This window comes from Dermochelys coriacea, chromosome 3, assembly GCF_009764565.3.
Source record: "Dermochelys coriacea isolate rDerCor1 chromosome 3, rDerCor1.pri.v4, whole genome shotgun sequence".
Classification (NCBI taxonomy): Eukaryota; Metazoa; Chordata; order Testudines; family Dermochelyidae; genus Dermochelys; species Dermochelys coriacea.
Genome location: NC_050070.1, coordinates 3,414,271 through 3,558,449, shown reverse-complemented (window position 1 = coordinate 3,558,449; position 144,179 = coordinate 3,414,271). Strand labels below are relative to the sequence as shown.

Genomic DNA, 144,179 nt, shown 5'->3' with positions numbered 1-144,179 from the left:
GGAAGAAAAGAGAGATGGCAGGCGAGTGCTTTAATGAGTTGCCAGAGTTGAATGAGCAGGAGACGCTTACAGAAGAGTTAGAAAACTTGATGGAAGCTACAGAAGAAGAGAATGAGGACAGTGGGATAGAGACAGAAGAGACAAAGGAAGAGATGCCTCCAATGATTATAGCCCAATTACTTATCAACCAGAGTAGGTGACCTCTGGTCCCTATAATACTAAATGTAGCGGAGGTAGGCATAGGGATGCTGTGCCATTTAGACACGGGATCCTCATTTTCAATACTAAATACCTCCATAGACAATTCTGACCTCATGGAATACCGATTGGAGAATACATGCATAATTAATGCAGGAATGGGAAATCAAATCCCAATTCCAATAAGTAGGCCAATATCCATGGTTATAAGCCAGCAACATCTGGAAAGCGTACGATTCAGCCTCATGGACCACGGGGCCAGGCGTTACAGGATTATTGGGATAGATATTATTGAAATACTAAATTGTTTAATTGACATGGGGAATTGATTACTATGGAACACTTTGATTTTGTTGTTATTGTTATCAAAGTAAATTAATAATAAATGTAGTTTAATAATAGTGTAGTAATAATTAAAATAAGCAATATAGTTAGCATCCGTGTTAGTAGAAGTGTAGTAGATTTATTGTTATATTTTTCATATTGTTTTTCAAAGCACTGTATCTTTTTATCCAATAATCAAATAAAATACATTGTTGTTTTTAAAAACTCCTAAAAAGAAAAAGAGTCTTTTGTTATTCCTATTTTTCAGACAAGAAAAGCCAGATGGTGGAAGATGCCTTTCTATTCATCCTGGCTCTTCTGGGTATTTGTGGCTACTGGATTCCGCTATGGTGGTGCGAATTTGGATGCAAAAACAACAATACAATGGACCACGTCTAACCAAATGGCTATTGCCAACAGTAATGCAGAATGTTCCTGTAAAATTCCAAAAATAAATGCCAAACCCAGAGTAATAAAAGTTGTAATGGGACCTCTGAGGATTATAGAGTTTATTACACAGAATCATTTGGGCAAAATGCGTCTTACAGAAGACGCTCATAAGTGTTTTATTATATTTTCCTCTTCTGACAAAGGAACCTTAATTTCCCACAGCCAATCCTCACCAAAACCCACAGGATGTTCATGGGTAGCTAAAGAAGGAAAAGGTACTATATGGAGAGAAGCAGTAAGAACTGGATAATGGCAATGTGTGTTAATAGAAGGATTAAAGGTAATCACACGTTCCAATAGTCTCTTAATAGCTCCAGAAAGGATACTTTCTGTAAATAAAATACCAACAAACAGCATCCAGGTACAAGAATACTCCTGGGGGAAATCTGCACTACTGTGCATGCACATAATTAATGGACCATACATACTTCTAGTTTTTTGCACAGATAAAAATTTCTCCTCTATTAGGCACTGGTGAGGCCTCATCTGGAGTACTGTGTCCAGTTTTGGGCCCCACACTACGAGAAGGATGTGGAAAAATTGGAAAGAGTCCAGTGGAGGGCAACAAAAATGAGTACGGGGCTGGAGCACATGACATAAGAGGAGAGGCTGAGGGAACTGGGATTATTTAGTCGTAAGAAGAGAAGAATGAGGGGGGATTTGATAGCTGTTTTCAACTACCTGAAAGGAGGTTCCACAGAGGACAGATCTAAACTGTTCTCAGTGGTACCAGATGACAGAACGAGGAGCAATGGTCTCAAGTTGCAGTGGAGGAGGTTTAGGTTGTATATTAGAAAAAACTTTTTCACTAGGAGGGTGGTGAAGTACTGGAATGGGTTATCTAGGGAGGTGATGGAATCTCCTTCCTTAGAGGTTTTTAAGGTCAGGCTTGACAAAGCCCTGGCTGGAATGATTTAGTTGGAGATTGGTCCTGCTTTGAGCAGGGGGCTAGACTAGATGACTTCCTGAGGTCCCTTCCAACCCTGATATTCTATGATTCTATGATAAAAGCTTCTCCTGAAATGTTGCTGCAGTTCCACCTTTTGCCCACCAGAGGGCACTGTGGCGACAAAACAAAGCAGAAGCTCCCGGCCAGCTAGGGAAAAGAAAGAGTCTGCCTTCTTTGCAGCACTTGTCAGGCCAGATCAGGAGACCGGGGCTATGGGGACACAGACAGCATGGTGTGCTGGGCGGGTCAGACAGGGTTCATAAGGGTTAGTGGGGGAGGACAAACTGGAGCAGGGGCTCAATGGGAGTGGAGGCACAGGGCCACAGGGGGAGGGAAGCACAGGGCCATACGGTAATGGGGAAGGGGATACAGAGCTACATAGGGATGGGGGTGGCTGATTGGGGGCACAGAGACACATAGGGATGGGGCCATATGGGGGGGAGTGCAGAGCCACATGGGGATGGAAGGAGTGGAGGTGGAGGGACACATGTGGACAGGGGGTGCAAGGACACATGGAGGTGCAGAAACACAAGGGGGCAGGGGCAGTTGTGTATGACTGAATGGGAGAGGCTAGGAGTTAGCCAGGGTCTGCATGTGGGAAGCTCCCTAACAATCCCTCCCTGACCCCCCAAAAAACCTGTTCCATACTTTTCCCACCCATATCCAACAGCCCTCCAAGTTCACACCCAGGCTCCTTCCCAGCAATTTGCTTCCCTCACCCTCAGCTCCTACATTACCCCTGACTCCCCCAAGCCTTTGCACTGCTTCTGAGGGGCGTGGGAAATATGGTTCTGTATTGTAGTTTAAATGAATTATTACTTAGAATTCTGTATTGTCCTAGTAAAGACTCTATTTGTCAAAAAACCTTTTTTGTTGTCTGTATTGTTACAGACATACTTCCTGACAGGTATTTTGAAATAAATGACCAAAAATAATTGAAACTGGTGTGATTATATTGTGTTATTTTGACAAATAAAATAAGTAGTATTTTGCAGAATTTTAAAATATTGTGCGCATAATTTTTAATATTATGTTGCAGTATTTTTAATTTTTTGGCACAGAATTCCTCCAGTAGTAAAAGAAGGAAAAATAAAATTACAATGATTTGTGAATGGTCTTCAGGTATAGATTAAAAGAAATGGAATTTAGCACATCAGACCAAAGTAATACATCTGAAAGAAAACCATGCCCAACGGACTTCTCGATGGATGCTTCCACCTAATCCATGGGATAAAGGAAAATTTTTCCAAATTTCTGTAATACTAAGTGGACAAAAATGTCAATGGATTTGGGTAAATGAGGGAGAAACTTGGACACATATAGTTGATATGTCATCAACTCAACAAGGTATAACAATAATAAATGATGGCCAAGGGAAAAATAAACCTATGCTATGGTATAAAGGAGGAGGGGTTTGCGTATGAAATTACACATGAATAAAAAGTTGTATACAAGTTTTAGGAAAAAGCCCTTCATGTGCTTTCATAGCATGGTATGCTCTCAAATGGGCAAAAGAAGATAAAGAAATAGTATTATTAAAATGGGCTCACAATAATACTAAAATAAAGGATGCTTTATTTAATATCACTGATCTACGAGGAGTTAGTGGAATAAATATTCAGTGTGAACCACAATCAGAAGTTGTATTTAGGAATCAATTAAGCCTGTAAACACGATGAATGTAAGAAAAACAGTACAGGCCAAGTTTTATTCGTCTTGAAGGGTATGCTTGCGTTCATTTTAAACAAAATGTGATTTAAAAGGTACTTATGCATAAAGAAGCATGCTGTGACTCATCACCCTAGGAACATTCTAGAAAAGGACAAGCGGAGGGGGGCGAGCTCAAAATGTGGAGTGAAGAAGTATAAGCATGTGAGGAATAAATCCATATACAGAAAGGTTAAATATGATTGATTAGAGGTTTGTGTTATATAACTTGTTATGTAACTTGTTATGCAACTGCCATGTGCGATAAAATAGCAATGGGAGGGGCTCCTTGCTGGACGGACTCTGGCTATTTTTTGTACCAGGGCCTCTCCCTTTGTGGCACACTGAATAAAGTCTTGTTGAACTGAATTGAATTGAATCCAAGACCCTTGATTCTGCCTGGCATCTGACTTGGTTATTACTGGGAACCCCAACAGTCTATTAGGGTGAAGGTAGTATAATTACAACTGAAAGGCATGGAAGTGGAACATGGAGAATTACGGGCCCTCAAGTTAATTATACTTTTACTATCCCATGGATATCTGAACCTAAATCAATTAGTGTTGGTCCATAATAGTAAAAGAGGACATAAAGAGACAATTAATAATAAATCCGACTTGTTCCTTAATGAAGGTAATGGTAGATTTAGCCTCTATGAACGTTTCATCCATACAACCACAATGTAGTAAATACACTGAACCTTTGTTTATAGGATGGAAAAGATGAATAGAAACCCAACCTCTGTTAAAAGTTCCTACTAATAGGAGGAAAAGGAGCTTGATAGATACAGCTCTAGAAGGAGCAGGTACAGGACTTGGAGTGTTAAATAGTATAGATGTAGAGGTATTGGCTAAAAAGTTAAATATGGTAGCACTTAGAAGCCTTGTCCAAACCTCTGAAAACGTCTTTGAATGACGTAAGTACTAGCCATCATCTCATAAGCAGTTTGCTCTCTGGCTGGGAAAAGTTACAAAAAGCTGATCATTTAGCTGTACTACATACAGTAGAGGTATTACAAAGCAATGTATCCATGGCACTGGCTTGCATACAAGCACAGACCTGGACTAATGATGTGGTAAAAGACATTATGAGAGATGAAATGTGTGGAATTTTACCTTTAGAAATAAGAAGTATAATGTGGAAACATGCCACTAGGGCTGAACAAAAGCTATAATCCTGGTGGAAAATGGTAAATTTCACATACAATCCTCAACTAAATCAAGTTGCCACATACATAGTCATAATGTCTGATGTCCAAAGTGAATGGATATCTCCTATTGTAGTACTGGGTTTAAACGTTAACAACCATGTAATGCAACCAATAGAACATAAGCTATGGGCCATAAGACAAAACTTTACATGGAAAACTGCAACTTGAGGCTTGTATGGAAGAACATGGAATTTGATATATTTGTAATAGTGATGCAAACCTGCCATAAAATGTATGTTTAAACGAGGAAAGAGAAAAATGCCATTATCAATTAGATCCTTTCCCACTTAATGGATCAGTTGTTGTATATATTGGAAATAAATGTGTATGAAGTGTTAATGTGTTAGAAGTTGGTGTAAATTGTTTAAAGTTAATCATATGTTCAACGCAACTCATAATCCTTATGAAAACAAATGTTTTTCTAATATTTCCTCAATGATTGGTTGCGATTTCTAATTCATGCTACCAGAAATTGGTAATGAGGAAATTAGAGATCAGTATCAAATATATACAAAGACTGACCCAATACCTTTGGGACTAAATATAAGTTCAGTTAAGCAATTGACGGATCATCCTGAATTGCAAAGATAACTACAAAAAGCTCAGGAAAATGCACAAAAGGTTCTGATTACTGTTCACAACTCCACTAAGAAAACTGAGCAAATAACAGAGCATATAAAAGGTGACACGAAGCATAGTTGGTGAGATGGTCTCCTACAGCAACAGGATTCTTTAATAGAATTTTACATCCTGTTGTGATAGTCTTGGCATTTCAAGTTGTATGGCAATTATGCTTATTGTCTCGGTATGCTGTATTAGGCAGAAATTTAAGCAACTAAAACATGTATCGTCTACAATCCTTAAGAGACACTATAATGGCTCACAAGAAAGTGTGACCTTAGTGAGAATCAAGAATGGTGAGGAATTGTGCCAGTAAGAAGAGGTATCTGTTAGGTCCCATGCTCCTTCTCTCCTGCCTGAAGAGCTAATACTATTACTAGGTAAAGGGAGGGGGAGGGTTGTGATGCAGGGGGCTGGTTTGGTGGATACAGGCAAGGGGTTTTGGGGGGGGGGAATTGCATGTTTGCTTGCTGACAACTACCTGCCCCTGTGTCTCATCTTTCCGTGTGGTGTGCCCCTACCTCTGGTACAGGAGGGTTGCCTGTTGGTTTGCCCTGCTTGAAGCAATTGGTCCTGAATTGGCACTCTCAGTTGGGTCCCACCAGAACCAACATCGTTACAAGGGGACACTTGGGGGAGGCGCACGGGGGCGGCAGGCAGGGCCGGGGGAGAGACCCGGCCCCAAACATTGGCGGAGTCAGGCCCTCGGGCCCTGAATATTACATGAACCCGGGCACCACAGGCCCATATAACTCGCCGCCCCGGTCACTGCTGTATAAATTGCACATCTATATTAAAAATCAGTTATTAAAATCAACCTCTCACTGTCATGGCTACATGGTTTTAGTCTCCATCATTCAGCATAAGCTCCAGCTCCTCTTGGTTATTTTATGAACTCCTTGCATTTGTGAACTGAGACTTCAGTGCGTTACTCTTCATCTTACATTTGAGAAAACTTATCTTCTCCCTTTGTGTATTGGAAGTGATGGTGGGGATGGCGGAGCTGGAGGTTGTGGAAAAGCTAGAGCAATCTCACAGCCAGTCTCTTAAAGGGTTGGGTTTTTCTCTGTAAATCCTTGAAACTCACTCAAAATGTTTTATTTTATATATATAGATGTATAATTTCCCACCATAAGTGTTGTTGAAGGAAAAAAATAACCCTATATATTGAATTTGTCCCTGTTTTCTGCAGTCGCTATCGGGCATGGTTACAAGTTATAATATACCCTTTTGTTGTGTGTATTCTACATTATTGCTAACAATAAATTATGGAATTTTTTTAAACACCCCTTTTGAAGTGTGGCTTATTTGTTGGGAGTAGGCAGTGCCAACCAAAGAGGGAATGGGCTTGTTTGGGGCTTGTTTCTTGTTTCTGATGCAAGCTCATTTTGGGCATGATTTTTGGGCTTGTTTTACTTTATCTCGTGAGAGCTGGCAACTCACCCAGTATGCCTGGAATGCCAGGCGCAGATATTGCAGCTATGATTAAAGAGTGTATGAGTCCAGAGGATTTTTCCAGACTCCCCTATGAAATTCAGGTTGGGTGAGAAAGAAATAAAGTAATAATAATTAATAATAATATAGAACAAAGGGTGTTCAGGCTTTTCTTTGCAAATGAAAACCCTGTAATGTGGTTTCACAGGGAAAAACAATGACCAGGGGAACAACCAGAACCAGATATAGCCAGGAAAACCTAGTATATAAACATTTGGGGCTCACTCAAATAGGTAGACAAGTGTATGATGGACAGCAGTTTAAGAGGAAGGATTTAATCCAGTTATGAGAAAGGCTCTGATCATCCTATTACTTCTTTTTGTGACACAGTAGAGAAAGCAAAGAACGTATACGAAACATAAATGCTGACTTTTGGTTCTGCCAGCGGGTGTCCCTCCCGGGGTCTGCCTCCTCCCCAGAGGCCCCATCCCCACTTCATCCAAGGCCCTGCCCACCACTCTGCCCCCTCCCCTGAGCGCCTCCTGCCCATCACTCACTCCTTTCTGCCCCCTCCTACCTTAAGAGCGAGGTGTGTGTTGGGGGGGCTCTGCCAGTTTTGCAATTTTCAGCATCATAAGCGCCGGCTCCATGGATACTCAGGGGCTGAAGTGAGAGCGAGAGCCGGAAGGCAAGCCCAGATCCTGGCAGATACCAACTCTCTGCCCCTTCTAGCCCTGCAATCCCTCTGCCTCGCTGGAGAATGGTGAGAGTTTAAATAAAAGTGAGCTGCCCCCCACCCTCGCCCCACCCATCCGTGGGTCTCAAAGCAAAGGGGCTGGGGGAGAAGAGAAATGGCTTCCTACTTCCCCCCACACCTGCAGGAGGCAATGACCTTCATGCAGGGGAAAGGGACTGAGTGAGCCAGAAAGATGCAGGGGGAGAGGCACCGTGTGGAGGGACAGACCTGCCCCCACCCCAGGCAGCACCGAGCAGCTCCATGCTCACAGAAATTTGGCTGCTTTTGGAGGGGCACTTTCTGTGCCCCCTGCAGCCGGAGAAGCTGCCTCACTCCCCTCACCCCCCGCAGCCAGAGAAGCTGCTTGAACCCCTGTTTGCCCCCTCCCCAGCCAGGCTTCCTCTGCCCCGGAAAGGGACTCACCTGCTACCTGCACTTGGAGCCAGGCTGGGAGCTACAGCCACACATGCTGCCAAACAGCTGACTGGAGGGATGGGAAACAGCTCATTGGCCCCCCACGTGCCAAACAGCTCATGGGGGCAGCGCATACGAAACAGCTGATGGGCGGCTGCCGGCATCTGATCACCAGGGTAGGTGCTGAGCACCTATTTTTCTCCCTTGGGTGCTTCAGTCCCTGAGCACCCACGGAGTTGGCACCCATGATTACAAAATACAGAAAGAGAGCGAGCTCTACTCCCAAGAAAAACCCTGAGACGGTGTCAGCAGTGACCTTCTTGAACGACGGTCCAAAGGGAAAAAGGGTCAGGGGAATAGATAAAAAGGGGACAGACAAAATAAGGAGGACGGGAAAGGTAACAATGTTGTCCCCTATCGCAATGAACAGAGAAAAGCTTTTGACCCAGGCAGGAATTGGCTGTGGAGAGAATTGCTGCGATATGAGCCTAGGGATCAGATGAACCGGCTGCCTACTGCAGAACTGCTCCAAAAATTGGCAAGTCATGAGGGGATTGTACCTATGGCTCCTGTACCTCCTAAAGATTCAGATTAGGGAGGCCGGGCGCTCTCAGCTTCCCCAGCATCAGCACAAAATCCTGCTGGTTTGATGACACATTTAGGTCAAGATACCTGGGGAAGACCCACAGTGTATGTGGAGTTTAATAAGGGAGCATTTGGACAGAAGATGGTGGGTACAGGTGCCATGTATTCATTAATCAGCACTAAGAACCAGAATTTGTTTGGACTATCTGCAACAAGAAAAATGTCACAAGGATTTAATGGGGCACAAAGCAAAGTCCCATTTAGCCCTCCAATTCAATTTCGGAGAGGGACAAAACAAGGAATATAGCAGTTTGGTCTAATACATTGGTTCTCAACCAGGGGTACGGGTACCCTGGGGGTCCACAGAGGTAGTCCAGGGGGTACATCACCTTATCTAGATATTTGCCTAGTTTTACAACAGGCTACATAAAAAGCACTAGCAAAGTCAGTACAAACCAAAATTTCATACAGACAATGACTTATTTGTACTGCTTTATATACTATACACTGAAATGTAAGTACAATATTTATATTCCAATTGATTTATTTTATAATTATATGGTAAAATGAGAAAGTAAAAGCAAATTTCCAGTAATAGTGTGCTGGGACACTTTTCTATTTTTATTCGTAAGCGAGTAGTTTTTAAGTGAGGTGAAACTTGGGGTATACAAGACAAATCAGACTCCTGAAAGGGGGACAGGAGTTTGGAAAGGTTGAGAGCCACTGGTCTAATAGAGCTAAATGATAATGGTATCATAGGAATGGACGTACTAAAAGATCTCTGACTAACAGTCAATTTAGTAAATAAGGTATTATGGAAAATGCCCCCAGATCAAGTACACTCTGTAAAGAAGTTGATTATTATTGAAGCTGGGTATTTGTTAGCTGCCTTCAAGGCTGCTGAAGAAATAAAATGGCACAAATGACCTGCAGAAATATTAGAAATAGCCTAAAAGTACAAGGATGTTTGGGCTACCAGTAAAATTGAGCGTGGAAAAATTGTGGCAGAGATTCTTATCACCGGACCAGATCCTCCACCTCAAAAACAGTACAAGTACCCTGAAGAAGCAGAAGCTAGCTTAACAGAGACTATACAGAGACTCTTGGAGCAGGGAGCCATATTAGAACAGCAGAGTACAAATAATGCAGCTATCTGGCCTGTTCTAAAGGCAGATGGAAAAACTTGGAGATTAACAGTTCATTTTAGACCACTTAATAAAGAAGACACCCATGACCGCCCCAGTAGTTGGAAAATAGCCAGAGGGAAGGGCATCCATACAGGGCCAGCCTTAGTGCAAATAGCACTGCAGGTGAACTTGTATTTTGGCACCACTGGCCCTCACAGGCACCCCACCATCCCCATTGCCCAAACCCCCGTGGGCTCCCCCCAGTGCCCCTAACCCCCACTGCTCCCCCCCATTATCTCCAGGCCCCACTGCCTCCCCCCAGTGCTTAATTTGCATTGAAAGAGGTCCTGGGCAGCCGGGGCTGGTCGGGCGCCCAGCTCTGAGTTTTGGGGGCAGGGCAGGGCCGGTGCAACCACGAGGCAAACTAGGCAGACGCCTAGGGTGCCAAAAAGCGGTGCCCTGCCCAGGGGGCTGGTCCCAGACTCCCCGCCCCCTGCCCGGAGCGCCAAGCGGCCCCTGCTGCACTGGGGCTGCCCTGCTCAGCAAAAAAAAAAAAAAGCCGGCTTCCAAAGGCACCAAAAAGCCAAAGCCTCGTGCTTGCAGCGGCGGCAAGCCCCAGCCATAAAAAACCCAGCGTGGGGCAGGGGGGCAGCAGCCCTGCCAAGGTGGCGGCACTGCTAGCAAAAAGCAGCTGTGCCCCCAGCCCCTACTGCCTGGGCTGAGGCCCGGCACCCCCCACCCCCGCGGGGGCTCCTGCAGCAAACGCATCGTGGGCCCCAGCCCCCGTGCGTCCCCCGGCTCTTCCCTCGCCTCACTCGGGCTCTGTGGCTCCCGGGCGTCACTGCCCCTCCCGAAGCAGGCTCGGGGCCCCGCGCCCCGGCTGGGAAATGCTCGGTCTCCAAGGGTGGCCCGCTCCTGCCGCACCTGGCCGCTCGCCAGGGGCAAAAACCAAAAGCTAATGCAGGCTGTAAAGGCAGAAAAAGTCAGCACGGTGCAAAAGCTGCTGCAACAGCCCAAGCTAGGCAAAGCCAGTAAGTAAACTCAGGGTGGGGGGACCACCGGGGTGGGGTGGGATGGGGTAGAAAGGGCTCATGGGGGGGCAAGGCGGGTCTGTGCACCCTCCAGGAAAATTTAGGGGGCGGGAAGGGGGAAAGCTGGTCTGGGAAGCAGTCCTGAGCACGGCTGACTCCTGGAGTGTATAAAGGCTCGTTAAAATTTGCCCCCCAATAAACCAATGTGCGGGGGGGGCACAAGGTAAAAGTTTCACCTAGGGCGCAAAATATCCTTGCACGGGCCCTGTTTGGGAGGAGTGTGTGGGTGTCTGAGTGAGCATGCCAGCTCCCACCCCAGACCCAGAGGCACCAGCACAGACATGCTCCCCCTAACTCCCACCCCAGCTCAGAAGAGACCAGGTCCATGGGTGGGGGGAGGGGGACACCCCAACATCAGCATCCCCACCCCCACATAGCAGACGGGAGCCAGGGCGGCTCCAGGGGCTGTGGGGAGGCAGGAGCTGTGGGGGCTGCAGGTGGCAAAGGAGCAGGGCAGTGGAGGAGGTGGGGCACCCCAGTTTCGGAGGAGTTATCAGGCTGGAGCAGCTGCGCCCCCCCCCAGCTCGGTCCGTCCACTCCCTCCAGACGCTGGCACACCTACCTGGCTGCCTTGTTTTCCAACAGGCTACGTAGAAAGCACGAGTGAAGTCTCTACAAACTACAGTTTCATACAGACAACGAATGACTTGTTGACACTGCCCTGTGTACCAGACACTGAAACGTGGGGTGCTGGTGCAGGGAAATGGTTTGTGGCACCCCCTGCCCCCTCGAGCCCCTTGCAGAAGGGTGGGCAGAGGGAGAGTGACCATCTGTCCCTTTTTAAGCTCTCCTGCAAGTGACCCGCCTTTTCTTAAAAAACAGGCAAGTTGTCCCGTATTTTCCCGCTAACCCCTGCCAGTCAGTCAGCCGTTTGCGCAGCGCCAGCCACCTCCTGTTTGCAGCTGGCTGGCGGGTGAGCACGTGATGTCCTCAGGCCGGGTGCAGAGGTGGGAAGACACGATGCCAGGTAGGAGAGGCAGCCCTGTGAGATAGAGGGGTAAGGAGTTGTAGGGGGGCACGGAAGGGGTGTGCGTCACCCCTCCCCATGCGAAACCTAAAGCTGGGTTTCTCAACGGGGTTCGCCACTGCCAGCCCTTTCAGGCTGTGGGGCTGAAGCCCCGAGCCCAGGTGCCCCTTCCCGCATGCAGGGCTAAGGCCCCTTTCCTGGCGCCGCCACCCCCCCCCCACTGAAGCCCCAGCACCCTACCCCCTCAGGTTGAAATCTCCATCCCCGCAGCCTGCCGTGGGGCTGAAGCCCCACGCTGCCTCCCCGGCTGAATCCTCATCCCCAAGCCACGAGCGGTGGGACTTGAAGCCGAGAGCCAGGGCTGAATCCTGGATCCCTGATGCTCCCCTGCGCAGAGTTGCTCTACCCGCCCCCCACACACACACTGCTCCTCTCCCCCCCAACTACCAGATCAGAGGCAGGAAGCTGGTGCCGGGCTGTGCATGCAGCTCCTCCGGTTGGAGCCATGGAGCAGGCAGCCCTGGTGCTCCTAGCTCCCAGCCCCTTTGCTCAAGCAGCCAATAAGAGCTGCCGGGGTGGGGGACCCAGCTCCAGGGCTGGCAGAGCCCTCAGGGAACAGGGACCACAGGAGAGCCCTCCTGGCACACAGCCCCAGCTACCCCTCTCCATGCACCCTGAGCTACCCCCTGCACGCACACACTCCCTACCTACCCCCCTGCCTCACCAAATGACTTCTCTTTCTGAAACAAAACTAAAGGTAAACATGGGGTAGATAGAATTTTGTAACCCATGTACACTACAAAATCTTTCTGTGCTCACAATAACATTCTTCTGCAGTCAAATTTACGATAGGGAGCGGTGGCGGCAATTGCTCTGAGCAACCTGAAACAGGACTAGACTGCAGCCACGGGAAGTTAGTTTGATCTTTACTCCAGAAATGTCACAAAAGTGTGTACGTTCTTGTAATGATAACCTACCAAAGCAATTCACATTTTTGAAAAAAAGAGACTTCAGTAGCTGACAACAGTCAGGTTATATGTAAGACGTGCGGAGCTGAGTTTTCAATTGCTCACGGTAGCCGTAATGACATTACTCAGCATCTCCGAACAAAAAAACACTAGGGTGCCGAACTAACTAAGTGTTTCTGAATTTTTTGTGAAGCAAAACACAGAAGCTGATCAAATACATGCAAGCGAAGGACTGTTTACTTACCGTTCTGTGCACCAAGGACACAGTTTCAGATCTAACAGGTTTCAGAGTAGCAGCGATGTTAGTCTGTATTCGCAAAAAAGAAAAGGAGTACTTGTGGCACCTTAGCGACTAACAAATTTATTTGAAAATAAGCTTTCGTGAGCTTTCGTAAGCTGTAGCCCATGAAAGCTTATGCTCAAATAAATTTGTTAGTCTCTAAGGTGCCACAAGTACTCCTTTTCCGTTTCAGATCTAGTGATTGTACCTCGCAATTGATTAAAAAACTTCACCAACCCAAGTTTTCGTCTTCGCATACAAAATCTGAGGGAATAATTCGCAATGTATTAGCTCCATTATCAACAGAAGAACTGCAGTGTGATTTAGAGAAGTGCTCATTTATCACACTTAGCGTGGATGCTAAGGAAATCAACTCAAAAGGATCAAAAGCTATTCCCTGTTCTCATGAGCTATTTTCTTCCTATTAGAGGCGTAAAAACAAAAATTGAGTTTTCTTCTCTATCATGTGAAACTTCTGATGTGCAGTGTGCGCGAATTTCTGTATCAATTGGAGAAACATTTTCAGACTATGTCTACACTACGAAATTAGGTCAATATTATAGAAGTCGATTTTTAGAATTCGATTTTATACAGTCGATTGCATATGTCGACACTATGCACATTAAGTCGGCGGAGTGCATCCTCACTATCATGGCTAGCATCGACTTACAGAGCGGTGAACTGTGGGTAGCTATCCAGCAGTTCCCGCAGTCTCCGCTGCCCACTGGAATTCTGAGTTAAGCTTCCAGTGTCTAAACTTCCCTCTGATATATTTATAGAGAGCAATCATATCTCCCCTCAGCCTTCTTTTGGTTAGGCTAAACAAGCCGAACTCTTTGAGTCTTCTTTCATAAGACACGTTTTCCATCCCTCGGATCATCCTAGTAGCCCTTCTCTGTTCCTGTTCCAGTTTGAATTCATCCTTCTTAAACATGGGAGACCAGAACTGCACACAGTATTCCAGATAAGGTCTCACCACTGCCTTGTATAACAGTACTAACACCTCCTTATCTCCACTGGAAATACCTCTCCTGATGCATCCCAAGACCGTATTAGCTTTTTTTCACAGCCATATTGTTATACCAATAAAATAAAAACCCACAGGATCTTATTAAAGGGACAAGGCAAAATGCCACATTTATTGTAAATATAATAAAAATATTTAAAAAAACCCTCACACTGTTATGAGCCACTACTTATTCCTTACTTATCTATATATATACACATTCATTCATACAAGTTCTGCATAGGGGTTATAGTTACCAGCCTAAAAGTTGCTTGTGATAGAGCACTGGCCAGGTGGCCTGTACACGAGAGTGGAGCCGAGTCCATGTCAGATGCGCATCCGATGCGCCTGGAGGGTTGTGGCAGAACTGGAGACTCAAAGTTCTCAGTTTTTAGAGTCCATTTTTATAGGAATTTATTCCTATGCCAGTCCATGGAAATTGCTTCATCACATTGTTAGTCATGATGGCTCCAGGACAGCTGTCAGGTGCTCATCAGCTTTCTTCATCCTTTGAATCGTTCAGGTGGATTCCAGTTTGCCCTCCGGGGGTTCTCTGGTTGTTTCCACCTGGCGCCTTCTTCAGCTGATTGATACCGAATTCCTAGGCTGGCACTTCCCTGATTATTCAAAACCAACCATTCATTCACATATATTCTTTACTTTCGATAAAAACACATTTATCATTTCACTGAGTATTGTTATTTATTTGAGACTCCCTGTCTCTTAACATTCCTTCGGTATTAACTTTCTTTTAACATACAAAGGTGTTATTTACTTGAGACTCCCTGTCTCTTACATTCCTTTAATCTTTCTAATGATAGAGGTGTTATTTTATTTGAAATTCCCTGTCTTTTAACATTCTTTTTTTAACATTCCTGATACAAACTATAGAGAGTGGGAGTCTCGATGCGATATTTCTATGAGCGCCGCGCCAATTAATGGCTTTCCGCGGTTGTTGTTACAAAAAACAGGTCAATCTCCATTACAAAGTATCAGTTTACAGAGTAGAGTCAATTGAGCAGAAACATTTGAGAAAGTAAAGTTAATTGAGTGGTTTACGTTCATAAGCGTCAATCTCAATAACAAGCAAGAGAAAAAAGAAAAGGAGTACTTGTGGCACCTTAGAGACTAACAAATTTATTAGAGCATAAGCTTTCGTGAGCTACAGCTCACTTCATCGGATGCATTTGGTGGAAAAAACAGAGGAGAGATTTATATACACACACACAGAGAACATGAAACAATGGGTTTATCATACACACTGTAAGGAGAGTGATCACTTAAGATAAGCCATCACCAACAGCAGGGGGGGGAAGGAGGAAAACCTTTCATGGTGACAAGCAGGTAGGCTAATTCCAGCAGTTAACAAGAATATCAGAGGAACAGTGGGGGGTGGGGTGGGAGGGAGAAATACCATGGGGAAATAGTTTTACTTTGTGTAATGACTCTGGACACTTCCTGGACACTACGGTGCTAATAAGCGATGGTCACATAAACACCACCCTATATCGGAAACCTACTGACCGCTATTCCTACCTACATGCCTCTAGCTTTCATCCAGATCATACCACTCGATCCATTGTCTACAGCCAAGCGCTACGATATAACCGCATTTGCTCCAACCCCTCAGACAGAGACAAACACCTACAAGATCTCTATCATGCATTCCTACAACTACAATACCCACCTGCTGAAGTGAAGAAACAGATTGACAGAGCCAGAAGAGTACCCAGAAGTCACCTACTACAGGACAGGCCCAACAAAGAAAACAACAGAACGCCACTAGCCATCACCTTCAGCCCCCAACTAAAACCCCTCCAACGCATCATCAAGGATCTACAACCTATCCTGAAGGACGAGCCATCGCTCTCTCAGATCTTGGGAGACAGACCAGTCCTTGCTTACAGACAGCCCCCCAATCTGAAGCAAATACTCACCAGCAACCACACACCACACAACAGAACCACTAACCCAGGAACCTATCCTTGCAACAAAGCCCGTTGCCAACTCTGTCCACATATCTATTCAGGGGATACCATCATAGGGCCTAATCACATCAGCCACACTATCAGAGGCTCGTTCACCTGCGCATCTACCAATGTGATATATGCCATCATGTGCCAGCAATGCCCCTCTGCCATGTACATTGGCCAAACTGGACAGTCTCTACGTAAAAGAATGAATGGACACAAATCAGACGTCAAGAATTATAACATTCAAAAACCAGTTGGAGAACACTTCAATCTCTCTGGTCACTCGATCACAGACCTAAGAGTGGCTATACTTCAACAAAAAAGCTTCAAAAACAGACTCCAACGAGAGACTGCTGAATTGGAATTAATTTGCAAACTGGATACAATTAACTTAGGCTTGAATAGAGACTGGGAATGGATGAGTCATTACACAAAGTAAAACTATTTCCCCATGGTATTTCTCCCTCCCACCCCACCCCCCACTGTTCCTCTGATATTCTTGTTAACTGCTGGAATTAGCCTACCTGCTTGTCACCATGAAAGGTTTTCCTCCTTCCCCCCCCCCGCTGTTGGTGATGGCTTATCTTAAGTGATCACTCTCCTTACAGTGTGTATGATAAACCCATTGTTTCATGTTCTCTGTGTGTGTGTATATAAATCTCTCCTCTGTTTTTTCCACCAAATGCATCCGATGAAGTGAGCTGTAGCTCACGAAAGCTTATGCTCTAATAAATTTGTTAGTCTCTAAGGTGCCACAAGTACTCCTTTTCTTTTTGCGAATACAGACTAACACGGCTGCTACTCTGAAGCAAGAGAAAGTATCAACTCAGAGAGAGTAGAGTCAATTGAGTGGTTTAGGTTTATAAGTGTCAATCTCAATAACAACGTATCAGTTTACAAACAAAAGTATCAGCTTAGAGAGAAAGTAGAGTTAATTGAGCGGTTTAGGTTTGCAAGTGACCACCTTAATCACAAAGTACCGCTTAGAGTTAATTAATGGCTTACAAGGTACTTAGAGTCAATTGACGGTTTGCAAGCTTTAACACAGATACCGTCAACACCTATGGAGAGCCGCAAATCAATATTGCAGAATTACAATTATTTCAAATAGCACAATTACAAATATTATAAACCGAATTACAAATATTAAAAATATGCCTACAATATCACATCGGCGGCTCATAGTCATCCTGTGATAAACCAATACTCCGAGGTCCTTCTCCTCCTCTGTTACTTCCAACTGAGGAGTCCCCAGTTTATAACAAAAATTCTTGTTATTAATCCCTAAATGCATGACCTTGCACTTCTCACTATTAAATTTCATCCTATTAGTATTACTCCAGTTTACAAGGTCATCCAGATCCTCCTGTATGATATCCCGGTCCTTCTCTGAATTGGCAATACCTCCCAGCTTTGTATCATCTGCAAACTTTATTAGCACACTCCCATTTTTGTGCCAAGGTCAGTAATAAAAAGATTAAATAAGATTGGTCCAAAACCGATCCCTGAGGAACTCCACTGGTAACCTCCCTCAAGCCTGACAGTTCACCTTTCAGTTGATATTCTTAGTTATATAAAGTTTTTTTATGATAATGATATTGTGCAATATAGAGAAACTGTTAAACGCTTACTGTTTCCAGTCTGTTCTTACATTATTTTAAAAAATACATATAGGTTTACAAGGCAGGTGTGGGGGGCGGGACTTGGCCCTGTTCTGGACACCACCAAAAATGATACAAACCTGGCGCCAAGGCCTGTGAATAAATTGTATTTACAGTTTCTAACACCAATTCTGCAGGAATTCTCTAGAACAGGAGTTAGCAACTTAGGCAGCACGCGAGCTGATTTTCAGTGGCACTCTGCTGCCGGTCTCTGGTCCCGGCCGCTGACCCCTTGTCAGCCGGGGTCCCGGTCACCGGCCCCGCTCAGCCCACTGCCGGCCTGGGGTCCTGGCCGCCAGCCCCCTGGCCGCCAGCCCCCTGCCAGCCGGGGTCCTGGCCGCCAGCACTGCTCAGCCCACTGCCAACCTGGGATACCAGCCACCAGCCCAGGGTTCTGCTCCTGGCCTCAGCCCAGAGCTCTGCAGCTGGCCCTAGCCTGGGGCAGTGAGGGGGTGGAGACAGGGACAAGAGGGGGCGCAACTCAGCTTAAACTTAAACTTAAAAAACTTAAAAAACTAAAACTTAAAAATTGTTCCAGTGCCACAGTGACTTATTTTTAAGTCCTGATTTGCTGCTTATATCAGGCCACAAGGAACAGCGCACTGCGTTTGACGTTGTGTGTGCCCTCTGTCGCCATTTTTTCCCCACTGTGATTTGAGGGGTACATTTGACAAAATGTCAGCTCCTAAGAAAACCAAGTTAGATATCCGTTCATTTCAGCCTTCTTGGACAGACACATTTGGATTTATTCAAAAGAAGGACCATGCTGTTTGTGCTTTCTGTTATGAAAGTATTGTCTGTCGCACATCAAGTGTTCGACATTTTCAAACGAAGCACAAGAAAACCTTTCTTGACGAAGACTGAATCGATCAAAAAGGAAGTAGCAGGATATGAGAAGCAAAGCAGTGTTTTTAAATGCTTACGTGTAAGTAAAAATCAAGCTACAGAAGGAAGTTACAAGATTTCACAGTGCATTGCAAAAAACAGAAAGCCATTTACAGATGGGGAATATATAAGAAGTTTTTCTCAGCAGTTTGGAGGTTTCGTTCAATGATTTGCCAAATACAGATATGATCATATCTAGAATAAAAGAACTGCCTGTCTTTGCCAGAACAGCTAAGAGACACGTAAGCGAAATGGCAGAAAACATTAAAGAAAAGCACACAACTGCATTAAAAGACACAGTAGTGTTTAGAGTTGCAGTTGAGGAGAGCGTGGATATAAACGACGTTCCACGTTTGGCAGCTATTGCAAGGTATTGTGCTTCTGATGAAATCTAAGAGGAACTTTGTTGCTTAAACCCCCTGCATGGCACAACAAAGGGGGAAGATATAGTGGAAAGTTTTGTAAACCATTTTGAAGAACGAGGAGTTGACATCAGAAAAATATTTTGTGTGACAACTGATGGTGCTCCTGCCATGGTCAGGTGACAGAAGGGATTTGTAAAGTTACTTGAAGATCAAATTGGCTGCCCAACAGTCAAATTTCACTGTATACATCCATCAAGAAAACCCGTGTGCTAAAATTTCTAATTCAGAGCTTAATAATGTGATGAATACCATGGTGCAAATTGTGAATTTCCTTGTTGCTTGATCTGTTTTGACTCCCAGACAGTTTCAAGCACACCTAGAAGAGATGGACAGTTCTGCTGATAATGACATTCCACTTCACAGCAACAGTCGGTGGCTAAGTCATGGCAAGATTTTGGTGCACTCTGTAAACTGTTTTGATGCAATCAAGGCCTTTTTGTCAGAAAAGGGACAAAACTATCCTGAACTGGATGATGACAAATGGCTGTGTAAGCTCATGTTTCTAACTGACATCACTGCTCACCTAAACGAACTCAACCTCTGTCTCCAGGGTGCAGTGCAAACGGTTCTGGATCTTTATGAAGCCTGGAAGGCATTTGTTGTAAAACTAGCAGTTTTTTCTTGGGATATTCAAACTTTGACTTTCCGCTATTTCCAACACATAGAAGTGCTATCGACACATTGCACTGTCCGTGTCGATGAGATTAGAATGTACATGCAAGAACTGGAATCAGAATTTTCTGACAGATTTCAAGATTTCCAGCGATTTGGCCCAATGCTTTCTTTTCTAATTAAACCTGAAAAGTTCAATGAAAGCAACTTAGATTTGCCTGTATTTCAGTGGATGGGTGTTGAAGATTTTGAAATGCAGCTCCTTCAGTTAAAAAGCTCAGAATTGTGGGCATCAAAGTTTGGAGATCTGCGGAGTGCATTTGAAGCTACCAGAGAGATCATGGGGCTTCTATTCTGACTTGCTGGACGTCCTGCCAGTGAAATGTAACTTTGAAGAAAATTGCGTTTTCATTGCTTTCAGCATTTGGATCCACATACCAGTGTGAACAGGTATTTTCACACATGAAATCTGTCCTCTGTCCCTCTTGGAGCCAGTTAACAACGGATCACTCAGAAGCCTGTGTGCAGCTTAAAGTATCCAAACATGTGCCAGACGCTAGAAAACTCACCAAGGAAAAGCAAGGGCAAGGATCACACTAAACTGATAAGATCTGCATTTTAATTTAATTTTAAATGAAGCTTCTTAAATATTTTAAAAACTTTTTTTTTTACTTTCAGGGCTTTGGAGCGGAGCCCGGAGCTGGAGCCCGGAGCAGTGGAGCTGCAGGTTTTTGCCTGGAGCTGGAGCACAGCTCCAAAGCCCTGTTTATTTTACATACAACAATAGTTTAGTTATATAATACTGACTTATAGAGAGACCTTCTAAAAACGTTAAAATGTATTACTGGCACGCAAAACCTTAAATTACAGTGAATAAATGAAGACTTGGCACACCACTTCTGAAAGGCTGCTGACCCCTGTTCCAGAATCAACAAACTGTTCCAACTGGAATCTGGTGGTAACGCCTTCAAGATGCTGGACACCCTCCAGTCTTTCTTTCGTACTCTTTTATCTGGAGTATGGTTTCCACAAGGATCGCTGTATCGGACGCTAAACTCCTCGAAGTCAATTTGAGTGACCCAGCCAGCCACTTGCTGCTGTGTGCCGTTAATTTTGGCGCGATGTTCACTATCGCTTTAGGAGATGCAAAAGTTGACAAAGCTGTTGAAGAGACTATAAAGACTAGATGCCGAGACTTCCTTCTTGAAGCTGCTAAACAAGTGCAGTCGAGACTACCAGCAAATATTAATCTGTGGAACTCTATGTCAGTGTTCAGTCCATCCGTTGGCAAAACCTCAAGTAGTGAACATCTCCATGATGAAAATTTTCAAAGGTCACTTGGGGGCCTCTGATAACCAGTATCAAGCCATCAGCTGCCAGAAATGGAGGACATACACACAGAGCTGTTCTGGGTGGAGGTTTACAATTTTGAAGCCAGTAGCGGTAAACGGTGCTTTAAAGAGCTAGCCCTGTTTGTGCTTTCCCTACTTATCATGCCTCTGAGTAATGCTGATGTGGAACAAGTGTTCTCTCAGATGAACATAGTGAAGTCCAAGCACCGGAACAGGATGGGTCACGAGACTCTGAGCAGTATATTGCATATCTGGTACCAGTTAAGACGCCTGGGGCCGTGCTGTAAGGATTTTGTTCCAACCCAGGATATGCTTCAACCTTTTCACACGGGAATGTACCACACTGAGGCAACAGATGATGAAGAGAGCGAGGAAGTCCTTTAACTGAAGTTGGCGTCCCATCACTCTACGCATCCTCACTGACCTCCCATAGTTTGCTCTTCCCTTCTCAGCCCAGCTCTTCATGATTCACCGGGCCAAAGCGGTTCCTGCACACCCCGGTGCGAGCATGCAAGGGGGAAAAGTCCAGGGGCAGTGATGGGGGAGATTGCCTGGCGGGGTGGCCAGGGTATGTGAAACTAATATTAAAGATTGGTACTCTACCTTGTTTGCTAAAATGGATTCCCTGAAGACCCAATTAGCCATCAAAGTCTGTCTAAACATAAGCTTGTATAGGATTTTCTTTGGCAAGTATGATTTTTAGAGAGATTCTTTACTGAAACATTTAATAGATGTTATGTTTATGGAATAGTGCATTAAAATTCAGCTACGGGTCAGAGTATTTTCACAAAATAGGCAAGGATTGCTGTTTGGTAACATCTATGTTCTTGTATTTTAAAAGCCTAATATCGCCGGAGGAGCACTGATTGTTTGGTCCAGAATAAGTGATGCTGGAGTAAGGGGACGAGAAGAAGGTTCCCCACCGAGGCTCACTTGTGGGGCGGACAGGGTGCCAACTGAAATGGGACTGGCTTGTTTTGGGCTTGTTTTGAAAGGCAGTGCAGCTTTATTATCTTGTGAGACTTGGCAACCCTTGGCAAAGACCAAACAATAATTTCCCACCGGAGAGCATGATTGGCTCTCAGTTGCGCAATCCTCTGCCGTGCGCATGTGCACAGAGCTAAAAAGCTTTAAAAGGCCACTTTCGGTTTCGAACATGCCCAGGCAAAGACCTGACAGCCAACAACCTAGAACTCCTGAACATTTGCAGCAAAGGAAGGGGTGACAGGTCACCAGTTAAGTCTCTCGCTGGTCAGAACCACTCATACCAGTCACACGTTGTTTTAAAGGTCAGACCTGTCAATCAGAATGCTGAGGTAATGATCAAGATTGAGCACTTGCGAGTGAGGTAACCGCAGCTATAGGAAGGTATATAAAGAGAGAAAAGGCTAGCTGCCGGCAGCAGCACTTTCGGAGTCCAGAACCTGCATCTGAGAAGAAGGGAGCTGTGCAGGAAGAGACAGCAAGAGAAACCAAAGACAAACTGCTGCAGATAGAGAAAAGAAAGCTGGAGCGGACTGACCAGAAGCTTTTTATAGCACAAGTTTATTTTGTTGGGTCATGTGACTTCCAGTATGACTGATTTCCTGTCCTGTTTTCAACAATTCCTTTGCATTTGATCCACCCATGAGGATTGCTTTTTGCTGCATTTATCTTGCCTGTGAATCCAGCCCTTAGTGTCCCACGTTCACACGTCATTGCTCGTGTGTAGAAGCTGATTCACAAATATCCAGTAAGTGTATTATATGGTGTCATCTTACATCCTTCCCCAGGGCAAAAATCTCCTGCAACAATGAAGGCTTGGGCTCATGAGCAGTGGCTGCAGAACTTCTGGCTGAGCAAGGCCACGTTCCTGCATCTGTTTGCAAAACTCACCAAAATAAAACCCACACTGACAATGGAGAAGCAAATAGAGACTGCACTATGGGAACCTGCAATGCCAGATTCTTATTGGTCAATCAGCGGTCTCTCTCCTAAATCAAAGTGAAATGGATTTCTTTAATGGAAGTAGTCAGAACATATTGTTAAAGATCATTTCATGTGCAATGCCCTGTTAACACCTCTGCAGTCACAGAACAACAAAGTAGTGTTACTGGGTTTCAGACTGTTGTCTCTCACAACTTTCTTAAGTTTCCATAGCAATATTTCTGAGTAAGGCTAAGTTTTCATAGAATCATAGAAGTTTAGGGTTGGAAGATCTATCAGGAGGTCATCTAGTCCAGGGGTCTGAAACTCAAATGACCACGAGGGCCACACGAGGACTAGTTCATTGGCCCGAGGGCTGCATCACTGACACCCCCAATCACTGCCCCCAGCCCCACCCCCACTCCACCCCTTCTATGAGACCCTGCCCCGGCCCCACCTCTTCCTGGCCCCCATTCCAATCCCTTCCCCAAAGTCCCCACCCCAACTCTGCTCCCCCACCCCCCAGAGGATGCAGGAGGGGTGCAGGGTGTGGCAGAGGCTCAGGGCAGGGAGTGTAGGAGCTGTGCAGGGTGCAGCAGAGGCCTCAGGGCAGAGGGTTGGGGTGTGGGGTGCAAAAAGGGTAAGGGGTACAGCGAGGGGTGAGCGTGCAGCAGGGGGCTCAGGGCAGGGAGATGGGGATGCGGGGTGCAGGAGGGAGTGCAGGGTGTGGCAGAGGGTTGAGGTCCAGGCAGGGGGCTCAAGGCAGGAAGTTGGGGTGCAGGAGGGGCATGGCAGGGGGCAAGGGTGCGGGATGCAGGAGGGGTTCGCGCTCTGGCCCGGCATTGCTTACCTAGAGCGGCTCTGGGGTGGCAGACTCCCTGCCTGCCCCCTCTGATTCTGTCCCCGCGCCGCTCCGGGAAGCAGCTGGAACCATGTCCCTGCGGCTCGTGGCGGGGGGCCACAGGGCTCCATGCACTGCTTGCCGCACCTCCAGGTACCTCCCCGAAGCTCCCATTGGCCACGGTTCCCCGTTCCCGGCCAATGGGAGCTGCAGGGGGCGGTGCCCGGAAGCCAGGGCAACACAAGGAGTCCTCTGCCCCCCCCCGGCCACAGGGACGTGATGCCAGCTGCTTCAGGGAGCGGCGCAGGGCTCGCGGGAGGCAATCCCGCCGGCTGGATGCGGCCCGCTGGCTGTAGTTTGCCCACCTCTGGCTTGGAAGTAGGCTGGGGGGAGTGCGCGGGCCGCCAGGGGGGGAGCCACAGGAAATAACCTCACGGGCTGCGTGTTTGAGACCCCTGATCTAGTCCAACCCCCTGCTCAAAGCAGGACCAACACCAACAAAATCATCCCAGCCAGGGCTTTGTCAAGACAGACCTTAAAAACCTCTAAGGGCCACACTAGCACCCAGAGTGTAGAAATTTGTGTCTGCTGCTGGTGCATCTGTATTGTCTCTGCTCGAGATGCACAGAGAGGGTGGAGAGCTGTGCTGGAGGGAGGAGGGCACAAGAGACAGAACAGGCAGGCAGGAGAAAAGGGGAGAGGGAATCACAGAAAGCAGCAGGAGCTGCAGGGAGAGAGAGGAGGAGAAGCCCCCTCTAGCACCCGCAGGAGCCTGGACTGTTAACACCAACTTCTCAGGGAGCTTCCTGTGTCCTGCTGCTTCCCTGAACCCACTTGAGGAGAACAGGCCATCCGCTGAAGTAGTAGGAGCCAGTTAGGCCCTTAAGACGCTGATATCTTCCCTCGCTCAGGCCCTGCTACCAGCCTGCCTATTTGTCCCCTTCAATTGAGTGTTGAGAGCCACTATAGCTGGCACAGAACAGCAGTCAGGAGTGAAAGAAGAAAACGCCCCTCTGGGGCAGCATTCAGAAAAAGCAAGCAAGCAAAGGAAGCTTTTATATCTAAGCAGGAAGGAGCTCTCCTGAGACACAAACACAAATGTTCACGGTGAGCCTTCCAGCCCCAGTGAGGATGTGAGAGGTGAGGAGATGCCTGATCTTCCAGTTAGTCAGAGTGCAGGTGACCTGGCAGCTACTGCAGCATCCGTATCTCCATCTCAAATGGTTGTACCATGCACATCCCTGAAAAAGAGTAGATCAGAGAAGACTGTGGTGGAGGCGCAAGAAACAGCTGCTGCTGAGTTTAGTTCCTTAAGCTAGATGATCCAGGAATGTGGACCCACTTGAGCAATAGCCTGAGGGACTTCCTTGTACTGCATGGGCCATAGCAAGTAAAAAACTTCATGTTCCCCAAAGACAATGAAAATAGAAGTTTCCATCCAACACATTACTGGCGTGAAATCCCCAATGGTGATGAAGTGGAGAGGCCATGGCTTATGTACAAAAACTCAGAATGTTGCATACTGTTTTTGTTGCAAACTCTTCCAGTCTAATGTTCCAGCCACCTTGGGTTCTACAGGAACAAAGGACTGGAAAAATCTGGCTAGAAATCTGGCATGCCATGAGAAGGCAGCAAATCACCAGACAGCATTCCATAGGTGGAAAGAGCTTGAAATGAGACTAAGGTTAAAGACCACCATAGATGATCAGCATCAAGAGAAGATTCAATTAGAGTCTCTTTACTGGCAAAATGTTCTGAAAAGGCTCATTGCCATTGTGAGAATGCTTGCTACCCGAAACCTAGCACTGCGTGGCACTTCAGATCAGCCGTATGTGCCAAACAATGGAAACTTCCTTAAAATTGTGAAGCTGACGGCTGAGTTTGATGCTGTACTCCAGGAGCATCTAAGAGTCACCACCCAAGAAAGGTACACACACCACTACCTTGGAAAAACAATTCAAAATGAGATCATACAGTTACTGGCAACAAAAGTCAAACAGAAGATTGTGACAGATCTGAAGTCAGCAAGTTATTCTGGACTGCACACCTGACATTAGCCATACGGAACAAATGACTTTAATGGTGCATTTTATAACAACAGAACCTAGTGAAAATGTCCCTGCAATGGTGACTGTCAGAGAGCATTTTCTAGAATGTATTGACACTGATGATACTACAGGAACTGGTATGACAAATGTGCTTCTTAAAAAGCTGGAAGATACGAGAATTGCGATAGTTGACATGAGAGGTCAGGGCTATGATAACGGTGCCAACATGAGAGGAAAGAACAGAGGAGTGCAGACACGGATCCGAGAGTTAAACCTTTGAGCTTTTTTTGTCCCATGTAGTTCTCATTCATTGAACTTGGTGGTCAGTGATGCAGCATCAGCGTCTCGTGAGGCTGCTGAATTTTTTAATGAAATTCAAAGCATCTCTGTATTCTTCTCTGCATCAACTCATCAATGGCAAATTTTGAAGCAACATCTGGGAACATCCTCTCTGACACTGAAACCATTGAGTACCACACGATGGGAAAGTCGAGTGGAGGCAATAAAGCCTATCAAACACCAAATTGGGAATATAAATGATGACATAGTTGTCAATATGGAGGATAATGCTAGGACAGGAACTGTTCATGGGAGAACAGTAGCAGAGGGAAATGGAATCACCAGAACCAAACATAACTTCAAATTTCTGTGTGGCTTAGTGTTGTGGCATGACATACTGTTTGAAATAAATGTTGTAAGCAAGAGACTCCAAGGTGTTGACCTTGATATATCTGGAGAAATGGAACAACTGGATAGAGCAGAGTCATACCTACGGTCTTACTAATCAGATGAGGGATTTCAAAACGTTCTGAAGAGTGCACAGAAATTGGCAGAGGAACTTCACACTGAAGCTATTTTCCAACCTATTCAAGAATACAAGAGTCACCAAAGAAGACGACATTTTGATTATGAGGCACGGGATAATAAGAGACCCCCAACAACAATTCAAAGTTGAATTCTTTAACCAGGTGCTAGATTGTGCAATATAGTCAGTTGAAGAACGTTTCATGCAGCTCAAGGAACACAGCAGTGTATTTCGGATGTCGTAGGATATTCCAAAACTCCTCACTATACCTGAAGAAGACCTACACCAGCAATGCAGGGCACTAGAGACAGTGTTGACACATGATGACATGGGCAATATTGATGGGAGTGATTTAGGTGATGAACTGAAAGCCCTTTCAAGATACATTTCAGCAGGATCAACTCCAAAGTCTGTTCTGGAATATATGTGCACAAATAAGATGACCACCCTCTTTCCAAATGCTTTTGTTGCTCTTTGCATACTTCTAACACTTCCTGTAACAGTTGCCAGTGGAGAATGCAGCTTCTCCAAGCTGAAAACCACATCTACGCTCCACAATGACACAGGAGAGGCTGGTCGGCCTTGCAACCAACTCAGCAGAGCATGAGCTGGCCCAGACTGTTGACCTTAAGCAGGAAGCAATTCAAATCTTTGCAACCAAGAAGACACGGAAAGCACCACTTTGATTATTCAAACAGATAAAAATGCCAGTGTTTACTATGCAGACAAGAAAAGTTACATTTGCTGTTCAGGCGTTTGAAAGTTAAGTGTTACTTAAAATTTTTGAACAAGGCACTTTAAATGGTTAGTTCTCCTTTATCAGGATAGGTAGCAGAGCAGTACCATGAGAGGAGTAGAACAGGAAGAAGGCAGAATTGAGACCTTTCAAAGTTTTGGCCCAAGCGAGGCGGCATGGGGGCGTCATTTGAGCTCCCCGCCTCAGGTGCCAAAATGTTGTGGGCCAGCGCTGTGGGTAGCAGTGGTTTAATTTTCCATTTTGTGGGTTTTCAGAGAGTTCTGTGCATGCAAAGGAAAGTGGAATGTGAATGTAACTCTTGACATTCCAAGAGCTGAGTTTTAAAAAATAAAACGGTTACTGTGAAGACTGTGAAATTCTGTAATGATTTGATCAATGAATTCACAATATGCTTTTCTCTTGTGTGTTAGTGAGACACTAGAAATGAAAATATGTTAATGGAATGTTTTTGGAGAAATCATTATAAGATTGTAGAAATCATCACATTACCAATATAATTTGTACATATATTTACACTTACAGATAGCATTGATGAAAACAAAAGAATTGTTAATAACTGACCCCTTGTGTGATGAGATGAGATACGAAAGAACATACCTAAGGAACTGGAGGCGATTTTTTAGATACTTACCTTTACAGTGTAGATGAACTGTTACTGTGAAAATATTTTCAGGAAATGTAACAGTGAGATTAATATCTTCCTGTTAGCTACAAAGAAAAATTGAAACAGCATGTACTTGTACTGTATGTGCTTCCTAATGGACTTTGAGTGAACTTGTGTGATTGGAGTCTGGCTAACAACTTCATAGAATGTGGACACGAAACAGCAGCATGTTGCATGAGTGTGAAGGTGTTTTTAGCAACATGGGGTACAGCAAAGCAGGTGATACACTGTGTAAAAATGAAACAATAATATGAAAGCAAGTGTGTTTATATATGAGCAATAAGTCATGGCAATCATTAATTAAATAGAGAGAGAAAGGATTTCTAAGCATGTACAGAAATTGTAAAATATAAAAAAAAAGGAAAGAAAAGCTCATTTATACAGTCCGCTACTGTACTCTTTACGAATTTCAGATACTTTATCGAACAATTAATTAGCAAATCCTCATCTGATTGGAGATTCCGCATACCAGACAAAGCGATGGCCACAACTGCATATCACTCATCTTAAAGATATTGAATACCAAATTGCCATTATCATTTGTTATTTATGTATAATTATCAGGGGTGAAAGTAAATGCCAGAGATTACCAGTATGCCCTGCACCGGCATCTTTGCCAAGGTGTGTGTGGGGTGGGCTCTGGGCAGCCAGAAAAGGTGGGGTCTTGGGCGGAAGGTGCGGGGAGGCCAGATTCCCCCAGCCAGCCCTTCCTGACAGCTGCTTCTGCGGTGGCCAGGAGCACCAGGCTCTTGTAAATTGCCGGCCCCCAGAGCAGTTGTCCCTTTTGCTCCCCCGCTGTCGGCAGCCCTGCCGGTATCATCCAGCAGTACCGCCGGACCCCATGGCAGGGCTGCTGAAGCAGGGGGAGGTAAAAGGGGAGGCAAAAGGGGAGGCGATATTAAAGCATAAAGCACTGCCACAGCAGCACTGTAACGTCAGCTGGGTACGGGCAGGTGCCCGGTTCTTACAGGTACACTGGACCGGCCCACTTTCACCTCTGATAATTATGATGCTTTTTCTAAATACAAGTGTTGTTAGTTTGCAGAAACGTCTTTGCCACACAAAGATATCAGTACGGTAGGAACACCACAAGAGGCTAATACTATGTTTACAAGACAGATAGCAATTGTTCTAATGAAGGAGTCAGGTAATAACTTTGTCCCATGTACTATGGACTCATTACGCACATGTGAAGATAACAGGAAGAGTGGAATTATGTCATGTAACGGACAGTTCTTCTTCCAGTGATTGATCACGTGTGTTCCACAATAGGTGTGCGTGCTCGCCACGTGCACTGGTGACAGAAGTTTTTCCCCTAGCAGTACCCATAGGGGAGCGCCCCTAGAGACCCCTGGAGTGGCGCAGCCATGATACGGTGTAAGGGGAACTGTGTGCTCCCTGCACCCTCAGTTCCTTCTTGCCGCCAATGAAGGTGCGTTGGAACTGCTCTACTCCAGCTTCGCTGTAGCCTCCCTCTTGGACTTTGCTAGTTCATAGCTAGTAGTACCTGTAGTCAAAGTTGTTTTTGGTTAGTTTAGTACGCCCCGGGATTTAAGTCGTGCGACACATGCAAACGTCCAATGCCAGTGAATGATCCGCATGCAGTTTACACAGTCTGGAAGAGACCCATCTCATCAATCGCTGCAAGATTTGCAGATCCTTCAAGCCTCAGACCAAGAAGGAGCCGGACATTTGGCTCCGAGCCATTTTGGCGGAGTCGGCCCTGACTCCGAGTCGGTACCGAGCACAACAACATTGGTGCGCGGCAACCCTTCAGTGCCCTCCACCAGTCGGCACCATTCCCCGTCCACAGGGCATTCCAAGAAGGCTAAGAAGAAGTCTTCTCCCCCAAGACACCGGAGCAAGACCAGGGAAGAGACTAGACCGGCGCTGGGCAGTTCTCGGTTCTCATTAGCCTCCCAGCTTTTGACTCAAGCTGAGTGGAGTAGCCCGGCCCACACTGAGCCGACCTCCCTGAATGTCCGTGTGCCCTCCACACCGGAGGCCCTGCAGGCAGCCCAGGACATTATGTCTCTGCCGGTACCAGGGGCACCGCCACCATTGGCTCCCCAGTCCAGCGGCAAGCTACCGCTCAGACCCCCGCAGGCGTCGCCCGGTCGGTATCGCTCTCAGTCTAGGGCAGGTTCCCGACAGAGTTTCCCGCTCAGCAACTGCCCCGTGCACAGTCTGTTCCGGTCCTCATCGACCCCCACCAGGTTGTCTGGCTGGGTACCAACTGTCAGGGGTTCCAGGCACTGCTCTGCCCCGAGAGACCACAGACCTCGTGAGAAGAGCGTGTCCCATCGACACCGGGACAGTCGGCACCGGAAGTCCTCGTCTCCGGGAGGCTACCATAGCCCATCGCATTACGGGCATCAACACCGTTCCCATTTTTCTTCTTGCTCGCAGTCCCCGTTGTGGCACCACTCCTGCACTCCCAGGCGTCAATTGCCAGCATCCCGCCATCGCGGATCCGCCCACCGGAGCCAATCACAGAGCAGCTGCTACCAGCAGTACGCCCGCTCCTCCATGCCAGCATCATGGTCGGCACCGTTCCCAATGCCACTGCTCCTCCCGATCCCAGAATAGCAGCAGGTCATAAGCCAGCTCGGCCTCCCTTCGCAGTAGTCAGTCATTGGGACAGCCTGCTCCCCCAGTGCCACAGCAGGTGCAGTAGCACTGGACTCCTTGGCCAGCACCGTGGTACCACTGGGCCCTGTGGCCCCTGATGCAGCCCCCGGTGGTAGCTCACTCTGTGGCCAGAGCCTCGGAAAGACTGTCGGCCTCTCTATCTCAGTCTCCCAGGAAGGAGTCGGTGGGGTGCACATCCCAGGTCCCATGCCCGGAGGGGGACTCAGTGGTGGGACCTGCGGCACCGGTGGGTAGAGAGTACAGCACCCTCATCCTCCCCAGATGAGGCAATCACAGCCCCTCCTCCACCTGTCCCGTAGGAGGACTCTAAATCCCAAGAATTGCTGAAAAGGGTGGCATCAAGCCTCAACCTTCAAGCCGAGGAGGTGGAGGAACCCTTGGACTCCCTCTTCAACATCCTCTTAGCTTCAGCTCCGGGCAGGGTGGCTCTCCCACTCCATGAAGGGGTGGCAAAAGTTTCCGACACATTGTGGCAAACCCCGTCTTCTTTGCCCCCCATTTCTAAGAGAGCAGAATGGAAATACTTTGTACCCGCCAAGTGACATGAATTCCTGCACACCCACCCTGCCCTCAACTCCCTGGTGGTCAAGTTGGTCAACCAGAGGGAAAGGCAGGTCCAGCCAGCCCCTACCCCTAAAAATAAAGGCTCAAGGAGACTGGATCCATTTGGTAGAAAAGTTTATTCGTCCTCCAGTTTCCAACTAAGGATGGCAAACCATCAAGCTCTCTTGGGGTTCAATTTGTGGGGCTGTCTGCCCAAACTCGAGGACTTTTCCCAAGAGTGTGACAAAAAGCAGTTCAAGGCTCTGGTGGAAGAGGGTACGGCTGCTGCCAGGGCTGCCCTTCAAGCAGCCTTCCATACTGCGGATACCGCTGCAAGATCCATAGCCTCCGCGGTGTCCATGAGGAGGGCGTCATGGCTCCTGCTGTCTGGGCTGCCCAGCGAGGCACAGAACTCATTACTAGACCTTCCATTCGATGGCATGGCTTTGTTTGCAGAACAAACGGATGAGAAATTGCACAGCCTGAAAGATTCCCGTACGACGCTTAAGACCTTTGGTCTCTATGTCCTGGCCAGGACCAAGTTTAAACTGCAGCAGGCTCCCGCTAAGGCCACCCATTCCCCCTTATAAAAAGCCAAGGGACTAAAAGAAACGCCTGCAGGGGCAGTCCTGGTCTGCGCCCCAATCTGGACCCTCCAAGGGTAAATAGGCTAGAAAACATCAGTTTAGACGGGATGCCCAGGGGCGACTTACCAGTCTGTACCAGGGATCCACCCACAATAAAGCTTCCCTTCTCCAGCCGGTTGTGTTCTTTCCTCCCGGAGTGGTCACGGCTGATCTTGGACTGATGGGTCCTCAACACCGTCTCCCGGGGCTTCACCCTCCAGTTTACCTCTACCCCGCCTGCCCCCCACCCTCTGTCCCCATCCCTCCTGGGGGACCCCTCTCACGAGACCCTGCTCAAGAAGAAGGTGGGGCAGCTCCTTGGCCTAGGAGCGGTGGAAGTGGTGCCAGTGGAGTTCAGGAGCAAGGGGTTCTACTCCTGCTACTTCCTTATCCCGAAGGCCAAAGGGGGCTCAGGCTCAGGACCTGAACCAGTACATGGTGCAGCTCAAGTTCTGTATGATTTCTCTGGCCTCCATCATCTCCTCCCTGGATCCCAGGGACTAGTATGCTGCCCTCAATCTGCAGGACACGTACTTCCACATTCATATATTCGAGGGAGAAAGACATTTCCTCCATTTCATGGTTGGACAGGAAACCTACCAATTTACAGTCCTCCCGTTTGGTCTGCCCACTGGTCCCAGGGTATTCACAAAGTGTATGTCTGTGGTAGTGGCCTACTTCAGACGTCAGGGGATCCAGATCTTCCCCTATCTCGACGACTGGCTGATCGAGGGCAGCTCCAGGTCACAGGTGTGGGATCACGTGGCACTCCTCCTGTCCACACATGCCACTCTGGGCCTGTTGGTAAACGACACCAAGTCCATGTTAGTCCCAGTGCAGCACATAGTTTATTGGGGCAGTTCTGGTGAGACGTCGGCCAGGGCCTCCCTCGCCCCGGACAGGTTTGAGACTCTAAGGGAGCTCATCAGCACTGTCAGAAAGTTCCATGTGACCACAGCCAGAGCATACCTCCACCTCCTGGGTCATATGTCGACCTGCACATATGTGGTTCGCCACGCCAGACTCAGGATGCAGCTCCTCCAGCTCTGGTTGGCCTCAGTGTTCTCCCAGTCCAGAGACAGGATGGACAAAGTCCTCACTGTGCCCGAACAGGTGATCGCCTCTCTGCGATGGTGGTCCTCCCTGGGTAACATGCTCCATGGGGTCCCGTTCGGGGGCCGGTCCCCATCTGTAGAGCTGGTGTCCAACGCGTCGGACCTGGGGTGGAGAGCCTATGTGGGGAATGTTCCGACTCAAGTCTGTGGTCCACATAGGACCTTGCCCTGCATATAAACGTCAAGGAGCTCAGGGCGGTCCATCTGGCATGCGCAGCCTTCCACTTGCACCTGGAGAGCAGAGTATGTCAGGTTTCTCACGGACAACACGGCCTCAATTTTCTATATCAACAGGCAAGGCAGGGCCTGTTAGTCAGCCCTCTGCCAGGAAGCCCTCTGGCTGTGGAACTTCTGTATAGCCCACAACATTTGCCTACACTTCTCCTCTCAGCATGAGTGGTTTATTCACCCAAGAGTGATACACAAGGGCACTCAAACGTGGGGCACTCCCCAGGCGGACCTATTTGCGACCAAGCAGAACTGCCGGTGTCCCCGCTTCTGCTCCAGAGGGGGCTTGGGTGCGGACGCCATCTCCGATGCCTTCCTCCTGTCCTGGTCGGGCCAGCTTCTCTACGCCTTCCCCCCCCGATCCCGCTGATCAGCAAGGTCTTGGAGAAGATAAAAACGGACAGGGCCCGGTCCTCCTGATCACCCTGGCATGGCCCAGACAACATTGATACGGGACTCTCACAAGCCTGGCAGTCGCCCTGCTGTAGCTGCTGCCATCCCGTCCAGACCTGCTATTCCAGGACCAGGGCCGCCTCCTCCACCCCAACCTAGCGGCACTCCACCACACAGCATGGCTGCTCAATGGTTAGGCCAGGAAGAGAGGACTTGCTCGGAAGGGGTTCAGCGCATCCTCCTGGAAAGCAGATGGCCCTCCACATGTCGGGCCTACCTGTCAAAGTGGTCTTGATTTTCCGGGTGGGCAGCTGATAGGGGTGTTTCACCTGTGGCTGCTCCGATTCAGCTCATTTTGGACTACCTCCTTCACCTTAAGAGCCCAGGGCCTGGCGCCCTCATACATTAAGGTGCACTTGGTGGTCATATTGGCCTTCCCTCCGCCGGTGCAGGGCCACACGGTGTTCCTCCATGCCATGACTGGCCGATTCCTTAAGCGTTTGGATTGTCTCTTCCCATTTTTAGGCCCCCAGTCCTGCAGTGGGACCTGAACTTGGTGCTGACCAGGTTGACTGGTCCCTCATTTGAACCGCTAGCTACATGCTCCTGGTTGCACCGCTGTGGAAGGCAGCCCTCCTGGTGGCGATCATGTCCGCCAGAAGGGTCTCGGAGTGCCAGGCTCTGAGCCCCCGCACACGGTATTCCATAAGAATAACATCCAGCTCCGAACACATCCTTCGTTCTCTGCCTACCATATGGGTGGTCTCTGCCTACCATATGGGTCAGGACAGTGGTGAGCTGGAGCCGGTTCACACTGGTTCGCTGGAACCGGTTGTTAAGTTTAGAAGCCCTTTTAGAACTGGTTGTCCCATGAGGCACCACTTTTGATGTAATCAGTGGGGAGAGCAGCCGCCCTGCCCCCAGCTTCGCTACCCCGCCCCTAGGAGCCAGAGGGACCTGCCTGATGCTTCCCGGGAGCCTCCCCAGGTAAGCACCGCCGGGAGTCCTCACCTCACCCCCCGGCAGGTCCCTCTGGCTCTTAGAGGCGGGGCGTGGTGGGCACCCACTATGGTGGCCCACAAGACCCTCCTGCCCGGTTCCAGGGGCAGTCAGGGGACAGAGGAGGGGGGTGGATGGGGCAGGGGCCCCGGGGGGGTGAGGAGGGAACCAGTTGTTAAGATTTTGGCAGTTCATCACCGTGCCAGGATATTTTCCTGCCAGTGCTCTGTCCCAAGCCCCATGGGTCCAGTGAGGCGTGCCACCTCCACATGCTGGATAGGAGAAAGGCTCTGACTTTTTACCTGGAGCGGACTCAGCCGTTCAGGAAGTCCTTGCAGCTGTACATCACTTGGCCGAATGCATGAAGGGTCTGCCAATCTCCACTCAGTGGCTCTCCAATTGGATCACCTCGTGTATTTGTACTTGTTACGTCCTGGCGGGAGTCCCCCCGTCGCCGATTGTGAGGGCGTACTTGACTAGGGCACAAACCTTGTCAGCTGCATTTTTGGCCAATGTCCCCATCCAGGACATTTGTAGGGCTGCCACATGGTCTTCAGTTCACACGTTCACCTCGCATTATGCCATCGTCTCCCAGGCTAGGGAGGACACCGGGTTCGGCAGGGCCATACTCCATCCTGAGAATTTGTGAACTCCTACCCAGCCTCCAACAGATATAGCTCGGAATCACCTACCGTGGAATACACACGAGCAATCATTCGGAGAAGAAAACACAGTTACCTTTACCATAACTGGTGTTCTTCGAGATGTGTTGCTTATGTCCATTCCACATCCCGCCCTCCTTCCCCTCTGTCGGAGTTGTCTGGCAAGAGGGTGGGGGGAGCACGCAGTGCCCCTTATACCGTGCCACAGAGGTGCCACTCCAGGGGTTGCTAGGGGCACACCCCTACAGGTACTGCTACAGGAAAAACTTCTGGCACCGGTGCACATGGCGAGTACGCACACCTATTGTGGAATGGACATGAGCAAGACACCTCGAAGAACACCAGTTACAGAAAAGATAACTGTCTTTTCCCCAATGTGGCCCTCAGGCTAAAAAGTTTGCCCACCCCGCTTTAACTGGTTAACCGTTTAAACGATATAATTTTAATCGTTTAAACAGTTAACTTTTAAAACAATATTTACATCCCTAGCTACACCCTCACCATTCCACCCCTAGCAAGTCTGACCGTGCACTCTACAACAGGGGTAGGCAAACTTTTTGGCCCAAGGGCCACATCTGGGTGGGGAAATTGCATGTAGGGCCATGAATGTAGGGCTGGGTCAGGGGCGTAGGAGGGGGTGCGGAGTGCAGGAGGGGGCTCAGGGCAGGGGTTTGGGGCGCAGGATGAGTGCGAGCTGTGGCTGGGGTGCGGGCTCTGGGGTGGGCTATTACCGATGCCCAAGGAGCACCAAAAGAAGCAGCATGGCCATTCCCCAGCACCAAGTAGGTTGGGGAAGGGGGTGTCTGGCAAAGGACTCTGTTCAGGCCGCCCACCAACCTGGAGCTCCAAGGAGGCACCTCCCTGGCTAGACCCCTCAGCCCCCCCAGGGATCCACCTTCAACTCCCGGGAGCGGTAGGGAACCGCGGCACTTGTTAGTGCCTTCAACGCAGCTAAGGACCTTGTGGCCCTTCCGAGACCGCCTACGCCACTCCTGGTATCTGCTTCAGCTAAGGCTCCCCAAGCAAACGGCAAGTCAGCCATGGGCCCATCTCAGACCACAGGCGCCATTCCCAACTTCAAGGCCATGATGCTCGGCTCCAAAGCTGCGGTTCCCGGCCAAATGTCCCAGGTCACTGACACCACGCACACAGTCCCTGCCGACAAAGCACGGATCACCCACAACGAGGCACCAGTCTCCGCGTCATTAGTACCAGCCCTCCTTGCCAATGAGAGGGCATAGGGTCGGCGGCACCTGATATACCAACGCAGGAGCACCACAGCTGGCCTTATGGATACCAAGGCAAAAAATTCCAACAACTGTGCACGTGGGCGTGCACACCCCTAGAATGGAATGGACGTGAGCAACACATCTTGAAGAACAGTTACAAAAGTTAGTGAATCATTTTTTCTTCAAGATGTGTTGCACATGTCCACAAACCCACCCTTCATCCTCTCTTTGGAGCCGGTCAGTAAGAAGAAACCGAAGGAGGGCAGGGCCTTATACCGGTGCTATGAGGGCGCGACGCCAGAGGGTGCGAGAAGCAACCCAACGAATACCACTAAAGGGAAAATTTCCAGCAATTGTGCTTGGGGCGCACAAATACCTACTCTGGAATGGGCATGTGCAACACATCTTGAAGAACAACAGTTACAGAAAAGTTAGTAATGTAGACCATGAGGTTAGCCTCCTAGTTGCTATATTGCATAATGTCTTTTCTTCCTGGGTTTGATTATATTATTATTTTCGTGGAGTTTTGTTTATACCAAATTCCAGTATATATTACTCATAATATTTGGCTGTAATGCAAGGAACTTACAGGCCTGTATCCTGTATGATTAAGCAAGAGCAAGTTAGCATAAGTGTTTGTAATCTCCGGCATAGATTAGGGATGTAAAATGTTAACCGGTTAACCAATAAGCATCAGTCTCACCGGTAACGTATTCAGTAAACGGTAGGGGGCTGAGGCTGGGGCGGAGCGCGCAGCCAGGACACCGGGCACGGGATGAGCAGCTGGGACCCTGCATAAAACTAGTTCCCACACCTATGTTGTGAACTTAACAGTTAACTGTTTAACCAATACAATTTTAATAGTTTAAACAGTTACTTTTTTTAAATGCTATTTCCATCCCTAGCATAGATAAAGGTCAACCGGTTACTCCTTTTGTCTTTGGGGAGCTGAATGGAGAACCGAACAGAGAATTGAAAGTGTTTACCATGAGCCTGGAACAGACCGGTAACCGCAGGATACACCGCAAAACATGGAAGTCATGATTTATGCCAAAGGCAACCGTTTCAGGAATGAGAGAATCGATATTAGTACATATGAATATATATCATAATATGTTAGCCTATAAAGTAACTGCACCCGAAGATATGTCTGGGTGAGAAAATAAGATTTGGGCATGGCAGGCTGGGCACTAATATGAATATTCAGAGCAGTGTCAAGACCCTATAAGAGGGCAATCAACCATGCAGAGGGGGTCTCTATCTTCTGCTAAGCTTTCAGCTCAGCTTTGGCAATATAGCTTAGCTACGCCACACTCCAACCTGATCTTTACCAACCTGGGGAGCCTGGACCATCGAATTCATTGGACATGCCAGAGATGAGGCTGGTCCTGACTCTCACTACCAGGTCTCCAGGAAGGGTGTGAGTATGCTAGTTTACAAGCATGTCTACACTTACCTCTGGAGCGATCGATCCAGAGGGGGTCGAATTATCGCGTCTAGTGAAGATGCGATAAATCAACCGCCGAGCGCTCTCCCGTCGACCCTGGTACTCCACCGGAGTGAGAAGTGTAGGCGAAGTGTAGGCGGAGTCAACAGGGGACCATCAGCAGTCGACCTACCGCAGTGAAGACACCACGGTAAGTAGCTCTAAGTATATAGACTTCAGCTACGCTATTTTTGTAGCTGAAGTTGCGTAACTTGGACCGACTTAGCTCGCCATCCCCGCTTGCGTAGACCAAGCCTCAATAGTCTTTTAGAATAAGGGACCAGGGACCATAGAATTGTTTACTTCTTTGTGACTCTGTGTTTTATCTCTTTGATTATTCTTTCATTCATTTTAATAAACATCTTGAAATGTTGATATTGTCCTCAGGATAAGTGTCCTTGCCACACACCCCGAGGGTCCACTCAGGACACTGAACTCTCTGAATTCCCTAATCCTTTAGCCCGAATTGGGACAAGAACCTAAGTATCTTCTGGTCAGATCACTGGCGAGCCGTAATACACTAGCCCATAAATTCAGGACAACAGTAACTGGGTATTTTTGGGAGGTGGGAGCAGGATAAAAATGCACAGAACAACACAGAAGCGGGTGGCAGTGGGTATTGCAGGGCAGGACCAGAGCAGGATTAAAAAATAGCCCAGCGCAAGGCTCTAGTCCCATCCTCGGGCCACTTCTGAGAACTGCGTACGTTACTGCTCTCCGCCTGCATCCTGTTTGGTCTAAGGCAGCGGCTCTCAATCTTTCCAGAGTACTGTGCCCCTTTCAGGAGCCTGATTTGTCTTGCGTAACCACAAGTTACCCCTCACTTAAAAATTACTTGTTTACAAAATCAGACATAAAGATACAAAAGTATCACAGCACACTGTTCCTGAAAAATTGCTGACTTTCTCATTTGTATGAAATTTCAGTTTGTACCAGCTTCACTAGCTTTTTATGTAGCCTGTTGTAAAACTAGGCAAATATCTAGCTGAGCTGATGTACCCCTGGAAGACCTCTGTGTGCCCCCAGGGGTACGTGTACCCTGGTTGAGACCCCCTGGTCTAAGGGGCTGCTTTTGGAAGTTTCGCAGCCGGTCCAGGCAATATGCAGTTGTGTTTTCTGTATCAGGACTGATTTTTCCACGTGCTGTAACATGCATCCTGAGATTGTTAGGGACGCCGCTAAGCCTCATCAGGGCTGGGGCAGAGCTTGTGGTACATGCCCGGGGGCAGCTAGTGGAAGGATCCATCAGAGACAGCTGGTGCTCTTCCACAGTCCTATGACAAAGTGGCCAGCTACCCCAATTACTAAGTATGCACCGAGGTCATATGGATCCTACCCACCCCCAGGGTCAGCCCTATGTGAAGAACAGAAGGCCTCCAATTAAGCCTAAGCACAAGGGCTGAGAGGACCTGTGTGCTCGGAGAAGACACGCATAGTCACTGACAAAGAACACCAGAAGGAAGCAGCACATGGTCCAGGTGACAGACCCACCTCAGCAGCAGACAAGCTCCTGCCACAGAACCACCATGAGAACCAGCGGCTGTGTGATCGGAAAGGCTCAGAGGGGGCAGACACAGGCAGACGTACAGGAACAGACAGAATAATCTCATTTCAGAGGGTCCAACCTGCCTCCCCCAACCTCCACCCTAGACTATCTCGATAGGATTCATTAAGCGCTTGCATGATACTTTATTTGCACTGAAAGTCCCAAAAAGCCTGAAGCTGTAAGAGCAGCGTCTGGAATCAGCATATACCGACCCCCTCAGGTGACCAAAATACTGACTTTTCGTATCCCTGAATCAGGTCCTTTTACTAAGGACAGTAAATAAAATTCAGCCTCTTACCTGCACTCTTCTGAATCATGTCATATCCGATTCTGCTACTGACTCGCCACTGCCTCAGTTTCCCCATCTGTATAATGAGGATACAAACCTACCTTCCTCACAGGGTGCTCTGAGGACTAATTAGTTAACGTCTGCCAAGTGCTTTGAACATGCCAAGTGCTATGGAAATGCTATCACCATTTACATTATTAACGATCCCTTTCACGCATAACATATACTTTAGAAGAAGGCCCTGAGACATCGTTTGGCGGCTTGTTTAAAAAGGCTACGTTTGAGCAAGAAGCAAGTTAGAGCAGGGGACTGAGCTCTAGGACTCCTGCGTTCTATTCCCAGCTCCACCCCCAAGTCACCGTGCCTCAGTTTCCCTGCCTGTACAACAGACAACATGCATCTACCTGCTGCTTCACAGAGAGTTGTGAGCGTTCTGTGGTGCCTGTATCAGGTGATTAGCAGCAAAGTATTATGGCAACAGGACAGCTAAGAAATAGCCATATCCCATGTTGGCTTCCCCTTCCTCCCTCTGAATGAAGGGCAGCTATAGGGTGACCCTGCCTTGCTCATACTCCTCGGTTCTCCCCTCCCTCCAGGACAGAGCAGCCTCTCCCCCGAGAACCCTTCCCAATGCTCCGGTTCAGCCCCTCCCGTCCAACCGGTTTTCCCAGCGCAGTCTGCGTCCAGACAGCACCCGCTTGCCGAGCTCTTCGAACGTAGCCACGCAGGAGCTGCAATCCCGGCTGTCCTGGATAGAGGGCTCTCGCTGCCTCTGCCCCAGCTCCGCACCCCACAGATGGCCGACACACAATGCTATTAGATAGTCCTTATCTCACGGTTCTCCCACGGCGCTGCCGGGCCTGGTCTGTTCCCCTCCGAGAGGCTACTCTGTCCTGCTGCAGGCGTGGGGGCGGGGATCCTGCAATAAATGGCACGTCTGTGTGCTGGTATCAGAGGAATGGGAGGTACTGGACTGAAGCACACTCTGACCCCTCTCCGCCTCCACCCCCCACCATCTAGGCATGGCCAAGTCCTGGGACCCTCCTTCCTTCACCAGCCTTGCTCATTGCTCCCCAGGACTCTCGTAACCTCCTCCTCTTCTAGATCCCCGACATCTCACTTCCCCTGGCATCATCTTCTCCCCCAGCTCACGCTGTTCGGCCCCCGCCATCCGCCCCACCACCCCTTGGGCCTGTTCACCCACTCGGAGGGCTGCCCATAAATTACGCAGCATGGTTTCTGATGATCTGCAAGATCGGCCCACCCTCCGTAACACTTTAACACCAACACAAACACACGGAATTAAGGCACTGGGAGAGGGTGGGTGCTTAAGTCATTGATACACAGTCTCACCCCTTTCCTGTACGTTGACATCAACCCTCTCCCCCACAGCTCTGCACAAACAGGGACTCCCCATCACTGCTCACGCTATGCCCCTCCGGCTTCTCCTTCATGTCCTGTCTCCTTGGCCACCTCCTCCCACTCCTGGCTTTGCATCTATTTCGTGCCAACCCCACGGGCATGGGATGGTCCCGCCTATCTAGCAGGCATCCTCCCTGGACTCCTCCAAGTCTCTCCACAAAACCCGCTGCTCTTGGTCTGCTCTCCAGCCTCTGCCCTGGGAGTGCGCCGGGGAGGATGGTGTCCCCCAGCCCGCTGTCAGCTCGGCAAAGCCCCATCTTGCAGCTACCTCTCTGTACATCTCCCGCACGCAGGAGGGGGTTGGGAACAATCACATGGCTCATGAGAGACTTAGCCAGGCATCCAAGAGGATGCACCAGTGCATCGGGCTACCAAGGGCCTCATACACAGAGTCAGCCCAGCACGGCCATCCAACCCAGCAGTGCAGGCAGGGGAACCTTGCGAGCAGCCCCCAAATGGAAGAACTGCCCCGCTATTTAGCTACGTGGCTTTACAAAGCACCCGATGGAGCTGACTTTAGAAACAGGCTGTCTGCCATTGTAGTTGCAGCGTAGGTGCAGCCGTGTTGGGCCCAAGGTATGAGAGACACAGTGACGCCGGTCCCCCGCACCCGCCTTGTCTCTACAAAAAAGGACACATTTTGACTTGGATGCAGAGCTGTTGTAGCTCAGCTGATGAGAGATACAAGGTGGGGGAGGTAATATCTTTTACTGGACCGACTTCTGTTGGAGAGAGACATGCTTTCGAGCTACACAGAGCTCTTCTTCCGGTCTGTAACATCCTTACTTTTTTAGTTTATAGTTTATCTGCGTTTTAAGGGTCTCTATCATCTGGCTTGGCTGGTCTGGGCCCACGAAAAGGCAAAAGGGCCCTCTGACACCTTGCCCATCCTTCCCATCTCAGCCCTCCAGGCCCATCTGCATGAGCCCAGCCCACCCCACCTGCCTCTGGCCCTGGTGCTGAAGAGCAAGCAAAGAATTGGAGTGGCAGGTTAGGGAACTGCCCAGCTCAGGCTGGGAAGAAGGGTCCGGTCCCTGACTATTCGCTGCCAATGGCCGGCCCCTTCACCAGGCCTCATACAGCACTCCAGAACCACAGGAGCTCGCTGAGCTGGGTGTCAGGCAGGCATTTATACACCATGCTAATCCCCCATAACCTCCAGGCATGCTGGAAGAGTTACTAACCTGCCCCCCACAGCACCACCACCACCAGGGCATGCAACCGATGCAGGGCTCTGTCTGCCACCCACTCCCCTGCTGCATGTGACCCACTAGGATGGCCAGCAGTGGCTGAGATGCCCTTTTGTCACTTCTCTGCTGGCACCCAGGAGGCATGGGCTACCCTGCGCTCCCGGGGGCACAGCACATGCAGTAAATAAGAACCCTGACTTTCTGGGACTGTGGTGGGCCTGCTGTGCACCCCGACTCTCTCCCCCGCTTGCCCCTCCTTGCCGGGAACCAATCGAAAAAAAAAGAAGCAACAAGCTACAAGCCAAACAAGCAAAAAGCTACAAGCAAAAACTAGCCAACAAGCAACTCACCAGCCAATTAAGCCAAAAAACAGCCCAATTCCTGCATTTTTTTCGTGGGTTTGGCATGTCTGGGGCACAGATGTCTCAGCTCAGGTCCCTCGCTATGGAGAGCTCAGTCAGGGCTGTGGGCCTCCTCTCCCTTCCCCTCTGTGGGCGACCCCCTTCGGGTTCTCAGCCCAACCCTCTGCCATCTCAGCCCCATAAAAGCATCCAGGTGGAGTGTCTCTGCGCACAGTGGTTCAGTGAGGAGCAGACGCTGGAGAGAAATGGTCTTCACCAGTAACCCAAGGCTGTAAGTTCCAGGAGGGAGACAGCATTTGACCCTTAAAGTTGGGGGCTCCGACAGTGAAGCCTGAAAGCGCCATGTTTGATCCGTGTGGACAGACAGCAGCCTTGCATCTTCTCTCCAGGGCCAATTAAACTGGTTTCTGTAATAAGGGCAAATGCTTTAAGTGCCATTCTAAGCCTAAGGATCAAGTCTTGTGATCAGGGTCAAATTTCTAACATTTAGGTTTGTCCAAATAGGCTGACCTGCTTAGGCAGATACTGGGCCCTAGGCAAATCAACCACACCATGGGCCTGCACACCAGACTGATTTTTCAATGCAAGTTAAACACAAACATGTGTCCGTAAATTGGAGTGTCCCGTCCGTGTCTGTCTAAGCCGCATGCACTTAAAATGGGAGAAGAGCAACTGCCTCTTCCTCCTTAAACCTGGGAACGCCAACCAAAGGCATCCAGCTCTTGGTCTTAGAATCATAGAATATCAGGGTTGGAAGGGACCTCAGGAGATCATCTAGTCCAACCCCCTGCTCAAAGCAGGACCAATCCCCAATTTTTGCCCCAGATCCCTAAATGGCCCCCTCAAGGATTGAACTCACAACCCTGGGTTTAGCAAGCCAATGCTCAAACCACTGAGCTATCCCTCCCCCCATCTCCCACCCCCGACGCTGGCTCTCTGCACTCTGCTCTGCCTCCAGGCTCCGCTCACCTCCTTCCCCCACTCCTGTGGGCTTTTCTACGCCTCCCACCCCCAAACGCCATCCCTGCAGCTCAGTCCCCCCTGAAGACTCACTTCTTCCCTCCTTCGGGCTCCCCAGCAGGTCCCATCTGTCCCAGTCAGATTGTAGGCCCCCGGGACAGGGACTCGGGCTTCTGGTTCTTCTTCAGGGTCAGACTTGACATCTGTTCTTAAAAAAACAAAAGCCAATGCAGGAGCTGTTCCCAGTTCCCCTCGGTCCTAACAGTGCCTGGGAGGGAAACTGACTAATAATTCTGAGACTGTCTCCAAATTTCTGCAGCAAAAGCACAGAGAGGCACAAAGCCGCAGGATCTGATCAGGACAGGGGGTGTGTGGGGAACACAACAAAACCCCCAACAACAGAACCACACCATGGACCCATCATGCCGTGAGCCGAACAACCCCCGACCAATCCTTTGTCCATTGCAATCCTTCCTCCCCACCCTCCATCGACAGGTGGCAAACTCGTCGGGGCCCGGACTGCATGTGACGCTGGAAGACCAGGTTCACTGGACACTGAAATGCAGAGCTGGAAACCAATCTGGCTCTCCCGTTAGTATTGCTAAAACAGGTAGTAAGGTTATAACAATGTGGTTAGTGTTTCTGAAATGCTTGTGAGCTGCTGCCTGTATTAATCTCGCTCATGATCTCTGTATCCCATGCCGTAAGGGAATATTTACGTGTTTGCTCTAAAACTATGAACCCCCCTGGGCAGGAGAGAAGCATTCCCAAGTGTGAAGTGGTAGCTTACCACAAGAGGTGTAATCTCTTCTCCAACACAAGAAGGCTACAGACACTAGGCAAGCCATTGTGGACCATCAGCGGACCTAGGACTTTGTTGATTGCTCCTTCCACACCGATGAAGAGGAGGACCGCACGAACACTCGTCCCACCAGCGTGACCTCTGGGGGGAAGGGAATAAAAATCCCTGTCAAGAAGAAATTGTTATTCCTACACTGCAGGACTTCAGGGAGCGGGTAAGATTTCTAAGCAGAAGCAAGAGATCCCTGTCTGTTTACCCTGAGTTAGTCCCAAAGGCCATAAAAACAGCCATACTCAGGCAGACCAGCAGTCCATCTAGCCCACTAGCTTGTCTTCCAACAGTGGCCAATGCCAGCTGCCCAAAAGGGAATGAACAGAACAGGGAATAATCCAGTGATCTATCCCGTCACCCAGCTTCTGGCAAACTGAGGCTAGGGACACCATCCCTGCCCAGCTTGACTAATAACTATTGATGGACCTATTCTCCATGAACTTATCTAGTTCTTTTTTGAACCATGTTATAGTCTTGGCCTTCACAACATCACCTGGCAAAGAGTTCCACAGGTTGACTGTGTGTTGTGTGAAGAAATACTTGACCTGAATATTGTTGTGATTCTTGATGTAAGGGACCATCTATCACAAAAGCAGACTCACTGGGTGGCATGATAGACCCAATTCCCAGAGGGACCGTCTGGGACTCCATGGTTAGGCTGTTATAGGACTCCAGGAGCTCACACTTGACACTTGGTTGGTGAAATCTAAGAACAGAAAAACACAGCCAGTTGGGGTTTGTGCCTTGGTTCGTTGCAGTCTGCTCAGAGGTTGGCACTCATGTTCATGAGCTCTAGACAGCTTGACACTGTGTCTGTATTTTTATGGCAGTGCTGGCACAATGAGACATGGTTATATTAGAACTGGAAAAGGTACAGAAAAGGGCAACAAAAATGATGATGGGTCTGGAACGGCTGCCGTGTGAGGAGAGATGAAGAAGACTGCAACTCTTCAGCTTGGAAAAGAGACGACTAAGGCGGGAGATGATGGAGGTCTGTAAAATCATGACTGGTGTGGAGAAAGTAACTAAGGACGTGTTATTTACTCCTCCTCATAAACACAAGAACTAAGGGCCACCAAATGAAATGAATGGGCAGCAGACTGAAAACAAACAAAAGGAAGTATTTCTTCACATAATGCACCGTCAACCTGTGGAACTCCTTGTCAGAGGATGTTGTGAAGACCAAGATATTAACAGGGTTCAAAAAAGAACTAGATAAGTTCATGGAGGATAGATCCATCAATGGCTATTAGCCAGGCTAGGCAGGGAATGTCCCCCTAGCCTCTGTTTGCCAGGGAGCTGGGAATGGGCGACAGGGGATGGATCACTTGATGATCCCCTGTTCTGTTCATTCCCTCTGGGGCACCTGGCATGGGCCACTGTGGGAAGACAGGACACTGGGCTAGATGGACCTTTGGTCTGACCCAGTATGGCCGTTCTTATGTTAACATCTGAAGGTCCTCCTGGCATAGAAAGGGGCAGTAATTTTAAAGAGAGACAAGATGGGGGAAGTAATATCTTTCATTGGACCAACTTCTGTTGGAGGAAGCAACAAGCCTTCAAGCGCCACAGAGCTCCTCCGGTCTGGAGAAAACAAGCAATTTCAATTACTGTTCCCAGGGCACCTATCCCGTCTTTAACTTGTTTTGCGGGCAGCACACAACGTGCTTTGGGCATTCAGCGATAGAACGCAAATTCAGAATCCTGGCAATGAGCTTTTCCAAAGCAAAGTGCAAACTTTACCCAATCTACCCTCACTTCCTCCATAAAGGTGGGTTTTTTCCTAATGGGGAAACTGAGGCCCAGGGAATGAGCAACATGAACAAATGAACTAGATTAAAATGCACTGGCAAAAGGATTAGTAGAGGCAGTCAGGCTCAGCAGTGCCACAGTACAGATCTGAAAAGTCAGCCTTGCAATCTTTTGTCTCATCTCTTGGTCCACCCATGGCATTTCCAAGCAGACACCCAGGACAAGGGATTGTTCAATGGTCCTTTCGCAGCCAAGTGTGCACAAATCTCCTTGGAGTCTGTATTCTAGAGTTAAAAGCAATGCCAGGAGACCTCGCTGAGCCCTGCATACTGTCTCCTGAAATTTCATACAAGCAGTCAGGGCTTTTAAGCTACTATAACATCCACCATGGCACTCAGGACAGAGTCCAGGAGCAAAACTGGGCATGCAGTCTAGACCCAGGATGGGACTCCAACTCCGTGTAAAGCTCCAAGAGAACCAGCAGCTCAGAATCAGATTGTTCTGCATCAACCCCTCTTCTCTCAATTGCCCTGGTCACAATCCAAGGGTCACGTCACCAGTCCGTCTCACATCACAGATAATCAAAGGTGGCACTTGTACCACACACCCCACCGGCCCAAGGCCTGACCAGCTCCTTCTGCAATGAAAGCTCCTAACACCCAGAATCCCAGGCCTGTTCTGTGCAGAGCTCCTCTCCCCACAATTGTTCCCCGCTGAATTTCAAAGCCTGTGATCAATACAGGAAGCACGAGCTGAACTCCCCCTGGCTACAAGCCACTCTCATAATAGACACCAGCCTGCGAAATCATAAAGGGCCCACTTGAAACCCCTTTTGCATACCAGTCTAACCCTTGTTCTGAATTATCTGTCCCAACTCATACTGAGTGCAAACACTCTGATTTCTTTCCCCACACCTGGAGAAGAGCTGTGTGTAGTTTGAAACCTTGTACCTTCCTCCAACAGAATTTGGTCCAATAAAAGATAATAGCTCACCACCTTGTCACTCCCATAAAATTCCAGCCTCATTTATTTTCCAGGTTGCCTAAAGCCTGGTCTCCTTTCCACTTATTTTAAACATCAACAACTATAACAATTCTTTGACTTACATGTACACACTCATTCCTGGCTGGTGTCCAAAGCCCCACCAGCAGAGTGGACAAAAATCTATGTTTAAAAAACTAAATCAGATTTGTATTTCATTTGGATTTTTGTATTTAAACTTAATGCATCTGTTTTAAAATGAACCGATTTGAAATTATGGCAATTTACATTAAGGCACAAACTTACGACTATTCAAATAATTTATATTAAATTAAAAAAATTAATGTTAGTCAGTATAGAGTTTGCTACCGAATTTTTAGAGACAGTGAAATCACTGAACTGATGGAAGTCGCTGTCTGAGCATCGGGAACTAGAGTTTGTCGACGTGCTAAACCCTAACTTTTGACAGCATAGCCTCTTCTGCAAGTGCAAAGAGAATATTTCCTTCATTTTAGTTTAGTCAAGTTTAGTTTAGGGAAGTTCAATGACTAGTTCATTCAAAGTTGAGCAGCTGACTGGGGAGTGGTTTTCCTCTTCCAACCTATGACTAACAACTAGCTGTGAGAGGATGAGAACCACTAGTTCTAAAATCTGGAAGCACAGGACAACCAGAAACAATTCAATTCACTAACTGAAAATAACATTCTATTGTTTAACAAATCTGTTAGTTTTAAATGCAAAATGTGGTTTGATATTCTTGTTTTCTGAGGTGTCCGGCACATCTGAGATCGTTTTATTTAACTAATAAGACCAAATATAATTTACATGCTAGTTTTGCACATTTGTAATTGAATTCCAATTTCCATCAAAATAGAGCTTGAAACAAACCCAAATAATAAAATCATCTAGTAAATAAACGCACCATTCGTCATTTTCCTAATGTAATAAAAAATATAAACACTATGAATTGAACAAATGTAAGTTAAGTTATGTAATTGCTTAAATAAATGCGTATAGATACAGGGGTAGCAAAAACAGGACCAAATTTAGTGTAAACGTTCTATTTAATTGGAAATCAACATGTTTTAATGGTCAATCAATTTGTCTGTAGGAAAAATAACTGAAGTACCTAATGCAAACCAAGATTAAAATCAGTGATTTAAAACAAAGTTTCCTGCTTGCTGATTTAAACTCTAATCACAATTGGTACTTTCAATTGCCTGGATTTAAAATCACCTTCACCCTGTACAAGGCCTAAACTGTCATGTGGCCAAGTGATTTTGGGAGGCCCAATCCGAGATACTGTCAAGGGACCTGATTTTCACAAGCGCGGACCTCAGAATCCGGGAGCTCTAGGCCCTAGGGTGACACAAGGTGGACACCTAAAAAAAAATCCCCCAAGAGTTTAGGCTAGAGAAGCTGTAAATTGAACATGTGCCCAATACAATTGCAGCAGCTGTTCCTGGAACAAGCTTTTGTTGTTGTTTTTAATCTAAGTTCACTGGGGGCAACCCCCCCCCCCAGCAATAGATGCTCCCCGGGGGATTCTCTACAACTAGCACCAGACTTTTATAACCCCCAGCCAGCTCTCCCCAGTGGGTCTGTTCTGCAAGGGGGGGGCGGTCCTTACATTGCAATGCCCCCCTTGCTCCCCGACCCGCGCCCAACAGGGCTCTTTGCACGGACGAGGGGGGGTGTTACACCAGCTCTTGTTTTCTTGGAGGGTATTTCTGTCTCTGCCAGGCCTCCCCGCACCTGGGGGACTCCCTGCGGGTTTGGGGTAAATGCCTCACCAAAACCCAGCTGCCCGCAAAGCGGAGGCTGCCGCCCTCCCAGTACCCCTCCCCTACTTGCCACGATACGGGGGGGCTGGCAAGGCCTTGACGTGGCTTCTCCTGGGTACCTGGTCAGGACCAAGCCAAGCGGGGCCACCCTGCCCGGGGCACGTTGCAAACACAGATTCAAAGCTCCTTGCAGGGGCCCCAAGCCAAAGCCCACCACCCAAGGGACCTACCTCAGCGGGCCCTGGCTGCAAGGGGCGCCCCCGGGACGCATGGACTCCTTCCCGGGGGGACTGTGAGCAAGGGGCTGCAGGGACCCCAAGCTCCTCCGCTCTCCCTTCTCCTGCAACTACAGCCCGCGGCTGGGGGGCCCCTGCTCCTGCCCCTGCCCCCCCACCGATCCCTTTCCCGGGGAGAGGGCGGAGCAACAGGCGGCAGAAGCGAAGCCTTCGCCCTTGAGCAGCGAGCGTGAGGCTGCGCTGGGGCGGACAGAGCGTCCAGCCTTGCACGGCTGTGCAAAGCACCTCCGCAGCCCCCGGGCAACGCCAGCCAGTCTCTGCTAGTGCATTGCTCCTCCGCAGCCCCCGTGCAACGCCAGCCAGTCTCTGCTCGCGCAAAGCACCTCCGCAGCCCCCGGGCAACGCCAGCCAGTCTCTGCTAGTGCATTGCTCCTCCGCAGCCCCCGTGCAACGCCAGCCAGCCTCGGCTCGCGCAAAGCACCTCCGCAGCCCCCGTGCAACGCCAGCCAGTCTCTGCTAGTGCATTGCTCCTCCGCAGCCCCCGTGCAACGCCAGCCAGTCTCTGCTAGTGCATTGCTCCTCCGCAGCCCCCGTGCAACGCCAGCCAGTCTCTGCTAGTGCATTGCTCCTCCGCAGCCCCCGTGCAACGCCAGCCAGCCTCGGCTCGCGCAAAGCACCTCCGCAGCCCCCGTGCAACGCCAGCCAGTCTCTGCTAGTGCATTGCTCCTCCGCAGCCCCCGTGCAACGCCAGCCAGTCTCTGCTAGTGCATTGCTCCTCCGCAGCCCCCGTGCAACGCCAGCCAGTCTCTGCTAGTGCATTGCTCCTCCGCAGCCCCGTGCAACGCCAGCCAGCCTCGGCTCGCGCAAAGCACCTCCGCAGCCCCCGTGCTACGCCAGCCAGTCTCTGCTAGTGCATTGCTCCTCCGCAGCCCCCGTGCAACGCCAGCCAGTCTCTGCTAGTGCATTGCTCCTCCGCAGCCCCCGTGCAATGCCAGCCAGCCTCGGCTCTCGCACTGCTCCTCCGCAGCCCCCGTGCAACGCCAGCCAGCCTCGGCTCGCGCAAAGCACCTCCGCAGCCCCCGTGCAACGCCAGCCAGCCTCGGCTCACGCACTGCACCTCCGCAGCCCCCGTGCAACGCCAGCCAGTCTCTGCTAGTGCATTGCTCCTCCGCAGCCCCCGTGCAACGCCAGCCAGCCTCGGCTCGCGCAAAGCACCTCCGCAGCCCCCGTGCTACGCCAGCCAGTCTCTGCTAGTGCATTGCTCCTCCGCAGCCCCCGTGCAACGCCAGCCAGTCTCTGCTAGTGCATTGCTCCTCCGCAGCCCCGGTGCAACGCCAGCCAGCCTCGGCTCGCGCAAAGCACCTCCGCAGCCCCCGTGCAACGCCAGCCAGTCTCTGCTAGTGCATTGCTCCTCCGCAGCCCCCGTGCAACGCCAGCCAGTCTCTGCTAGTGCATTGCTCCTCCGCAGCCCCCGTGCAACGCCAGCCAGTCTCTGCTAGTGCATTGCTCCTCCGCAGCCCCCGTGCAACGCCAGCCAGCCTCGGCTCGCGCAAAGCACCTCCGCAGCCCCCGTGCAACGCCAGCCAGTCTCTGCTAGTGCATTGCTCCTCCGCAGCCCCCGTGCAACGCCAGCCAGTCTCTGCTAGTGCATTGCTCCTCCGCAGCCCCCGTGCAACGCCAGCCAGTCTCTGCTAGTGCATTGCTCCTCCGCAGCCCCCGTGCAACGCCAGCCAGCCTCGGCTCGCGCAAAGCACCTCCGCAGCCCCCGTGCAACGCCAGCCAGTCTCTGCTAGTGCATTGCTCCTCCGCAGCCCCCGTGCAATGCCAGCCAGCCTCGGCTCTCGCACTGCTCCTCCGCAGCCCCCGTGCAACGCCAGCCAGCCTCGGCTCGCGCAAAGCACCTCCGCAGCCCCCGTGCAACGCCAGCCAGTCTCTGCTAGTGCATTGCTCCTCCGCAGCCCCCGTGCAACGCCAGCCAGCCTCGGCTCGCGCAAAGCACCTCCGCAGCCCCCGTGCTACGCCAGCCAGTCTCTGCTAGTGCATTGCTCCTCCGCAGCCCCCGTGCAACGCCAGCCAGCCTCGGCTCGCGCAAAGCACCTCCGCAGCCCCCGTGCTACGCCAGCCAGTCTCTGCTAGTGCATTGCTCCTCCGCAGCCCCCGTGCAACGCCAGCCAGCCTCGGCTCGCGCACTGCTCCTCCGCAGCCCCCGTGCAACGCCAGCCAGCCTCGGCTCGCGCAAAGCACCTCCGCAGCCCCCGTGCAACGCCAGCCAGTCTCTGCTAGTGCATTGCTCCTCCGCAGCCCCCGTGCAACGCCAGCCAGTCTCTGCTCGCGCAAAGCACCTCCGCAGCCCCCGGGCAACGCCAGCCAGTCTCTGCTAGTGCATTGCTCCTCCGCAGCCCCCGTGCAACGCCAGCCAGCCTCGGCTCGCGCAAAGCACCTCCGCAGCCCCCGTGCAACGCCAGCCAGTCTCTGCTAGTGCATTGCTCCTCCGCAGCCCCCGTGCAACGCCAGCCAGTCTCTGCTAGTGCATTGCTCCTCCGCAGCCCCCGTGCAACGCCAGCCAGTCTCTGCTAGTGCATTGCTCCTCCGCAGCCCCCGTGCAACGCCAGCCAGCCTCGGCTCGCGCAAAGCACCTCCGCAGCCCCCGTGCAACGCCAGCCAGTCTCTGCTAGTGCATTGCTCCTCCGCAGCCCCCGTGCAACGCCAGCCAGTCTCTGCTAGTGCATTGCTCCTCCGCAGCCCCCGTGCAACGCCAGCCAGTCTCTGCTAGTGCATTGCTCCTCCGCAGCCCCCGTGCAACGCCAGCCAGCCTCGGCTCGCGCAAAGCACCTCCGCAGCCCCCGTGCTACGCCAGCCAGTCTCTGCTAGTGCATTGCTCCTCCGCAGCCCCCGTGCAACGCCAGCCAGTCTCTGCTAGTGCATTGCTCCTCCGCAGCCCCCGTGCAACGCCAGCCAGCCTCGGCTCTCGCACTGCTCCTCCGCAGCCCCCGTGCAACGCCAGCCAGCCTCGGCTCGCGCAAAGCACCTCCGCAGCCCCCGTGCAACGCCAGCCAGCCTCGGCTCACGCACTGCACCTCCGCAGCCCCCGTGCAACGCCAGCCAGTCTCTGCTAGTGCATTGCTCCTCCGCAGCCCCCGTGCAACGCCAGCCAGCCTCGGCTCGCGCAAAGCACCTCCGCAGCCCCCGTGCTACGCCAGCCAGTCTCTGCTAGTGCATTGCTCCTCCGCAGCCCCCGTGCAACGCCAGCCAGTCTCTGCTAGTGCATTGCTCCTCCGCAGCCCCGGTGCAACGCCAGCCAGCCTCGGCTCGCGCAAAGCACCTCCGCAGCCCCCGTGCAACGCCAGCCAGTCTCTGCTAGTGCATTGCTCCTCCGCAGCCCCCGTGCAACGCCAGCCAGTCTCTGCTAGTGCATTGCTCCTCCGCAGCCCCCGTGCAACGCCAGCCAGTCTCTGCTAGTGCATTGCTCCTCCGCAGCCCCCGTGCAACGCCAGCCAGCCTCGGCTCGCGCAAAGCACCTCCGCAGCCCCCGTGCAACGCCAGCCAGTCTCTGCTAGTGCATTGCTCCTCCGCAGCCCCCGTGCAACGCCAGCCAGTCTCTGCTAGTGCATTGCTCCTCCGCAGCCCCCGTGCAACGCCAGCCAGTCTCTGCTAGTGCATTGCTCCTCCGCAGCCCCCGTGCAACGCCAGCCAGCCTCGGCTCGCGCAAAGCACCTCCGCAGCCCCCGTGCAACGCCAGCCAGTCTCTGCTAGTGCATTGCTCCTCCGCAGCCCCCGTGCAATGCCAGCCAGCCTCGGCTCTCGCACTGCTCCTCCGCAGCCCCCGTGCAACGCCAGCCAGCCTCGGCTCGCGCAAAGCACCTCCGCAGCCCCCGTGTAACGCCAGCCAGTCTCTGCTAGTGCATTGCTCCTCCGCAGCCCCCGTGCAACGCCAGCCAGCCTCGGCTCGCGCAAAGCACCTCCGCAGCCCCCGTGCTACGCCAGCCAGTCTCTGCTAGTGCATTGCTCCTCCGCAGCCCCCGTGCAACGCCAGCCAGCCTCGGCTCGCGCAAAGCACCTCCGCAGCCCCCGTGCTACGCCAGCCAGTCTCTGCTAGTGCATTGCTCCTCCGCAGCCCCCGTGCAACGCCAGCCAGCCTCGGCTCGCGCACTGCTCCTCCGCAGCCCCCGTGCAACGCCAGCCAGCCTCGGCTCGCGCACTGCACCTCCGCAGCCCCCGTGCAACGCCAGCCAGTCTCTGCTAGTGCATTGCTCCTCCGCAGCCCCCGTGCAATGCCAGCCAGCCTCGGCTCTCGCACTGCTCCTCCGCAGCCCCCGTGCAACGCCAGCCAGCCTCGGCTCGCGCAAAGCACCTCCGCAGCCCCCGTGCAACGCCAGCCAGCCTCGGCTCACGCACTGCACCTCCGCAGCCCCCGTGCTACGCCAGCCAGTCTCTGCTAGTGCATTGCTCCTCCGCAGCCCCCGTGCAACGCCAGCCAGCCTCGGCTCGCGCACTGCTCCTCCGCAGCCCCCGTGCAACGCCAGCCAGCCTCGGCTCGCGCAAAGCACCTCCGCAGCCCCCGTGCAACGCCAGCCAGTCTCTGCTAGTGCATTGCTCCTCCGCAGCCCCCGTGCAACGCCAGCCAGTCTCTGCTAGTGCATTGCTCCTCCGCAGCCCCCGTGCAACGCCAGCCAGTCTCTGCTAGTGCATTGCTCCTCCGCAGCCCCCGTGCAACGCCAGCCAGCCTCGGCTCGCGCAAAGCACCTCCGCAGCCCCCGTGCAACGCCAGCCAGTCTCTGCTAGTGCATTGCTCCTCCGCAGCCCCCGTGCAACGCCAGCCAGTCTCTGCTAGTGCATTGCTCCTCCGCAGCCCCCGTGCAACGCCAGCCAGTCTCTGCTAGTGCATTGCTCCTCCGCAGCCCCCGTGCAATGCCAGCCAGCCTCGGCTCGCGCAAAGCACCTCCGCAGCCCCCGTGCTACGCCAGCCAGTCTCTGCTAGTGCATTGCTCCTCCGCAGCCCCCGTGCAACGCCAGCCAGTCTCTGCTAGTGCATTGCTCCTCCGCAGCCCCCGTGCAACGCCAGCCAGCCTCGGCTCGCGCAAAGCACCTCCGCAGCCCCCGTGCTACGCCAGCCAGTCTCTGCTAGTGCATTGCTCCTCCGCAGCCCCCGTGCAACGTCAGCCAGCCTCGGCTCGCGCACTGCTCCTCCGCAGCCCCCGTGCAACGCCAGCCAGCCTCGGCTCGCGCAAAGCACCTCCGCAGCCCCCGTGCAACGCCAGCCAGTCTCTGCTAGTGCATTGCTCCTCCGCAGCCCCCGTGCAACGCCAGCCAGCCTCGGCTCGCGCAAAGCACCTCCGCAGCCCCCGTGCAACGCCAGCCAGCCTTGGCTCACGCACTGCACCTCCGCAGCCCCCGTGCAACGCCAGCCAGTCTCTGCTAGTGCATTGCTCCTCCGCAGCCCCCGTGCAACGCCAGCCAGCCTCGGCTCGCGCAAAGCACCTCCGCAGCCCCCGTGCTACGCCAGCCAGTCTCTGCTAGTGCATTGCTCCTCCGCAGCCCCCGTGCAACGCCAGCCAGCCTCGGCTCTCGCACTGCTCCTCCGCAGCCCCCGTGCAACGCCAGCCAGCCTCGGCTCGCGCAAAGCACCTCCGCAGCCCCCGTGCAACGCCAGCCAGCCTCGGCTCGCGCACTGCACCTCCGCAGCCCCCGTGCAACGCCAGCCAGTCTCTGCTAGTGCATTGCTCCTCCGCAGCCCCCGTGCAATGCCAGCCAGCCTTCACCTGTGCACCGCCCCCGTGCAATGCCAATCACCTTGCGCTCGTGCATTGCCCCTCCACAGCGCCCGTGCAATGCCTGCTTTTGTCTATGCACTGCCCTGTCACTGACCATACAGCACCCGAGGTGCCTGCACATCACCTCTCACAGGAAATAGCAGCACCTCACACTCAGACTCCCCTGAATGGCCACAAAACCCGGCAGCTTTGCAAAGCAGTAAGTGTCCCCGCAGTTTCCAGGACAAGCACCAGGAGGTGCACTTCTCCTACTGCAAGGAGCCCTGGGCAGGGAGCATTTGGCTGTACTCTCTGTTTGCACTGGCCCTTCCCACAGTTCTCAGGCCAGCCCTGGGCAGAGTGGGGCCACCGCAGTTGACCAGAGTTAGTTGATTGCAGGAGAGGAGGGCATCTGTTTGCAGCTCCGCCAGCCCTGGTCAGAGCAGCTGCAGTGAACTCTGTGTTCAGCCCCTGGCTGCACATGGATTTTCATCCATAGCTCTCAAAGCACTTTACAAAAAAGGTCAGGATCATTACTCCCATTATACATATGGGGAAACTGAGGCACAGTGAGTGGGCCTCCATGCCCAAGGTCAGCCAGCAGGTCAGTGCAGGAGCCAGGAACAGTCATAGGGTTGCCAACCCTTCTGGATTGGCAGGAGCCTCCCAGAATCGGCCTCGATCTCCCGGTGGCTATTGAAAGCAATCCGGGAGACTTTAATAGGTCGGTAAAAGTCCCGGGGGCTAATGCAGGCTCCCTACCTGCCCTGGCTCAGCACGGCTCCCAGAAGCGACCAGCACATCCCTCTGGTTCCTATGTACAGGGGCAGTCAGGGAGCTCCACATGCTGTCCCCGCCCCAAGCACTGACTCCGCAGCTCCCATTGGCTGGGAACCATGGCCAATGGGAGCTGTGGGGGTGGTGCCTGCAGGCAAGGGCAGCACGCAGAGCCCCCATGGCCACCGCTGAGACTACGAGCCGGCTGGTCGCTTCTGGGAGGCGCCTGAAGTAAGCACTGCTCAGCCAGAGCCCACACCCCTCACTCCCTCCTGCACCCAAACTACCTCCCAGTGCCCAAACCCCCTCCCGTACCCCAACCCCTGCACTCAAACCCCTTCCTGCACCCCAGGCCCCTGCCCCAGCCCTGAGCCCTCTCCTGCACCCAAACTCCCTCCCAAAGCCCAAACCCCCTCCTGTACCCCTTCCTGCACCTCAACCCCTGCACTCAAACCCCCTGCCCCAGGCTCAGCCCACAGCCCCCTCCCCCACCCCAGCCCAGCAAAAGTGAGTGAGTGAGGGTGGGAGAGAGAGCGAGTGACTGAGGAATCTGGGGATGGGGCCTCGGAGAAGGGGCCGGGCAAGGGTGTTAGGGTTGCCAACTAACCCCACAAACCCAAGGAACAGAACCTAGGTCTTCCGTCGCCCATTGCTCTATGCACTAGGCCCCACCCCTCAGCTCTGTTCCCTGGTTTGCACCAGCTGCTCCTTCCACAGAGCGGGTGGCTGGTTATGGGGCTGGGACCAGGCCTATTCGCCCTCCGCACCGAAACACCGCAGCTGTCCTGGACGAGCTGCTGCCCCTCTGCTCCTTGCCTCGGAGCCACACCCTGCCCCTGCCGTCAGGGGAGGCAAAGTGACCCTGGCTGGTGGCTGACACTAGCAGCCAGCGAGCGAGCCGTGCTCCACCTCTTGGGGTTGCTCGCTGCTGCTGCACCAATGCGTTATGCAGATTACCTAGTTAACGTACAGCCATGAACTTCAGCTTAAAATATCAGGCTTCACTGCCAGAGGCCGGGAAAACCTGGCCACGAGGGGGCTGGGAGCAGGGTATCAGCGCCCCTCCCACAGGACACGGTTCTCCTTCCCCCCCCCAGGCCAGGCCCAGCTCCCATTCCGGGGGCTCTTCTTGGGGTCAGGAGCTCCATGGCAGCCGAGCTCTCAGCAGGGGGTACGGTTGTGGGGGAGCAGTAGCTCACGGCACTCTGAATATCAGGGCAGAACCCCAAACTGGACTAGTCAAACAGGAAGCCAGTGCAGAGGGGAGTGCCAGAGCCAGGAGGGTGGAAGAGAAAAGGATCCAAAGCTGGGAGCAGGGTAGAAAAAGCAGCAAACAGCAGCAGTAAAGAGTGAAGGGCTTTGGTCTAAGACCCAGTTTTGCAGGTGACTGTGCTCGAGGCACTAAGTCATTTGCATCACTAATTACTGCAAGCCCAATTATTGCTGGTGCTGTTTGGAACTCAGCAAACTGGGACAGTCAGGTCTGTTCCCAAGCATGGCTCTTGGTCCCAGAGAGGATGAGGTGAAGCCTGCTTTTTGACAGTAAACATTAGCAAGGAGGGTGAAGGAAAATCCAGCTGGCGGATTCATTCTCTCTGGTGTAATGTGTGCGATGGGAAAGGAAGAATTTGCCTCAGACATGGGGAATGTAGAAGAAGCAGCGTAATTAGGTTATTAGTGCAGCAAGTCTGTTCTCCTGGATTCTGCTCTCATCTCACCCTAGCCGTGCTGTGACACAGCTGGGCAAGTCCCTTAGCCTCTGGGGCTCAGTCTCCCCCCACTATAGAGGGATACATTTCTTTACCGTACATGGGTGTTTTAGGGAACCTTTAATTGTCATGTAATACAAGCTAGCTGGACAGGATTCCAATTCTTCAGCTAAAGTTCTGGGAGGCTGGGGGAATTTTAGTGCCATTGACTTTTGAACTTCAGGATTTTATAGCAGCTGGACTGCACTGGAACTAGGGTTCATAAAGTGCATTGCACTTCATCATCGCCACCTTTGGGGCTCTCCAAAGTGTGATGTTTCAGTGCACTTGCTAGAGACACATATAAGGCGCCCACCTTCTGAATGGAACCATTAGATTGCATATGCCACAAGTCAAAATCATGAGTTGGGAGCATGCAGCACTTTCTTCCATCTAGGCAGCACTCTGTGGAATTGTTTCATTGTGAGCTTCGTGGGGCTGGGTCCATGTTTTCTGTGTGTTAGGTTAACTGACAGCTGGTTCCTTTGGTCACTTACAAGTGCATACAAGCACTGGAGACGTGCACCTAGGAACCTCCGCTGGCTGTTTGATGTTGTGCCGGCTCCAACGAAGCATATCCCATTGAGGTGTGTGATCTGGCCCAACCAGTCTGAACGACCCTCAAGTCAATTCTAGAGTTAAAAGGATGAGACTGCCCCTCTCAAAAGCAATTGGACAACGGGTTCTACTGAAACCATCAGCAAAAACAGACAATGAGAAAACCACTAAAAGGCTTGGAAAATTTTATTTTCTGAAGTTTTATTTTCAATATTTATTTATTTTTTACAATAAATATTTATCAGCAATTGCCTTTAACAGATTGGCATTCAAATCCACAGCGGTACCTAAGCTCCCAACAAGACAGCCATGGATCCTGATGAGAAACGCAGGTTTGGTAGAACTCTGCATTGACAAAATATTTATACTGTATTTTGCTGCTTAAATAAAGCTCTGTACAATCAGTTTGCTTAGCGGTGACTGGTCCCGGCCAGGTTATGGGCTCACCTGGGTGGGATATGACAGGATGTGCTGGCAGACCCACTCACTGCAGTGAAATGACAAGCAGAGGCTCTCTGAGCCGTGATACCAGGCCACAGTCACACAGGACCAGGCTCAGGAAACATGATGGGTCTACATTACAGTTACTTGCCACAGAAGCTTTTGTTTCTGTAGGGGGGAGGGTCGGGGGGGGGGGGGAGTGTCATGCGGCTTACTTCCCTCTTAGCCCAAAGCGTGAAGGGAGCAGGAGCAGGCAGTTGTATGCTCAGAGTCAATTAAGATGCCCCCTTCTTACTCAACAGACCTGCACCTAAGTGACAAGTCCCAATGGAAGTCAGATACTTTGGAAAATCCCACCCACAACTACTAGAGTGAGCCTTTTCCATTCTAACGCCATTAGCCCTGCAGAGCCCGAACGAGGAGGATTCTGCTCTGCTTTGCCCTCCGTTACATGGGCGTAACTGAGGGTAGGGTGTGGCCTGCACTGTCTCCATTGCTGGGGATAATACATGAGCCGGGAAGAGCCCAGCTCGACTCTCGGATTGAATGAGCAGGGCTGGCAGGTAGAAGATCCGTTTGATCTTGAAGCCTGGGAGATACAAACACGGGGCCCACAACGTCATTGTTACAGAGTCACCTTCCCGAGCACTTCAGCTCGGGCCTCCCGCCTGCCTGCCCCCAAAGCACACCCTTCGGTTTAGTTGACTCTGCACTCAGTTAAAGGCTGCCCTGGCAAGGGATGCTGTGTCAGAAAAAATTTCTTGTGGCCCAAAAAGCATGTCACACTGGACCAGTCTGACCAGCTGTCAAGTAATAACAAATAGGTCCTGGCAGAATGGAGCGAATGAGACAGATTTATATCTGGAAACGAGACCATCACTCCAAACCAAATGCACCTGAACAATTAACTGGTTAGTAACAACTAGCACTACCTATTCATAGAGCTTTATTCCTGGAGCATATTCCGTAAGACACCACGATGGTGGCTAACTGAGGTAACTGAGCTTTCCTCTGGGACGCAGGTCTGCTAAGAACGTGATGCAAATCTCCCTGTTCTGTTAAGTTTTTTCGCTGCTGCCGTAAGACAGGAAACAGGCAGCACTGACAAGTCCCGCAGCACTGGTAGATTTTTCTGATTTAATCAAGACCTTGTTCAGCAGCAAAGAGGTTAAACAAACTTCTGTCGCAACCACGTTCCAAGTCAGCATACATAAAAAGCTGTCTCCGCAGCCCTGGCCTGCCGCCACCTCCAATACAATGCTGTGAGGTAGACTGGGTACATAAGGCAAGCAAGGTACTAGCAAAGGGCTTCCCTTGGCTACTACAACCCTTGCCCGGTTTGCTGTCCATCTGCATTTCAGCAAAGCACAAACAAGCTCTAAGACAGCCCAGCTGATCTCAACCCACCAGCCCAAGATGCCCCCAGTGAGTAGGCACACCACATAAAACGAACACCACCCATGGCAGAGAAAGATTCTCCAGTGGCTTTCAGCAGGCAGATGGATTTACCATCATCCCAGTGCTGCAGCACAAGGAAAGAGGAGCAGGTCTCCTTTACAAACAAACCAAATCACCTAAATCCAAGTTTTTTTTTTATGCCACTGTTCACCACAAAAGCTTCACAGCTGTTCAAGTTACGTGCCTAGGAAGTGGCAGTACTGGGTGTATCTTTGAAGGGCAAGTCTACGTTACGAGGCTACACCGATGCAACCGAGCTGCTGTAGCGCATCTGGGGAAGATCCACTATGCCGATGGGAGAGAGTCTCCTGCCGACAGTGCCAGTGTGGTCAATGCTTAAGTCGATGTCACTGGTGTTGCTCACGGAGGTGTCTTTTTCACACCCCTGAGCGATGTAAGTTGCATCAACTTAAGCAGTAGTGTAGACCAGTCCTCAGCGTGTAGGAAAAGTCAGCTGGGCCACAGCTTCCAAAAATGCAATATTTATAAAGATACAACAAATCTGATGTGTCACTTTGGAAAGTTACAACAGGCCAAAACATTCTCACCAGGGGCTAAGGTTTAGGAGCCTAGATAGAAGACACCTGATTTTTAGAGGCCAGTTCTATTTAGGAGCTTCAGTATGGACTGCAGGAGCCTAACTCTGGAAACCCAAGATCTGAATATTTTTGCCGTAGCGACCAAAAACCCCCAAACTACATGAACATGTTAGTCATCCATTTAAAAAAAGCCATGAGATTCTGTGTCGACTGATTCCCCATCGGTACCCTAGATCAGGCAGCGAGCATGATAAATTCACAGATCAGCCACCATACAGGGCAGAACGGGCATGGAAAGGCCAGGTACAATCTCAATCTCAACACTGCAGTTCCTGCCTTCCCTAATGTTTGCACCCGATGGACCAACTGCAACAGAAATACTTGTGAGGGACGTTAACTTGGACCACAACAGCTACTTTCATTAACATACCAGTGACTTCAGAGAGCTGTTAAACCTGCACGTACGCACCCCAGCTAAATGCATGTCCCATGAGCCAGATTTTACAGTCATGAGGGTGAACTCTGGGGGTTGGCAGAAAACATTGCATGGGATGGGGGGGACGACTGCATGGGACTTCTATGTTGCATGGGATGGGGGGCTTGGGGCAAAGTGCAAGCCTGCATTCCACACGCTCAAGAAGACAGCATGGAAATGAAGCTGCGTGCGTCACAAACCGTGTTTCTGAGCGGAAGAAGCCAGGTGATGGCATTTGTGTCCGCTCCCAAGGCTTCCAACGCTCACTTCAACCAAAGACCCCTAATTGCAAGAACGGGACGGGTCCAAGTGTCTTCAGCAAGCCACTGGTTTATTTTCACAGTGCTCCAGCTAGTCTCTAGCACAGGAACAGGAGCAGGAAAACGTTATGGCAACCGGCTTGTGGAGATTTAACGACAAACCAAGTTAAGACATGGAACAGTCCATTTTGAAGCCACTTATGTACACTACCTGATTCGGGCACGTTGACAGCCAAGAGGTGTTCTTCTCCAAGACTCAGCTCTTCCTGCCAATATTCCAGGCTAAGGTACAATTTACCTCACTGAGGCATAATCTGGCGAACATTTTTAAGGATCATAAAAGCAGCTGCGCAGCTCACTCAGGGCAAGGCAGGGGTCTCAATAATTAAGGACACAAAACAAGTGGCTCTTTTATATGGCAGAGAAGCACAAGGGCACGGAGTGCCTCTCAAATATGCAGAAGGGGAATTCTAAGCATGGGCAAATATGCTCATGAGTCAGAGTATCATTCCTTCCGAACAGCTCAGCACCAGAAAGGAACGCACACCTCTACGAACGAAGAGGCCAGGGTGAGGAAACAAAGAATTTCCATCCTTCATGTCTCCTTCTTACCCAGTATTTCAGAGACTGGAACAAGGATGACCAAATCCAGCCCTTCACTAGAGAAGGAGTTTATCTTTAAAGACCGAATTAGGAGAAAAACACCAGTTTTCTTTAAAAATAAAGCAACCCAAAAGATTTGCTCCCTCACACACACACTTTTGGTGGGGTGACTGGGATTTTGTCAGTTTCTGATCAAACATTTAATTCCCCAGAATCCATGACATCAAGCGCATCAGTCACTACATTCAGATAAAAACTGCACAAATGAAAACCGTTTATTGCGTTGGGGGGGCAGAACATGCCCAGAGAGCAGAATCGGACAGGTTAGAGCTCATCCTGCCCTCATCTGCCTGAACTTGAGCAGCCTTAAAACTTGTTTCTAGCATAACTTGATTGTAGATGTTTCGCTAGCCCCAACATGCAATAAGTTAAGGCACCAAATTCCATGACTCCCCAAAGATAAGCCTGTGCACGTAAAAGGTAGCTCCAGGTTTTGAGACATCCTGCCTAAGAACATGCCAGTAAAATGCATGAAGGCGTTTAGATTGCAAGTCCTGCTCTAGCTGCCAGCCTCCACACAATTGAGAGGGTGTTTTTTGCAGGGTATGTTTCCATGCGCTGCCCAAAGGAACAGTTCAATGTACTACTCTGCAGCCAGAGGAAGAGAGCATTAGGGAATTGAGCAGCCACTGCAGTCTGAACTCTCACAATGTTAATGCCACCCCAGTCTGAACACAGCAGTGCTGCCGGGGGAGTGGGGGATGGGGAGAAGAAATGGGGCCTGCGATAAAAGGAAATGCATAACATTCAGCTTTATGCTTGGGACCCTGAAATGTCTTAGCGTGACTAGTCATGGGGAACTGGCCCAAGTATTCCATGATCCATCAGCATGTAAATGGGAAAACCCAACCTCAGCAACATGTCGCTGCCGCAAAGGTGGATATTGCGGTAAGAAAATGTTCCACAGATAGTTAAACTGGGTACCCCATTTGCAACAGCTGGTTTCAAATTCTTAATGTTTCTTGTGCAACTACAATTTAAGTTAATTTGCCCATAATTATATATTGAATTCAAGTTACGAGTGTCAAAACTTCAAGCACAACCGAATTCCTCTGTACACTTAAGCTTTTTCTGTACAATGTCAGTTATATATATAGAGAGAGAAAGCAACTTATTTAATAAACTCTGGGGGGGGGGGGAATAAAAGGTCTTTTCCTCTCCCAGATGAACTCCTTCCTCCAATTCCTGATGTAGTCATGACACATTAAACTAAAACCTGTTTAGTCCAATCGCCCCCACAGCCAAAATTCATGATGGGAACACCTGGAGATGGAAGCAGTAATGATATGTTCCCACTTGAAATTAAATTCTCCCCCATGTGTCTTGCACGGTGTACCTCTACCCATCACTTATGATCTTGTACAGGACACCACAGTGAGAATTCAAGTTCAAATTAAAACCAACCTATTTACAAGAAATGCTGTGAACTGGCTTCTGGATGTTATGTTTCGTACAACTTGCATGACAATGATTTAAATTTACGAAAGAAAAGCGTTAAATAGTAATTACAGTTATGTTTTCCTAGTGCAGGAGACTTTTCACCCACAGAAGAATACACCATGACCAAGATATTACTCCCCCGGTATGAATGAATTTGTTCCCACAATACATTATATATGAACATTCGTTGTGCTTGCTCGCTTCCAAGTGCAGCTTGTCCAGGGCCTGGGTTTAGGTTGCACTCTTCATTCAAGCACAAATCTTCATTAAATACAAGGAACAGAAAAGAAAAATCAGCACTCAGTCTTCACCACCACTCAATTAAATGAATTAAAAAAATAAAACCACTGAACGCAAACAGCTTAACAGATGGTAAACAGAAAGATATCACTGGATGAGATGTGTGGCCTAGCCATCGAGACAGGTGTGACCTAAATTAAATGAGTTTAAAAAAAAAAAATCACTTCTACTTTTCCCCAAATAAAATATCCACAAGTGTATATGCATGTCAGCTGTTGTAAGAACTATTCAGCTGTTTTTCCAAGATGTGGGATTTGCCACAATGCAGTTATCTGGGGATGAGAGACTGTATATAGAGATTGTCCCACCCTTCACAAGGACGTGCACACAAATTGTAGTTCATACAGCAAGTCTGAAGTGAGACAAGCTCCATGTAGTATGTAATGACACCCCTTCCCCCTGCAAGCCAACCCTCTTGCATTAAATGAGGTTGTACTGATTTATCAAACGGGAGAATTTGGCCATCTGCTATTTTAGCTCTTGCAGGTGATTATAAGCCATCCTCTACCCCAAAATAACCATTGCTCCTAAGAGCTCAAGTTCCCTTCATGGACTCGTGATTAAAGAACACATGTGGCCAATGTATGGTTAACAAGAAGTATACTGTCAGGATATGGTCCCAGTTACCCACAGCTGGAAAAACGGGGGATGGGGGGTAGCTGCCTTAACCACTTAGTCAAACCCCTCAATTTCCAAGTCATCCTAGTGGAATATCATTTGAAGCTTTTAAACAAACATTTTGCATGAATGGACGTGTGCGTGCACACTGGTGAACTGCTCTAGCATCAAGGGACAAAGGTCATCTGACAGGGTCCAAAGCTAGACAGCTGCGTGCGTGACGACGCTCCTCACTGACCCTGCAGCTCAAATGTCTCCATTACAGATGTGTTGAGGCCACTGCTACTAACTCGGCTGCCAGACTATTTTTGGTGACCACGACAGGTTTAGGCGCTCTGCGTTCTGAGCAATGCCATCCATTTCCCACGCCAGCTCTACCTGTGCAGAGTTAGAGCTTGAGGGTGTTCAGCTAGTCTAATATACAGGAATAATTGGAAAGGCTACTCCCCTCGTCTGGTTTCACCATAGGGCGGTACGTGTTTTCTCAATGGCAGTTGGGGATCTAGCCCCAGTGCCGAGCCCCCACTACTCCAGTGTCTGTCCAGAAGATCGATGTAGGTCTGTGGTGATGGTTGAAGTGCAGGCTATTTCCAGCAGTTATTTACAGTACTTGTGCAGACTGCAGGCTGATTTTTTCTTCTTCCACTTCTAGTCAATCCATACTGGGCTTCTTTAGCGAGAAAGGCCGGATGTTGAAATGTTTGCTCAGCTGGCTTACCTGGGGGAGAGAGAAAGAGAGAAGTCAAATGCAAGCAATACATCAGCCAACATGCCTTCCACCTCTGCCTCAAACAATCCAGGGGACTCAAACGGAGCAGCTCAGTATACCTCAAGATTCGGGCCCAGGACTGCAGGGATTTGGCAGAGTGCTGTATGTATGGGAAGGATGCATAGCACCTGCCCATACTATGCTCATTCCCAGCCAAGGCTATTAGTCACTCCCTTACAGAAGCCCCTAAGGATACACCTACACTGCAGTAAACCGACTCCGGCTTGCAGGGGTTGGGCTGTAAAACCGTGGTGTAGACATCTGGGCTCACATTGTAGCCTGGGATCTTGGACCCCACAAAGGAGGGAGGGTCTCAGAAACCCTGAACATCTGCACTGCAATTTCATAGCCCCACAGGCCAACCCCCGTGAGCCTGGATCAGCTGACGCAGGCCAGCCGCCGGTGTTTTACTGCAGTGTAGACCTCACCGTATGCACCACATGACAGACCAAGCAAGCCGCACGTGCGGCTAAAAAGGCTGAATCACCCCACATAGGGGCACGAGACCCTGTCTCACAGGACCACCACATTCCTGGTGCGCAGGGCCAGGCCAGCCACTCACGACACTTCGCAAATTGGAATACTTCTCTGAAATACCCCTCTCTCCACTGCCAGGGTGGGCTGTGGTAATGCCGGCAGGTTCCCCCCAGGCCAAAGCCTCTGCTACACAGGGCCCACAAGCCACTAGTCCAAATTGGGGTGGAGCACTGCACCAACACCACACTCTACCAGATCAGGGGGCAACTGACTCTCCTTCAAAGCATGCCACTGGGGTTTGCACTGTGGGGTCCAGCATTTGACCCTCTAAGAGGTTGTGACGAATCAAATACTTCTCTGGTCTGGCAATTCCCAACAGTCCATCTAGTGCAGTGCTGTGCTTTGCTGCACGGTGACCAGAGGCAAGCGCAAGAAACCCCCAAGGGGATCAGTTCTGGGCAGGCTTCTCCAAAGGAAATTTGTGCCCTAACCCGCCTCACCGGTTAGTGGCTGGTTTTAGCCCTGAAGCATTAAGGTTTCTACACCTTACCAAGAGATTTGTACACTTTTTTTAATGGAATCTTACACTCTTGGTCTCAAATGGTAATTTGTGGCAGTGAGTTCCAAGGCTAATTGCACATTGTACACCAAATGCATTTCCTTTGATCAGTTTTTAAGTTTACCGCTTTTCCTCACTGAACATGCACTTGTTTTTGAATGCGTCTGGCCTGCTGTGAGCTGTGAAGCCAATGCTCATAGAATCGTAGAATAGAATCATAGAATCTCAGGGTTGGAAGGGACCTCAGGAGGTCATCTAGTCCAACCCCCTGCTCAAAGCAGGACCAATCTCCAATTTTTGCCCCAGATCCCTAAATGGCCCTCTCAAGGATTGAACTCACAACCCTGGGTTTAGCAGGCCAATGCTCAAACCACTGAGCTATCCTTTCCCCCCTCATACTTTAGCTAAACAAGTAACAAGAGCATAAATAAGTCGCTCAGTTGAATACTAGTCACACATGAACAGCAAAAACAAAAAGCAGAAGCTTGCTCGCTTCCAGAGCGCGGTAGTCAGAAAGCAGCTACATAACACCCTCTCACAGCTCTGAGATAACAGTGCCAGCACTAGACTGTCCTGCCTCGCCACTTCCACCAGATGACCGGTGTGTAACTGTGCCAAGAGACAGTATGTCTGAGATTTGGAGACCCGCTTTTAATTATCCTTGAGGAGCCTCCTCTTGCAGTGACCTTCAAAAGGCAAAAAGGGCTCATTTCCTCTCGACAGACAGCGGAAAGCCACGTCAGACTTAAAGGCTGCATTCAGGAAATTTGCTTTTTGATGTGATTATGCAGAGAGCTAGGTCAAGTCATTAGGCTGGCTGAAATTTCAGATTTCAGAGTAGCAGCCGTGTTAGTCTGTATCCGCAAAAAGAAAAGGAGTACTTGTGGCACCTTAGAGACTAAGGTGCCACAAGTACTCCTTTTCTTTTTGTGAAATTTCAGAGTTGTTTTTAAAGCCATTCATATGGCTGGCAAGAAATGTCCAACACATACAGCATGGCAGCTAAGCAACCACATCACACAAGGCCTGCTCACCCACACCCACAACTCAGGAGGAGAAACTGCAGGTTCACTCTCACCCACTCGTGTGTCTTACAAAGGGGTTCCAAATCCAAGTGCTCCAACAAGTGCTCCGGTTCCCACTCTGGCTGCCGAGCTGGTCATTTCCCTGTTCAGTTGACCTAGGACAACGCAACTAGGCTTTTCCCACTGAGCAGCACTCCAACTGCCTAGATGTTCTGTGTCCTGCCAATTCCTTCGCACAGTGCCGGTCTCCCACAGTTAGCTACAGTGCTTCCTTGATCCCTGCAGGCATCTGTATAGAGGGAAGACTAATCCACTGTGCTCTCCCTTCCCAGCTTCTGCCCAGCAGATGAATTCCTCCCAGAAGCTTGAAATATGGCAGGTTCTACATCCATGATTCAGGTTCTTTAGTAATTTTGTTCACTCTTTATTTAGTCAGACATAACCACTGCACTTCAGACAGAGTTCTAGCTACAGTATGCCTGGGGCATCTGAAAGCAATATTTAAAAGGCGCAGTATGAAAAAATCAGTTAACACCTATGGGAAAGCTTATAAATCTGTATACAGGGCAAAAACACTGTGTTCGGGTTAACACATTAAGGCTGTCCTCCCAAGCAGTGCTCCCTACCGGAGAGGGTGTCAGATTGATTCGAGTGTACAGTCATGTGCTACCCACCGGCAGCTGCAGCCCTCAGAAAATAAGTTCCAAGTAAGGTGAAATGTTAGGAAGTGAATGGTACTTAGCTAAGTCCCCGAATAATTTATTTAAAATTAGAGATACGCCCAACCCAGTCTCTGGATCTCATTCTGATCTTGGCATTTTTCTGACCAATAGAACCGTAACTACACCGGAATTTGGGAGCATTAAATCCATGTTTCACCAGTGTGTGGTTCCTATGTTTTAAGCTGCAAACTGTGATCTAAAACAGGATGTGGATCCAGGGTTTGGATCAGACCCAGTCTTTAATTTAAATGACGAAGAATTTCTGCTGCAGCCAGGCTGTCAGTTCCTGGTATACAAAAATAAGAGCTTTCAGGTGCCACCTATTTAGCTTCCTTTCATGTTTTATATAAATGTCTCAATCTGCCTGGCAAATGCTTTTGGATCAGAGGTATTCCACCTAATATTTCAGGGTTTAAATACAACACCCCCTGCAAAACTGAACAGCAATGGGACAATAAAGTAAATTCTACAAGCAGAGCCGCTACAGTAAAACCCCAAGCCCAAAGGCAAACTTACCACTCCTATTCCATAGTGGATGTGCGCCAGGGTAATGAGAGCAGTCAGTAGGTATAGGAGAAGATTTTCCCAATGGGGTGCAACTCCAGAGATCACCACAAAGATGACCAGGGCTAATGGCAGCAGCATCCAGTTGAGAGGCTGGCACCGGGTACTACTCATCTGACACACGATCAGCTGGCACTGGTGGGGGCAGGAGGGGGAAAAGTTTGTTATATATGCTTTGGCTTCCTTCCAACGCGAGCCTCTGTAACCCATGAATCACTCACTCAGAATACGGCAATGAGGGCCATGTACTTATCTAGAGCCATACTTATTAAATCATGGACAATCGTCTGCTCTAAAGTTTCCCAAAGATTGAGAAAGTTTCCATTTTGACATGAATTCCTCTTGTGCACATAACCATAGAAGTCCACATCACGAGCAGACTATCACAAGGATTGATTTGCGTTGACTGGCCAATTCTGACCAATCGTATCTGGAAAGTTAGTAAAAAAGCTCTGCAGAGTGAGAAAGACGGGAAGCCCTGCTTCTGGGCACAGTCCGAGGGTAGTGATAGATCTATGAATAAAGCTGCACGTCTTCCTAAACGCCACCACTACGGCGGCCTGTTTGTCATGCAAGACACGGCTTAACAGTAGTCATGATTTGGGGAGATGAGGGCAGGAGGGTTTCACATACGCAGGCAGATGTGACAACACAGCTGAACCAATTTCACCAAGAACCTTGCAAGTGACCATGTTAAAGCTGAGAGAGCAGGAACTCAATTAAGTGAATTGTTATCCAGTATCAGGGAGGGGTAAAAAAAAGCACATGCTGGGATTTCTCTGGTTTGGGAAAAGTCAGATCCGGTTTACAGGAAACGTTTTTCACCTCTAAAGGAGTCAGCGTTTCTCTCCTGCCCACTTCAGTGGCTGTCCTTACAACGAATACAATCCACAATTCCTGGCATTTTCATTCTGGGTTTGAGACTTGCCTTTCCACCTCATGAGCAGAGTGGATAGTTCATACAATGTCGCCTGACAAACGGCTAGCCCTCACCATTGTGTTAATTCAAATCAGCCACCCCCCTGTTCACATGCATTTTAACGGAGAAATAGTGCTCTTACTGAAATGTTGGCGAAGGCTGTTCCAACCATAAAGTAGAAGAGCCTGGGATGGACCTCCAGGATGTCTGATGGTGACATGAAGATCCAGATCATGCACAGAATGAACAGCAGTGCTGGCGAGAAGAACGGCAGCATGATTTCATACATTGACCTGTGCTTCAGAGTGTTACTTTTATAGGCCCTGAAAGGCAAAAGGAACACAAATCTGACGTCAAACTCTCGGAAGCCACAGCTTTTAACAGAGGCAGGCACAAGCCTTCCTCAGGGAGCTCTCCAATCCAGGTGAGTAGCCAACTAGCCTTGGGCACCTTTCCTGATGTGGAGTAAGGCATGCAACAGGCTGGGCAGAGCCCAGCAGTAGAAATTTAGCTGTTGAACGAGACAATGGGCAAGAGGCCAGTCTCAGGTCAGACACCCCAGTGAATAATGCACCCACAATAGTTATACGTTGCTTATTCAGACAGGTCTTTGGTAACCCTGCATTAGCGGACGATGGATTTCAACATGGAAGTAATAATTGGCCAATCTCAGACGCAGCCTTTTAAGGAGCGGGCAACAAAGGGGAGAACTGGGGCTCCCAAATGGAGTTCAGACTATGACACTGGGCTGGGTTCAGGAAACAATTCGGACGAGAAAGACAAGGTTTCCTGCACAACTTCTTTCTTGCAGAGGCAGTAAGAAGCTATATCATCAGAGTAGGTTGATCAAAGAATCAGATCACCCAGATTTATGCCAGGTGTTTAACATTCATTTTGTCCACCAGACAATTCATGGCTAGTTCAATATTCAAAGCAGCCATTATCGGGGTCACCTGTTAACTTCTGCAAATCAGGAAATCTGTAGGGGAAATGCAGGATTTTGTTATTAAAATAAGTAAAGCGGGGAGGATTGTGTTTTGGAATCTACCCCCTACTCAATCCCCCAAGGGGCAACTTCCCAGGTTGCCCTGTTCTTCTCTGACTATAGAGCTAGACATGCCATTAATACAGCAGCAGAGACCAGAGATCCCAAAATGAACTGCTTCCACTTGATCTGAGCTGCTTGGCCTGCATGCAGGGACCTGTGTTCACAGCAAGTCATATTACTGCATTCGTAAGGGCGGCATCTTAACGGCTTCTCCATCTTAGTCAGGAGTGCCTTTTTGGCTCCTGGGAAGCTGCCAATGAAGGTAAGGAAAGTTTATAAGGAGTCTAGTTTACAGAAAGCTACGCCCAGTCATGGCTCTCCTCCTATTACAGCCTGGGCAGTGCTGGGCCACCAATACAACATGCTCTCCACCTACTTCCTTCTGGAGTATTCTGCATGGCTAACGCCTAGCAGAAGAGGATCATCCCATGCGGTGCCTCAAACCCTGCAGAATTAGTTAGTTCACATGATTTTTGGAAAACTTACTTGTAAAAGTTAATCAAACTCATGGGCACAGTCACTGTGAGCGCACACCCTGAAAGAGAAAGTTCCAAGTTAAGGCAGCGTAGCAATTCAGAGTCCAACGCAATCCCCGAACTCCTTTATAAGCATTGGTGGTGACAGTCTCCTAACCATCATGCATTTTTTTTTTAAACAGTCATTTGCAACATTACAGTAGCTAATGGCTTACTTAAAACTCACTGTCACCCCACTACTGCTCAGATTTTTTTAATGGCCACTAACACGATTTGTATATTTGACTCAGCTCTTCAGGAAAAGCACTGCCTTGGTTAGTGAAGTGCCAATAAATGCATTTATTTATGGAAATAATTATTTATTTTAGTGAAAACATATTTATCTGCATTTTGACCATAATTCCCAACAAGACACCTAGTGGGCAGCAGAGAAAGCATCATCAATGGTTTCACTTTTTCATGCGAGGACATATTTCAGACACAGTAAGGTTATTATAAGGATAGAAGCAAACAAAACTACCTATATTTAATGTGTACCATTTAGGACATGGAGAACTGCCATTAACAAAAGCTTTAGTCATTTGACTAACTTTCATGGACCTCCCCGAAGGGCCAAAGTTCCATGAAACCCCAACGCACTTTGAAAGCTGCCAGGGTGGTCAGCAGCTAAGAGATTAAATAGAATAAAGCTGAAGTTCGACCATGACCTTCCAGCAGGAAAGCTGCCTCAGAAGGCATTTTTTGAAGGCTAGTGGTACCAAATTACTTCCCCCCCCCCAAAGGGTGAACCACAAATACATTCAAAACAAGACAGCAGTAAAGCTACCTAATTCTTCCTGGCCAGCCAACCTGAACACTTTTCAGCTCCCAGGCTGATGTGAAGGGGAAGTTTGACACACAACTCTGTGGAGAAGAGTAATGCTGTAGATTTACATCTTCTCACACTCGAGGCTCAACTCATTCTTGCTGTTGGGAACTACAGACCAATCTAGCAACAGCTGGATGCCAGAGTCTCTCAGGCCAGGCAGGCTGAGGCTTCTAAGTACAGACCTATGATCTAGCTCAGGGGGGAAAGACTGCAGCCGCAGAGCCATTCACAGCCACCCTTGATGTTTAGTAAGACGATGCAGACTGGAAACAAATCCTAGCCTGTATTACTTCCATACTAAGCTAAGCAGCATGGAGCATTGCATGCTGGGACCACCCCCCTCCTGGAGCTTTGTTTACATTAAAGGAGGAAGTTGGCTGCAATCTTCTCTATTGTATAGAAGTTAGAGGCAGCCCATGGCGACTTAGCCAATTCTCACCAAAACCTCAAGGGGACTAGCATCAGACCCTGTGCATTTTGTCGCTTTCAATCTAGATCAAGACTCGTTCAGGCAAGTTTTCTACAGAGATATTTTACTAAGTTTCTCTTTGCCTAAAATATAAACAAATGTGGACTGGTTTTTAAAGTGAAACACTGACTACTGGTAAAGTGGAGGTGGTTAAAAATAGGCTTCAACATGGAGCTTCTTACCAATAATCATTGCAGTGAATAGGTCTCTATATAAGAAATTAAACAGGAAAGGTGCATACCAGGCCTCAACTCCCACAATCGCTGTCACTATGTAGACAACTGAAATGGTCTGAAAAGGAAATGCAGAGAGAGCGCAGACAAGCATTAGCAGCTGAAAAGACGGGTCAGACCAAATGTGCTTTTGGGAGGGTGACCATTCCTCACCAGGCAGCTCCAGGAGCTGCTAGCGTTGCTTTCCAATCAGATTTTCACTACCCAGCTTTAGCTTTAAAACAAGAGGAAGCCTGTATCTCCAGGTCAGATGCAACCCCAGTACCCGAGTGCAGCTTTCGAAACTACTTGGAGCCTCAAACGTATGCCCCCATTCCAGGTTCCTACACTGACTGCATGTCAGGAACCAGCCCAACCTCTGCTTCCGGCAATGTGACCAAGGAAGCCTCTTTGCAAATCTGGAAAGGGAGGTCAATGAGACCTGGGGTGAGGCAAAGGCTGCTTGGTCACCGTGAGATTTAAGGCCAGTCCAGAAAGTGGATAGCAAAGAGAGGGGCCTGTGATGCTCTGCCCTGCCCCCTGTGAGCTACCTGCAGCCAATGGGGTTTGCACATGCACCTGGGGACAGCCCCACCCCACTACTGGATTGACCAGCACAAACACAGAGGATGGTTGTACTTCAACAGCACCAGCCACCAGAGCCATGTCTAACCACCTCCTGTAGCAAACCAAACAATGGTATCTTAGAAATGTTTGATGCATGATCAGGAAAATGCACTATGGATTAGTGCCAGGTTAGGAGAAACTGGAGACACAGGCCAGAGGATGACTGACTGCAAAGGACTAGACAAACCATGATTTTCCTGACAGAAGGGGCAGCTTTCAAGGGAATTTCTAGTGTTGTACAATGATTCAGTAGATACCTGAACTCGTGCTAATCAGCGCTTCTACAACCACTGGACCCCATTCAATTGCACACAAGTATAAACCACTAAGTCGGTACTGTTACACTGGTGCCACAACAGAATCAGGCCGAGTCAGTTTTGGACAACCAACAATTATTAGTATCCAATTTTTAAAGACATTTCATTTCCTGCTAATGCAAAAACCTATGGCAACAAAGATACTTGTCACACATCACCTCTCTGGTGAAGAGAAATCAGATCTGTCCCAATCTAATTATGCAGTGAAAGTTTCATTATAACTTCCTCCCTTGTTCCTTGATTGATTAATTAAACTTGACTTTAATCATGTGAACAGTCTGCTTTGCTGAATCAGAGCTTCATAAAGCAGCACTGATGATACAGTTCCAACTATTGCACCCTGCAACCAAGCTCTGTCCTCTGCCTGAAAGCTCTCCTCCCTGAAGAAGTCAGAATATGGTCAGGTTTAGGTCTGGTGATGGGCACTTTATGACTACCTGGACAGAGGTCACCAAGGGAAAGATGCCAGGGCAGCACATGCCCCTACACACACTACACAAATAGTTCTGGCAATTCACCAAAGCTTGCCTACTATTTTCTAAATTAGTATTTTGAAATCAAGAGGCAGAAGGGCTACTTACCACCTGGCTGATGTCATATCCCCAGGGCAGGAAGAGAATCCCTGTGTTATATTTCTCCCAATGGGAGAGGATGAAGGAAAACAAAACCACCCATAAGAGCAGATAGAGAACGAAGACGCTGACACCATTGGATCCCCGCCCAAAGGTGGAGTAAACTGTCACTACGAAGAACATGCAGGCCCAGCTGTCCAGGCCATGGTCAAAGAGCTCCCCCAAGGGTGTGCTGGAGTTCGTTCGGCGCGCTTGCTTCCCATCAACACCATCTGGAAGGGAAGCGCACAGAGAGGCAAAGTTAAACATCCCCATGCAAAGCGAGAGACTCCTCTGCAGCAGCCAGATAATGTGTGCACTGCTTAGAAGTCAGCAACCAGCTTCAGGATCCAGCACTGTCCCTGGGGGTGCACAGATTGAATAAATAAATAAAAAACAAAAACCTTAAGAAGAGTCTATGTTAAATATTTAACAGCAATCTGCATTCAATATTTCACAAGTAACCCCATAAAGTCAGTTCTGATAGGAAGAGACATCTACTTTTATGTTCCTCCCTGGAACAAGTGGCAGTTTCTAGAGGCATCTCAGCCAGCGAGAGGTCATTCACAACATCCCAGAGCTAGGGGTGGCAGGGAACCGAGGAGTTACCCAGAATCAGAGTTTTATTTCTTTGGGGGGGAGCGGAAGGGAAGGGGTTGGGAAACAGAACTCTGACAACAGTTCACTTGACTAATTAAAGTCACTGTGATGATAGGCACATTAGAAATCCAAGACATCATGAGAATCTTAAGTCTTACCAAGCGTATATGCCACGAAGTTGAGGAGACCCACCATGACCCAGACTCGATTTGGAACATGCTCATGATCAGGTGCTGCCGAGATTGGAAAGAAGATGAGTACAGACACATCAGCAGGTTATGCTTTGGTACAAGAGATGCTTTCAACAAGAATTGGTTTAGCAATTAATTGGAAAAAAAGTTTCCATCCAAATCTGTGGGTCATCTCATTGTCATGAGAAGGCTCCTTTAAATTCTCTCAACGTGTTTGTACTACCAAAGGAGATGCATCACATCAGCCTTCACCTGCTCAGTTCCTACCAGCATTATCTTATGCTTCTTTCTGCAAGGCATCCAGTAAATCCTGAAGATCACACTTTTTGCTGAATTTGTCAAAGATCTGGGCACACACAAGTTTCACACACTCAAATACAGCATCTGCCTCCTTTCCTCATACCCTAAAACATGCAACAACATTTTCAATGGAACTTAGGCACTTTTGAAATTTTTACTCATGCACTATTTTAAGCTGAAGACTTTAGAACTCAGGATACATTCTAGATTGTAATTAGATAGATCTGCATTTCCTGGGATGAAAGTTAAAGTACCTAACTTTAAAGTTGACTAACATGGCTACCCCTCTGATACTTAAAGTACCTAGTTACAGTACACCATGATCCTGGATTTCACTGCTAGGATGGCTTTGTTGCCCTCTGCACCCTACCACATTCACCCTTATGGGGGACAGAGAGCAAGAGTTCCAGATCTTTGTGCTGTGAGAAAACCGTTGTGGGCAAGATGAAATTCCGTCTCCACATGGGGGAGCTTTCATTTTTAACGCATTTATTTTGTAGCAGGTTGCAGTCACAGGAGTTGAGAGCGATGACAGGAGAGGGTGAGGTGAGTTCATGAGCTGCATGCCATGGAATCACGATCCTGTCACTGAAAGCGAGGATGCTTTGCTGTCATGGAAACAGAGGTGGGCAAAGATAGAAGTTCCCAACTGCTTACTTACGGATGACAAAATTGAGCAAAAACAGCTGCAAAGCATGATTCTATTCTGAGACGGGACTGCGTGAAAACAGCGGGGATGCACTGATTCATAGGTTCCAAGGCTAGAAGGAAGCATTGTGGTCACCTAGTCTGACCTCCTGTATAACACAGGCCAGAGAACTGCCCCAAAATAATTCCTAGAGCAGAGCTTTTAGAAAAAGATCCAATCTTGACTTAAAAATTGCCAGTGAGAATTCACCACAGCTCTTGGTAAACTGTTCTAATGGTTAATTACTCTCACTGTTACAAAATTAGGCCTTATTTCCAGTCTGAATTTGTGTAGCTTCAACTTCCAGCCATTGGATCGTGTTAGACATTTCTCTGCTAGACTGAAGAGCCCAGGATTAAAATATTTGTTCCCCATGTAGATACTCATAGACTAATCAAGTTGCCCCTTAACTTTCTCTTTGTCCACTAGATTGAGCTCCTTGAGTCTATCCTTATAAGGCAGCTTTTCCAATTCTTTAATCATTCTCATGGGTCTTCTCTGAACCCTCTTTAATCAATCAACATCCTTCTTGAACTGTGGATACCAGAACTGGACACAGTATTCCAGTAGCAGTCACACCAGTGCCAAATACAGAGCTAAAATAACCTCTCTGCTGTAACTCAAGATTCCCGTTTATGCATCCCAGGGTCTTTTGGCCACAGTGTCACAGTGGGAGCTCATATTCAGTGGATTATCCAGCACAACCCCCCCAATATTTTTTCAGAATCATTGCTTCCAGGGATAGAGAGTCTCCCATCCTGTAAGTATGGCCTATATTCTTTGTTCCTAGATGTATACATTTATATTTAACCGTATTGTAAATGTATACATCTAGGAACTAAAGGTAGGCAGGTTGTTCATACATATGGGGTCATTGACAGACAATATATATCCTCTACACCAGGCACGCTTTTCCATACTTTCACTTTATCTTTTCCCCAGCCGAAATCATAGAATATCAGGGCTGGAAGGGACCTCAGGAGGTCATCTAGTCCAACCCCCTGCTCAAAGCAGGACCAATCCCCAATATTTTTTTGCCTCAGATCCCTAAATGGCCCACTCAAGGATTGAACTCACAACCCTAGGTTTAGCAGGCCAATGCTCAAACCACTGAACTATCCCTCCTCACTATGATGACACAGGACCATTAAGGACAGAGGACCAGTAATGATGGCAGAGGACCAATAAGGACTTTTCAAAACCCCTTGAGTAAGGATAGGATTGTGTCAGATTCTGACTTTAATGGAACTCCATGACTTCTTTGGTTTCAGCCCCCACCAGAGCAACCCCCAAGATGCTGGGCTGGAGCAGCTCTGGTCGGCCCTTGCTGCAGGAACAGTGGCAGGGCGGGAGCAGCAGCTGGCATCCCTGTTAGAACCTTTCCCAGGTATTTAGTAAAAGCCAGGGACAGGTCACGGACTTCTGTGAATTTGTGTTTATTGCCTGTGACCTGTCCATGACTTCTACTAAAAATACCCATTACAAAATCTTCACCTTGTCGAGGACTTGAACCCCAGACAGCACGGTTCGTTGTCTGACCGCAGAGAGACAGGCAACACCAGCAAGATCCGAACACAAGCTCTTTATGGAAGAGTGCACACAACAATATAGAGAGCAGCTGGTTCTCCTTGGAGACGGGCTGCTCTCTATTGTTGTGTGCACTCTTCCATAAAGAGCTTGTGTTCAGACCTTGCTGGTGTTGCCTGTCTCTCTGCGGTCAGACAACGAACCGTGGATTTGAACCCGAGACGACCTTACCCCATGAGTCTCAGCCCTAAAACATGCTGGACACTTTTTCTAGGGGTACCATAACAAGAGCATTTTAAAGTCTGCTTCCTGTAAATAGTTTAATTGCTGGATGAACAGAGATTACACTTTAAGTATACCCTTTCTCCCCACCCCAAACTGGGGACACAAGACTGACACCTTCTAAGCAGTAAGATGATCAAGCGGTTGCAGTTATGGTCATTAATCTCTAAGAACTTGTTAAACAGTCAAGCCTGCAACATGAAATGTTACTCCATAGGGAGCACAATGCTCTCCAGAGTCCACAGCTAGAGTAGGGCATGGTGTGGAAGAATGTTGTCCCAAGTAGGTTGTGCCCATTTCCCCTAAAAATTCTGGGTGAAGCCTTGGTAAAAGAAGTCAATGGAAGCTTTGCCATTGCCTTCAATAGGGCCAGAATTTTACCCTCTGGTTATTTAGACCTCAAGCGATGCCCAACCTCCTCCAGTGCCACTGATGAAAACCAAGAGTTAGAAGCAAGCTTAGTGTAAGTTTATCATATACAGCTCATTGTGCCAGTGCACCTAAATCCTGACCGACACCACCAACTCAGGCTGGCATTTGGCTTTATACATGTGCTAGGCAGACAGCTGAGGTGGCAACCAGCCTTCCACCTGCAGGTCATGGTTTTTGGCCATGGTTTCGAGGACAGGAGAGATGAAATCTGAGATAAAGTTGTAGGGGTACCCACACCACCTTCCCCATCCACCTGATTCTTCTGTCTGCAGCAATATACCACTTCCTGAATAAGTTAGGTCCCTGCTACCATTGTCTCTTTGTCCCTGTAATTTGGTGATTAATATCCAAAAAGTATTCTGAATATGTAAAGCAATATACAAGTACCAAATATTATTAGTATTTGGCCAAATACCTGCAAATACCATTTGATTGAAGCTAAATATCAGATACAGTAAACATTTAAACATTCATTTCAGCAGGATATTAACACGAATAGTGAACTTAACAGATATTATTTTTCTCCAATTTAAACTTGCTATTGCCGCATATTATGAGAAAAAACACTGCAGATCAAATATCTGTTTTGTGGGAATTGCAATGCAAAGCCATTAGTCATAAGTGTTCTTTCCATTTTTTATCCAATGATATTTTGGAAATTATACCGATTCTGTCAAGAATGACTAATAAAATGACTAATCAGTTTCTAAAAAACTAGAAGTGTATTTATACACTCTGGTCTTAGAGACCTATATTCTGGCAGTTCTTTTGCTGAGAGTTGTTTGTTTGTTTGTATTAAGAGGCACAGTTTGTTGATAGTGGCAAATCAGTACAGCAAATCAGTTATAGGAACTTCATTACCAAACAAACAGACATAAGAAAGGTGTTAGGAGAAGTTCAACAACATGATCCAGGAGTTGACTTAGACCCTTCCCTATAAATCTGGCCTATTGCCGGCCTGGAGTAATTTAAAGGAAAAACCCATTCAGGAAGGACATATGCTGAGAGCATTAGCATGTCTGTTGCCCAGGCAGAAGAGACAGTGTATCTGGTCATCTACAACAGACCATGTCCTGCCATATACACATTGCTTGAAGCTTCAAAGCAGTCTTTCTTCCCTCCCTCACTGGTCATGGCAGTTGATGAAATCCTGAAAATAAATCTGAGATGAAGCTTTGGAACTCGAGAACTTTCCCCTGGTGGGTTCGCACCCTGACCTACTTCTACTGCTCTTACAGACCAGAGGGTTGGATTGTGGGGTGTTCTGCCTGTCGCAGCACAGGGCTCAAGATCCAGTCAGAAGAATCACGCCCAGGCGATGCACTAGTTTCTCAAGTGAGATGATGCAAGCCCCATCCTTTGGAACTTTAGGCCTGTACACTTTGAGAACGTCCTGCAGAGGACAAGCCTGCTCTGGCAGGGAGATGGATGGGACGATCTGATGGGGCTTCTCCATCTGATTGTATGATTCACGGGTACTATGAAAAACAGATCATAAGACCGAGGAATGAGACAAACCTGCCACGTTTCATGACTTCAGTGTCTGAGGGAGAAAGGAAACTGCAATGACGGAAGCAGGAAGGTCTGAGACAGAAGTCCATTAGACAAAGGGGAGCAGTGAGGGCAGTGCTGGAAGAGGGGACCAGAAGGAAGCAGACCTTCTTTTGCCTACGGTCACAACTATCCATTGGGAAGAGGAAAGATGAAGGGCATGCCAAAGGTACCACGCTGTGTCACCGCCTCCTCCTAGCAATCCAGTGTTAGAGAAGTTATTTGGCGAGTAACAGACCTTTCTGAAATTCAGCTGATTCCCTACTGGGGACAGAATAATGGTACAGCACTAATGTTAATAGAATTCTGTGGAGTGGGATGAGATCACTGAGCTCATTTCACTTGCAAACCACACAAACATTTGTACAGGTCTTCAAGATGAAAGGCTAGTTCAGCCCTTTGTGCCCCCAAGCCCTTTTGGGTAGTCAGCAGCTTGACATAACTAGGTCTCCTAGGTGGAGGACACCACAATGTATCTTCCCCGCATAAGAAGCCAACATGAACTTGCGATTGGACAAATGTTGATACAGGGAATTGCGCCCACATCTTAAAAGAGTTATTCATTTTTAAATTTGTAGCTTTCCAGGGCAGTATATGATTACTACAGCACAGAGAAGTATTCTTGCTAATGAAATTTGCCAGTTGCTCCAAGGAACAAAATGCGCAGAATTCCCTCTCAGCTGCTAATAATTGCAGCTTCACTCACGCTTCTCAGATCTCCAGCTGGATTTTGGTGATTGACCCATTACAGCTATTGCTTTTTCCAACAAGATCCTAGCTAGCTGACACGTGAAACACAATCTGAAGAGACATTACATTTGCTGTCAATAAGAGACATCTCGTTTTGTCTTTACACGAGATTAGCCATGAGCAGGGATTATGATGGCATGTAATTGGGAACACAAATTAGACCTCAGATGAATAATGTTCAGTATTAGTTCAGGGTCCAATTCTCTGACCCTGCACATGTCTAGTCATTTACACTAGTATAATGCGGATGCAAAACACTGCCACCAAATCAAAATGGTAGCATTTTACACTTACTTAAGCCAGGTGCAAGGCAATGGAGAATCAGGTTGTTGCAGGATAGGAAGACAAGAACACTTCAAGGGAGATTGCACATCCTTCAAAAGGGAGATTCTCATAGCCTTCAGTTCTGTGTCTTCAAACACTATTAAAGTTACAAAAGTGCCCAGAAGAACACAGTTTGTTAAGCCTCATTATTTGCACAGCTTTAGAGCCAACATCCAGATCTATGACAAGACAAAGATGCAAGGGCAAGTAATAAAGGGCCAAACTTCTTCCTTTTTTTTTTTTTTTGGTAACAGATCTTCTTATTCCTTTCTTATGCCTTTTCTCTCATCAAGTATTCAGTCAGATGTTTAGGAAGAGCCATTCCAACATGGGGATGCCAAACAGACACAGGCAAGCCCCGCTGTAGAGATTATGGGGTATACTACAAAGACTTCCAGAAAGCAAATCATTTTAGATTCTCTCGAACAAATGCAGACAAAAGAAACGGTGAATAGGTCTACACGTCAGAGCGCAGCAGCTGTGCCACTGCAGCACTCCAGTGTAGATGCTCAATACTACGATGGGAGAGAGTTGTCCTCTTGCTGTAGTTAAGCCATCTCCCCAAGAGGCGGTAGCTAGATCAAGGGAAGAATTCTTCCTTCCATCAGCCTGGCCCCTTCTACACCAGGGGTTAAGTCAGAATAGCTACGTTTCTCCAGAGGTGTGGATTTTTCACACCCCTGAGATATGTACCTATGTTGATGCAAGTTTTCAATGCAGATCAGCCCTTAATGTCAAAACAGCCTTGCAAGACTGCCATATAAATTTACTAGCCCAGATATAAAGTCTGCTTGCCCATCCTTCATCATGATGACAAGGAGGACTGTAAGACTGTGAAAAGACTGAACAGTCATTCATCAGAAGAGGGAGATAAAAGGTACACACATGTAGCATTTGGGAGTATTTAAATCCAATTTAGATTACTCTAAATTCAACAAAAAACAGGTACCGGGGCAAATTTTACCTTTTTAAGGAACACGATTAGTTATATAACACTGGTGCACACACAGCACTGTAAAAATAAATAAACTGGACAAAGACAAGCAGGCCAGTAACCTAAAATTGGTATTTTATCAGCAAGACAGGTTACATCATCAGTTATTGGTACCCAAATGTATTATTGTTCTTCCTCAAGGCTATAAGTAGCATAAGGGGGTTTGTTTGGGTTGTTTTATATTTTTTTGACTGTGTGTGTGTCAAAGTTCATCTTGACTTTAAAAGGTACAAAGAACTCTTAAATTTTGGGGTTTGGTTTTAACATTGACTATTCCCCCTCACAAAACAACTGGAAGGAATGAGCCACATTTTGGCTGCATTACTGTAGTATAACCCAGCGATTTCGGTCCTTGACTTCTTGCCACATTGATATTTCAAAACCAAAGAACACTCCAGAGCAGTAGATAAGCAAGCCATATCAGTCAGCACATGAAATTGCAAAACTATGGTATAGAAAGACATAAGTATCAGATCTTTTATTACTCACATGCTCTAAAACGTACACTTAAAAAAAAAAAAAAAAGCAGTCTTACCGGAAGCATAAAAATCAGGGTCAAAGTATGCCATGAGGAAGAAGTTGAAGACAAGCAACAGGAAGCCAGAAAATGTTATCAGATTTGGAGCCAACCATGTAGGGAAAATCTATGGGAAAGCGGCAAAAATACACACAAAGAATCACATTAGCGCACGCAATAGGCACTACACATTGCTTTTAACTACATCAGAGAGGAGGTTATGGCTTACTGGTGTTAGATAGTGATAAGAGACTTTTGACATTTATGATTCTGCAGCATAAAATTTTAGACGGCTATGCAATATGCAATCGTGCCCACAGTTATTGTCCTTCTTGAAGGACGAAGGTTGGCATTTGTCATGGAATTAACAAAGCAGAGTTTGTTTCAACCAAAAGGCAGTCCTAAGAGATTATGCCATGATAAAAAATTAGCACTTCCACTTCCAGCCCAGAACCACATGACCAGCAGGAATTCTCACCTTCACAACAGTATTCCAGAACGGGTGCATAACATAGAGAGAGAGAGGATTGCTGTCCACCGCACTGTACTGTGAAGGAGAAGAAGAGAAATACGGTTAAATGAATGCTCCAGCAGGTCTCCTATAAACATACCGACTAGACACAATATCAAATTATCTCAAAGAGATCAAGTATCCCCTGGTTCTGGGGTTTTCACTGTGCTGCGTGTCAGATAACAAGTCACCGTATGTCATACCCGAGAAGCAAGTCATACTTTCCTATAGAGCAGGGAAACTAACGTTTTAAAAATAATGGGAAAATCTGAAGCAAATTCTGCCACCTTTGCTGGGATCACTGCAGTCTCCATGCTCATGGAACTCCAGCCCTGAAATTGTCATATTTCAGGAAAAGTCTGACTATTGAATTTATATTTAAAAACTCAACCCCTCTGGCCCCTAAAGATGCCTTTGCAAAATAACCCCATGAATATAACAAGAAAAATAATGTGACCAGACAACTAGCGGCATAGACAATAAAGGGGAAGGGATGCAGATCAGAATAAGTACAGAACAAGTCAGATTTCCTTTAACTAACTTAAATGAAATCAAGTCAGCAGGCCCTGATGCTATTCATCCCAAGGTGCAGAAGGAATTAGCTGAAGAAATCTTGAAGCCACTGGCAATAATATTTGCAAACTCATGGATGACAGTCCCAGTACTTCAGTACTGGGCAAACTGGTTCAAACTATAGTAAAGAACAGACTTATCAGACACACAGATGAACATGATTTGTAGGGAAGAGTCAACATGGCTTTTGTAAAGGGAAATCATGCCTCACCAGTCTACTAGAATTCTTTGAAGGGGTCAACAAGCATGTGGACAAGGGTGATCCAGTGGATAGTGTACTTAGATGTTCAGAAAGCCTTTGACAAGGTCCCTCAACAAAGGCTCTTAAGCAAAGTAAGCTGTCATGGGATAAGAGGGAAGGCCCTCTCATTGGTCCGTAATTGGTTAAAAGATAGGAAACAAAGGGTAGGAATAAATGGTCAGTTTTCAGAATGGGGACAGTTAAGTCCGAAGCAGACTGTGAAGAGCTGCAAAAGGATCTCTCAAAACTGGGTGACTGGGCAACAAAATGACAGATGAAATTCAATGCTGATAAATGCAAAGAAATGCATACTGGAAAGCAATCCCAACTATATATATAAAATGATGGGGGTCCAAGTTAACTGTTACTACTCAAGGAGGAGATCTTGGCATCATTGTGAATAGTTCTCTGAAAACATCCAATCAATGTGCAGCGGCAGCCAAAAATGTGAACAGAATGTTTGCAATGATTAAGAAAGGGATAGATAATGAGACAGAAAATATCATGTTGCCTAAGTTCCCTATAAGCTGCACTGTAAGGATAAAGCCTTTGTCTGCAACCATATTGTAAGGCCTAAAGCCTAAGGCCTTCGTCTGCAGCCAGATGGGGGGGGAAAAAAAAAAAAAAAAAAAACAGCCGAGCAGCAGCCATTAGCGGAGTAGCAGAAAGTCACATCCTCACATTCCATCTAAATTACATTAAAACAATGTAATATCAGGCTGTTGAGAAGGAGACCCCATCCTAATGGCACAAACGATCACCAGATAAAGAAACAGATCTTAAGATGGTTAAAGAAAACTTGGTTTGATGGCATTCTGTCTGACAAGAAACCACTTATCAATAGTTGTGCTTGTGAAAACCTCATTTCTTTATTGTTTTGTCATTATGGTCCCCACTTCCCTATTGTTTATCCGTATGGTCTCTGTCTGGTTCTTTAATTGTTTCTGTCTGTTATATAATTAATTTTGCTAGGTGTAAATTAATTACAGTGGTGGGATAGGATTGGTGAGTAAAATTTTAGTGTAATGATTGGTTAAGGTACAGCTACAAAGAACTCAAATTTCTCTATATAAACTGGGGTCCAAAAGGAAGTTCTTTGGGAACCAACTCCAGGACACAGCCCCAAAGATCAGAGCGGCCAGACCTCAACACTCTGCCAATGACACCGTGCAGAAACTGGAGTCCCCCAGACGGACCTGATCCTGACAGGTCATCAAGAAAAGTTCATCTGTCTTATTGGGAGTGGTGAGCACTGTATGTGTAGCATGTGCGGTCTGTTTTTGGTGAGTGATAATAAATAGAGGTTACGTAGTATATTACTGTGTAAGGCTCTTTCACTGGTAAAAAGGTCCTGAACACCCTCAAGTAGTATACACCCGGAGCCCTACGTATTGGAAAAGGGTGTAGGTACTTAAATTGACCAGGTTAGTTACACCCTAAGCCCTATAAATTTGTATGTGTGGCCCTTAGCCCTACGAATTGGGTAAGGGTAGGTGCTTTTCACCTGGAGCCCTACAGACTGGGAAAAGGTGGGGTACCCTAATGTGTGCAGGTAACAGCACGGCCGCACAGCAGCCTATGCAGTGCCGCGGCCGGGGCGCCTGGAACTGCCGCGGCCGGGGCGCCTGGAACTGCCGCGGCCGGGGCGCCTGGAACTGCCGCGGCCGGGGCGCCTGGAACTGCCGGCGCAGTGTGGCCTGACCCTGGAGCAGCCTAGACCCAGATGCGGCCAGGGTGGGGTGGCATGAACCCAGGGCGGCCCAGACCTAGCCGCGACCAGGGCTGTGCAGCCCTGCCCAAGGTGCGGTTGCAGCAGCCTGGCCAGACCCAGCCTGGACCTGCTGGGGCTGGGGGAGAGGCGCCTATCCTGCAGCCCCAGAGCTCCCGCAGCAGCAGGGAGAGGCGCCTCTCCACCACAGCCCAGGTGCTGCTGCAGGGAGAGCAAGTGGGAGAGAGTCCTCTCTTCCCGCCATAGCCCCGGAGCACCCTCCTGCACCCCCAACCTCATCCCCGACCCCACCCCAGAGCCCGCACCACCAGCTAGAGCCCTCACCCCTGCACCCAATCCTCTGTCCCAGCCCTGAGCCCACACCAGAGCCCACACCCTCAGCTGGAGCCCTCACCCCCTGCACCCAATCCTCTGCCCAAGACCTGAGCCCCTCATCCCTGGCCCCACCTCAGAGCCCACACCCCCTGTACTCAACTGCTACCTATCAACTGTGTGTTCTTGGGGAACCAGGGCACTGTATCCAGCCCGTCTGACTCACAAAAGACCTCCCCTACCTGCTGCTTGAACCAAAACCAATCAGAAGAGCATTTTACAAAAAAAAAATAAAAAAAATAAAAAAAAAAAAATCAATGAAAAGGCAGTGGAAGACACACCTAAACCCCTCAGGACAAGGGTGACAGGATTAAGGAAACTCCCTTAGCCTAATCTGCATCAAAGATGGGACAAGAAGGCATCTCCATTAGCATACAGAATGGAGAACAGAGATTCCAAGGCAAGAACCGCACTGAACTCTGGGACCAGAAAAGCACTGTACGATGGGGAATCTCTGCTCCAAAGGTTAATGAACCCACGCCTGCACACCCTAGCTCAGTAGTTATCAGATCAATTCTAGTAATAAATCCTTTATTGGTATCCAAAATACTGAAGCTGCCTAATTGCATTGTGAGCTCCCTAGAAGGAACACCTCCCATAGCCAGGAATGATCAGCTCCCATTGTCTAGCTTGAACAAAACAGTTTTGGTATACTCCCTTGAGCCATCAGTTTACCCACGAACTAATCTAGTGTTCTCCCTTGAACCATTGTTCTTTCTCTACAAAAACCCCTACCCATGCTCAAGTAAGTGCTCTGATGCCTGGATCCAAAATCTAGATCAGTTGCATTGGGACTTCATCTTCTCCTGACTGATCATATTGGGGGTTCTGCCTGTCTCCAGCACTCCAGACCCTCAACCACCACCACCACCTGGGAACCCGATCGATTCAAGCTTCATGGAGTGGTGAGAATTCCTCTCTCTCTCTAGGTATAGCCTTCCGACCCTGACTTGTGTGATCATAATATTAAATCAAACTTAAATTTAACTGTTTTGTTTGTTTGGCTCCCCTTGTATGGTTTACTTGGCAATAAATAACTTTAATGGTTAAGCTGGTTGCTTCTCTCTCCCCCCCAACCCATGGGTGTTTTTTGGCTTCCCCATTTGCTCTGCAGCTATGCTCCTTGTACCCAAGCAAAGATCCCTGCAGCACCCAAAAATCCTGTGGTGTTTGCTCATCAAGTGGGTTACTAGCAGAACAATTGTAACATGAAGGTGGGGATAGGGATGTGCTGAACCTAGGACGTATGAGGGTGACAGCTTGGAAGTGCTTTTCAATTCAGTCTGCTGAGTCCAGGGACATATAAGGGGTCAGCTTGGGAGTGCTGATTAACCCGGTCCTCTCAGACATGCTCTATTAATGTGTGTGTATATGTGTCTGATTCTGGGGCTGGAGGAACCTAGCCCTGGGGAACCTTGGTCCTGCAGGATAGCTCCATTGGGAGGTAACTTGCAGAAGGGAGAAACTGAGCTCCATGTGAGAGCCCAAGTGACACAAGCAGTACATGGATAGAAGTACAGAGCAGCCCCCCTCCTCCCCCGGAACAGTAACCCTAATAAAGGAGCATATCCCAAAGTAATGGGCAAATCTGATAACACAACCCTCTGCCCCAGCCCTGAGCCCCTCATCCCTGGCCCCACCCCAGAGCCCACACCCCCAGCTGGGGCCTTCACACCCCTGCACCCCAACTCTCTGCCCCAGCCCCACATCTCCAGCCCCACCCCAGAACTCACAACCCCAGCCGGAGCACTCACATCCCTGCACCCCAACCTTCTGCCCTAGCCCTGAGCTCCGTCACCACCCCCCACCACATGAATTTTGTTATGTGCAACAATACGAAGGTGATGTGTCACACATCACCTCCATATTGGTGCACATAAAATTCATTCCGCACATGGATGGGAAAAATTAGAAGGAACACTGCATATTGCCTAAATCCATGGTACGCCCACATCTTGAATACTGTGTGCAGATGTGGTCGCCCCATCTCAAAAAAGAGATATTGGAATTGGAAAAGGTTCAGAAAAGGGCCACAAAAATGATGAGGGGTCTGGAACAGCTTCCACATAGAGAGATTAATAAGACTGGGACTTTTCAGCTCGGAAAAGAGACTATTAAGGGGGGGGATAGGAGAGACATCTATAAATCATGACTGGTGTAGGAAAATAAATAAAGAAGCATTATTTACTCCTTCCCATTATCACAAGAACTAGGTAGGGGGTCACCAAATGAAATTAATAGGCAGCAAGTTTAAAACAAATAAAAGGAAGTATTTCTTCACACAATGCACGGTCAACTTGTGGAACTCTTTGCCAGAGGATGTTGTGAAGGCCAAGACTATAACAGCGTTCAAAAAAAGAACTAGATAAGTTCATGGAGGATAGGTCCATCAATAGCTATTAGCCAGGATGGGCAGGGATGGTGTCCCTAGCCTCAGTTTGCCAGAAGCTGGGAATGGGTGACAGGGGATAGATCACTTGATGATTCCCTGTTCAGTTCATTCCCTCTGGGGCACCTGGCATCGGCCACTGTTGGAAGACAGGATAGTGGGCTAGATGGACTTTTGGTCTGACCCAGTATGGCCTCTCTTACATGCAGGTGAGGCCCCGGAATACTGGAGATGGGCTAACATGGTGCCCATCTTTAAAAAGAGAAAAAGGAGGAGCCAGGGAAGTACAGACCAGTCAGCCTGAGCTCGACAGCTGGGAAGCTACTAGAGCAACATATATATCATTAAATTTGCAAATACCTGGAGGATGAAGGGTGATAACTAGCCTGTATGGATCTACTATGAACAAATCATGCCAAACCAGCTTGATTTCCTTCTCTGACAGGGTAACTGGTTTGGTGGATGGGGGAATGTGGCGGATATAATATACCTGGACTTCAGCCAGACTTTTGACACAGTCCCACATGACATTCTGATAGGTAAGCTGGAGAAATACAGGCTCAGCAGAACTACCATTAAGTAGTAACAAAGTAAACAAACAAAGTAACTATTAATGGAACAATGTCAGATTGGAGGGAGGTCTCAAGTTGGGTTCCACAAGGATCTGTTCTGGGTCTAGTGTTATTTATTAATGACCTGCATGTAGGACTAGAGAGCAGATGACACAAAGCTACGGGGAGTTGCCAACACTTTGGATGCTAGAGCTAAAATTCTGAGGGATCTTGACAAGTTGGAGAACTGGGCTATAGACAACAAAATGAAATTCAGCAAAGACAAATGTATGGTGGTACACTTAATGAAGAAAAACCAAAAGACAAATACAGAATGGGGAATAACTGGCTTGGCAGCAGCACTGCTGAAATGGATCTGGGAGTTGTCGACCACAACCTCAACATGAATCAGCAATACAATGCTGTTGCAAAAAAAGCATACACAGTTGTATGAACAGAGGCATCGCATGCAAGTTATGGGTGGTAATAGCACCACTCTGCTTGATGCTGATTAGGCCTTAGCTGAAGTACTATGTCCAATTTGGGTGACCGCTGTATAGAAAGGATGTGAAGAAACTGGAAAGGACCCAGAGGTGAGCGACAAAGATGATCAAAGGGATGGAACACAAACCATATGAGCAAAGGCTGAAAGAACTAGGGTATGTTTAGTTTGGAAAAGAGGAGATGGGGGGGGGGGGATGGGACGGGGGACATGATAGTGGTCTTCAAATATTTGAAAGGCTGCCATAAGAAAGATGGAGAAAAATTGTTCCCTTTTGCCACAGAGGACAGGACAAGAGACAGTGGGTTCAAACTCCAGTATGGCAGATTTAGATTGAACGTCAGGAAAAGCTTCCTCACTGTAAGAACAGTAGGACAATGAAACAGACGCCTGGGGAGGTTATGGAAACTTCTTTGCTGGAGGTTTTAAACAGGAGGCTGGATAGCATCTGTCTTGGATGGTTTAGACACAACAAATCCTGCACGTTGGTGGGGGGGGTCGGGGTCCAGACTAGATAGCCTTTGCAGTCCCTTCTAGCCCTATGGGGTTTGATTCTATGAATATTAGTTTCAACTTCCTCTCCGCTGTTTATGGCCGACAGGTGGGGACATGAGTGGAAGTTCATTATGTCTTATCCACAGGCAAAGTGAATAATTATTATTATTTGTATTGCAATAGCACCCAGGAACCCCTTTCACAGACCAGGACCCTGGTGTGCTAGGCACTGTACAAATACTTGGGATATATGTCTACACTCGAGCTGGAAGTGTGAAAATTAGCCACGCTAGTTCTGACTGAGCTAGCATGCTAAGAATAGCGGTGTAGTTGAGGCAGCACATGCAGCCGGAGAGGCTAGCCACCTGAGTACATGCCAGTGGCCTTGGATGAGATTGTCCTCTGAGCAACTAGCCCCTTCCGCTGTGTGCTTCTGCAGCTACGCTGCTACTTTTGGCACGCTGCCTTGATTAGAGGTTGCATGTATAAGCCTCCTTGAGCTGGAAATTACACCTCCAGCTCTAGTGTAGACATCCCCTTAGAGACAACCCTGCCCGAGGAGTTTACATGCAAGTAGCGTTAGCATAGCAATCACAGATTTACACTCCTGGTGGAATGCTATGGCAAAAATTTAAAAATTCTGCACACAATATTTTAAAATTCTGCATATTTTATTTGTCAAAACCACAATATAATCACACAGGTCTCAATTATTTTTGGTCAGTTATTTCAAAATACCTGTCAGCAAATATGTCTGTAACAATACAGACAACAAGAGAGACTCAGGAAATGTTTGACAAATAGATTCCTTATTAGGCATGCTAATACAGAACTTTGAGCAATAATTCATTTAAACTACAATCCAGAACTGTATTTCCCACACCCCTCAGCAGCAGCACAAAGGCTTGGGGGAGTCAGGGGTAACGGAGGAGCTGAGGAAGAGAAAAGTAAATCGTTGGGAAGGAGCCTGGGTGTGAACTTGGAGGGCTGTTGGGTATGGGTGGGAAAAGCATGGAACAGGCTTTTTTGGGGGACAGGGAGGGATTGTTAGGGAGCTTCCCCCATGCAGACCCAGGCTGACCCCCTAGCCTCTCCCATTCAGTCAGGCACATTTGCCCCTGCACCCATGGGCGTCCGTGCCCTCAACCAGCCACTGTCCTGTCCCTATGTAGCTCTGCACCCCTACCCCCATGGGTCTGTGAGCCTGTCTGACTCTCTCACACACACACACCCACCCACACCCACACCCACCCATCATCCCAGCCTCTGTCTCCTGATGAGGACTGACACCTGCAGCGAAGGCAGCTCTCTCTCTTCCCTCACTGACAGGGAGCTACTGCTGTTCTTGCACCACAGCGCTCACTGGTGGGCAAAAGGCGGAACTGCAAGCAACAGTTTGGCAAAAGCTTTTTTCTGCACAATAAATTAGAAAACTGCGGGGCTCATTAAATATGCACACGCGCAGTAGTGCAAAATTCCCCCAGGAGGCAGAGATTGGAGGCCAAGATGTTGAGCATTTAGTAGATTAGTTATTAGTATATAACTAGTTGAGTGCTGATGATGTGCTTGGAGCTGCAAGTTAAAATATGGACACAGCCCTGTCCCCAAAAAGAATATAGTCTAAACAGAGCAGTCTTAGATCTGTTAAGACCACAGACATGCCTTAAATCTAAAACAAAGTTACTCCTTCAGTGACAGGACTTGTACAAGACTGGATTGTTCCTCTGGTTGATGTATTAGAGACTACCATATATCTACAAAGAGAAATATGAAATTGCAAAAAAACGGGAGGGGGGAGAATATAGGTATACTTGGTAGAAGTTGTACCAGTTGTCCAAAAACAAAACAAAACAAAAACAAAAAAGAGCCAACAAAAAATACCACACCTATAACCTGTCTCAGAACAATGAACATAGTCAGATCTAGCTTGTGTGTTGCAGACCTAAAGAACAGAGGAAACAGAGAAAATGTCATATAGTACCCAATAGTTAGGACCCTGAGCTCCAGGCAACTGGGCAGTGAATTCGTTACAACCATGCAGAGGTTATAAAAATTATTCATTAAATAGCAATTCACTGGGTAGCTTCTATCCTCTTAGTAAAAGATCGGCCGTTTACTGCAGGGTAATTCCCTAGGCAGAGGGACACAATTTTTAAAGTTGACTAGCACTTCTTAATGCACAAATTGAGACATCTTACAACACCCTCTCCCTGAAAATTAGGCCCCTTAAAGGTGTCTCAGAGGTGTCTCAAATTGCACACTCAAGACACTAGTAGGTCTTTAAAATCTTGGCCTGGGTTAACATAAATAAGGTACTGTGCAGTATTAATATTCAGCCAGACATGCAACAAGGAAACCTGTGTGAAGGCAGTCAGTATAGATGGGCTACATTTACAATTCTTTCCTCATGGGTCTACAGCATATAAGAACCAAACCCTTTAATTTCCTTAGGCTATTATTGGGTGCAGCACACTGAAAAAAGCCAAGTGTGCCAACACCAAAGTTAGCACAGAAACAGGAATTATAAATGGAGCAGAAATTCTTACTTGACAGGCACCGATAATGTCCCACACAAGCAAAGGCACAAAAGCCACTCTCCCACGTCCACCATCATGATCAAGAACTATTGTTTTCCATGTCTGTCTAAACAAGACCCCATCTACTCACCCAGGCACATGGGAAAAAAGTTTTATGAGGCTGCAGGATTTATGAAGAGAAATAATTGTGTCTGTGCTGTGGTCAGACACCATGGCTTCCACCTGGCTTCACCCCAGCAGCTTCTAACAGAGCCTACCTGAAGACAGGAATGTCATGAATTGCCTGAAACCCAGGTATCTAAGGTCTGACTCACTTCTTTTGGAATTGAAATCTGCACAGCTCCAGAAATGAAACAAGCACATTGAAAGCACCCAGTGCTCACTTCTTTAATCAGTGCAGGACAATGCTTGGACATGAGGAGACGTGGTCCTCAAGTGTACTTAACTTTAATTAAAGCTTAGGTTCTGCAGAAGTTGCTAGTATTCTCTTTAGAAAAATCCCTACTCCCCTGGGGCCAGTGGAAATTTCAAATCCTCTGGAAACGCTTCCTTTACAAATCAATAAACCAGACGCTATCTAATTCTAAATAATGATGCACGTTATCTGCTCTCTACCTCATAAACAGAACTATTATCCAGAACAAAGGTACAAAGATTATCCTGTCTAAAGTCCTTCCTCCAAGGTGACGTTTTGATACAATCCCAAGAAAAAATTCAGAGGATATAAATGCCTAGGCTGACTTATTTAGTGCTGAAGAGTGTGTGACTTGGCTGTCATTTCATTGTTCAGCTCATAATTCCATGTGCTTCGTCCCGGTGAAGTGCCCCCAGGACACACCAAGCACATCTGGCAATTACCCCCTCCCGAAGGAAAGCTCCCCTCCCCAACTACAACCAAAGTCACTTTCTAAAGCCATCCGCCCTGTCTATGCGATCTCTTTTACTGCATTTGCAAATGAAGGCGATAGCCATGTCCATTTGCCTTCTTTTTAGAAATAGAGGGGAACAAGGGAAAGAGAAGGCAGCTGCAGACATCAAAACAAGACAGTCTTGAACCTCTAGCCCATAAGTTATTGATCAGGAGAAGATATTTATTTTCACTCCCTGATTAAAATGTATTCCACAAGGAGAGAACACAGTCTAGGAACACACAAGAGGAGGTTATGAAGGACAAGAAGATGACAGGGAATCACTGGAAGTAACTGTGGCAGAGACAAGACACCAAAGTGTCAGATATGGCTTTGAAATAATACAGTCTCTTCCATGCTCCCAGCACTCTGCAGTGATGAGACTCAGACAACCCACTAGAAGTCTTGCACTAAACTGTCTATGAAAAGATGCAGAATTTGTCAGAGCATGTGTTAATGTAAAAAGTCATGCCATGGCCTGCAAGTGCCAGCTAAAACTAATAGAATTATTCTTTCATTAGATGCTGGCATGCCCAGACAAACTTGTTTTGGGATAACGTGCTTGTGCACCCAAATAAGGTAATTTGTGACAAGAGGCGCAAATCAAACCTACATAAGCCTCTTGTAAGAGAGGGAGCAAATACCAGGATTAACAGAACAGGAAGCTGAGAAGGCAGAAAGGGCCTTAATATTAGACTGCAAACGGATCCTTCTCAAAGAAAGTGGGCGAAAATCCATCTACCTTGTCTAACTATTATAAATTTATTTCTATGTAAAGTATGTTAAAATAAGAGCTGACTAGTTCTTTATTTGGAGATTTCAATATCCCATTTTCTATTTTTTTCTTTAATATTTTTGCTGCATACCCCAACGACAGATTATTCTGCATTCTGTGATGGACACAGCTGTGGCTTTCAGCAAACTGATATACTGTATTTACTTCATCGAGCCCATAGCTATCAACAACCCCAGACAATCCGCGAAGTTGTGCCACAGCATTAAAATCTTAAACTCTGATGGTTTAAATTGATAGGATATAGATATTCAGGCAAAAAGAAAAGGAGTACTTGTGGCACCTTAGACACTAACAAATTTATTAGAGTATAAGCTTTCGTGAGCTACAGCTCACCTCATCGGATGCATCCGATGAAGTGAGCTGTAGCTCACGAAAGCTTATGCTCTAATAAATTTGTTAGTCTCTAAGGTACCACAAGTACTCCTTTTCTTTTTGCGAATACAGACTAACACGGCTGCTACTCTGAAACCTGAGATATTCAGGCCTGTCTGTAAAGGCCGAGACTAAGAATTTAGGTGTATTCTTATCTCTTAGCTAGTTATAGAGGTAAAAAAGAAAATCAAATTCACTGTCTGCCGGTGTAAGGTCTCTCTTACTGTGACAGTCTGAGGCCCTGTGCTTAGGCTGAGGCCTTTGGCTAAGTAGCAGAGGCAGCCATAAACTGGGAACAGATTTCAGAGTAGCAGCCGTGTTAGTCTGTATTCGCAAAAAGAAAAGGAGTACTTGTGGCACCTTAGAGACTAACAAATTTATTAGAGCATAAGCTTTTGTGAGCTACAGCTCACTTCATCGGATGCACTTGGTGGAAAAAACAGAGGAGAGATTTATATACACACACAGAGAACACGAAAGAATGGGTTTATCATACACACTGTAAGGAGAGTGATCACTTAAGATAAGCCATCACCAGCCGGGGGGGGGGGGGGGGGGGGAACCTTTCATGGTGACAAGCAAGGTAGGCTAATTCCAGCAGTTAACAAGAATATCAGAGGAACAGTGGGGGTGGGGGTGGGGGGGAGAAATAACATGGGGAAATAGTTTTACTTTGTGTAATGATTCAGCCATTCCCAGTCTCTATTCAAGCCTAAATTAATTGTATCCAGTTTGCAATTCAGCAGTCTCTCCTTGGAGTCTGTTTTTGAAGCTTTTTTGTTGAAGGATAGCCACTCTTAGGTCTGTGATCGAGTGACCAGAGAGATTGAAGTGTTCTCCAACTGGTTTTTGAATGTTATAATTCTTGACGTCTGATTTGTGTCCATTCATTCTTTTACATAGAGTCTGTCCAGTTTGGCCAATGTACATGGCAGAGGGGCATTGCTGGCACATGATGGCATATATCACATTGGTAGATGCGCAGGTGAACGAGCCTCTGATAGTGTGGCTGATGTGATTAGGCCCTATGATGGTGTCCCCTGAATAGATATGTGGACACAGTTGGCCACCTGCTGAAGTGAAGAAACAGATTGACAGAGCCAGAAGAGTACCCAGAAGTCACCTACTACAGGACAGGCCCAACAAAGAAAACAACAGAACGCCACTAGCCATCACCTTCAGCCCCCAACTAAAACCTCTCCAATGCATCATCAAGGATCTACAACCTATCCTGAAGGACGAGCCATCACTCTCACAGATCTTGGGAGACAGACCAGTCCTTGCTTACAGACAGCCCCCCAACCTGAAGCAAATACTCACCAGCAACCACACACCACACAACAGAACCACTAACCCAGGAACCTGTCCTTGCAACAAAGCCCGTTGCCAACTCTGTCCACATATCTATTCAGGGGATACCATCATAGGGCCTAATCCCATCAGCCACACTATCAGAGGCTCGTTCACCTGCGCATCTACCAATGTGATATATGCCATCATGTGCCAGCAATGCCCCTCTGCCATGTACATTGGCCAAACTGGACAGACTCTACGTAAAAGAATGAATGGACACAAATCAGACGTCAAGAATTATAACATTCAAAAACCAGTTGGAGAACACTTCAATCTCTCTGGTCACTCGATCACAGACCTAAGAATGGCTATACTTCAACAAAAAAGCTTCAAAAACAGACTCCAATGAGAGACTGCTGAATTGCAATTAATTTGCAAACTGGATACAATTAACTTAGGCTTGAATAGAGACTGGGAATGGATGAGTCATTACACAAAGTAAAACTATTTCCCCATGGTATTTCTCCCTCCCACCCCACCCCCCACTGTTCCTCTGATATTCTTGTTAACTGCTGGAATTAGCCTACCTTGCTTCAGAGTAGCAGCCTTGTTAGTCTGTATTCGCAAAAAGGAAAGGAGGACTTGTGGCACCTTAGAGACTAAAATTTGAGCATAAGCTTTCGTGAGCTACAGCTGAATGCATCCGATGAAGTGAGCTGTAACTCACGAAAGCTTATGTGCAAATAAATTTGTTAGTCTCCAAGGTGCCACAAGTACTCCTTTTCTTTTTACTATATAATCTGCAGTCAATCAGGAATGAGTGGGTGGGTGGGTGGGGGGGAAATGGGAACAGGGAATGGGGGTGGGGAATTGGAATCATGTTTTGCTAAGGGGGGGGGGGGAAATGGGAACAGGGACACAGGTAAGGCTCTGTGGTCTCAGAGCTGGGAAGGGGGCACTAAGGAAGGAAACTGGAATCATGCTTGCTGGAAGTTCACCCCAATAAACATCGAATTGTTTGCACCTTTGGACTTTGGGTATTGCTGCTCTCTGTTCATACAAGGAGGACCAGGGAAGTGAGTGAGTGAAGGAATAAGCCCCCTAATATAAATCTCATCTCCTTATACTACTAGGAGTTTCAGCACCAATCTTTCTGCAATTTTAAAGCATGGAATTCCAAGTGGTTTAAGAGATAATGAGATTTAAACTGATGGCAAGAGTGGGGAGAGAGAAGGAGATAGAGATTCAAACAAGCAATCTCATCATCCCCCATAACCACCTGGAATTAGAAAGCAACGAAACAGTTTGGGACAAAAAGAGAAGCACCCTAGGTAGAAAAATTTTCTAGACAGCTTCAACTATGTACACTTCTCTGCCACCTTTTATCCAAAAAGAAAAGGAGTACTTGTGGCACCTTAGAGACTAACAAATTTATTAGAGCATAAGCTTTCGTGAGCTACAGCTCACTTCATCGGATGCATTTGGTGGAAAAAACAGAGGAGAGATTTATATACACACACACACAGAGAACATGAAACAATGGGTTTATCATACACACTGTAAGGAGAGTGATCACTTAAGATAAGCCATCACCCACAGCAGGGGGGGGAAAGGAGGAAAACCTTCCATGGTGACAAGCAGGTAGGCTAATTCCAGCAGTTAACAAGAATATCAGAGGAACAGTGGGGGGTGGGGTGGGGGGGAGAAATACCATGGGGAAATAGTTTTACTTTGTGTAATGACTCATCCATTCCCAGTCTCTATTCAAGCCTAAGTTAATTGTATCCAGTTTGCAAATTAATTCCAATTCAGCAGTCTCTCGTTGGAGTCTGTTTTTGAAGCTTTTTTGTTGAAGTATAGCCACTCTTAGGTCTGTGATCGAGTGACCAGAGAGATTGAAGTGTTCTCCAACTGGTTTTTGAATGTTATAATTCTTGACGTCTGATTTGTGTCCATTCATTCTTTTACGTAGAGACTGTCCAGTTTGGCCAATGTACATGGCAGAGGGGCATTGCTGGCACATGATGGCATATATCACATTGGTAGATGCGCAGGTGAACGAGCCTCTGATAGTGTGGCTGATGGGATTAGGCCCTATGATGGTATCCCCTGAATAGATATGTGGACAGAGTTGGCAACGGGCTTTGTTGCAAGGATAGGTTCCTGGGTTAGTGGTTCTGTTGTGTGGTGTGTGGTTGCTGGTGAGTATTTGCTTCAGATTGGGGGGCTGTCTGTAAGCAAGGACTGGTCTGTCTCCCAAGATCTGAGAGAGCGATGGCTCGTCCTTCAGGATAGGTTGTAGATCCTTGATGATGCGTTGGAGAGGTTTTAGTTGGGGGCTGAAGGTGATGGCTAGTGGCGTTCTGTTGTTTTCTTTGTTGGGCCTGTCCTGTAGTAGGTGACTTCTGGGTACTCTTCTGGCTCTGTCAATCTGTTTCTTCACTTCAGCAGGTGGGTATTGTAGTTGTAGGAATGCATGATAGAGATCTTGTAGGTGTTTGCCTCTGTCTGAGGGGTTGGAGCAAATGCGGTTATATCGTAGCGCTTCGCTGTAGACAATGGATCGAGTGGTATGATCTGGATGAAAGCTAGAGGCATGTAGGTAGGAATAGCGGTCAGTAGGTTTCCGATATAGGGTGGTGTTTATGTGACCATCGCTTATTAGCACCGTAGTGTCCAGGAAGTGGATCTCTTGTGTGGACTGGTCCAGGCTGAGGTTGATGGTGGGATGGAAATTGTTGAAATCATGGTGGAATTCCTCAAGAGCTTCTTTTCCATGGGTCCAGATGATGAAGATGTCATCAATGTAGCGCAAGTAGAGTAGGGGCATTAGGAGACGAGAGCTGAGGAAGCGTTGTTCTAAGTCAGCCATAAAAATGTTGGCATACTGTGGGGCCATGCGGGTACCCATCGCAGTGCCGCTGATTTGAAGGTATACATTGTCACCAAATGTGAAATAGTTATGGGTCAGGACAAAGTCACAAAGTTCTGCCACCAGGTTAGCCGTGACAGTATCGGGGATACTGTTCCTGACGGCTTGTAGTCCATCTTTGTGTGGAATGTTGGTGTAGAGGCTTCTACATCCATAGTGGCTAGGATGGTGTTTTTAGGAAGATCACCAATGGACTGTAGTTTCCTCAGGAAATCGGTGGTGTCTCGAAGATAGCTGGGAGTGCTGGTAACGAAGGGCCTGAGGAGGGAGTCTGCATAGCCAGACAATCCTGCTGTCAGGGTGCCAATGCCTGAGATGATGGGGCGTCCAGGATTTCCAGGTTTATGGATCTTGGGTAGCAGATAGAATACCCCAGGTCGGGGCTCCAGGGGTGTGTCTGTGCGGATTTGTTCTTGTGCTTTTTCAGGGAGTTTCTTGAGCAAATGCTGTAGTTTCTTTTGGTAACTCTCAGTGGAATCAGAGGGTAATGGCTTGTAGAAAGTGGTGTTGGAGAGCTGCCTAGTAGCCTCTTGTTCATACTCCGACCTATTCATGATGACGACAGCACCTCCTTTGTCAGCCTTTTTGATTATGATGTCAGAGTTGTTTCTGAGGCTGTGGATGGCACTGTGTTCTGCATGGCTGAAGTTATGGGGTAAGCGATGCTGCTTTTCCACAATTTCAGCTCGTGCACGTCGGCGGAAGCACTCTATGTAGAAATCCAGGCTGCTGTTTCGACCTTCAGGAGGAGTCCACCCAGAATCCTTTTTTTTGTAGTGTTGGCAGGAAGGTCTCTGTGGGTTAATATGTTGGTCAGAGGTGTGTTGGAAATATTCCTTGAGTCTGAGACGTCGAAAATAGGATTCTAGGTCACCACAGAACTGTATCATGTTCGTGGGGGTGGAGGGGCAAAAGGAGAGGCCCCGAGATAGGACAGATTCTTCCGCTGGGCTAAGAGCCAGAAGAGTACCCAGAAGTCACCTACTACAGGACAGGCCCAACAAAGAAAACAACAGAACGCCACTAGCCATCACCTTCAGCCCCCAACTAAAACCTCTCCAACGCATCATCAAGGATCTACAACCTATCCTGAAGGACGAGCCATCGCTCTCTCAGATCTTGGGAGATAGACCAGTCCTTGCTTACAGACAGCCCCCCAATCTGAAGCAAATACTCACCAGCAACCACACACCACACAACAGAACCACTAACCCAGGAACCTATCCTTGCAACAAAGCCCGTTGCCAACTCTGTCCACATATCTATTCAGGGGATACCATCATAGGGCCTAATCCCATCAGCCACACTATCAGAGGCTCGTTCACCTGCGCATCTACCAATGTGATATATGCCATCATGTGCCAGCAATGCCCCTCTGACATGTACATTGGCCAAACTGGACAGTCTCTACGTAAAAGAATGAATGGACACAAATCAGACGTCAAGAATTATAACATTCAAAAACCAGTTGGAGAACACTTCAATCTCTCTGGTCACTCGATCACAGACCTAAGAGTGGCTATACCACAACAAAAAAGCTTCAAAAACAGACTCCAATGAGACACTGCTGAATTGGAATTAATTTGCAAACTGGATACAATTAACTTAGGCTTGAATAGAGACTGGGAATGGATGAGTCATTACACAAAGTAAAACTATTTCCCCATGGTATTTCTCCCCCCCACCCCACCCCCCACTGTTCCTCTGATATTCTTGTTAACTGCTGGAATTAGCCTACCTGCTTGTCACCATGGAAGGTTTTCCTCCTTTCCCCCCCCTGCTGTGGGTGATGGCTTATCTTAAGTGATCACTCTCCTTACAGTGTGTATGATAAACCCATTGTTTCATGTTCTCTGTGTGTGTGTGTATATAAATCTCTCCTCTGTTTTTTCCACCAAATGCATCCGATGAAGTGAGCTGTAGCTCACGAAAGCTTATGCTCTAATAAATTTGTTAGTCTCTAAGGTGCCACAAGTACTCCTTTTCTTTTTGCGAATACAGACTAACACGGCTGCTACTCTGAAACCTTTTATCCAAAGGATCCCAAAGTGCTTTATACGTTTCAATGAAATCTCAAAGCCCTAGTGGTGGGGCAAGTATCTCCATTTTCCAGACAGGGAAACTAGCAGTGATAAGCAAACTTAAGTCAGACAGGAAGTCAGCTTGCAAGCTGGGAACAGAACCCGGAACTCCTGGATTCCAGGCCTGTGTTTTGACACAGGACTTCTATCTCCTCACTGTGGGAAATTTACAGCAATGCAGAGACTAGCGCATAGGCACACTGCACAACCTCCCTAACATAGGTTATAAGCTACTTAGAATCACATAATTTAAGGTCAGAAGGGACCACCAGTTCATCTCATCTGGCCACCCATAGCTCAAAGGCCACTAATGCCACCCAGATCCGCACACTAAATCCAGCAAGCAAAGTTAGACCAAAGTATTATAGCCTACAGACAGCTAAATTATTATGTGCCATAGGCAGATAATAGGAGGGACCAGATGATCCAGATAAGCGACCTGCACACAATTTGTCTAGTTGAGTGAGTACCTATGGCTTGAAGGAGCCCTCATCCAATCTTTCTTGGCTGGAAGAACTCACATCATCAGGCCTCCAGGGGCAGGCTGCGTGTGTAAAGCTGCTTTTTGGAGATCACATTTCCAAGCACTGAGATATCACTCTGGTAAATTTACACTTCCACCAGGATGAAGACTTAAGAGCTATCCCTCATTCATAAAGTCAGATGGACCTCTAGGAGCAGAGGCCACAATTCATGGTTTACAAGTAACCTTAACTCCATACTGCAAGCTACTCTGAGTGAAAGCGGGCCGTTGGGAGGATACATCTGGAACACACCTACAGTACACAGCATGCTCTTCTGGTACATAGATTTAAACCCTGTTTCTTTTGCAATCCCAGAGCAGACCGTTTCGTTTTACAGTTTAGCACATAATTCTTAACTGACAAAAGTATTCCAATTGGGTAATCTGGCCGGCCTGTCTCAGGCATCACCGTCCTTGGCTCCAGTGTCTCCTGTTAACTGGTGAAGCAAATGAAGAGTGGCAGGTTTAAATCCAGCACCATTTTTTTTCTTAGAATTGTTAAGGCCCAAAAGATTCAGATTCCAGTTTCTTCTCTCGTTCAAATCTTGCTATTCCATCACTTCACTCCTGCTGCTTCTTGATGGAAGTTAGTAGGACTTCCAACACCACCGCGCCCATGTGCAAAAAACTAATATGCAACAAACACAAATTACACTCCTGAGAGTCCTGCTCTTTCAAAGTACTGCTCTGTAGATTATGAGTAGCACCAATTATGACAATGGTTCACCAGCATCTTTCAAGGGCAGGGTAAATGAGTGGTGGTAAAATATAAGGCAAGTAGCTCACGCATACAGCAAACTCTCACTCAAAGCGTACAAATATTTGTAATCATAATTCTGTTTTAATATAGCACCTTTCATGCCAGTGGATCCTTCTGCACATTAATACTCAACACAGTCGCAAAACCTAACAACTACCATGGAGATTAGAGAGGCACTTTTAGATTCCGGTAGTTGGTATAATCACTGCACTCACGACTGAAATGCAGCCCACCTACGAAGCAGCAAGTGGCATCTGCCTGACAGCACAAAGCAGTACTACACAATAGTTCGGGACAGAGGATAAATACCCCAATCAACTGAAATTACATTGGGTACTAAAAGAAGCAGAATGTTTTTCCAGCTGATACCTGGCTGCTAAAAAGTATTTAAAAAAAATAAACTGTGACGGTCACAAGAGGCGTTTCCCCAGACACCACTAGATTTTGTGAAGGAAGCCACAGACCTTGATGAACAAAACAATCCCCCAGGTGGAAGTGTTTTTATTTTTTAAAGCTAACCGCAGTTCTAGGTTTTAATATCTGGGCACAATCAATTTACTACTTTTAGAAGTGAGGTTTAAGCTTAAATGGTGAATCCAAAACTTAAGGAGATTAAGCCATTAGCAGGGTACATGGATAAACTTCATCTAAACTTCTAAAGCATTTTAGGAGTAAATGGAGAAGTTTTCAACCTGCCAAGATCCACATTCCTGTTGTAAGAGAGGACACCACTGACCACACAATTGTTGTAGATTTATTTTAAGAAAGTGATTCGGAATGGGACCAGTACCATCTACATTTCACTTGGCTTGGCAGACATCCATATTTTAATTATCTGTGTAATTCCTATAACATGCACATCACTGTGAAGATTAGCAATAGTCATAGAATATCAGGGTTGGAAGGGACCTCAGGAGGTCATCTAGTCCAACCCCTGCTCAAAGCAGGACCAATCCCCAACTAAATCATCCCAGCCAGGGCTTTGTCAAGACTGACCTTAAAAACTTCTAAGGAAGGAGATTCCACCACCCCTGGAGGTAACCCATTCCAGTGTTTCACCACCCTTCTAGTGAAAGTTTTTCCTAATATCCAACCTAAAACTCCCCCACTGCAACTTGAGACCATTACTCCTTGTTCTGTCATCTGCTACCACTGAGAACAGCCTAGATCCATCCTCTTTGGAACCCCCTTTCAGGTAGTTGAAAACAGCTATTAAATCCCCCCTCATTCTTCTCTTCCGCAGACTAAACAATCCCAGTTCCCTCAGCCTCTCCTCATAAGTCATGTGCTCCAGTCCCCTAATCATTTTTGTTGTCCTCCGCTGGATGCTTTCCAATTTTTCCACATCCTTCTTGTAGTGCGGGGCCCAAAACTGGACACAGTGCTCCAGATGAGGCCTCACCGATGTCAAATAGAAGAGAACGATCACGTGCCTTGATCTTCTGGCAATGCCACTACTTATACAGCCCAAAATGCCATTGGCCTTCTTGGCAACAATGGCACACTGTTGACTCATATCCATTCTCATCCAACTGTAACCTCTAGGTCCTTTTCTGCAGAACTGCTGCCGAGCCATTTGGTCCCTAGTCTGTAGCGGTGCATGGGATTCTTCCATCCTAAGCGCAGGACTCTGCACTTGTCCTTGTTGAACCAGATTTCTTTTGGCCCAATCCTCTAATTTGTCTAGGGCCCTCTGTATCCTGTCCCTACCCTCCAGCGTATCTACCTCTCCTCCCAGTTTAGTGTCATCTGCAAACTTGCTGAGGGTGCAATCCACACCATCCTCCAGATCATTTATGAAGATATTGAACGAAACCGGCCCGAGGACCGACCCTTGGGGCACTCCACTTGATACCAGCTGCCAACTAGACATGGAGCCATTGATCACTCCCCGTTGAGCCCGACAATCTAGCCAACTTTCTATCCACCTTATAGTCCATTCATCCAGCCCATACTACTTTAACTTGCTGGCAAGAATACTGTGGGAGATAGTATCAAAAGCTTTGCTAAAGTCAAGGATTAACACGTCCACTGCTTTCCCCTCATCCACAGAGCCAGTTATCTCGTCATAGAAGGCAATTAGATTAGTCAGGCATGACTTGCCCTTGATGAGTCCATGCTGACTGATCCTGATCACTTTCCTCTCCTCTAAGTGCTTCAGAACTGATTCCTTGAGGACCTGCTCCATGATTTTTCCAGGGACTGAGGTGAGGCTGACTGGCCTGTAGTTCCCAGGATCCTCCTCCTTCCCTTTTTTAAAGATGGGCACTACATTAGCCTTTTTCTAGTCGTCCGGGACTTCCCCCGATCGCCATGAGTTTTCAAAGATAATGGCCAATGGCTCTGCAGTCACATCCGCTAACTCCTTTAGCACTCTCAGATGCAGCGCATCTGGCCCCATGGACTTATGCTTGTCCAGTCTAGTCATCACAAAGGCAACTAACTACAAAAAAAGGTGCTCCTCACCCAACCCATTAACAAATATTTACCATTTATATTAATGAAGCCATAAGATTATTATCTAAATAAGAAAAGCAATGCCCTTTCAATCCTACCTCCCCAAATGCATGAGCAGATCTCCTACAGAAAGCGTGCATGCGTGATGGAACTAAACTGCAGTATTGGAACCACCACCTGACATTAACAAACACAGAACCAGAACAAAATGTCCCAGCACGTCTCCCCTTCCCTCCCCCTGCAACACTGCAGGAGCAAATGGAGAGCTGGGAATGCAATGCAAAAGTCACAATGCCCATTAAAAAGAAAAGGAGGACTTGTGGCACCTTAGAGACTAAAATTTATTTGAGCAGAAGCTTTCGTGAGCTACAGCTCACTTCAAAAGGTTTTCTTCCCCCCACCCCCTCGCTCTCCTGCTGGTAATAGCTCATCTTAAGTGACCACTCTCCTTACAGTGTGTATGGCAACACCCATTGTTTCATGTTCTCTGCGTGTGTGTATATAAATCTCCCCACTGTATTTTCCACTGAATGCATCCGATGAAGTGAGCTGTAGCTCACGAAAGCTTATGCTCAAATAAATTTGTTAGTCTAAGGTGCCACAAGTCCTCCTTTTCTTTTTGCAGATACAGACTAACATGGCTGCTACTCTAATACCCATTAACTTATCCTTCAAACTATCCACTGAGACTAGCCCTGACTGAAAAACAGGAGATACTGCATCTCATACGCACCAGCGAATTACGTTTTGCCATTGTATGTCAGAGAGGGGAGGCATGTTTTGTACAGCAGAAGTAGTGTTTACATCAGACAGCTATGAGCTGCATACTAACTCTGCAGGCATCTTAACTGAATGTAGCCCTCCCATGAGCAGTGAAGCTGTAGACTGGGCCTACAATGTGAAGCACCAGTGAAACTACACCAAAACTCTCATTTTCTTATTTATAATTGTTGCACACAAAAGTGGCATAGAAATAGAATGTCACAGACAAACTAGCTGACCCTAGTTCTACCTGTACAGAAATACACATTTCACATACTAGAGCAAGGACAGTTTTACAAACTACAGATTGTTCTTACATTAAGAAACAATGAGAAGGCCTTGCTTTGGTAAAAGCACCAACTCACTCCTGTTCCACAATTCATACACTTGTACTCTTTTGTGTTATAGTAGCTTCACTAATAATCTAACACAGTGGCTCTCAACCTTTCCAGACTACTGTACCTCTTTCAGGAGTCTGATTTGTCTTGCGGACCCCAAGTTTCAACTCACTTAAAAACTATTTGCTTACAAAATCAGACAAAAATACAGAAAAAGTATCACAGCACACTACTATTAAAAAATTGCTTACTTTCTCATTTTTACCATGCAATTATAAAATAAATCAATTGCAATATAAATACTGTACTTGCATTTCAACAAACAAATCACTGTCTGCATGAAATTTCAGTTAGTATTGACTTCGCTAGTGCTTTTTGTGTAGCCTATTGTAAAATTAGGCAAAATCTAGATGAGTTGATGTACCCCTGGAAGACCTCTGCATACCCATAGAGTACGTGTACCCCTGATTGAGAACCACTGATCCAACTTATAGGAACAATATTATCTTTGAAAGTCTACATGGAACTAAAAATGGATTGGGAAACTACTACTTTAAAGTGGAGTTCAAAGCTAAAACTCAACGTTTGACTGAATAGGTTTGCTTCTACATATATTCCATCATCTTGACTGATCTTAGCAATTAAAGTTTTCACTGCTTTACACTCCTGTTAGTCCTGCAGACCCAACACAGCTAAGAGAAGGAATATAATTCAGTTTCTTCTTGTGCATCAGAATTGACTAAATTCCAATCCGCTACCCCTGTGCAAACCCACAAAAGGCAGAGGGGCTGCAAAGGTGTCAACAAGAACATAATTTGGCTCAGCCACCTTTTATTACAGGTATTCATGAAAAGGAAGAGCCTGCAGGACTCTAAGATCCCAGGCTGTGTTTCCAGGATCAGCAGTTAAAAACAAATTTGTATCACAGTAAACTATAAATCAGAACAAAAATGCAATTCAGTGACATTTTTACAGAATCGCTTTTCATATTAAAACTGCCCATTCTGAGTTTGTGTCTCCTTGCCACTCCATTGCAATGCGTGCAATGCACACACCATGGTGAAACTTACCACAACTATTGGTTCATTTCACTTTCTTCCAGCAGCATACCAAAAGGGAAAAGAACAATAGGGCCTTTGATACTCTAGCATTTTGGGGGGATATCTACCCCAGCACAGCCCTACTGGTGGTAGCAATAGCGTAGATACAGCACAGTCCTCTAACCCTACTGTTTCTACACTAGTGCTCCCACTGTTGGTAGATTTCCCAAAAATGCTACAGTAGCCAGCTGAAAAGAGAATCTGGCATGGTCTCTCTCTCACAAGAAGAAACATTCAGAGAGCGAGCCTGTCAATACAGGACAAAGCAGAATGCTTACAATATTTAATTGTTGTATGGCTGCCACCACCTTCTCACTTACCATTGCTTGCTCTGCAAAGTTAATGCCCTTAAAAAACAGAAAAAACAGAAAAACAACAGGAAAAACAACAGGAAAAACAGAGGAAAAACTTGCCCCAATCCTCAACAGGTTAGTGCAAATGTTGTGGACAACTCTGTATGTACAATTTCTTTTTTCAAACCAGATTTAATAAGATGGGGTTAATGGTTTGCAAATCAGGTATACCTGCCCATGCATACAGAAGATTCTTATAGGACAGTTGTGGCTGGGAAGGCAAGGAATCTATTTTAGCTTTTCTAAGGTACTGTAATATCCAAGCCCTGGGATAAGAGCTTTTTACTACTTGGCTCAGTTTTGCAGGCCTGCTGGATGTGCCTATGAGGATCTCTGGTGATCAGGCCATTACTCTGAGCAGGAATGAGAGACAGGTACTAAGGCCTTGTCTAGACACAAACATTGTACTGATTAAACTAAATCAATTTAAAAAACAAATTGAAACTGGTGCAACTCCTTTGGACGGACATTCTTAAAATCAGTTTAAGAATATCTATCAGTTTAGCTTAAGTGAGACTTCTACAATATACAGTAATACCTGCAATGGGATCACTTACAATACTGAGGAATAAATTTGTTAGTCTCTAAGGTGCCACAAGTACTCCTTTTCTTTTTACGAATACTGAGGAAGACTATCCCTTCCTGAAGGGCTTACAACCTAAATTGGACTGTACAGACACAGACTACACCACCAAATGAATTAGGGACCATTGGGCCAGTTTCAAGGTAATGCACACTTGAAGGTGCATTCAAGGTAATGCACACTTGAAATCAACACTTATTGGTAGCCTACAACTTTAAAGTTTCTTCAGAGAGGAAGTGAGAAGTTTTTAAAAGATGAAGAATTCAATCATTTCAAGGCAAGTCAGTGTGCATTTAAATTTTGTGTCAGTACCTATCAATGTTCATTACTTGTGCAATAAAAATCAAAGAATTATTGGTCTCAAGTTGTTTTTTTTTAAATTACAACATCTGGGCTACTTATGTTACAAACAGTATCAGAAGTTATTCTTCCAACTTGACACAGGAAGACAACTAAATTTCTCAAAATCCCAGGAGTCAACTCAGCTCACAAGCACCTGAGCAAAAGCTGAACCACTTTCCCAAGCGATGGAGTGTTTTTCCTTTTGTGAAACGCTCTAACCCACATTCACTGACTTAACACATGCCAACAGGACAATGGACAGCGTTTCACCTGCCAAGAACAAGCTCTGTACAGGATTCCTAACTGACTGCTGTTTTTAAGCTCACTATGAGAAGTGAAGGGCTCATACAGCACTTCTTTTCATCACACAACAGGGACATCTCAGGAGGAGCTGATTATGTATTTGAGTAGGAAAATATAAAGATTTATAGTCCAGATTCTATGGATGGCTTTCATGTCTAGAAAACCAATGCTGCTCTGAAGGAATTCAGTTACGAGTCACTCTCAGGGCAGGTCTACACTACCACCTCAAATCAACCTAAGTTAGGTCGATTTACAGCCAGCACAGTAAAATTATAGCAGTGGCTTACGTCCACACTACCCTCATTCTGTCAGTGGTGCACGTCCTCACCAGAGCGTTTCCACCAACTGGTGAGGGGCTCCCTGCAGCAAACGGGGGGGGGGGGGGGGGGGGGGAAGAGAAGGAGCCTGGTTTTCAAAGGTGGTAAGCATCTGCAGCTCCCTGTGGTTTCAAATGGAGCTGTGGTGTTTAGTATCCCCAGAGATCAGACTCTGGGTGTCTGAAGTTGGACACCCAAAATTAGAGACCGTCTTTGAAAACTGAGATGTATGTTACCTGTTTTTTGGGTGGGGGGGTTGTTTTTTTAAACGGGAGCCTCAGTGCAGTAGGGCTCCCACTGGAGAGCATGTAGCTGGGGTCTCTAGCAGCATCCTAGTTGGGGAGCCAGACTTCCTTGTCAATTTCAGGGCTCCAGCAGAGCCCTGAACTTGACAAGACAGCCAACAGCAGATGTAAGGCTTGCAGGATCTACACTGACGCTGCATCCCCCTAACTACACCGACATAAGCCCCTGCACCTCTCGGGAGTAGGGCACTTATATCTGTGCGAGCAAGGCTGTAGTGTGTACATTGACATAGTTAGGCCAACATAAGCTGCCTTATGTCAGTTTAACCATGTAGTGTAGATCAGACCTCAGATAATGTATTCTGATAATCACAAGACTAGTGATTATATTGCCAATAATGTGAAGTAGTTCTGCCCAAGCTATTCCTTCCCCATTTACATCTAATATTAATATCGTGTCCCCTAACTTCACAAACCTGCACCACCAGGAAAAGGTTAGCGGTACCATTAATACCTTTACTTATGAAAAAAATCCTCACCTCAAAGCCCTTTCTCGGGGGCAAGAACAAACTAAACTTTTCCTTAGAACAGAGTATATTCGGAATACTGCTTTGTACCACTTCCCACTGAAGGAGAAAATCAGTATTCAGAGGTAAAACAATGGTGCCTCAGAGAAACAATTTTCCACTTATTACTAGTCATTAGTTCATTCCCAAAGCCCATTTGAGATGTACTAAACATTGTGAATTTATTTCCTTCTCCTCTAAAGAGGAACTGGAGAATGCAGTCTGTACTTGAAGGCATTAAGTCTTTCATAGAAGTGTACCTCCAAAATTGCATGTTGGACATTTATTAGTGGAGGCAGAGCATTATAAATGCTAGTAAAGAAGCTCCAATGGAACCTTGTTACAAAGTGGAGATTAAAACAAAATTACATCTTAGCAGGTGGGTTAAAATAAGTTTAAAAGCAGCTGTGTCTAAGGGTATGTCTACAGTACCCACTAGATCGGGTGGTGGTGGTGGTGGTGGTGGAAGTAGTGGTAGAAATCTGTTAGGGAGTTTAAGTCGTCTGTCCAGAGAATGAAAAGATCGTTGATGTATCTCAGGGATTTCACTGGTTTTATGGTGCATTTATCCCAAAATTTTTCAAGGTGGCCCATGTTGCAAGGCACTTCAACACCATTCAGTAGGTACTTTGTTTAAAATAGATTGGGGGGTGGGGGAGAAGAAAGAGAGAGAGAGAGAGAAGGAATTGTTTCAGAGTAGCAGCCGTGTTAGTCTGTATTCGCAAAAAGAAAAGGAGGACTTGTGGCACCTTAGAGACTAACAAATTTATTTGAGCATAAGCTTTCGTGAGCTACAGCTCACTTCATCCGATGAAGTGAGCTGTAGCTCACGAAAGCTTATGCTCAAATAAATTTGTTAGTCTCTAAGGTGCTACAAGTCGTCCTCTTCTTTTTTAGAGAGAAGGAAGGTGGTTTGACACAGCAAGGCTAAGCTGTGCACTGATGGGCATGCTGGAGACACTATTACTTTCCAGTCTGTTGCCTTTCTTCCCCTCTGCCCCACCAAAATAACCTCTCTCCTCGCAGTGCTCTCTGCTGGGAGACCACACTCATGAGGGACTATCAATGCTGTGCTCCTCATGTTGGAGCAGAACTGACAAGTCCTTCCCTGGTGAACCCGAGATGCAGATCATTGTTAAGTGGTAAACTTATTTTTTGATGGCACAAAAAGTGCCCAGGCAAAGGGGAAAACAAGGCCAAGTTAATAAGTACCAGCTTTAAAAGCACAAGTACTAAGTTGCTTCCAACTCATCACTTCCATGTGTACATGGAGCAAATGGGCTTGTTTGTCTTGGCGTGGTGCTGCTAGCTGGTTTATTTTAGCTGTAAATTGGATTTACAGGCACTTGTCAAATGCAGCTGCATCCTTTTGATTTATCCCAATCTTAAACTAAAATGTTTTCTCCTTAGTCCTTTGTACAGAAGCAATCTGGTATAATATTATCTGAAATAGACTAACTATGGCCTAAGGGTTTCTGTCTGGGATCAGGATTCCCTGGGGCATGCATCACAAATTTAAAAAAAAAAAAAACAACAAGATAAAAACATCAAAAGTTGGGGGGTTTTATTATAACTATTTATAAACTAAAAGAACAAGGAGTACTTGTGGCACCTTAGAGACAACAAATTTATATGTTCCATTCTATGCATCCGATGAAGTGGGCTGTAGCCCATGGAAGCTTATGCCCAAATAAATATGTGTACACACACACACACACACACACACACACACACACACACAAAACATGAAAAGGTGGAGTAAGAGGCTAATTAATTAAGATGAGCTATTATCAGCAGGAGAAAAAAAATTTTTGTAGTGATAATCAAGATGGCCTAAATAATTTCGTGCTTTGAAATAATAGTTTACCCCGCAAAAAAAGCCACACACCATCCTTAAGCATTAGTTTTAATTATTTTGTGGCATCCTCATGTGTGCTGGACACATTATAGAAAGTGCATATGACTGGTCCCAGCCCCAGGATGCTTACGTCTAAGGTGATGAACATAACAGCCAGGCAGGGATATAATCAGACCTCAGCAGGGGACGTAGGGGAATGAAAGAAAGATGGTCTCAGTAACTCATATTGTGTAGAGGTATGTTTTGATGGATTGCTGTTCCCTCCTCAATATATATTTAATGCAAATATTGGTATTGGTGATGCTGCAGAATTATGGATTTATTTATATTTAAGAGCCATCTGAATGAGGCAGAGGTAGAAAATTGACAGATTTCAGAAAACGTATCCTGCACAGGAAGAAGCATGGAATAAGGACGAGAGATGCCTCAGACAGAAGGCTGCAAAAGGGGCATAGAGGTTAGCATAATGTTAGAGTGGGTCCTGCAGGGTGTGGGGATGAGGGAAGAACATGAAATGAGACCAGGTCAGAGATGGAAGCAAGGGCTGCAAAACGGGGTACCGTGAAAGAACGAATTAGAAGCCTGAACTTGATGTGTAGAAAAATAAGAAACAAAAAGGTCAAGGGGAAGAGGATGACACTGTTGAAGCAAGAGTGTTTTAGCAAGACCCAAGATAAAGAGACTAATAGCTGAGGAGGGAGATGATTAAGGCCTGAACAAGGAGTTGTGCATGTCAGGATAGCACAGAATCACAGAAGATTAGGGTTGGAAAAGACCTCAGAAGGTCATCTAGTCCAACCCCCTGCTCAAAGCCCAACTAAATCATCCCAGCCAGGACTTTGTCAAGACTAATCTTAAAAACCTCTAAGGAAGGAGATTCCACCACCTCCCTAGGTAACACATTCCAGTGCTTCACCATCCTCCAAGTGAAATAGTTTTTCCTAATATCCAACCTAGACCTCCCCCACTGCAACTTGAGACCATTGCTTCTTGTTCTGTCATCTGCCACTGAGAACAGCCAAGCTCCATCCTCTTTGGAACCCCCTTCAGGTACTGAAGGATGCTATCAAATCCCTCCTCACTCTTCTCTTCTGCAGACTAAATGAGCCCAGTTCCCCCAGCCTCACCTAGTAAGTCATGTGCCCTAACCCCCTGATAATTTTCATTGCTCTCCACTGGACTCTCTCCTATTTGTCCACATCCTTTCTGAAGTGGGGGACCCAAAACTGGACACAGTACTCCAGATGTGGCCTCACCAGTGCCAAATAGAGGGGAATAATCACTTCCCTCAATCTGCTGGCAATGCTCCTAATTATACAGCCCAATATGCCATTAGCCTTCTTGGCAACAAGAGCACACTATTGACTCATGCAGCTTCTCGTCCACTGTAATCCCCAGGTCCTTTTCTACAGAACTGCCGCTTAGCCTGTCAGTCCCCAGCCTGTAGCGGTGCATGGGATTCTTCCGTCCTAAGCACAGGACTCTGCACTTGTCCTTGTTGAACCTCATCAGATTTCTTTTGGCCCAATCTTCTATAATTTGTCTAGGTCACTCTGGACTCTATCCTTATCCTCCAGCATATCTATCTCTCCCCCAGCTTAGTGTCATCTGCAAACTTGCTGAGGGTGCAATCCATCCCATCAGCCAGGTCATTAATGAAGATGTTGAACAAAACTGGCACTAAGACCAACCCCTGGGGCACTCTGCTTGATACCAGTTGCCAACGAGACATCGAGCCATTGATCACTACCCATCAAGCCCAATGATCTAACCAGCTTTCTATCCACTTTATAGTCCATTCATCCAATCCATACTTCTTTAACTTGTTGGTAAGAATACTGTCGGAGACCATATCAAAAGCTTTGCTAAAATCAAGATGCATTATGTCCACTGCTTTCCCCATATCCACAGAGCCAGTTATCTCATCACAGAAGGTAATCAGGTTAGTCAGGCATGACTTGCCCCTGGTGAATCCATGCTGACTGTTCCTGATCACCTTCCTCTCCTCCAAGTGCTTCAAAATGGCTTCCTTGAGGACCTGCTCCATGTTTTTTTCAGGGACTGAGGTGAGGCTGACTGGTCTGTAGTTCCCCTGGATTCTCCTTCTTCCCTTTTTTAAAGATAGGCAATCATCCAGGACTTTCCCCGGTCGCCACGAGTTTTCAGAGATAATGGCCAATGGCTCTGCAATCACAGCAGCCAACTCCCTCAGCACCCTTGGATGCATTGCATTCAGTCCCATGGACTTGTGTATGTCCGCTTTTCTAAATAGTCCTTAACCTGTTTTCACCACTGAGGGCTGCTCATCTCCTCCCCATACTGTGCTGCCCAGTGCAGTAGTCTGTGCCCTTGTCTGTGAAGACCGAGGCAAAAAAAGCATCGAGCACTTCATTGATGTGGAAAAAGCTGGTCACTAGGTTGCCTCCCCCTTTCAGTAAGGGGCCCACACTTTCCCTGACCTAGTGAAGACCCGCTAAATCAACTGCAGTTCACTCTCTAGTCAACTCCTGCACTCCACCAGATCAAGAAGAATAGGGGGAGAGCATCTCCCGTTGACATTGAGTAGTGTGGACCCCAAGGTAAGTAGATCTAAGCTATGTCGATTTGAGTTACGCTATTCACATAACCCAAATTGCGTAGTTTAGATCGAATTTCCCCTGTAGACAAGGCCTTAATTAGCTCTTATGGGCAGGGACAGTACAGTATCGAGTACACCCAAATTTGTTAGTCTCTAAGGTGCCACAAGTACTCCTTTTCTTTTTGCGAATACAGACTAACACGGCTGCTACTCTGAACCCTCTGCACAGAGTCAATTCTTTTTAAAACCAGAAAAAACACTTGAAAATTCCACGTGAGAGAAGAGAACATTACTTTATGCGAAGAGGAAACAGTCAGAACCTTCTTTTAAACAAATCTACCAAAGCAAACACAAGGAAAGTTTTCAGCAGAAGCCAGGAACTGCAGGAAGATTTTCTTGAAATTCAAGTAATGCCTTTATCTGAAGCAGACAGATGCTGTTGTACAGACAAGGCTGGGGCTGTACTGTATGTGTTCACCCCACCCAGCCCTGCTACAGCTCACTAAGTCATTCTCCATTAGCAGAGGTGTGGGCAAACAACAGTTAAACAGCATTCTTTACAGGTATCCTACACAAAGCAAAGTCTTGAGACTCGTGAAAAGCAAAACAGTATAGTGGTACACTGAGCCAAGTCAACTGTGCAAGCCCTAACTGAGTAACCATTTTCTGAGCAAGGGACTGGAAACAATACATAGATTTCTATAATGAGCTGAAGTACTTTTTCAAACCGTCCCAGCAAGCCAAGCACCAAGTGCTAGTCAGCAGAGAACATTTATAACAGGATTTATTGTAGCAGAGATACAAAACAGTCACAGGTTGTTTTTGTAGTTTTAATCCCATCAGAAAGACTCAACATGTGTGCTGATCAGAGTGCTAATTTCTCCTACCTGCCAACAGAACAGGTCATTTTCCCTATTACAATGCATCCCTCTGGGAACCTCCATGTGAAACTGACATTACCAATTCCTTTCAGTAATTTCCTGACAAATGCCTTGTGAGAGGAAGGACACTTCATGAGATCAGAGCATCTCATGTACTAACAACTATGCAGCAGAGGGAGCGTACAGGAGGAGACCCACTCTTCATGAGATGCTAGCCTTGGATAAAATAGCGAAAGAATATTTTTTCAATTGTAAGTGTGGCAAATCATTTTTCCAGCATCCCTTTAGGGCTATATCTTTGCTGCAAAGTTAATTCTGACTCCTTTCTGGATGTTGCCCCTAGCCCAGCTCCCATCCACACACACAGATGTCTCACTGGAGCATGGTGGGGCTGCCTAGCCAGCAAATACTGGGATATAGGATAAAGCCCAAGCATTGCTTACACTAGGGTTGGTAAATCCTGCTAATGCCATCCGATTGTTCCACCTCTCCTGCTCCCTGGGTGCTCAAAAGGACAGTCAAGTTCTCCCACAATTCACTGGGAAGGAGTCAGAGCAGCTCAGATTTCTGCAGTGCTTAGAACCATGGGTTATCCCCCCAGAAGTCCTACCGCCTCACACGACCAGGTAAAGCCCTAGCGTGGATGCAGTGGAGTGGACACACTCGACTACAGCCGCTTACACCTGAGCTAAGCCAACCTGCATTAACTCTACAGTGAAGATTGTATACCTTTGTTATTCTGAGGGCCATGCTAAATCCATTCTCCTCCTGGAGGAGGAGCAAATGATCTCCCTTCCAAGTCCATCAGTTCTTAAGTAGCTGGAAGTTGGGGCTGTTGAAAGACACAAGGCAACCCCCACCCCCCCAGGAAGTAAGAGTGCTATAGCTAGCTCTTGATCTGGTGAGCAGGAGACCACAATGCAAATCACACAGCCAAATAAGATCACCCCATGCTAGGAAGGCTCCTCTGACAGGAGGGTGTGTCTTCTACCAACATGGATACTCTCTCACCCGTTTATCCTTCTGTTTAAATGATGAATGTCACCTAATCTCTTCATTAGAAGCTCCCAAAACCTCAGATCGACAAGAAGCTAAACGCTAGCTCTGAAAGCGAGGGACCAAACAAAGCCAGCCTTGTTTTGTGTCTTTTGCATATAGGCTAGAGGAAGTTCTCATGACAAGCACACAACTCATGCTAGCCCTTCACCCTTCCAGAGCAATGCAGAGACACTCTACAAGATGCACATCATGCGTGGGGCTTGAAGATTTACCAGACACCTAACAGCTGGAGGACCCAACCTACTACCCAGCAGGGAAGTCCTAGGGCAAAACTCTGCTGAGTAGCCCAGCTTTCACCCCGCCCCCCCAAACACCTACTGGGGAGGGCATATGGATTTTGGCATGGACTCTACTTGGAAGCATCCTCTTTCATATCATCCTCTGGTTATCAGATGTCTGAACGGCTGCTGCAGACATGGGGGGTAGTTTCCACCCCTCTCCCCCAATACCCTGTGAGTAACTGCTGTGCCTAATTCCATAGCTCCACACAGCATCCCTAAGGAGCACTAGTGTGAAATGGACTATTCTTGACAGCTTCACAGCTGCCCACAGGTTTCTAAATTGCAGCAGAAAAACTGACCAAATGTCCTGATTTCACACTGCTGCTGCTTGTGGCTCCAGTGCCTCTTCTTAGCAGAACCAACTCTCTTCACGCTCAGAGCTTGTCTAAACAGAAAAGGTTATCTGTACACTTATACCAGCCTAACATATCATTTATAGCATGCTATCGTTATTTGTATTAGCAGACCACGAGGTATACCAGCATAAATTCCTGTGTGAACATTCTTAGCAACTTAAACTAAACAAGAAAGCAGCACTAATTCTGGAATAAGAACATCTACGCTGGGAGTTATGCCAGTAGAACTGTAACAGTGTAATTATACCAAAGGTTAACATCACAGCCACTAGGGCTAGTTATAATTTAATTAGATGAAAGTTTATATTCTGCAGAAATTGGTGGCTTAGCTACCAACTCTAGCAAGGGAAAGCTACCCACTCACTAGTAGAGGATTTTTCACATTCAATTCAGGTCACCCAAAATCAGAACTCAGATTTATGAGGGGGGCAAAAATTATCTGGTCAATCAAATGAAAAACAAGGAACAGGGTAGTTAGCTGCCCAAGAAGAACGTCACAGGACAGAGAAGGCTGCAGTCTTCAGCCCCAGAACATTACTACAGATAGACTGATACCAATTGTTGGCACAGAAAGAACTAAATCACCCGCTGGGTAACAGGTGCTGTGAGTTACATCTGTAAATTACTCAGAGTTCAGATACATCTTTGGCCATCTTCCCTGTAAAGCTTTCAGCATAAACAGTAAATTGTCCTCTCTTGTCCTCTCCTACACACCCATTACAGTCAGCGACAGCAATCTGAGACCTGGTCTACACTGGGGGAGGAGGAGAAGGGGTGGGAGAGAGAGAGAGAGAGAAAGTAGGTAGGTAAGGTAAGTAGGTGAAGAGGACTACGAAGAGTGGCCCGCGAGTCTCAGCTCGGAGGCGCTGCTGTCAGGGCAGCCTCAGGGCAGTGGCTTGCTGCACCCTGATGGGGGCCACGGCTACCTGGGCGCGTGCAAGCTGGAGAGGCCGAGCCTGGAGGACTACGGCAGCTATGGCGACCTCCTGAGCTTGGCCCTGCAGCGGTGGCAGCTCCTGACTGCGAAGCCGTACGGTTGCACCGAGTGTGAGCGATGGTTCAAGGACAAGCTGCCGCTGCTGCTCCACCAGCGGGTGCACACTGGGGAGAGCCCCTATGCCTGTGGGGAGTGCGGCTACAGCTTCAGCCAGAAGCCCAACCTTGTGGCCCACCAGCGTGCCCACTCCGGGGAGCAGCCCTTCCCCTGCGCCCAGTGTGGCAAGGTCTTCCGCAAGAAGGCCCACCTGACCCAGCACCAGTGCATCCACACCAGGGAGTGCCCCTACCAGTGCGCCCGCTGCTTCAGCCAGAAGATCCATCTGGGATCGCACCAGAAGACGCACACCGGGGAGCAGCCCTTCCCCTGCGTCGAGTGCGGCCGGAGCTTCCGCAAGAAGACGCGCATGATCCGGCACCAGCGCATCCACACTGGGGAGCGCCACTACCAGTGCGCCCGCAGCTTCACCCACAAGCAGCATCGGGTGTGGCACCAGCGGGTGCACACGGAGCCGGAGGAGCTGGAGACAAGTAGGTAACCCTAAGTTACCTACTTACTGTGGTGTCTTCGACGCTCCCCAGTCAACTTTGCCTGCATCTCTCGTCCTGGTGGAGTACCAGAGTCAGGAGAGCACTCGGTGGTTGATTTATCGTGTCTAGACTAGACACGATAAATCAACCCACACTGGATCAATCGCTGCCTGTCGATCCAGCCCAGCTGGTAATGTAGACAAACGCTGACAGTCATTCTATTTGCTACCTTAGCCATGGTCAATGCAGTTACAAACAATCCAAGTCGCCCATACTAAATGACTACACAGGACAGACAGGTCATTTGGTAGCTGTGAAAATGACAAGTTGGTAGTTTTACAATGAACATATCTGTTTAGTTTGATTAGTACTGCACAAAGCAGTAACCTTTCCTTTGTAATAACGCCGACAATCTGTTGCTATGACAGTAAATACTGCAAAGCTCCAACCACAGCTAAAACATCTTGAAATGCAAGATTTCAGAGTAGCAGTCGTGTTAGTCTGTATTTGCAAAAAGAAAAAGGAGTACTTGTGGCACCTTAGAGACTAACCAATTTATTTGAGCATAAGCTTTCGTGAGCTACAGCTCACTTCATCGGATGCATTCAGTGGAAAATACAGTGGGGAGATTTATACACACACACACACACACACACACACACACACACACACACACACAGAGAACATGAAACAATGGGTTTTATCATACACACTGTAAGGAGAGTGATCACTTAAGATGAGCTATTACCTGCGGGGGGGGGGGAGGAGAGGGAGGAAGAAAACCTGGCCAGTTCTTGCTTACAGACAGCCCCCCAACCTGAAGCAAATACTCACCAGCAACCACACACCACACAACAGAACCACTAACCCAGGAACCTATCATTGCAACAAAGCCTGTTGTCAGCTGCGTCCACATATCTATTCAGGGGATACCATCATAGGGCCTAATCACATCAGCCACACTATCAGAGGCTCGTTCACCTGCGCATCTACCAATGGGATATATGCCATCATGTGCCAGCAATGCCCCTCTGCCATGTACATTGGTCAAACTGGACAGTCTCTACGTAAAAGAATAAATGGACATAAATCAGACGTCAAGAATTATAACATTCAAAAACCAGTCAGAGAACACTTCAATCTCTCTGATCACTCGATTACAGACCTAAGAGTGGCTATACTTCAACAAAAAAGCTTCAAAAACAGACTCCAACGAGAGACTGCTGAATTGGAATTAATTTGCTAACTGGATACAATTAACTTAGGCTTGAATAGAGACTGGGAGTGGATGGGTCATTACACAAAGTAAAAGTATTTCCCCATGTTATTTCTCCCTCCCCCCCACTGTTCCTCAGACATTCTTGTCAACTGCTGGAAATAGCCCACCTTGATCACCACCACTAAAGGTTTTCTTCCTCCTCCCCCCCCGCTGGTAATAGCTCATCTTAAGTGATCACTCTCCTTACATGTATCCGATGAAGCGAGCTGTAGCTCACGAAAGCTTAAGCTCAAATAAATTGGTTAGTTTCTAAGGTACAAGTACTCCTTTTCTTTCTGAAATGCAAGAGTCACTTTCTCGTACAGAAGTTGGAGGAAAAGGTTTGAGAGGTCTTCTAGAAAGCAATGAAGGATCAACTAGAGTATAAAGTGTCAGGGTTTAGGCAAATGGAGAAGTGCCTTATCAAGAGCTAACGCTAATCAAGTACGAGGCCTAGAAGCCTCCTGATGTCCTTTTAGAGAGATGAATGGAGACATGCAGTTTGGCAGCAACATTCAATGAGAAGCCACCAAGCAACCTTGTTCTTAGGCATGCTGGCGACAGCTCAGACTTGAATAGCTTAGAACACAATGCACAAGACCCAGCTGCTTGCCTTTAATGATATAAGCTACCAGCAAACTGTTAGCAAAATCTCTTAAAGGCACAAATAGGTTAGAGACCTGGACTGAACAAGTAGGTTAGTTGCATATGCCTCTGCCGAATGTGTTCTGGAAATTTTTCTGGAGATAATCCAAAACTCCTAACCTCACTTCACTGCTTAGATTAGAAAGTAGCCATCAACCCTTTTCCTACCCCTGAGGTATAGCATATCTGTAACAGGCCAGGCATTTGGCCTGCTGTGGAAGTTCACTGTTCAATAGGGCCACACTGAAGACACTGGACACATATTTCAAAAACTTGGTACCCAAAAGGAGCAGAGAGCAACGTGCTATCCCAGGCTAATTTTCAGAAAGCTACCTTGCTCTGTCCGACAAGACTGTAACAGATACTGTAGCACGTTATAGCAGATCTATTAGGAAACAGGTTTAGACCTTTAACAATGACATAAGAAAAATAATGTGCTTTGGAGGATAATAGTCACTCTATCCTACAATCGTTGCAACAGGCATGACGATTAGTAATGCTGTAAAGGTCTGGCAGCATTTGTTATAGCATCCTGTTAATCACAACGGTGATATGCCCCGCTCCGCTTTAAAAATGAACACTGAAGTATTTTAAAATGCTTACACCATTTTTCCAGAGATTAACTAAACTAACTCTTTGGAGTAGTACATGAGATTCAAGAATATCCTGCCAAAGCTTCCCCTTCTCCACACACCCACGGCTTCCATCTTGAGGGAGAATGAAAAGGAATGCAGACTATTTTCGTGGGAGTGGTAGGAACTGGCCATTCAACTGCTTTGGCTTCAAACCTGATATGCAAGTTGTTAGCACCAACTGAAAAGCACTGGAAAGCCCTCTGAGTTGGAGGAATAAAGAAGTAATTTTTAACTTTTGGGGAGGTAATTTTTAAAAATGAGACCCTGTAGTCAAATCAGTAATGCACACTAAGCCCTATCAGTATTCTGAAAAGCAAATCCTAATTTTCTGAAGAGCTTGTGTTTTCAGAAACAGCGCTGAGAGCGTGCCACAGACACTTTCAATTAATTCACGACAGCAGCATTCTACATGATGGAGAACACATTTTTAGTCTACAGACTCCTAGAGAATTCTGGAGTGCTCAGGACTGGAATACAGCACATTCTGAAGCCAATGCTAAGAAATCAGCAGCCCAAGGTTGCGTGGGAAGAAAGCCAGAAAATATCTAAAAAGCACTCTGGAGACCAGAAGAACCTAGAAAGCGTGAAGTGTAATGACAAAGAGGGTTGCAAACACCACTTGATTTGTCCAGTATAGTAATAGGCCTCTAGGAGCAGTTTGTTTGCCATATCCACCCAGCACCCTTTAATCTCTGGACTTCAAGCACATCGTTTTTGCTACTGTCACCCATTAACATGCTATTAAAAAAATCAACAGAATATTTGGACGTCTAGTACCTGGTGCACTGTGTCACAGTAGAGGTGCTGTAGCTAGAACATTCAGCACAAGTCAACTTACTCAATACTACCAAGATAATGCAGATGTTCCACAGCTGCCTATAGCAGATTTACATGCAAGATCTATTAAGCTCATGGGTACAGCCTAAGATATGGCTCTTTCTGCACTGGGCAGTTTTGATCAGGCCAATGTTTTTAATTAGGTCTTAGAAGTAAATTCTAAATAAATATTAACTATGCCATGCTTTCCATCCATACCTTGTGTCTAATCTGTGAAGACTTTGTTGGGGTAAAGCCTCTCTTCTGGTGAGCCACCTCACAGTTTCATACCACAAGACAATTGTGCCTGACAGGAATACTGCTGCAGATGAATCTGCTCAGAGTGAAGCTCTGCAGAGATCCTTTGACTGCAGCTCCTAACTAGACCAGACCAGAATGAGACCAGGCCCATTTATTTTCAAAGCATGAAGCAAGATACCCCACCCACACCTTTTTCTCCACCCTTCCCCAATAATATGGTTTAAAGAACAGTTATTTCTCATGGGGGAGGGGGAGGAATGAGAAGCAGAAGATGGAGGAATCTAAGTAACACCAGCTGCAGCAAGGAAAGACGACGAATTTGCTCTCTTATGGGCAAATTCATTGTTACTGTATGTAACAAGCAGATATCATAATAAGCACATTAAAAATGCTTCAGATAGACTAATGCCTCCTGCCCAGATCTCAGTATTACCTTCGTGTTTATAACAGATCCTCAGTGGGAGGATAGTACTGAGTCTCCATATGGCAACTGGGAGATACCAGAAAAAACAGCACTTCCTGATGCATAATATCTAATTCTGACTGCAGTATCTCTATATGCAGAACTTCCTGCTTATTACATCTGGACCCATGGAAAAGAAGCCCTTGAGGAATTCCACCATGATTTCAACAATTTCCATCCCACCATCAACCTCAGCCTAGACCAATCCACACAAGCGGTCCATTTCCTGGACACTACTGTGCTAATAAGTGATGGTCACATAACCACCACCCTATACCGGAAACCTACTGACTGCTATGCCTACCTACATGCCTCCAGCTTCCATCCAGGACACACCACGTGATCCATTGTCTACAGCCAAGCTCTAAGATACAGCTACATTTGCTCCAACCCCTCAGACAGAAACAAAACACCTACAAGATCTCTATCAAGCATTCTTAAAACTACAATACCCACCTGCTGAAGTGAAAAAACAGATTGACAGAGCCAGAAGAGTACCCAGAAGTCACCTACTACAGGACAGGCCCAACAAAGAAAACAACAGAACGCCACTAGCTGTCACCTTCAGCCCCCAACTAAAACCTCTCCAACGCATCATCAAGGATCTACAACCTATCCTGAAAAATGATCCCTCACTCTCACAGATCTTGGGAGACAGACCAGTCCTCGCTTACAGACAGCCCCCCAACCTGAAGCAAATACATCCCAGCAACCACACAACGAAAACACTAACCCAGGAACCTATCCTTGCAACAAAGCCCGATGCCAACTCTGTCCTCATATTTATTCAAGTGACACCATCATAGGACCTAATCACATTAGCCATGCCATCAGGGGCTTGTTCACCTGCACATTTACCAATGTAATATATGCCATCGTGTGCCACCAATGCCCCTCTGCCATGTACATTGGCCAAACCAGACAGTCTCTACGCAAAAGAATAAATGTCAGATTTGTGTCCATCAGGAATCATAACATTCAAAAACCCATAGGAGAACACTTCAACCTCTCTGGCCACTCAGTAACAGATTTAAAGGTGGCAATTTTGCAACAGTAAAGCTTCAAAACCAGACTCCAACGAGAAATTGCTGAGCTTGAATTAAAAAACAAACTAGATACCATTAACTTGGGTTTGAATAGAGACTGGGAGTGGCTGGGTCATTACACATATTGAATCTATTTACCCATGTTAAGTATGCTCACACCTTATTGTGAACTGTCTAAATGGGTCATCTTGGTTATCACTACAAAAGTTTTTTTCTCCTGCTGATAATAGCTCATCTTAATTAATTAGCCTCTTACTCCACCTTTTCATGTTTTGTGTGTGTGTGTGTGTCTCTCTCTCTCTCTCCTTACTGTATGTTCCATTCTATGCATCTGATGAAGTGAGCTGTAGCCCACGAAAGCTTATGCTCAAATAAATTTGTTAGTCTCTAAGGTGCCTGTTCTTTTTGTGGATACAGACTAACGGAAATAAGCAGAAAGAAAAGGAGTACTTGTGGCACCTTAGAGACTAACAAATTTATTAGAGCATAAGCTTTCGTGAGCTACAGCTCACTTCATCGGATGCATTTGGTGGAAAAAACAGAGGGGAGATTTATACACACACACAGAGAACATGAAAGAATGGGTTTATCATACACACTGTAAGGAGAGTGATCATTTAAGATGAGCTATTACCAGCAGCAGGGGGGGAAAGGAGGAAAACCTTTCATGGTGACAAGCAAGGTAGGCTAATTCCAGCAGTTAACAAGAATATCTGAGGAACAGTGGGGGGTGGGGTGGGAGGGAGAAATAACATGGGGAAGTAGCTTTACTTTGTGTAATGACTCATCCATTCCCAGTCTCTATTCAAGCCTAAGTTAATTGTATCCAGTTTGCAAATTAATTCCAATTCAGCAGTCTCTCGTTGGAGTCCGTTTTTGAAGCTTTTTTATTGAAGGATAGCCACTCTTAGGTCTGTAATCGAGTGACCAGAGAGATTGAAGTGTTCTCCAACTGGTTTTTGAATGTTATAATTCTTGACGTCTGATTTGTGTCCATTCATTCTTTTACGTAGAGACTGTCCAGTTTGGCCAATGTACATGGCAGAGGGGCATCGCTAGCACATGATGGCATATATCACATTGGTAGATGCGCAGGTGAACGAGCCTCTGATAGTGTGGCTGATGTGATTAGGCCCTATGATGGTATCCCCTGAATAGATATGTGGACAGAGTTGGCAACGGGCTTTGTTGCAAGGATAGGTTCCTGGGTTAGTGGTTCTGTTGTGTGGTGTGTGGTTGCCGGTGAGTATTTGCTTCAGACTGGGGGGCTGTCTGTAAGCAAGGACTGGACTGTCTCCCAATATCTGTGAGAGCGATGGGTTGTCCTTCAGGATAGGTTGTAGATCCTTGATGATGCATTGGAGAGGTTTTAGTTGGGGGCTGAAGGTGATGGCTAGTGGCGTTCTGTTATTCTCTTTGTTGGGCCTGTCCTGTAGTAGGTGACTTCTGGGTACTCTTCTGGCTCTGTCAATCTGTTTCTTCACTTCAGCAGGTGGGTATTGTAGTTCTAGGAATGCATGATAGAGATCTTGTAGGTGTTTGTTTCTGTCTGAGGGGTTGGAGCAAACGCGGTTATATCGCAGAGCTTGGCTGTAGACAATGCGAAACAACTCTATCATAATCAAAAAGGCTGACAAAGGAGGTGCTGTTGTCATCATGAATAGGTCGGAGTATGAACAAGAGGCTACATAGGCAGCTCTCCAACACCACTTTCTACAAGCCATTACCCTCTGATCCCACTGAGAGTTACCAAAAGAAACTACAGCATTTGCTCAAGAAACTCCCTGAAAAAGGACAAGAACAAATCCGCACAGACACACCCCTAGAACTCCGACCTGGGGTATTCTATCTGCTACCCAAGATCCGTAAACCTGGAAATCCTGGACGCCCCATCATCTCAGGCATTGGCACCCTGACAGCAGGATTGTCTGGCTATGTCGACTCCCTCCTCAGGCCCTTCGTTACCAGCACTCCCAGCTATCTTCGAGACATCGCTGACTTCCTGAGGAAACTACAGTCCATTGGTGATCTTCCTAAAAACACCATCCTGGCCACTATGGATGTAGAAGCCTCTACACCAACATTCCACACAAAGATGGGCTACAAGCCGTCAGGAACAGTATCCCCGATAATATCACGGCTAACCTGGTGGTTGAACTTTGTGACTTTGTCCTCACCCATAACTATTTCACATTTGGGGACAATGTATACCTTCAAATCAGCGGCACTGTGATGGGTACCCGCATGGCCCCACAGTATGCCAACATTTTTATGGCTGACTTAGAACAACGCTTCCTCAGCTCTCGTCCCCTAATGCCCCTACTCTACTTGCGCTACATTGATGACATCTTCATCATCTGAACCCATGGAAAAGAAGCCCTTGAGGAATTCCACCATGATTTCAACAATTTCCATCCCACCATCAACCTCAGCCTGGACATGTCCACACAAGAGATCCACTTCCTGGACACTACAGTGCTAATAAGCGATGGTCACATAAACACCACCCTATATCGGAAACCTACTGACCGCTATTCCTACCTACATGCCTCTAGCTTTCATCCAGATCATACCACTCGATCCATTGTCTACAGCCAAGCTCTACGATACAACCGCATTTGCTCCAACCCCTCAGACAGAGGCAAACACCTACAAGATCTCTATCATGCATTCCTACAACTACAATACCCACCTGCTGAAGTGAAGAAACAGATTGACAGAGCCAGAAGAGTACCCAGAAGTCACCTACTACAGGACAGGCCCAACAAAGAAAACAACAGAACGCCACTAGCCATCACCTTCAGCCCCCAACTAAAACCTCTCCAACGCATCATCAAGGATCTACAACCTATCCTGAAGGACGACCCATCACTCTCACAGATCTTGGAAGACAGGCCAGTCCTTGCTTACAGACAGCCCCCCAATCTGAAGCAAATACTCACCAGCAACCACAAACCACACAACAGAACCACTAACCCAGGAACCTATCCTTGCAACAAAGCCCGTTGCCAACTCTGTCCACATATCTATTCAGGGGACACCTTCATAGGGCCTAATCACATCAGCCACACTATCAGAGGCTCGTTCACCTGCGCATCTACCAATGTGATATATGCCATCATGTGCCAGCAATGCCCCTCTGCCATGTACGTTGGCCAAACTGGACAGTCTCTACGTAAAAGAATGAATGGACACAAATCAGACATCAAGAATTATAACATTCAAAAACCAGTTGGAGAACACTTCAATCGCTCCGGTCACTCGATTACAGACGTAAGAGTGGCTATCCTTCAACAAAAAAGCTTCAAAAACAGACTCCAACGAGAGACTGCTGAATTGGAATTAATTTGCAAACTGGATACAATTAACTTAGGCTTGAGTAGAGACTGGGAATGGATGAGTCATTACACAAAGTAAAACTATTTCCCCATGGTATTTCTCCCCCCCACCCCACCCCCCACTGTTCCTCAGATATTCTTGTTAACTGCTGGAATTAGCCTACCTTGCTTGTCACCATGTAAGGTTTTCCTCCTCTCCCCCCTTCCCCCCTCCCCCCCCCTGCTGCTGGTGATGGCTTATCTTAAGTGATCACTCTCCTTACAGTGTGTATGATAAACCCATTCTTTCATGTTCTCTGTGTGTGTATATATAAATCTCCCCTCTGTTTTTTCCACCAAGTGCATCCGATGAAGTGAGCTGTAGCTCACGAAAGCTTATGCTCTAATAAATTTGTTAGTCTCTAAGGTGCCACAAGTACTCCTTTTCTTTTTGCGAATGCAGACTAACACGGCTGCTACTCTGAAACCTGAAATAAGCAGGTTTCAGAGTCGCAGCCGTGTTAGTGTTCTTCTAGAGCCTGAGCTGAAGATCACAGATCAGGAATCTGCAAGCTCTTCGCAAGCTGGAGGCTTGGAGTCACAGAGACTAACAACCAGCAAGACCCCTTTGCATCTTTACAAAGCAACTAAAACCAAGGTACCTGTGTTACAAGACAACAGATTGAGGCTTTCACATAACTAATAGTGAGACTTTGAATCTTAGGATGCTTTATTCACAGCACTATTTTGTTTGTCTCAAGAATAAGGAAAGAAGTGACTGCAGAAGGAGAATGAATAGAAAGCTACTTGTCATTGATAATTCCAAGAGAAAAGCAAGCTAAAGATGGAGATATTTTATCACCCAATAGTTGTTATGCTATAGAAAGCCACCCACTGTGGCATTTTTTAAGAACCAACTTTTTGCTTTTGGCTTATTAAAATTTACCAAGATTACACCCCAAAATCATAGGGGTGAACTCCTCAGTATGCTTTCATTTTTGAGCCTGCCCGCTACCAGCATTCCCTGTCTAGGTATTTATATGGCCCCATCACTGCAATATCCAAGTAGCTCTCACAAGTAAAAAGTTACAATATTTCTCACTTCTTTCTTTGCTGACAAGAAGAGGGCTTGGGTCGTTTTTTCCCCTCTCCTGGGCAGGGCACAGGATTGGGACTCAGATTCAATTTCCAGCTCTGCCATTTCTTTGCTGGGAGACCTTGAAGCACAGGGAAATGACTTGCACAATTTCCCCATCTGTAAAATGGGAACAAGTATACCAACTCCCTGTGTAAAGTGTTTTTCATCCATAGGCCTCAAAGCATGCATTATGTAAGAGATCAGCATTAGTGTAACTAAGTAGTGAATACGTTATTGCAGGCAGAGCTGGGTTTCCTTCAAGTCTCCCCAACACGGAGACCTGAAGTAGTAATTTGTTTGTGTTTTCTTACCTATCCACTCAATTTGGAGTACACATTGAGACCACTTCTTAGCCTGCACGCATTGTGCACGTCCCTAAAATATTGGAGGGAACCAGACTAAGTACCTCATGGCAGAGACCTTGTCTAAAATCACTGTGAAGCCCCAAGTACGCCCATGGCTCCGTACAACAATGCTTATTGTTAAATAACTGGTTGCTGGTAAGCTTGTGTACCATTGGAGAATCGTACCTACACAACTATTCTCCTTTCAATGGCAGAAAGTTTTAAACAGCAGAATACATCCTTCAAGATAGTGCTTTGGATGCTGGAGGCAATACGAGTGTGCTTGAGCAGACCCCATGTTATATATATCCTTCAGACTTTTCAGGTTTCTTTGCCATCTTTAAAAATACAGGGCTGCACTTCGTAAAATTTTACATGCAGCAAAGTTAGCAAAACTTGCACATGACCTTGAACAAGAAACCTTTACTTTGGATTGTAAGCCTCCATCCTTTCAGTAGCAGAAATAATTTGCACACTGACACATGTCACAAGATGGGATGCCGAGATACATATGCAGAATCAGAAGTTAGAAATAAGATTAAAAAAAGTAGGCCACATTTCTCCTGCCACCTCCACTCAAATTTACTGTGATTTGATTGGGCCTTTGGCCATTACAGCAACTCTAGACAGAGGTCCCACTGTCTGCATCACTGAGATGGGCACCATATCCACCCAAGAATTTGCTCTCTCAACAGACAGCATTGGCCAGGAGGGTTGGGAGAGAACAGCAAAAAAAAAAAAAAAAAAAGGTAGCCATCTGTTCTATGCAGTTTTCCGGTTGGTTTTCAGCCACCAACTTCCAAACTTGGCGAAGTGAATCATTATCTCCATTTTACCATGCACTTCCCTACCTCAGAGGAGCGTTATGAAGACAAATATTTCAAGATTATAGAACATAACCTATAGGAATGGTAGCCCTGAGGAATTAAGATAAAGATATAATTTTAGCCCCTGAAGCTGCAAACGCTTATGCCTGAGCGCAGTCCCAAGGAAGTCAGAGATTATTCATATGATTAATGTTACATGTCTGCTTAAATAAGTACTTGCAGGATCACGGGCTACATTTTCAATCTTGTGGTTTTTGCCTATATCAGCTTTGGAAGATTCAAGTAAGATACCCTACGACTGTAACATTTTTTAAACAGCATTTAAAATGTAACAAATAAATTTTAATATAAAGTTGCATTAACACAAAATTTTCAAAGCCTGAACAGGACTTGATTTTTTTTTTTTTAAATCATGTGATTTAAACCAGTCTATCCCAGTTCCTAATCTGTAAAATGGGGATAAGAACACTCCTCCCTCCAAGGGGTATGGTGAGAATAAATAAGCAATTGCTATGATAATGGAAGCCATGCAAGTACCTACAATACATAGAGCAATTCTGCTCTTTGGGTACAAGAGTCCTCTGCTGCTGGTTTGCTCAGAAGACCTGGTGCTCACGAGAGATGGCCCAAGACTATGGCACTCGCTCCCTTATCCACCATTTCCAGCCCATGCACAAAGCACAGTTCCTCCCCCTTGCTTTTCTATTAACCTGACGTGCCATGGGTTTGGAAAGGCATCCATACACAATCATTCCCCTTGTGTGAGGAACAGAGGAACCCCACTTGACTGGTATTAATCAATAGTTTAACTCCTGAAGGTGCTCAGATACCACGGTGATAAGCGCTGTATAAAAAAACCTAAATGGGATATAGCACTCTCCTTACAGTGTGTATGATAAACCCATTGTTTCATGTTCTCTGTGTGTGTGTATATAAATCTCTCCTCTGTTTTTTCCACCAAATGCATCCGATGAAGTGAGCTGTAGCTCACGAAAGCTTATGCTCTAATAAATTTGTTAGTCTCTAAGGTGCCACAAGTACTCCTTTTCTTTTTGCGAATACAGACTAACACGGCTGCTACTCTGAAACCTGTGCTAGTACAGGAGAACAGACAGCGAAACTAAGCAGAAGGTGAAGTTAATGAGTCTAGTTTCATTATTGATGGAGGGAGGGGGGGGAGTGAATATCAATTATAAAAAAATAAATCCAATTTTTAAAGTTATTTTGATCTGAGTGAAGTTTTATTAGTACCACAGATAAAGAAAATATTATTTTAATATGATTCTTATGTCAAGTGTCCCTAAAACATTATAAAAGGGACCACAAGTTTTGGTACAACGTCTGCTTCTGTATACTGAAATTTGGATACCCCCAAAAAGTCTACTTGTGTTTACAATCATTTCCTTAAATAGGTTTCATCGATGTAGACTTACTCATTGTTCCCACACGTTTTAAGCTGCATTATCTACTGCAGAGGATCAGCTTCTGTATAAGAACATCCATCAGTTTTGCACGATAAACAGCAACGTGCACCCACGTATTTAACATGGTTGAAGCCCTAAAGGTATTCGCACCCGAACAGAGCTTTAGTCCCACAACTCCCATTAACATCAAGGTGACTCATGTGACTCAGACCCCATGCAGCAAGCTGACAGCACACTCCTACTGCGGGAAGCCACAAGCCCAGTCAACAACATGGGAACACGAACAGCCAGGTGTAGACACCCACTGTATTCAGAACACAGTGCGAGAACCCCATCCTGTGTCATCCCTAGTTGACTCGGTCATGTTACAAAAGCTGCTGCTGCCCAGCTGAATCTGATTAAACCAGCGGTTCTCAAACTTTTGTACTGGTGACCCCTTTTACACAGCAAGCCTCTGATTGTGAGCCGCCCTTATAAATTAAAAGCACATTTTTATATATTTAACACCATTATACGTGTTGGAGGCAAAGCGGGGTTTGGGGTGGAGGCTGACAGCTCGCGACTCTCCACGCAATAGCCTTGGGACCCCTTCGGGAGTCCCAACCCCCAGTTTGTGAACCCCTGGATTAGACAGAGAAGGATTTTCTCAGCCTGGGAAAAGATTGCATAGAAAGTGAGCGTCAGGCAGCAAACGTTTTGGGGTTTTTTTTAAAGACACACCCGTTTGAAATGAGCAAAGCAGCCCCAAGCACAATCAAGGTGAAAGCTTCTCCCGTGGACTCCATTATCCCTTAATCACACACTCCACCTTATACATGGTAAGAGCCCTTTAGGGGAAGAGAAAGGAGCCGGTTCCTGCTGTCGAACTTGGCCGGCTTCACGCAGAGGCACGTGCCCTCCGGATCAGAGCCGCAGGCGGGCCGAGTCCAGTCGGCGGGCTCAGGCAATACCCGGCACACCGAGGCGGGCTCACCGCCCGGAGCCACGGGCAGCCGGAGTCGCAGCCCCCCCGGCGCGGGGCAGACGGAGAATCGCACCTCGCCCGGCGGCGGACTCCAGCCTGCTCCACGGGAACGCGGCAGGTGGGGGCCGCCCCGGATCTCCGGCAGCAGGATCCGGCGGGGGGGGGGGAAATGGTGCAAGCCACGCGCAGGGAGCCAGCATCCGCCCCCGGGCAGGCGGGGCAGCGGCGAGGGGGGAGCCCAGGGGCGGCGGCGGCGAGGCCGGGGAAGGCGCCGTGCACGCGGCAGGCACCGACGCCCCCCCACCGCGCGCGTGCCCGGGGCGCCTCCCGCCAGTCACGGCGCCCCCGGGGGGGGCGGCAGCGGGGCGCGTCCGCGGAGGGAGGGACCGGGCCGCCGCCTGAGGCGCATTGCCCCGGGAAAGCCCCCCCCCCCGCCGCTCCCCACACAGGATCCCCCCCGGGAGCCTCCCCGGACCCTCCCCGCCCCATGAACCCCCCCCCCCCGGGAGCCTCCCCGGACCCTCCCCGCCCCATGAACCCCCCCCCCCCGGGAGCCTCCCCGGACCCTCCCCGCCCCATGAACCCCCCCCCCCCGGGAGCCTCCCCGGACCCTCCCCGCCCATGAACCCCCCCCCCGGGAGCCTCCCCGGACCCTCCCCGCCCCATGAACCCCCCCCCCGGGAGCCTCCCCGGACCCTCCCCGCCCCATGAACCCCCCCCCCCCCCGGGTGCCTCCCCGGACCCTCCCCGCCCCCTGAACCCCCCCCCCCCCCGGGAGCCTCCCCGGACCCTCCCCGCCCCATGAACCCCCCCCCCCCCGGGAGCCTCCCCGCCCCCCCCGCCCCATGAACCCCCCCCCCCCCGGGAGCCTCCCCGGACCCTCCCGCCCCATGAACCCCCCCCCCCCGGGAGCCTCCCCGGACCCTCCCCGCCCCATGAACCCCCCCCCCCGGGAGCCTCCCGGACCCTCCCCGCCCCATGAACCCCCCCCCCCCCCCGGGAGCCTCCCCGGACCCTCCCCGCCCCATGAACCCCCCCCCCCCCCGGGAGCCTCCCCGGACCCTCCCCGCCCCATGAACCCCCCCCCCCCCAGCCTCCCCGGACCCTCCCCGCCCCATGAACCCCCCCCCCCCGGGAGCCTCCCCGGACCCTCCCCGCCCCATGAACCCCCCCCCCCCCGGGGAGCCTCCCCGGACCCTCCCCGCCCCAGTAACCCCCCCCCCCCCGGGAGCCTCCCCGGACCCTCCCCGCCCCATGAACCCCCCCCCCGGGAGCCTCCCCGGACCCTCCCCGCCCCATGAACCCCCCCCGGGAGCCTCCCCGGACCCTCCCCGCCCCATGAACCCCCCCGGGGCTCCCCACACAGGAAACCCCCCCCGCCCCATCATCTCCGGGGCTCCCCACACGCCCCCTCCAGCCCTCAGGCACCTTGTACTTGTCGAAGCCGGCCAGCTGCTCGGGGGTCACGTACTCGTAGCCGGCCATGGCGGCGGCGGGGCGAGGGAGGGAGGGAGGAAGCGGCCGGTCTGACAGCAGCAGCCGCGAGGGGACTGGCGGCGCGGAACAGACCTGACTTGGCCCCCGCCGGCTGCCGTAGCCGCCTCCCGAAGCACGCTCACGCCCTCCCCGGGCTCGGCATCAGCCCACCCGGCGTGCCTGCTGACGTCACCGCGTCGGCCCTCCCGCTGCCGCCATCTTGGGACAGGCAGGGGCAGGCCCTGCCTGTGATCACGTGGCACCTCCCAGCCATGCAGCAGATGGCCCTGAGGCAGGGTGGGGGCAGGGTCACCCTGGGGCTTGGCAAGGCTGCCCCCTACAGGGGGAGAGGGGAGCTCCTTGGTGCAAGAGGGCCCATGGGGGCAGAATCCCAGGCACCCTTGCAAAAGGGGGGGGGTCCCCTGCGGCCAGGCCAGCCTGCCTGGTGCCAGACACCGGTGAATGCAGCCAGCCCTGAGTGCTGATGGTCTGTCCACATAGGCTGCAGCCGCACAGGTGCCGTGGCCGCCAGCGGGAGCCAGCTGGACCTAGAGACCTTACAGATAAATCCTTGAGGGGGAGTAGCCGCTTGTAAAATCGAGGGTTGTAAAATGACACGGGTATCAGTGACAACGCCACTTTACCGCATCTGAGGCTGGAAAGCCTGGATGTGGGACTGGGCCCGGCAGCTCCACGGTAGTAACATAATCCCCACTCGTTGTAAGGCTGGAGAGAACCAGGTCTCCAGGCCTTTGCAGGAGGCTCTGATGCATGCTGTGATTCACGCTCCCTCTGTGTGCTTTGATGCTCAGACCCACCATGGCCCACACCAAGCAGCCATAAACCCAGCTAAGGATTCCCCTTCTGTAAAAGGACAGGTTTCAGAGTAGCAGCCGAGTTAGTTTGTATCTGTAAAAAGAAAAGGAGTACTTGTGGCACCTTAGAGACTAACTGTAGTACACAAAAGCTTATGCTCTAATAAATTTGTTAGTCTCTAAGGTGCCACAAGTCCTCCTTTCCCTTCTGTAAAGGAATTGCTGACTGGTGTAGGGGCAGTACACCATCGCCCCACAATCCCTGGTGCAGACAGCTTGGCCAAGGAAACAGCGGTGTGTCCGTGTGCTCTGGTGATCCCTGCTGGTAAAATGACCTGTCGGGGTTGTTGGTCAATGTAAAGCAGTCTTCAGTTCAAAGATCTAACACGGTAAGCTGCTGCTGTCCATCACTCACGGTTCTACATTGCTCAAAAATAGACAGTGATCATTACCTTTGGTAACAGGGTGGTTGCACCAGGCATTCTCAAAGGCTGTATCAGATAGCAAGTCCTAGGGGCTAAGAGGAAGACTAATGAAATAATAGGGTTTTTCACTTATGAGTCACCGGTGCAAATCTAATCCAGGTTGATAATGATTCAAACTTTTTTTCATCTGGTGGCTGGCTAGTGGTTTATATTGGGATGTCTCAATCCAATGCTCAGAGTGTAGATGTCTGTAAGTACAGCCATTGGATGCTGACCCCGCCACATGACAAAGGTATTAACTGTTTTCAACCCATACCCATGTGTCATGCTCCATGGAGTGGCTCATAACTGTGAATGCCTCTTCAGGTTCCACTGTCAGAAAACAGGGCAGACACCCCAAACTGGTGGTGTGTACTATGCTTAGATTTCACCACGCCCATGACAAATATGAACTCCTGGATCACTGTAACAGTCTCACAATGACAGGTTTCAGAGTAGCAACCGTGTTAGTCTGTATTCGCAAAAAGAAAAGGAGTACTTGTGGCACCTTAGAGACTAACAAATTTATTAGAGCATAAGCTTTCGTGAGCTACAGCATCCGATGAAGTGACCTGTAGCTCACGAAAGCTTATGCTCTAATAAATTTGTTAGTCTCTAAGGTGCCACAAGTACTCCTTTTCTTTTAGTCTCACAATGGAATCACAGACAGTCTTCTCAGACTCTCCAGCCTATCTTGCCATCCAGACAAACTGGACTGTGTAATAAAAGGTAACTCAAACCAAAAATCACACTATATCAGGTTGCTGCTAGTCCTCAAAGACTAGTCATTTACCCCAGATTAATTGCTACTAATCAGATTTTACATGAAAGACAACAGTAGCAGCCAATTTTCTCATACACTAACTAAAAGTTTATTAGTTAAAAAAAAAAAGAAATGAGAGTTATTGAGAGGTTAAAGCAGGTGAAATATATTAATAGGTGCGTCACAGTTTGTAATTCCAAATTACAAGATGTAATAAACCGCCGGTTTTATTTGTAATAAACCGCCGAGATGTAATAAACCGCCAGTTTTCCAAAAATCTTTTCAGGGAACCCAGGTACTCTCTGGGGATCTCCACTTTGCATCTGGTACACTTCCCTGTCAGAGACCAGAACAGTCCAGAGATAAAAGATCTTTCCTTGTATCCATATTTAAAGCTTCTTCTGAGAGGAAACAAGCTGACAGGGTCTCTAACCACATGAGCTTTTCCTTTGGTGAGGGAGAGTGAGGAAGGAATTTGGAGTCTTTTGACATCCTATCACCACACAACCTGACCACTAAAGTTCTTCATTTACACTTCACAAGGCTTCTTTGTAGTTTGAGGGGCCTTTTAGATACAGGATGTACATAATGTAAATATTTGCTGTTAGATTATAACAGGAACTGTTATTGAAAACAATACAATTAACATTCCACTAGTTTTTATGAAGTTTAAACATCTGAATACACACTTAGACATATAACAATTGCTTTGATCTATGCTAATACGGTTTAAATGCCAAATGCACTCATACATTTAACAATCACTTCGATCTACTCTGCTACTTCAGAGTAAAAAGAAAAGGAGAACTTGTGGCACCTTAGAGACTAACAAATTTATTAGAGCATAAGCTTTCGTGAGCTACAGCTCACTTCATCGGATGCATTTGGTGGAAAAAACAGAGGGGAGATTTATATACACACACACAGAGAACTAATCACATCAGCCACACTATCAGAGGCTCGTTCACCTGCGCATCTACCAATGGGATATATGCCATCATGTGCCAGCAATGCCCCTCTGCCATGTACATTGGCCAAACTGGACAGTCTCTACGTAAAAGAATGAATGGACATAAATCAAACGTCAAGAATTATAACATTCAAAAACCAGTTGGAGAACACTTCAATCTCTCTGGTCACTCGATCACAGATCTTAGAGTGGCTATACTTCAACAAAAAAGCTTCAAAAACAGACTCCAACGAGAGACTGCTGAATTGGAATTAATTTGCTAACTGGATACAATTAACTTAGGCTTGAATAGAGACTGGGAATGGATGAGTCATTACACAAAGTAAAACTATTTCCCCATGGTATTTCTCCCTCCCACCTCACCCCCCACTGTTCTTCTGATATTCTTGTTAACTGCTGGAATTAGCCTACCTTGCTTGTCACCATGAAAGGTTTTCCTCCTTTCCCCCCCCTGCTGCTGGTGATGGCTTATCTTAAGTGATCACTCTCCTTACAGTGTGTATGATAAACCCATTGTTTCATGTTCTCTGTGTGTGTGTGTATATAAATCTCTCCTCTGTTTTTTCCACCAAATGCATCCGATGAAGTGAGCTGTAGCTCACGAAAGCTTATGCTCTAATAAATTTGTTAGTCTCTAAGGTGCCACCGGTACTCCTTTTGTGAGCTGTAGCTCACGAAAGCTTATGCTCTAATAAATTTGTTAGTCTCTAAGGTGCCACCGGTACTCCTTTTCTTTTTGCGAATACAGACTAACACGGCTGCTACTCTGAAACCTCTCCTTACAGTGTGTATGATAAACCCATTGTTTCATGTATTCTGTGTGTGTATATAAATCTCTCCACTGTATTTTCCACCAAATGCATCCGATGAAGTGAGCTGTAGCTCACGAAAGCTTATGCTCAAATAAATTGTTAGTCTCTAAGGTGCCGCAAGTTCTGTTTCAGAGTAGCAGCCATGTTAGTCTGTATTCGCAAAAAGAAAAGGAGTACTTGTGGCACCTTAGAGACTAACAAATTTATTTGAGCACAAGTTTTCGTGAGCTACAGCTCACTTCATCGGATGCATTGAAAGCTCATGCTCAAATAAAGTTGTTAGTCTCTAAGATGCCACAAGTACTCCTTTTCTTTTTACAAATACAGATTAACACGGCTGCTACTCTGAAACCTATCATTGTTACTGTTTACAGTCACAGGAGAGGCCATTGATTCAACAGGTGATGCACTTCTGAGAAATGGAAAGTGAGTTTTCCCAGCAGCTAGGCCATAACTGGGGAACTTTGCCTTCAGGTTACATCAGAACGACCATGGACTTCATCACCTCCATGACGAAACATACAACACATCTTCAGCTTAGCTTCCCCATAGAGACCACACACAATACACCCCTACCGAAAACAATCACGCCAGTGAGAGCAGGGAGTCCTGCATTTAGAATGTGGAAGGAACTCAGATCCTGTGGTGATGCCCTTGCAGTACTTACCTAGATACATGAAACAGACTGACACTGAATTCCCCTCTAAAACAGAGCTGAGGCATTGGTGCTAGGATATGGGGGAAGCATGGACTACCATTGCTCAGTGGGGGAATTGCTGACTTCAGTCTCCCAGGCTGCCAGTGCAGCTCCTTTCACCAGCTGTAAATTCACACATACAAACTTTTAGCATGTCAAGGCCCAAGAACGCAGTTTAATGTGGTCTCAGTTCAGTGCTGGCCGGATTCTCCTCTCACTGAGGCTGGTTTTACACTGCATTGATTTTTGTGATTTTACTCCTGATTTACCGCAGGGTAACTGAGTGGAAAGTCAAGCCCTGATATATGACTATACTACAGAAAACTAACAAACCTACTGCCAGCAGCTGCTCAGATCTCAAAATGGTCCATCTGGCCCAAAACGGCTGTACCAATAGCCTCAGACGAGCTCAGTCTTATGATTTCTTTGTTGTTTTAAGTTAACTTCACATTAGTTGACTTGGTTTTAAGGTTACATTTTGTTTTCTCTTGGGTTTTAGAACTGTCATTTTAATAAATTGTAGTTGAATAATTAGTCTAGAGAGGGGTGAGATGAAGAGGGAAAGAATCTCACCTAATGTCATGTGTCTGTGATCAATACAAATAACAATTTCTCTCTATATTCCACATCCCTGTCTCTTTCTACGGCCTTGTCATTGTCCCTACTAACGTCTCCTCCACAGCTTCAGATGTGTGGAACAACCTCATCGATTCTCCAGGCTAAATCCTCACCTAGTGGAAATCAGCATAGCTCAATGGAGCTACTCAGAATTAAACTAGATGGGGATCTGGCCCTATATATTCATTCAAAATGCACTTGAAAATGTCCCTTTTCTCCTTTACCCGCTGTACTATTTAATTTACATATCCCTCTCATATTGAAATGAGGACCAAATGGTTTAATTTATAATACAGTGGGGTACAGTGAACTCAGATCGACTGTATAGATCAAACTCAGCGGAGTTACTCTGGATTTATACCTGTCCAAAGGAGCCTGATTCTCCTCCCGCTCATGCTGTTTTACATCAGTATAACTTAATTTACTTCAGTGGACTTACTCTGATTTACACCTGGGTACACAATCACCACTCATTACATAATGTTTTCCCGTTTTCTTGTAGTATCTGCTTACCTTGGTAAATGGCCTGTGAACCTCATTAACAAAAGGCAACTGCCTGAAGAAGAACTCGAAAGCTTGTCTCGTTCACCATCCGAAGTTGGCCCAATAGAAGACAACACCTCACCCACCTTCTCTCTAAAAGGCAATTAGACATTTTTGGGAAAAGGCTGAAAATGAAATAAAATATTGCAGTGCTTATTCGGTGGACATGCAGCTCTTCGGCTCCTTCCCCGTGGGCTGGGCTGGGACCAATTCCCTGCCTTGTCAATGTCCAGCAGAGACGCAGACCTGGCTGGAAACCCGCTGGCATCGGCTCAGATAAAAGGGAAGCAATGCTGCTTGGCAAGAGGAAGCAGTTTGGGGAACTGGCAAAGCCTGTGTCTGCTCCCTTGGCTGAGGGCCCTGCCCTATCTGTTGTCAAAGTAGTCTGAGATCTTGGATTTCTCCTAGGTTTTTCTCTGTTCTGGACTCCCACACAGTGGCAATGGCCAGAAGCTCTCTTCATTTTTTGCTGGCCGTTCCTCTCAGATTCAGACCTGACCGTGATCAACTGGACCATTGTGACCTCTAGTCTAGATCACTGCAATGTGCTCTCCCTAGGGTAATGCCCAAGGCCACTTTCCAGCTTCAGCTAGTGGGCAATATGGCCTTTTGAGTAGGACAGACAGCCCAGAGCATATTACACCTGTGCTCTGTGCACTACTCTGCCTGTCAGCTCACTTCCAAATGAAATTACTAATGATAAAGCTCTAATTGCTTCCCAAGTGCTGAGCAGCCACAGCTCCACCTGAAGTGAAAGGGATCCAGAAGTGAAAACCAGACCGCAAGTTGTCTAGGCCCCAGTTAGCTCAGCTCTCTCCCTACCCCCTGCCACAGCATGTGTGCTCAGAAGACGGGCTTTGGCTCTCTGCCCTAGGGATGATGTTTGTGGGAGGAGAGGACAGGGCATTCTCAGGATCAGGGCTTGCCCCTCCGAAATTCAATCCCAGCAGCTATTCCTGAGCCCAAACCTGGCCACTTTCAGAGTGAGGTGTGAGGCAAGTCTGTCTCTTTGCTCTGGCTTCCCAATAAAACCAGTGCCTTGGGATCCCCTGAATTTAACCTACCTGCTGCAATTCACCAGGTCAGCCCTTCTCTGGAAGGTGGGATCAGGGAGTACATGATCCCTGTTTTGAGGAAGGTGATTTCTGGCATCTTTGTAACCTTTGTTTGATCTCCCCCCCCCCCCACCTTTCTTCTTTTAATCTTTATTTGGCAGGACCTTGGCCAAATTCTGCTTTCAGTTACACTGGAGTAATTCTGGATTAACTCCATTGACTTTAGTGGAGTTGCTTCAGATTTAGATCCAGTCTATACTGAACCTATTAACTGTGAGTTTGTAACCAGCTAGGGGAGTAGCCAGTTACTGTTGGTTGTGTGATTCTGTTATTGGTCACACCCAGCTTTTTTGTCATTGCATCCACACTTAACATGCTGCCTAACCTTGTTCGTATCAGAGCATGCTGGGAAAATCTGGGCAGCTCTCCATAGCGCCTCAATGGAGAACAGAGTGGCTGAAGGATATGCAGAGAGGGCAGCACCAGTAGCCCATGGAGCAATGCATTCTGGGATAGCCCAGCTTACAGAGAACTGGGAAGAAAAACAGACTTGCCAGATTGATGCGGGGTGGGGAGGGGGTCTGGTACGCATTATAATCACAGTGTCACAGCCGAATTATAGGGTGGTCACATAGGCAGGTGTGAAACGCTGTTAGCTGCCATAGCTACTAACCATGTTTTTACCAGGTGTTGGTTGTGTAGACACAAACCATGTTTCGAGCCAATCAGTCCATGAAATGGTTACAAACTTGGTTAACAGCTGTCATGTGGACAGGGCCTTGCACTGAGGTCACGGAGATCAGAATCTCTCCCCCTTCCCATCAGCTCTGGACTCAACTCCTATTCAACACTGGGTTAAGCATCACTTAATTGCTGAGCATTGGCTGAATGCATCCCGATGATGTGGAATTTTTTATTCTTATTCTGTGCAGACTAAGGAACCATCCATACTGATCCCTGCCTGTATTTATTTACTTATCTAAACCCATCCATAATTTTAATCACTGGAGCATCCAGGCACCTCAGTGTGATTAAAAACTACACTCATAAATAATACAGTTACCCCTGGGAACAGGCAGGAGCCCATCCCTGCATCTGTAGAGAGCTCTGCTGCCAAGCAAAATCCTCCCCCATGGGTTTGTGCAGCCGCAAAAGAGCCAAACTGGGCGTCTCTACACAAAGAGCCCTTGTGCAGCGAGTCTCAGTGGGGAGCTAGGGGAACAGCAGCCTCTCCCCAGGGCATGGCCCACCAGCTTAGCTGTGATAGCATCACTGCCCGTTAACAGAGATAAAAGCCAGGGGATCCATGCGGCCATGGAGTCCCTGGCCACATCCACGCCCCACCCCCTGTCCCTCCCTTTGCACTGCTGCAGACTGACCCAGGAGAAAGCACTGCTTTGGGGAATGCATGGGGGACAGAGACCACCACTTGCTGGCATAGCCCACCATCACCATCCAGGTCCTTCTGCTTCCACACAGAAGGACACGGAGCTCAACAAATGTGCCCTGCCCTGAAGTCTGCCAGATGGGGGCTCTGGGGAATTTTGCACTGTGTGCCTGGCAGACTGCCGCGGCTATGTCTTATAATGCTGTCAAGCATTTTGGGATAATGTGCTGTCGCCTGGTGGGCCTTTCCGCCAACTTGGGGACAGAGAAGTCAGCCATACCCAGCTCTGTTTTAATCCCTTCACGGGGACTCAGCCAACCATTAGCGGCTGCTTGGCTGGATCCGCTGGTTCCCAACACCGGCCTGCTGAGCTTCTACTTAGGCCAGGGCTTGCTGCTCCCTGGCTCTGCAGGCCTTTAAAGGGGCAGACCGCCCTGCTCCAGGGTGTGTGAAAGAGATGATGCAAACTGAAAGTGCCACTGTTTACATTATTGGTTGTGCAGCACTGACCACGTGTTGGGAATTGTACAGAACGCAGAAGGAAGACAATTCCTGTTATACTGGTTTATAGTTCAGTAGCATCTACAATCTCTGATCAAGCTCTGTTGTGTTAGGTGCTGTACAGACAGAGAAGAAAGCATGTTCCCTCCCCAAAGAGCTTACCATTTGAAAGACACAGAGAAGCCAGGACCCACTGGAGATGCACCAAGAAGGGCATAACGTGGAGGCTTTGGGTTTGGTGATTGTTGACCCCCTGCTTGTGGACACTGCAGGAGAAGTGAGTCTTTGGAAACAGCTTTCAAGATAAACCCAGTGCAAATGCACAGTGAGAGCTGACATCATTCTAAAGCAGCAGGGTCCTTCTGTACTAGCAATCAAGTGTGGTTTTTTTAGACTGCAGCTTAGCGAGGTCCTGCAACACAGTTTTGGGGGTTCAGTTATATCAACCCTGTGCCTTCAGTAACGTCTTTACCAACAGGGGCCCAGGGAATTTCAACTCCACAGACTCTCCAGGAGCACAGCAGCAAAGAATGACGTAAGTTAGCTGTGTGGGCCCCTGATGGCAGCACCACGCTCTACTCCTCAAAGTTCTAAGCACATTGATGGCAAAAAAATAAAAGCCCAGATTTTCAAACTTTGGGGCCTAAAGTTAGGTGCATAAATCCAGATTAAGGCACATAAATAAATTGCCTGATTTCAGTACCCTGGTCAGTACCCAATAGCTGCCACTAATTTCAGTGTATGTATACACATACACACACACACATACACACTATATATATATATATATCACCCATTCGTATCATCTCCACCATCTGCTCCCTCCTGTATTGTTTTTCAGACAGCGAGTTCATTCCCTTTCTTAGACAAACACTACTAGTAAAAGGATCAATAACCAATGTGTGACTCACGTATGACCCATTCTGGGGACAGTACATGTCATGATAATGAACTGTGGCAGTGCCACCGGCTGGGTTCAGATTCCTACAAAGCACTGCCGAAGGCCCGGTTTGAGGCATTCCGAAGGGAACTGAACCAGGTTTAATAGCTGTGTGAAGCAGCCACTTTGGCTGTAACTGGGAGTCTTTGGCTGGAACCAAGTGATGAGTGGAACGCTTCACTGCAGAGACAAACCCTGCCTGCCCTGAGTTCAGTGAAAGCTTTTGGTTTCAATGGAACCAGGATTTTGCCCAGTACAGTGTACAGTAAAAGCTGTGTTATCCAGCACCTTTCCAATGGGAAAGCTCTATAAACTGGCATTTCTGATCTTCACTGAAAGTCCGGTTTATCGTCCGGTTGATGTGGGACCGACAGGCTCCGTACCTGGCTCCACATGGCTCCCCTGAAGCAGTGATATGTCCCTGCTGCTCCTAGGCAAAGGCATGGCAGGCAGCTCTGCGTGCTGCCCCTGCCTTGCCCCGCCCTGCGTGCTGGCTCCACAGCTCCCATTGGCTGGGAAGTGTGGCCAATGGAAGCTGCATGGGTGGTGCCTGTGGGTGGAGACAGCCTGCAGAGCCACCTAGCCATGCCTCCACCTAGGAGCAGCAGAGGCATGTTGCCACTTGCGGGGACCCACCCAGGGTGAGCACTGCCCGGATCCGGCTCCCTGCACCCCCTCCCATGCCCCAATCCCCTGCCCTGAGACCTCTCTCACACCCAGACACCCTCCCAGAGCCCATGCCTCGCACCCCCTTCTGCATCCCAAACCCCAGCCCTGAGCCCTCTCCCACACCCAAACTCCCTCCCTCTTAGTTAACTGGAATGTTTTACTTACCGGCACCCCCCATCCCCCCAATACGCCAGGTAACAAAGCTTTTACCATATAGTCTTTGTATTACTGTTCTCTCAGTGGCTGGAGCGAGGTTCCCCCAGGGAAACAGGAGGGTTCTTTGAGTGGGTCTCAGACCTATTGTCGGCCTTTGTCTTGGATTTTGAGGACCAAAGGCGTCACTAAGATCCTAGTATCCCATTGGTGTCAGTGGAGTTACACCAGGAGTGGATGTGGATGCTTGTGCACCTCCACTGGATGCCAGATCAATGCAAGTTGCACTAAATCCATACCATTTACACCTGGTTTCTGACCAGTAGCCATCCAACCTGGAACCTTCCCCTCTTTTATATCCTTGCTGAGTCTGGCCCAGACACGTCCATTTACCCCAGGCTGCATTTGGCCCAAGAGCTACATTGGAAGCAAATTTAGGAGCTTTAGCAAATAAAAGGCATGGAAAAGCACCTGCAGCCCCAGCGGGTTTCATGTTCCCTCGTTCCCGGAGGGGAGGTTTGGAAGCAGTCGATACAAAGAAGGGAAGTGTAGGTGGGGAGGGGCTGGGGAGAAGATGAAATCACGTGTCCCTGATAATCCAATAAACTTGTCAAAGCGAAGGTCTGTTTGCAGATAATTCCTGGATAGCGAAACGGCTGCGGCTGTGAGGTCAGAGGTTCCGTCTGCATGAAATTCACCCCTGGCAGTGGGCAGGCTCAAGGCCTGGACCCCACGAGCTCGCCACGTCCGTCTGCCTGTCTTCCTCCTGGGCTGCATGAGCAGCCGCCAGCAGCTCGAAGAACCCCATCAGGGTGGTAGCCAATGGCTGAAGGGAAAAGCCCCCTGGCTCTGGGAGGGGGAGAGCCATGGATGAAGGGGCATCTCTATCAGTGCCAGCCGGCTAATTAATGCCCAGGGTTAAGCTGACCCTCTGTGGTGAGAGGGGAGAAGGGCATTGTTAGCAGAATCATCTTTTGCTCTGACTCGAGTCTTTGCCAGACAAACTGAAGGTGGGAAAGTTTGGTTCAGAGCCGGCTCTTCTCTCGTGCTAAGGTAAGGCCTCCTGCCACTGCCTTTGTATCAGAGAGACGCTCTTCCATTCGAAATATGCCATGTTCAGAGACGACGTAGATTGCACAGTGAGATGCTGCAATGTCAGAATGTGCCAAGCATAAATATGCAGGTGGGGATTTAACTCTGCACCCTACATATACCCTGGATTTTTCTATAGTGGCTGCAGCTTGTGCTCCAGAACCTAAGTTCCAATTCAAAACAAAATTCAGTCTCTAACTCACACGGTTGCGACCTTCCCCCCCCCGTCCCCAGAAAAAACAACAACAAAAAACCACCCACCTCCCAAAATAAAATCCATCCCCTTTAAAAGTGGCCCAACGTAACCAGTGCAGGATGTCTCCCGGAGCTTTCAGACAGCTTGAAACTGTATCTCCCTCAGACATGAACTGCCACATCTATCGGAATGAAATGTTGACTCTGAAACCTAATGACAACATGGTAAATGTCTATGTTGTTGACTATTTCTGCTGATCAAAGCAGGTTA

General features: G+C 47.7%; 1 protein-coding gene and 1 long non-coding RNA gene across 3 annotated transcripts; both read right to left on the bottom strand.

Moving 5' to 3' along the window:
• Positions 1-39,828: 39,828 nt before the first annotated feature.
• LOC122459145 lies at positions 39,829-44,647 on the bottom strand. Of its 2 annotated transcripts, none has more exons than XR_006279643.1 (3): positions 44,488-44,647; positions 43,791-43,900; positions 39,829-40,682 (listed from the first exon to the last, which is right to left on the bottom strand). It is a non-coding gene; the product is annotated as an uncharacterized LOC122459145 (long non-coding RNA). The 2 variants fall into 2 exon arrangements; XR_006279644.1 differs by lacking the exon at positions 39,829-40,682 and adding an exon at positions 43,016-43,144.
• Positions 44,648-58,304: 13,657 nt separating this feature from the next.
• Positions 58,305-132,523, bottom strand: SELENOI (selenoprotein I). The gene is made up of 10 exons (XM_038394969.2): positions 132,187-132,523; positions 82,628-82,696; positions 82,168-82,276; positions 74,752-74,826; positions 73,964-74,226; positions 72,409-72,517; positions 70,900-70,948; positions 69,508-69,688; positions 68,399-68,581; positions 58,305-65,048 (listed from the first exon to the last, which is right to left on the bottom strand). Exons 1-10 carry the CDS (start codon positions 132,241-132,243, stop codon positions 64,932-64,934), a joined length of 1,212 nt encoding a protein of 403 aa, XP_038250897.1. The 5' UTR covers positions 132,244-132,523; the 3' UTR covers positions 58,305-64,931.
• Between the last annotated feature and the right edge of the window lie 11,656 nt (positions 132,524-144,179).